Source organism: Mobula birostris, chromosome 4 (assembly GCF_030028105.1).
Source record: "Mobula birostris isolate sMobBir1 chromosome 4, sMobBir1.hap1, whole genome shotgun sequence".
NCBI lineage: Eukaryota > Metazoa > Chordata > Chondrichthyes > Myliobatiformes > Myliobatidae > Mobula > Mobula birostris.
Window position 1 is genome coordinate 121,672,419 of NC_092373.1, and position 122,410 is coordinate 121,794,828.

A 122,410-nucleotide genomic window follows, 5' to 3' on the forward strand; every position below is an offset into this window, starting at 1 on the left:
TTGCAAAGTTAAGTGCCAAGAGGGAGATAAATGGGGAGGGACAAATGGACAAGTGGTGAAAAGGATGATCCCTGCGGAAAGCATAATATAGGGGGTGGGAGAGATTTGCTAGATGGGGGGATCCCGTTGGAGATAGTGGAAGTTACACAGAATTATGTGCTGGACATGGAGGCTGATGGGGTAGTAGGTGAGGACAAGAGGAACCCCATCCCTGCTGGGGTGACGGGAGGATAGAGTGAGGGCAGGTGTTCGCAAAATGGAAGAAGTGGCAGGGTTCATGGTGGAGGAAGGAAAGCTCTTTTCTTTGAAGAAGGAGAATATCTCCTTCGTCCTGGAATGAAAACCCTCATCCTGAGAGCAGATGCAGTGGAGACGGAGGAATTCAGAGAAGGGGGTGGCATTTTTACAAGTGATAGGGTGGGAAGAGATGTAGTCCGTGAGAGCTGCGAGAGTCCGTGGTAGACATAAGTAAATAAGCTGTTCCAGAGATAATGGAGACGTGTTGAAAATGGACCAGGTAAATCTGAGGGCAGGGTGGATGTTGGAGGTAAGGCTGATGAAGTGTACGAGCTCCATGTAGGTGCAGGAAGCAGCGCCAACGCGGTCGTCGATGTAGCGTACAAAAAGATGGGGAGTGATACCGGCATAGGCTTGGAACAGACTGTTCCACGTAGCTGACAAAAGGCAGGCATAGCTGGGACCTGTGTGAGTGCCCATGGCTACGCCTTTTTGTTTGAAGGAAGTAGGAGAACACAAAGGAGAAATTATTTAGAGTGAGGACCAGTTCCGCCAGACAGGGGGTAGTGGCGGTGGAGGGGAACTGGTGGGGTCTGGTGTCCAGAAAGAAATGGACAGCTTTGAGGCCTTCCTGGTGGGAGATGGAGAAGTATAGGGACTGGACATCCATCGTGAAAGTAAGATGATCGGCGCCAGGGAACTTGAAATCATTGAAAAGATCAAGAGCGTACGAAGTGCAACGGATGTAGAGAGGAAGGGACGGAACCGGAGACAAACCTGAGTCAAAGCATGCAGATAATAAGTTCAGTGGGCAAGAACAAGCAGAAACAAAAGGTCTAACTGGACAAGGTGGATCTTCACAGCACGTCACACTGAAGAGCCCATCACACTCAATTTGTAATAAGACGTTAACTGTGTGGTCTACATTCTAACACAGCATCTCACAGTTTCACTTTTCACGCATTAGGATTTTTGAACCTTCATTATTTTAATAAAATGCACTTCGCACCTTTATTCTGCCATCTCGGTGCCATTGCTCATTCCATATTTCAGTGATATAGAGATGCTTCAACAGGGCTGATGAGAAATCGGATTGGTTTACTGTGTACTGATATAGAATGAAAAACTCAGTCTTCATACAGATCAGTTGATTACTCAGTCTTCCTACAGATCAATTGCTAACAACAGTATGTTCAGGTAAACAATGTAATAGTCACAGAAAGCAGAATAAAGTGTCACCTTTACAGAGAAATGCAGTGCAGTTAAACAATAAGATGCAAGGACAGAACAAATTGCTGTAGATTCTGAGTTCAAGGGTCAACATAGGGGACTGTTGCTGGGGAGTCTTACTGGGGGATTATACTAGGGCTCTTCATTGACTACAGAATTCAACACTGGTATCATCCCTTCGATTCATCTCCGAGATCTAGCCCTTCATACCTTCCTGTGCAGTTGGATCTTCCATCTACTGACGTGCAGACCCCAGTCAGTACGGACTGGTAACATCTCCTTCACAACTTCCAACAGCACATGTGCGTAGCCCCTGTTCTACCTATGATTGTATGGCTAAGAGAAACTGCAGTGGAATAGTTAAGTTTGCTGATGACATCACTGTTGTTGGCCGAATCAAATGTGGTGATAGGCGGGGATTGGGTAGCTGGTTGAATGGTGTCATAACAACCTCTCACTCAGTGTCAACAAAACCGAAGAGCTGATTATTGACTACTGGAGGAGGACACCACAGTCCATGTACCAGTCCTCATTCGGGGATCGGAGGTGGAGTCAGTAATATTAACTTCTCTGTCGTTCCATCCCACGGGAGCCGTCCTAGACCCAGCTTGTAAATGCCAAACAAAACAGGTACAACAGCACCTCTACTTTCTTAGAAGTTCGTGTAGACTCGGCATGTCATGTGAAATATTGACAAACATCTATAGGTGCACAGTGGAGAGAATCCTGGTGGGTTGCTTCATGGCCGGGTACGGAAACACCAATGCTCAGGAAGGGCAAAGGCTGCAGGAAGTGGAGGATAACAGACCAGTCCCTCACAGGCAAAGCACTGCACATTAACGAGGAGCACTGCCACAGAACGGTTATTACCCTACAACCATTCGGCTCCTGAACCTGTGTAGATAACGTCACTCACCTCAAGGCGGAACTGACACCACTCTGGTCAGGGGCTGTTTGTCCCACTCCCATCAGGAAAGGGGATATGCAGCATCCATGACGGGACATCCACACTCAAAAACTCTAACTTCCCCCAAGCAGTCAGGGTGATCCACGCTCCACCATTCACCCAACCCACCGCCACTGCTTTAGCATTTCCTGTCCGTCACCTTATGCAGAGAAACTCCAGTACCTAGCACCACTTTATGCAGACACAGTCCCCTTGTTTATTTGGAGCTCTATTGTGTACCTCATGCTTACTGTGTTTTTTCCGCTGCATCGGATCTGAAGTAACAATTTCTTTCTCATTTACACGCGTGTACTGATAAATGACAATCAACGATCTTGAATAGTTTGATTACTTCTCACAGATAACAAAAATATTTTTCCTCTCACGCACAATCTAATGTATTACATATAGAACATGCCGAGGTGTTTAAAATATGTGAGGAAATTGGTTTGTCTCCAAAAATAGTGCTTTACCGTTACACAATAAACCGTTTCTCCCGAAACCCACAACACTTCCGCCGCCCACAAATATGTCTAGCATCTGATTTTTCTCCAAAAAAAAGTTACTCTGAAACTCCGTGAGGATCTACCACAGCTATTTAACTTTGAGATGGACATCGATTTTTTAAAATTAATATTAAATATGGAGTAAAGGAAAACGAAAACAAGGTCCCCGTTGGAGAACTAAACTCCAGTCGCCCGTCTCGAAGGGCAGGGACACTACCCCCGTAACATCGGGAAGACAAATTTCTGCACTCTCCCAAATAGTTAACTTAAGGTATGATTCACTACTTGAGTATTGTTGGCTTATTTTTCATTGATAATTTCTGGGGGTGCAGAAATATTCCCAACATTTACCATTTTTACTTCACATTCTTTTTCCTCTTATGGCGTGTCGGACAACAAATTCTCCAAACACACACTCGATTCTTCAAACCACCACATTCAGAGATGACCAGGGAGATAGAAAAATCGATTCAAATACATCCGCTCTTCCGAGATCGGCCTCCTCGATATCTGTGAAACCCCACACAGAATGACGGGCCGCTTTGTCAGCCACCTCCGCTGCGTCCGCAACAGGGAGGATTTCCCGCTGGCCAAACATTTCAATTCCATTTCCATTCCCATTCCCATTCCCAATTCCAATCCTATTCCCAATCCCATTCCCAATCCGACATGTCGGCCCATGGTTCGCTCTACCACGATGAGGTCTCTCAGGTTTGAGGAGCAACACCTCATTTACGTTTGGGGAGCCTCAAACTGACGACATCAATTGTCGGTACCTACAACTTCCTGTCATTTTTCACTCTTCCCCTTCTGACCTTTCACACTCCCTATTCTAGTTCCTCTCCTACCTTTTCTATTCTCCTGTCTGCTGCCTGAGGACTTTATTGCGAGATCTGCACACCTTGTTGTGTTTGGAAGAGGAGATACTGAATAGGGAGGAGGGCGTCCAAAGCAACACACACAAAAAGCTGATCAGGCCCCGTCTACGGAAAATAGTAAACAGTGGACGTTTCGGGCCAAGACCCTTCTTCAGGATTGAGAGGGAAGGGGGTAGATGCCCGAATTAAAAGGTGGGGCTGGGGAAAGAGGCTAGTGTAAGGTGACAGGTGACGCCACGTGGGTGGGAAAGGTCAAGGGCTGGAGGAGAAAGACTCTGATAGGAGAGGAGAGTGGACAGTAGGGGAAAGGGAAGGAGGAGGGGACAAGGGGAAGTAAAAAGTCAAAGTGGGGAATACCTGAAGGGTGAGGGATTTTGTTCACCAGAAGGAGAAATCAATATTCATACAATCAGGTTGGAGGGTACCGAGACAGAATATAAAGTGTTGCTCCTCCACATCTTGGCACAAGAGGAAGCCATGGATCAACACATTGGAATGGGGTTGAGAAGTGAAAATGTTTGGCCACTGGGACGTCCCACTTGTGCCGGATGGGTGCAATGACAGATGGTACTCTCTTTCCGTCATTCCACTAAACCTGCCCATGCTAACATTGGAGACTTGGTGTTCTCACTGCCTTCCGCAATTTGTATCAGATGTACTCCAGGGAACCCATAAATCCGAGACTGGAGACATAGAAACGGCCATGGCTGAAAATGGAACAATTTCACTGTTTCAACAAGTTACGCACAATGAAGAATTTGTAGGTATTGATAAACATCCTGAATGTACAAATAAATTAAGATTTGGAGGCATTGAAAACACTGTTTAAGGACAGTCTATATCTGCATTAGGTGCCTGCGCTGATTTTGTCCATTTACAGTAAATCAAAAGAACACGTCAGCTATGCTGAATGAATTCTGTCTATAAACGCAAACAACAGGAATTCTGCAGATGCTGGAAATTCAAGCAACACACATCAAAGTTGCTGGTGAGTGAGTTCACCAGCAACTTTGATGTGTGTTGCTTGAATTCTGTCTATAACTATTAGGAATCAATACATAGTTTTATAGTGCTGTCATAGTTTTGATGGTGTTCTAATTTGTTTAGTATTTCATTTAAGTACGTCATTTATGACAGTTAAATAGTAGTTTGTCTCGTATACCTTTTTAACTATTCGTTAAAAACTAACAATACTGCAATTTCGGCTAACTTGAGCAGCCGCTCACGTGGGCCAAGATGTACGGGCCCCAATGTGTCCCAATTAGCCACAATCCACTGGCTGTACATCAGTTTTACTGCACGTACTGAGCTATAGAACAAGTCGCTGTAACTTGTGAGTGAACAGTAAGTGTTTGTATGTTCCTGACTTACAATTGACATCACCAAGGCACTTGTCTGTGCCCTAGGTATCCACCACCTGATGTTCTAGAAAACTGTGGAGTCAGAGAGTCTTTGAGCACTACAGCACAAAATCTGGCCCTTCAGCCCATCTATTCCGTGTTGAACTGTTATTCTGCCAAGTCCCATCAACCTGCACCCAAACCATAGCCCTCATACCCCTCCCATAAAACGGACTGATCCAAAATCTTTTTGAAATATTAAAAATGAATTTGAATCCTCCACTTCCACTGGCAGCTCATTCCACACACGCCCCCCCCCCTCTGAGCGAAGAAGTCCTCCCCCTCAGGTTCATCTTCAGTATTTCACCTTTCACCCTTTACCTATGACCTCTTGTTCCAGTTGCACCCAGACTGAGTGGAGAAAGCCAGCTTGCATGTACCCTGTCTTCACTCAGTGGCCACTTTATTAGGCACAGCTGTACACCTGCTCGTTGCTGCAAAAAGCTAATCAGGCATGTCAATCATGTGGCAGCAACTTGACAGATAAAAGCATGCAGACATGGTCAAGAGGTTCAGGTTGTTCAGACCAAGCATCAGAATGGGGAAAAACTGATCTAAGTGATTTTGACCGTGGAATGATTGCCAGTGTCAGACAGAGGGGCTGAGTAACTCAAAAACAGCTGATCTGGGATTTTCACAGACAACACTCTCTAGAGTTTAGAGAACGGTGTGAAAAAACAAAAAAAAATCCAGTGAACGGCAGTTCTGTGGGAGAACACTAACGAGAAAGGTCAGAGGAGGATGGCCAGACTGGTTCAAGGTGACGGTAACTCAAATATCTACACGTCACAACAACATGTTGAACCTTGAAGTAGGTAAGCTACAGCAGCAGAAGACCATGAATGTACACTCAGTGACCACCTTATTCAGTACAGGAGATGCCCACTGTGGGTATACCCCTCCTAATTTTGTATACCTGTGTTAAATCTCCCCTCATTCTCCTATGCTCCAGGAAATAAACTCAGGTCCCCAATTATCTTGAATACATTCAATTAACTATTCCTCTGGGCTAGTTTTCCAGGTCAATTTGTTCCTGCTATATAAGAATTAGTTCCCAATCATGATCATATTTGCTATGTTACAAGCTATTGTTATTTCTCAAGTAAAGCACTTTCCATTGGTGTAGCAATGGTTAAGAAGTTGGAAAGCCGTCCATTCGTATTTACATCAGAACAAGAGACACCGCTGTAGGAGAGCGCCACGTGGACCCCCGAACCCACCCTGTTCTTCAGTAACGTCATGGCTCAGCTGATGCCTCAAGTTCATCTTCCCGCATAATCATTACATCCTCTGGTTCCCTCCGTGTTACACACAGCCATGAAGATAATCAGTGCTTAAACATCAATAACCCCATTCTTATCTCCATGCAGAATGGTTCTATGGCCTGTTCCTCTGAGCCTCAACCATTTCTAGTCAACTGTGGAAATTTGGGCTTAGGACAAATGTGGAACGAGTGTGTGTCTGTGTGTGTACATGCGGGAGGAGGTGGTATTTTTATGTATTTTCACAGATGTGAGCATCACCAGCAAAGCCAATCTTCATTCCCACCACGATTGACCTTGAACAGCACTGCTGCTTAGTAACGTCAGAGTCAACGACTTTGGCATGGGTCTGGAGTTCCAAAAAAGGCCACTCCTGGTAAGGACAGCATATCTCCTCCCCTGTAACACAATTGTGAATTATCAGAAAAGACAAGCATTGATCCAAGTACACATCATATTCTGTAATTATTTCACATGCTTTAGGTTTTCTGTAATCCTGCCTCATTACATAGATCATTCCTGCTCCATGTTTCACAAAGCCACAAAGTATCTGTAGATGTGGAAAACTACTCAAAACACTCTGACTCTTCCAATAAAAATTATGTTACACTAACTATTCCATCTTCCCATCTATTTTTAAATAGTTGCAGAATTTTCATTTCTGACCCTCTGCTCAGATGTTTGTTCTGAATTTGCATGTGGAACAACTTCCTGATCACATTTGGAAGTTATTCATTGAAACCTCTGTCCTTCTGTTCTGCTTTGACATACCATTTATCATGAACTATTTTCCATTTTATTTTAATCATTTGTAAAAAAGGAGGAATTTCAAAAGACAACAAATTCTGCAAATATAAAAACAAACAATTAAATAAATAACTCATAGAACACAAGTTGTAGAGAACTTGAAAGTAAATCCACAGGCTGTGGAATTAGTTCAGTGTTAGGGTACATGATGTTATCCACTCTACTGAGTATTTCCATCTTTTCACGTTCTTACTGCTTTATGATGGAATGTACACCAAAAACATGCTGTACAAATTCAAATCGCTTTATTTCTTTCTGTTAACTTAAAGACATTTATTTCTGCTTTGTGTTTCAGCAGCCTGAACTGTACCCCATTCCCAGTCAGGGCACTGTTCAGTGTCGACATGATCTCTGGTTTATTCCCATCTCACACTAGTTAGACATTGTGGGAAATGAATCAACTTCCACTTTGTCGGGTTGTAATATGTTTTGTACCATTAACACTTCAAAGTTTATTTTAGATTTAAATGAAATCCATTGACCCTGATTTTGCGATCAACAATAATGATAGGAATACACCCCTGATCTCAAAGAAAGCCACCATAATGACAGGGTTGGTCTTCCTGCACCGTTCTGCCTCCATGCATTTCCCTTCATTCTCATGGTCACCTGCCAACCCCCAAGGCAAAATAACCACCAGTGAAGTAAATATTTCCAGGGTGTGTCAGCAGGGAGATATTCCTCGTGCACTCACCCTCAGCTGTGCAATGTGGACAATAGCTGAAACAAGGCCCAGAACTTGACTGGCAGCCAAGTGGAACAAGCCACCAACTAACATGCATTAGTAGTATTTATATCTGGACCTTCTTTGCTGCAAATGTTAAAGATGAAATCTAGATTCAGAATTTTGATCCTGGCCCACTTTTGTCTAAAAATTAGCTCGTAAAAGTCATGTTTGGTTCCACTTTAACCATATGTAGGTTACCGATTGTCAACTTCAAGAACTTTGAATTTGAATGTACGAGCACAGGCTGAGTAAACAGTTCACATCACAGTGACTGTTGCATAAAATTGGAACAAATACAACATTGAGTATTAAGGTTTCAATACAGTTAATTAAATGATATTTTTAATCACAATAGAGAGATAAATTTTAAATTGTTACAGTGATTTATCAAGATTCAGATAAAGTAAAGTTTCATATGGAATACCATTCATGTGCAAGTTTCTCTGCAGCCAAGAAAATGACAAATCCATAGTAAGTGTTAAGCTAGCTAATTCCACATAACTTTAAAGCCATTACTGTTGTCAACAATAAATCCAGTATCTCACTTGGAACTATCACAGATATTTTGATGGTGAAGTGTGTTAACCACTCCTTATATGTTATACTTATCCCTAATAATCCCATTTTTTAATCTCAAAGCTCCTTTTACAGCTGTTGGTTGCATTTTTAGCTGACATTGTTCATCATCTTTTCAGAACTTTTATTATTTCAATTTCAGAACCTCCCCCTGCAATTAGATCCTTAACTTCCTCACTGACTATCAAGAGGGCTACATGCTTAGCCTCCTGCTCTATTCTATCCCTATGATTGTGTGGCTCAGCATAGTTGCCGAGCCATCTACATACAGGAGTAAGATTGGGCAGTTGATAGACAGCTGTCAACATTTCAGGGGACCTATTATGGACCGAGCACATGAACGTAACTATAAAGAAGATGCTCCAGCGTCTCTACTTTCTTAGAAGTTTAAGAAGATTTGGCATGTCATCGAACACTGACAAACTTCTACAAGTGTACAGAGAAAATCATTCTTACTGGTTGCAAACTGCAGTGTACAAGAATGCAAGAGGCCAGAGAGAGTGGAAAACTCAGTCTGTTCCATCATGGGAACACCTCTGCCAATCATCATGAACATCTACGATGGGTGCAGTGTCTGATAGGTGACATGCATCAGTAAGGATCCTCACAATCTGGGCCATGCCCTCTTCCCATTGATGCCATCATGGATTCTAAAAGCCGTGAATCCCAGAGCAGACAATGCTGATTAAAGCAACACACATCAAAGTTCCTGGTGAACGCAGCAGGCCAGGCAGCATCTCTAGGAAGAGGTACAGTCGACGTTTCCGGCCGAGACCCTTCGTCAGAACTAACTGAAGGAAGAGCTAATAAGAGATTTGAAAGTGGGAGGGGGAGGGGGAGATCCAAAATGATAGGAGAAGGCAGGAGGGGGAGGGATGGAGCCAAGAGCTGGACAGGTGATTGGCAAAAGGGATATGAGAGGATCATGGGACAGGAGGCCCAGGGAGAAGGAAAAGGGGGAGGGGGGAAACCCAGAGGATGGGCAAGGGGTATAGTGAGAGTACAGAGGGAGAAAAAGGAGAGAGAGAAAAAGAATGTGTGCTCTGGGTTTTTCCCCCCACCCCCTTTTCTTTCTCCCTGGGCCTCCTGTCCCATGATCCTCTCATATCCCTTTTGCCAATCAACTGTCCAGCTCTTGGCTCCATCCCTCCCCCTCCTGTCTTCTCCTATCATTTTGGATCTCCCCCCTCCCCCTCCCACTTTCAAATCTCTTACTAGCTCTTCTTTCAGTTAGTTCTGACGAAGGGTCTCGGCCGGAAACGTCGACTGTACCTCTTCCTAGAGATGCTGCCTGGCCTGCTGCCTTTACCAGCAACTTTGATGTGTGTTGCTTGAATTTCCAGCATCTACAGATTTCCTCTTGTTTGTGTTTTTAAATGCTGATTAAAATTCGTTTGGACGTCTTTGGTGTGGATGCGAATCGAGTATTTGTGTGTAGTTTCAAAGAAAGCACTGTGGATACTTTGCAAATATGGAATAGTCCTTTGATGTTTAGCACATAAAATGTCAAGACCCACGTTGGGCCACCCAGACCCTTTGACTGAAAGCAGTTCTATATGATGCCTGTTATACCTGTTTTTGTTGAATAAAGAAGCTGCTTCGTACTACCAGTACTTTTCTCCACTGACTTCATTCACACAACATTTGGTGTCAGGAGTGGGATACCTTCGTGACCCATCATATGGCCAGTGATGTTAGCAATCTAAGTGGGTGAGTATTTTTAAAACTTACTACTCACACTTGGATCTGTTTGGGTCACTGGTACATGGGCACATGGGGTATCACAAACACAGAGTGCTGAACTGGTAGATATAAAAGTTGTGTGTGCATGTGTATTTATGTAAGAGATGAAACTGTGTGTGTCAGTTTGACGAGACGGAGCCACCAGTTTTGAAGGGTGGTTACCGACAGTTCGGGACGCCAGAGTAGGGGCATGTATACTTCTTCAGTAGTTGCATTTTAGCAATCCCGTTTTGCGAGTGTGATGCAAAGGAATACAGCAGGCATCATGATTTCAGGTGCTCAAAAGAGACAGATTGCGGAGTACATACTCTGCGATTTTAAGTATGTGCTGTTTAACTGGTACCGTCTTTTATATTTTGTGTACTGTGGGAATTAGTGTGGAGGTAATTCAGGGAGAGATACCTAGATATATTTGGCAGGATGGCACCCATTAAAGTCAGGCAATGTCAGATTGAGAACCCTGATGATTTGAGCCAGCCCTTGGTCCTGATTATGACCATTCATAAACTCTTCACCCCCGGGGAGAAACAGCATCTTGTCAGAGTTGCCCTCACTTAAAGTCGCTTGTGGGAATTCAGAATTCTGGTGCAAGCTCGAGGAAATGGTGGAAATTCACTAGATGCTCTAAAGATATACACGTGTTGGGGAAAGCGAAGTGCCCGGGAAATAAGTGGGACAGTATGGCCCAGGGGGTGCGGGATGGTACATGGACAACTTCTGCTAATGCCAGCAATGAAGATATTGTTCTTTTAAAGGGGAAGTGAGGCAGCGACTGGGGGGAGGCAAGAGTAACTGTGGAACGAAAATGACAGTGATTTAAAGAGCTGATGAGACAGCCACAGGTTATGCAGAACGTAACTATCGATCGTATGAGGAGTATTCTGGGTTGGATAATCCAGGGCAGGACCAACCAGTCTTCCTGAAAATTATTATGGAAGTGCAAAGAGAAATCATTAAGTGGCTCCAGTGGATGCAGCTGCTGTGATGTCCCAGAGGCGTTGTTTTCTTTGTCGTCGGACAGTGCACGAAGCAAGGAACTGCTGGAATAGACGTGGGAGGGTAAGGAGTTGATATGCTACAGGTGCGGCCTATTGGGACATGGTTGGAGGCAGTGTCGAAAACAGAGGAAAGAAAAACAGGTGAACGTCACAGCAGACACACAATCTCTCACCCCATCGGTGCCCAGTCTGACCAATCTGACTGTCAATCAGATCACAGAGCTGATGAAGACGAACTAGAAGACATCTTTTTCTGTGGCAGCGGTGTTGTTAAGGGACCGCCAATGCGATATGTTAGTGACACAGGGGCATTGGTATCAATAATTGACACATCCTTGCCAAAAACCGGACAAGTTAATTTATATTATGGTTGTAGGAGGGAAAACAGTAAAAGCAGAAAGCACAAATACTCAAAATTGGTGGAGTGCTGCTTCCAGTGTATTTCTGAGTCTGTCCAAATAATGAGGGTACTATCCTGGGGATAGACATCCTAAGGAAAGCAGGGACTGTTATTGATTCGGGAAAGGGAGAAATAATATGGACAAGTCAGAGGCAGCGAGATGTACAACCAATTGAATACAACCTGGCTAGCATAGGTGCAGCTGCCCCGATCACCAGAGACTGGAGCCAGGATGGTGTCTATGGGTTACCTTGTCAGCAGTTCCCAGCAGTGTGGGCTACACATAAGCAAGATTGTGGGCGAGTAAAGATAAACCCAGTTAAAATAGAGGAGGCCTACATAAACCCCATAAACAATACCCTATAAAAACTGACGCACTGACAGCTGTTCAGGGCAAAGTGAAGGAACTAAAACACCAGAGGATACTCAGAAAGACTGCGGCCACTACTAACTCGCCTATATGCCTAGTAGAGAAGCCCGATACATCATATCGATTAACAATAAACTATATCGCCCTTAATAAGAGCACATTCCATTGCATCCATGTGGCAAGCACTGCAACAATCCCGAATGGCCTGCTCTCCAGAATATAAGGGTTTTTTTCTGTCCCCTTAGCACATTAGTCTTTCACGCTGTTTAGACTGATTTGCTTTCACCCTGGGTGGGCTGCATGATACATGGGCCAGACTCCTCAGGGATTCCACAATAGCCCAGCCATTTTTATAAGATCATGGCACAGATTTTGGAAAGCTCAATCTAACGCTCTACCAGTTTACAATATGCTGATGGTCCACTCATTCCAGACATTTCATAAGTTTCCCCATGCAAGGCTCATTCAGAAAGTAATGAAGCATGGGATCCAAGGACACCTTATTATGTGGATCCAAAATTGGCTTGCCCACAGAAGGCAAAGGGTGGTTGTAGACGGGTCATATTCTGTATGGAGGTCAGTGACCAGTGGTGTTCCACACGCATTTGTTCTGGGACCCCTCCACTTTGTGATGTTTATAAATGACCTGGATGAGAAAGTAGAAGGGTAGGTTAGTAAGCTTACGGATGACACAAAGGTTGGGGGTGTTGTGGATAGTGTGGAGGGCTGTCAGAGGTTACAGCGGGACATCAAAAGAATGCAGAACTGGGCTGAGAAGTGGCAGATGGAGCTCAAACCAGATAAGTGTGAAGTGGTTCATTTTGGTAGGTCAAATTTGAAGAGAGAATATAATATTAACGGTAAGACTTGGTAGTATGATGGAGTATCAGCAAGATCTTTGGGTTCATGTCCATAGGACACTGAAAGCTGCTGCGAAGGTTGACAATGTTGTTAAGAAGGCATATAGTGTGTTGGCCTTCATCAAATGTGGGATTGAGTTCAAAAGTAATGTTACAGCTATATAAGACCTTAGTTAGACCCTGCTTGGAGTACTGTGTTTAGTTCTGGTCACCTCATTATAGGAAGGATGTGGATACTATAGAGAATATGTAGAGGAGATTTACTAGGATGTTGCCTGGATTGGGGAGCATGCCTTATGAGAATAGGTTGACTGAACTTGGCCTCTTCTCCTTGGAGCGACGGAGGATGAGAGGTGACCTGATAGAGGTGAACAAGATAATGAGAGATATTGATCGTGTGGATAGCCAGAGGCTTTTTCCCAGGGCTGAAATGGTTGCCACAAGAGGACACAGGTTTAAGGTGCTGGGGAGTAGGTACAGAGGGATGTCAGAGTTAAGTTTTTCACACAGATTGGTGGGTGCATGGATGCACTGCCAGTGATGGTGGTAGCGGCAGATACAATAGGATCTTTTAAGAGACTCTTGGATAGGTACATGGAGCCTAGAAAAATAGAGGGCTATACAGTAAGGAAATTTAAGGCACTTTCTAGAATAGGTTACATGGTCGGCACAACGTTGTGGGCCGAAGGGCCTGTAATGTGCTGTAGATTTCTATGTTTCTGCGTTTAATTGCTTCGGAAGATGAAGCAGGTCGTTTAGGGGCAATAGCCAGTGTTTTAGAGATACTGTGAGATGAAGGGTTTAAAATCAGTCCACACAAGGCTCAGATAGGAAAGCAAACCGGACAGTACCTAGGCTACACCATTTCCCAGGGGCGGAAGGACATGTCAGATGTCAGACGTTTGGCAATCAGCTTCATGCCCCACCCAGTACACATAAGAGTCGTGAGGAAGGTAGCGGGTCTATTTAATTACTGCCGTAATTTCATACCAGGGTTCTCTGCACTGGTGGCCCCGATACAGGCCTTGATTAAAGGAGGGAAGCCCTCTCTGGAGGAAGTAGGATGGGGACCAGATGCGGAAAAGGCCTTTACAGATAAAGACAGCCCTGGCCTTTGCGCCCACGGTAGGATTACTCGTCTCTTTCACCTATACTGCAGCAATGAGGGAGGGGACCACAACTCGGTAGCGGTGGTGCAGGACCGCGGGGACGCAAGGCCAGAGGCCTATTATTCAAGGAAACAGACACCCCTTACAGTAAGACTTCCCCGCTGCAGAGCAGCTTTAGACTGCACTGCGTGGGTAGTGCGAGTCAATGAACCAGTGGCAATGATGAGACAACTCACACTATACACACCCCATCCCATTGTCGAGCTCCTGAATATGGGGAGGCGGAGAGCTGTCACCAACAGCAGAAGGCAAAGTATCCAGCGGGGGCACCTCATACAACAACTGCTGGAAGCAGTGAGTCTGCCAGTAGGGGTGGCAGTAATTAAAGTTAAAGCTCACCAGAAAGGAGAGAGCAAGGAAATGAGTGGGCAGACACCAGTGCAAAGAAGGCAGCAGAGGAACAAGTGGCTATTGAAATTGAAAGTGCGCAGGAAGGGAAGAAACGACAGAAGCCAATTTAGTAAAATTGTATGAAGAGTTGGAGGCAGACGAGGAGAAATGAAGGAGAAAGGGAGCAGAGGACGGACTAGATGGGAGCTGGATCCACAGGGAGGAACCACCACGTATTAGGCAAATACTACTGAATTTATAGCACGGGGCCAGGGATGGACGGGGATGTTGAAAAATTCTGCTGCCATTGTATGATTTGTGCCCAGTTTAATGCCAGGAAGGGCAAAAAGCTACAGCTGGCAAATCAGCCACGTCCGAGGGTACCCTGGGAAAACATTCAGAAGAACTTTATGGGGTTTCTGCCAAAAAGCAGGGGGAGAAACAACTGTCTAGTATTTATGGATCCCTTCACAGGGTGGGTAGAGGCTTTCCCAACAGGTACTTCACCGCCAGCACCTCTGACCAGATCCTAGTTCAGGAAATCCTCCCAAGCTGGGGATCCCCAGTTCAGGAGGACTCGGATCAGGGAGCACATTTCACAGGGAAAGTGATGAAGGAAACGTGCCGACTGTTAGGGATTCGACAACGGTTCCACGTACCCTACCACCCCCAGGGTTCAGGGATGGTAGAAAGGATGAACCAGACAATCAAGAATGCATTAGTCAAAGCTATAGCTGAGATGGGAAAGACATGGATGATGTATCACCAGGAATCTTGATGAGATTGCGCGCAACCCCGAACTGCACTTTGGGTCTCAGCCCCTACGAATTATTGATGGAGCGAGCAATGTGACTCCAACATGGGGTAATTACAGGTTGTGGTGAGCCTGGAGCTTACAGGGATAGATTGACACAGTATGTGAAAGATCTTTGTAGTCCTCCCACACCCAGGTGACCAAATCATGATGAGGGTGCTGCCTGAAAGGACAGGGTTTGCTCCCAGATGGACAGGACCACAGATGGTACTTTTAACAAGTGATGTTTGTGTCCATGTGCAGACTCGCGAAGCAGCCAGTGGAAACACTGTACTCCGGTTAAACTGTACGACTCATCTTCTCGTTGCTCCCATAGGCAGAGTGGGGGATCAAGTGTACCCAGTAACCGTGTAATTACAGAGCACCTAAGAGATGAACACCAGCCAACCACACCAGACCCAACCACAGCTGATGAAACGCGCAGGAAACACAAAAGCAGAAGACACCGAGAGCCTGACAGAAACCCGTGAATAGTGTGATGGTGACGGTACTCTGTAATGACGACTGAGTGCTGAAGGTAGATGATTAGTTAAATAGCACTGAATAGAAAAGATACTGGGGAAAATAGATGGGGAGGGATTTAAGTTAAAGAAGAGTCAGCAGGTTCCACAACTTCGATGGCACTTCAGACTGAGAAAGATTGCACACGGCATCTGAAGGCAGTCACCCCCAGCCTGAATGGGGAGTGAACACAAATGAGCCGGGCTCTTTTGGCAGTCAGACGGAGAGTTCGGAAGGGGTGCCACTGGGGAGATGTCCTTGCAGTCATTCAAATAGAGACCAGCCCAACCCCTTCCTATACATCGATGAGAGGACCTGAGAGCCTGATACATTTACCTTGCTGGTGCCCGTGGAAGGTGAGAGTTTTAGCTACCAAAGAATGAAGGAGTGAAGAGAGAGAATGTGATTAAGTTGTATTTGGCCAGCAGAGAAAGAGCCAACAGGAAAACGGGTAAAGCCACATTTTTAAAAACCGTTGTTCAAATTTCTGCTTAACATTTTGTAGACAGCGATTAGGGATGATAGGGTAGATGTAGATGCACATAATGTAATTGGGGGAATTCCGAGGCAGGGCTTTTTGCTGCCCTATTTGAATAGATCCTTCTCTCCGTTGGCCTTTCTGGTACAAATTTATTTTTGTCCAGGAGGGACAAGACACGGGACTGTTGGAGCAATTTTCGGGTTTAGCACATTTACATTTAGCAAATCACTTTAGCCACCGGTCTTCACATCTGAATATGTACTGTGGATTTAATTTGGAGTGCAGCTCTGAACAACGGGTCCCGAAAAACCATGAATCCCAGAGCAGACAATCCTGATTAAAATTTATTTGGATGTCTGTGGTGTGTGTGTATGAATCGGGAGGTGAAAAGTTTTTGTGTAGTTTCAAAGAAAGCATTGTGGATATATTGTAAATATGGAATTAGCACATAAAATATCGAGCCCCACATTGGATCTGCCAGACCTTTTGACCGAAAGCGGCTTCATATGATGCCTGCTGTATCTTGTTTTGTCAAATAAAGAAGCTGCTTCGTACTACCAAGTATTATCTCCGTTGACTTCATTCACACAACAACAGGCTGCCATTAACTAGTGATGTTCCAAGCAGTTAGTATGGAACTGTTTCTTTTCACGGAATATGTCTATGATTTGAATAATGGAACTTATGGCTTTGCTGCCAAGTTTGTTGATGATATGTAGATAGGTGGAGGGGAATGTAGTGTTGAGGAAGCAGGGGGTCTGCAGAAGGACTTAGACAGATTGGGAGAATGCACAACGTTATGGCAGATGGAATATAGTACAGGGAAGTGTACAGTCATACACTTTGGTAGAAGGACAAAAGGCTCCTCAAGTAGTTACAACTGGGGGTAGTCATGGGGACAAGCTCCCACCACCTATTAAATGCTCCCAATGGCATGCACCTCAAAAGCCTCTGACAACCAAGTCTAGCTCCCGACCTTCAGGTGTGACTCAGCTACTGAGCCCAGTAGAAATGTTTCTACTCACAGGAGAAGGGACAAAGGTGGGTTACGGGCGCCTTAAATTTAGTCACTTTGGGGTGATGGGGCTTGTCTGCCCTGGTTGGCAGCTCAACTCGGAGAAGGAAAACACTGACCTCAAACCTCTGCTGCCCTGTGGCTATACCCACTCATGGGGAAGACTTTGGGAGTAAACCCCGAGGGGAAAATCAGGAGTTGGAGTCCCTAAGGCAGTCCTACATGGAGTTCAATTATGGCTGGCAAGTCCTGCAATGCTGCTGATACCAAATTGTATCAGTCTCTACGGTTCCATTGGGTTCATCAGATGCATGGGGAGGAGGAGCTTGCTACATGAGTCTGATTGAATTTTTTGAGGACGTGACTAAACACATTGATGAAGGTAGAGCCGTAGGTGTAGTGTATATGGATTTTAGCAAGGCATTTGGTAAGGTACCCCATGCAAGGTTTATTGGGAAAGTAAGGAGGCATGGGATCCAAGGGGACATTGCTTTGTGGATCCAGAATTGGCTTTCCCACAGAGGGCAAAGAGTGGTTGTAGACGGGTCATATTCTTCATGGAGGTCAGTGGCCAGTGGTGTGCCTCAGAGATCTGTTCTGCGACTCCCTCTCTTTGTGATTTTTATAAATGACCTGGATGAGGAAGTGGAGGGATGGGTTAGTAAATTTACTGATGACACAAAGGTTGGAGGTGTTGTGGATAGTGTGGAGGGCTGTCAGAGATTACAGCGGGACATCGATAGGATGCAAAACTGGGCTAAGAGGTGACAGATGGAGTTCAACCCAGATAAGTGTGAGGTGTTTCATTTTGGTAGGTCAAATATGATGACAGAACATAGCATTAATGGTAAGACTCTTGGCAGTGTGGAGGATCAGAGAGATCTTGGGGTCCAAGTCCATAGGACACTCAAAGCTGCTGCGCAGGTTGACTGTGTGGTTAAGAAGGCATACAGTGTATTGTCCTTCATCAATCATGGGTTTTCTCTGTTTCTATGTAACAGCATACTCTCCATATTGTACTGCCCAGGCTTGCCTATCTAGACAGCTAGGATACAATATCCATGGCCAACTCTGACCGACAGAGGTCCTCACCTCACCTCATTACCTAAATAGGGAGAACAGAGGTGCAACGGGACTTGGAAATCCCGGTGTTGAATTCCATCAAGGTTAACTTGAAGGTTGAGTCAGTGATAATGAAAGCAAATGCAATATTAACATTCATTTTAAGAGGAACAGAATATTAAAACAAGGATATAATAGTAAGGGTTTATAATACATTAGTCAGACCACATGATTATTGAGAGCAGTTTTGGGCCACTTATCTAAGAAAGAGATTATCTATGATGGCATTGGAGGGGTCCAGATGAGGTTATTGAGAATGATTCAGGGAATGAAAGGGTTAACTGAAGAGGAGCATTTGATGGCTCTCAGCCTGTATTCACTGGAATTTAGAAAAGGATGGGGGGAGTGATTTCATTGAAATATCTAGATAGAGTGGTTGTAGATGTTTCCTATAGTGGGTGAATCTCAGGACAGAAAGCACAATCTCAGAATAGAGGGACAGCCAGTTAGAACAAAAATGAGGAGGAATTTCTTTAGCCAGAGGGTAGTGATTCTGTGGAATTTATTATCACAGACAACTGTTGAAGCCAAGTTATTGGGTATACTTAAAAAGAAGGTTGATTGGTTCTAGATTAGTCAGGGCATCAAAGCTTACCGGAAGAAGGCAGGAGAATTGGGTTGTGAGGGATAATAAACCAACGATGTTGGTATGGCAGACCAGACTCGATGGGCTGAATCACCAAATTTTTGTCCCTATGTCATAAGGCCTTGTGTACATCACCACCTCTTCTACATTATTCTGCTGCTTGATAACTGTAAACTAACTCCAAATTATAGAGTAACCAAAGTTCTACTTGGAGAAGCTGCTTCACATTATCTTGCAGGAAGTTTAATAGTTTCTAAATTAAACTGTTATTCTGAATACTGAGAGTTCAGATGTTTGCACCCATATGTTTAATAAAATGAAAATAAAACATCTAGAAGCACATAAATCTGCATTTTCCTCAACAAATCCCAATGCCGTCTGAAGAAAAAGGAAAAATACTAGAAACACTCAACAGGTCAGAAACCATCTGTGGAAAGAGAAACAAATTTTGTAACGAGGGTCCTTGATGAGGATGGTTTGGACCCAAAAGCAGACATATCTGACACTAAGGTTGAAATTGGATTGAGAACTGAGCATAAAACAAAACACTAGATGATATCTCTGGCTGTGCTTATGATTGACACCGAGGATCCTTTAAGGTGTTTGTTAAATACTCAATTCTTGGCGTGCAAAACATGACTGCCAAATAGCGGACGGTCCAGAACCCTTACAGGGACTGTGCCAGCTATCCATACCATTTTTATTTCACACTCTTTTTCCTCTTATTGCGTATCAGACAACAAATACTCCAAACACACACTCGATTCTTCAAACCATCACATTCAGAGATGACCAGAAGATAGAAAAATCGATTCAAATACATCCGCTCTTCCAGGGGTGGCCTCCTCGATACCTGTGAAACCCCACACAGACTGACGGGCTGCTTTGTCGGCCACCTCCGCCCCGTCCACAACAGGGAGCCTCAAACTGACGGCGTCAATTATCGGTACCTACACCTTCCAGTCATTTTTCACCCTTCCCCTTATGACCTTTTCTCTTCCACTTCTGACCTTTCACACTCCCTATGCTGGTTTCTCTCCTACTTTTTCTATTCTCCTGTCTGCTGCCTGTAGACTTTATTGCGAGGTCTGCAGATCTTGTTGTGTTTGGAACAGGAGATACTATAGGGTAATGGAATTGATGGAAACATACATAATTCACAACCGCCAATATTGATTTGGGGTTACTTGTAGATGTAGGTCTGACATGATGATGTAATAACGTAATGGAGTTTTACCGCGCTTTGTGTCCAGTTTTTTTTTGGTGTTGTTACAGTTTTTTTAAACATAAAATACCTCACGTCATTTTATTTGTGAAAACCTACGTTGGTGACCCCAACGTTCTAGGGTAATTCCAGAGTTATTGAACATGTTGACCGATGCAGTTGCTCTGAAACTGCCAGAGTTTTGGGAGCAAAATGCCGTCACTTGGTTTGTACAAGTCGAGGCCCATTTTGCTCTGCGAGAGATCACCACAAATGCAGCACAGACTTTCCAAAGGATTGTGGAAACTCCTCATCTGTGAGAGTGGTGAGGCTTATGGACTTAGTATAAAAGACTTAGATTTTATTTTTGTTTATCTGGATGACATACTTGTCACCAGCACATCCAAATCCAAACACATATCTCATCTCCGCACACTTTTCGAAAGCTTAAGCCAATGTGGGTTGATTATTAACCCTGCTAAATGTCAGCTTGGGTTGTCAACCATTGACCTTATCAGCCATCACATCTCTGCAGAAGATGCAAAACATCTTCCATCAAAAGTAACTGATTATGGATTTTCCACTGCCCTGCTCTGCTAAAAAAAATTGCAGGAGTTTTTAAGCGTGGTGAATTTCTGTCACTGCTTCATTCAGCAAGCTGCTGAAGATATGCTCCTCCTGTATAGTGCAGTTAAAGGTAATACCCCTGATCAAGTGCATGATTGGTCAGCGGACATGACCAGGGCATTTGATGATACCAAACAAGCTCTTTCCAATGTGCCCCTACTGGGATACCTACTCCCCAGCTACTACTGATGCCTCAGACTGTGCTATGGGTGCTATGCATAAATAGTTGCTCAGAGGCGTGTAGAAGCCACTTGCCATCTTCAGCTGGCAGCTCTGTCCCCCAAAAGGAAGTACAGCACATTTGACCTTGAGCTTCTCGGTGTCTATCTGGCTGTCCACCATTTTCATTTTCTTCTAACTGGTCGCCATTTCACAGCATACGTTGACCACAAACCCTTTGTGCACGCGATGGCCAAAATATTAAACCTTTGGTCTGCGCAGCAGCATTGCCCAGGGACATGAGGCCTACATATCAGAGTCTCTCAGCCAACCATTGAAGCCGTACACACAGGGGTTGACTATACTGGCATGGCACCCGACCAAGCTACTTACCCAGAGGTCCCGGCTTACCAAACAGCAGATACAGGCCAGCGGTTGGCTGACATTAAGTTCAGGAAAACTGGTGTCAACACACCTCTGGCCGGGCCAGAGGCCTCTTCTGTTCCTCCACCCATGGATCATAGGACCCGAGCTGGGAGGTTCGTCCGAGCTCCGGCCAGGCACACCACGCCAGTTTTAGTGAATTCTGGGGGGTGGGGGGGGGTTCAGTGTGGGGTAACAGAACTGGTGGAAACATACATAATTCACAACCACTGACATTGAGTTGGGGTTCACTTTAAGAGGGTGGTCTGACGTGATGACATAGTTACATAAAGTCCTTTTACCACGCTTCGTGCTCAGTTTTTTTTGGAGTTCAATAAATGAGTTGTTACGGTTTTTATTAACCATAAAACACCTCACGTCTTTTTATTTATGAAAACCTACAATACTAAATGGGGAGGAGGGGTGGTCCATAGGTGCTGCAAGAGGTAGTGCACTCTTTCTGTTATTCCCACTAGTCTTCTCCATGCTTATAATGAAGAGACTTAAGATTTCACTTAAGTCAGAGAGAATGTTGTGTTTTTTTCAAGGTAACCCTGAAATTATCCCAAAAGAAATTTCCCAATCCTCTTGAGAATCTCTTGTCATGTAGAGTTTAAATGGACATGGGCATGTGGTGATTTCAACATGGCTAAAGGCCTATACGGTTTCTATGTTTACCTGAAGTCATCGATTGTAAAAATGGATGCTGACCAATCCATTTATGTTTTCAGACTAGAATCTTGTCACTGACCGTCTGTACACAATGTCCTTTCTTTGAGCATCTGAAAGATTTCCTGAACTTCTGAAATACCAGACCATCTCTCTTCGTTCAAACATTTTCCATCAGCATCGGAAAACCACAGAGTCCCTCCCTCTCTTGGTCAATCACTGTTCTTTGTTGCACAGCACATCTGTAAATTCAGCAGCCACAATACATTTTCCTTTTCAACGCTGCAGGCTAGCTGTAATTTTTTTTTAAACTTTGACATTGGATCTGGTCCTCTATGGCAATACAGCAGCATCACTTGTACGCAGAAAGCAGGCAGAATGAAAATACTGCTTTGCTTAAGTTACATCAAACAAATGGGATGTAATTGTAATCCATGTTCATTTTTGCAGATTAACTAACTTAACCTCTGTGATCTCCATCCTCATTGCCAAACTTTTGTGTTATAATTTTGTTATTGGTAAAAATTCTGATAGATAGCACATTGCTTTTTTTGTAGTTTACTAAAACAATGTTCTTTTCTGTTAAACGCAGAAAAGGGGCTTGCATCGGAAGCTTTAGGAAGCTGTTAATAAATGTTTGATGTAACTTTTTACAATTAAAAACGTTTCCTTCATGAAGTCAGCTTTTGAGGCAGACAAAATATTCTGAGAGCTCCAAGATAGCAACACGTAGATAGTTGAATCAGAGGATTAAAGAGAAATCTGACATTCTTCCGTAGGTAACTCGGATATTTTAATCAAAAGCACTGTTAGTCATCGTCCCAGTACAATTACACAGGACTGAGGGTCAATAAGTAGCCTGTCAGGATCCGACTGTAACAGTATTGCCGTCGTTTCTTTGTGCTTATTGCAGGCAGAATCATGGAGAGAGCGCTGAGGCTCTGTAATCTTCTGCTCAGCCCAAGAGGCAAGACCCCCCCTGTGTGATACATGGTCATTAGACCTGTGGCTGAATACACCTGTGGAAAAACATGGGAAGAATACGAAACAGATAATGAGAGGGTAACGCTGATCGGCAGCAATTTGGTCCCGTGCTGTCCAGACAATGAAGCAAGAAGTGTTTTTGATCTGCTCCAGAACCTCTTCAACTCAAAGTCATGTTACACTCACAATTAAAAAGTGACTAGCAATCAAAAATCAACTTACCAAATGTTCCAAAAGAAAATATTCCCATTCTGTGGCTCTGCCCCAATCTCTAGCTGCGAACTCCAGCTTTTCCTGCGATGGCATTGGGTTTGATGACCACGAAGTTCTAAACTCAAAAAAAAGACTTTAAGCCCGGTCAGCTGTAAGTAGCCACAGGTTCTTCCACTAAAGGGAGGTTATTCAGCAAGTACCCATCTTCAAGAACTAGTTCACTTCCCTGTTTATACTCCACAGTGTGTTTGAGTAGTAGGTCCTCTCTTCCTACCAAGGAGAAAATACTTCCAGCTAACAAAGTAGTTTAAAATACGTTTAAATGTGTTTTAAGAGTGTTATTTTCAGTGATACACATTTAAATTCAAATAACATTCTTAAAACACATTCAAATGGAAGAGTTATCACAAACGTCCACAACCCCCGATCATCCTATGATTTCAGTCTTTGAGGCCAACATGTGTGTGAGCAGCCTTCAGGAGGGTGAGGCCACGAAAAGCATCCGACCCAGATGGGATACCTGGCCAAGTACTAAAAACCTGTGCTGATTGACTGGCTGGAGCTGGAGCATTGACTGAGATTTTTAATGTCTTGCTTCTTCAGTTTGAGGTACCCACCTGCTTCAGCCAGGCTTCAATTATACCAGTGCCTAAGAAGAATGTGGTAACCGTCCTCAGTGACCTTCGTCCAGCAGCACTTACATCCACTGTGATGAAACTGTACATGAACAGTTTTATTTTGCAATAATTTAAAGGGGGAGGAAGTGTAATGTATGGATCTATTTCTTTTAGACCAGTGACTCCCTTTAGCACTAGGTATTGATCTGTTGTCTGTGCATGTGCTGTAGTCCACGCATGCACATTGCTCTCTCTCACTGCAATGTGAATACACTAATGCGTATTTTATTTAATTGCTATATAGTTGTGCACAGATACAACAATAACAACAACCTCTTACACAATGTCAGCAAGACCAAGGAGCTGATTATTGACCTCAGTTGGAGGTCCTCATCGCAGGATCAAAGGTGGAGAGGGTCAGCGACTTTAAATTAGTCAATTTTTATTATTTCAGAGGACCTGTCCTGGGCCCAGCACAATTTTGAAGAAAGCACAGCAGCGCCTCTACTTCCTAAGATGAGTGCTATGATTCAGCATAACATCTTAAACCTTGACAAACTTCGAGAGATGCGTGGTGGAGATTATATTGACTGGCTGCATCAGACCCTGGTATAGAAACACCAATGCTCTTTAATAGAAAATCCTACAAGAAGTTGTGGACACGGTCCAGTCCATCACAGGTAAAGCCCCCCCACCACCACCACTGGGTACATCAGCATTAAAAGTTTGCACAGGAAAGCAACATCCGTTATCCGTGATTTACATTTTGGAGATCGTTTGAGTGATCCAGCACTTTGCTGGCTCCGAGGAGATTCCGGGAAGCAAGGGCATACTCAAACGGCCTCGATGTGAAGAAACTTAGAGACAGGGCAAGAGCCAACGTTCAACTCTATTTTGCCGTTTAAAGCATCTATTAATCACCAATTAAAGCCTCAAGGAAGACTGAGACATCGAGATGAACGCAGGAGGCGAGCGAGAGTCTCAGTGCCAACTGCCTGCCTTTTGATTGGTGCCAGAGAAGGAGTCAGTGAGCAGCCTATCGCTGTGTGGCTCGCTGTGGCAGGCGGGAAGGCCTCTCTGCCTCATGTGGTGTCCCTCTCTGCTGATGAATGTCGGTGATATTGAAGTATGGTATCGTGGATCTGCATTTATGGACTGTGGGCTTTTTTCAGTCTTATGGTTTTCATATTACCTTTTTTTAAATAACCCATTCCTTCTCCATTTTTGTTGTGTTTTGGGGGTTGTTGTTCTGTTAGTTTTTTATGTGGGGGGTGGTTGTTTATTTGGAGGCCGATGTTCCTGTTCAATTTTGAGTGTGGGAGGGGGGTTTTGGGTGGGTTGATGATGGGGATGCCATTCTTTTTTGTACGGGGGGGGATGTTTGACATTTCTCTCTGAACAACTTTCATGTTCTGTCTTTGTTTCATGGCTATCTGGAGAAGACAAATTTCAGAGTTGTATAGGGATACATGCTTTGATAGTAATTAACATTTGAACCATTGAACCTTTTGACCCTTTTAGTATCACACCTTTTAATCTAACCTCACAATATACCCAATTTGCACTTCATCTATATAATTGAGATTATTTAGACTTCAGGGAAAATTATAAACTATGTAAAACTAGAACATCAAAACACTGAAATGTTAGCAGTTCAAAAGTACTCATCCCCCTTCACTCAGTACACAGTTGACGCACCTCTCTCAGCTATAACAGCTAGTGGTCTTTTTGGAGAAGTCTCTATTAGCTTTGCATCTAAATGATAGGGAAAGATTTGCTCATTCCTCTTTGCAAAATTGCCCAAGTTGTGCCAGGTTAGTTAGAGAGTGGTGGTGGGTATCAATCTTGAAGTGTTACCAGAGACATTCGATGTGGTTAAGGTCAGGATCCTGACTGGGCCACTCAAACACATCAGTTTTCATCATTTGAAGCCACTCTGTGGTTGCTCTCACAATGAGATTTGGGTTGTTGTCCTGATGAAAGACAAACCTGCCAGAAGCTAGCAGATTTTTTATCCAGGAACTCCTATGTTTAGCAGCATTCATCTTCCCATCGATTCTGACCACATTTCCAGTCCTTGCTGTTGAAAAGCATCCCCATAGCATAATGCTACCTCCACCATACTTTACAGTGGGGATGATGTTACCTGGCTGATGTGTGGTATTAGATTTACGCCACACATACCATTTAGTGTTGAGACAAAAATGTTCCACCTTAGATCATCCAACCGGAAGACTTTCTTCCTCATCTTCACAGTATCTTCTAAGTGATACTTTGCCAAGTCTTTACAAGCAAGGATTTTTTTTATTAGCCAAATCTTCTTCCCTGCTACTCTTCCCTAAATACCCTTTTTGTGCTATGTCTTAAGAGATTGTGAAGCCACGACCTTCATCTCCAGTTGCAGTCTCTGACTTCAGCAGCTCACTCAGAGTGACTGTGGACATCACAGTAGCCTCTCTTACAAATGCCATTCTTCTCCGGCGACTAAGTTTGGAGGGGCAGTGTGACCTAGGCAGTGCAGCTGGGTTTTCATAGTTTTTCCATTTTTACTCGATGGGCTGCACTAAGCTTCAAGGTATGTTCAGTGCCTTTCAGATAGGTGAGTACACTTCTTCAGATTCGTGCTTCTCTATTATCTTACCCTGACTTACTTTGAATGCTCTTTTGTCTTCATTTTGGTTTGGACTGTTGAAAATTTACCATTCTCTTGGACTTACAGAGAGATCCTCCAATTTTCTATGTCAACAAATGGGGTGAGTTGGCAAGGTAACGTACAGTAATGCACCTGAAGAAAGTTAACATAGTAATTACAAAAAGGATAAATACCTTTTCAGCATCACAATTTCGGTTTTTAATTTTTAGTTAATTATTCACAAGTTTTGTAATTTTTAATTTGATTTGACATGATTCACCATGTTTTATAGATAAGCTCAAAAAATCCTACTTAAATATATTTTAAATTTAGTAAATAAGACCGTAAAATGTGAAAGTAGTGTTGGAGCTGAATATTTTTTCAAGGCACTGTATACATGCTGAATACATTCCATTAACTGTTCCTCTGGGCCAGTTTTCGAATGGCTGCTTAGTAACGTCAGAGTCAACAACATTGTCAGGGGTCTGGAGTTCCAAAAAGGCCATTCTAGGTAAGGACAGCATATCTCCTCCCCTGTAACATAGTTGTGAACCAAATGAATGTTTAAAACGATCTAGAGGTTTAATGGTCATTATTACTAAAAGCAGCTGGTCTTTTAAAAAAAAAGAGTAATTATAACATTCATGGTGGGCTGTGAACTCAAGTCTACAAAAGATGAATGCAGAGTATCGGTATTAACATAGGCAAGTGGCAGGCTTCAGTTCACTTTTGACTGCAATTTCTGAGCCAATATCATTCTGACATGTGAGGCACAAGGTATGCCACACTACCAAGCATGATCTCCGGAACAGATATTCTCAAGGAGTCCACAGCACACCAAGATGAAGTTTAAAAAGAGTTAAATATATCCCAGTTTAATTTTGCTAATAGTTCTGTGCATGGAATATTTGAGATTTCATGCATTTGCCATCCACAATAGTGAGGCTGTCAAGTTAAGGCAAGTTCATGGGTGATTGCAGCAGGAAGGTGAGGACAGGTCCTCAGAGTGTTTGGGCACCATGGTGATCCAGGAATGCTTATGGGGGGAGGGAAGCTCACCCAGACATAAGATGGTATTGTAATAGGCCGCCAGGAACAAGGGGTCCATCCAACGAAGTTGGTCAACACTGACTCTGTCAGGGCCCGCCACCGCCCCGGATACACCCGCTATAGCAGAAGATACATCCGAGGGCTTGACGGGCCGCAGCAGATTCCAATTCACCGAGCAGACCTCCCGCACCGGGCGGAGGTCAGAAGCTCCTTCAGCCGACAGGATCTTCGACCAATAAGCGTACGTCCCCGGCGGTAGGGCGCTTTCCTGTAGGTGCGCAGTCCTCCAGGCCCCAGTGATGACGATTTGGGCGGCGTCCTTACAGCGGGAATGGTACAGCGTCTGAATGTGCGCATATTGGGCACGCTTCTCCGCCTTGCATCCCAGCTCACCCACCTTTCCTAGATTACAATGATGGGGGGCTGTTGACCTCCAACGAATGCGAAAGTGGATACAGGCATGTTCCTCCAGGCGACGGGTAGCTTCGGAATCAGAGATCCCTCCTGTCCTAAGAAGCTCCACTAACACCCAGATCTCACCAGCACCATGGACATCTTCCTGACAGGACTGGAGCTGGCGAGCCGCCGCACAAAGGAGAACGTCCCTCCAACCTGGTTCCTCTTCTGGGCCTGCAGTCACAGTGGTAGACTCCTCTTCGGTCAACGCGGGACTAGGGCTGGTTACCGGAGGAGTCCAGCCCAGGATCTTCAGCTGCTTTTTGATGGCTTCGGCCAACCTCCCTGGAACGTGCAGCACCAGTTTCCTATGAAGCTCGGCAAGCCCCAGCTCCGGCAACCACAGCTCACCAGCAGCACGAGTAAGTCCCAGGTCTTCTTGGTCCATCCAGCGGCCCTGACGAACCGGCAGCTCCTCCAACCAACGGATGTTATGTTCGATGGGGTGGCAATGACGTGTGTGCTGGCCCAGGATGGCTTTCGAGAGGAATGACGCAGAACAGAGCCCGCAAGAGAACAAGCCCTCCCCCCCCCCCCCCCCACAGCAACTTGGGTACGCCAGTGATTGGACATACCGGAGCGCGAGCGAAAGGCACGACCACAATCGGGACACATGAATCCTACCTGGTTCTCAGGTCTCGGGTCCACCCCCAGGGCAGTGGCCTCAGGGTTATTTCCATTATTACTATACATAACCCGAGAAGCGACGATACGGGAGGTTAACCCGCACTGAAGTGGTCTGGATTTTAGCTCAAGGGGTCTTACGACCCCTATCTCCAAGGTTCGCCACGTGGAGGCGCCCAGACCGTGCGAGTGTAAACTACAGTCCACACTTGCTCACCCCAAATGACAGAGTCAGAAGCATACAGCAGAACATAGAGTTATCAGCTTCTCCTATGATAAACCAGTTATGTATACTCCCTTTGGGCATACAATCATCATACAACCACTGTCCTGTTCTGCACTGCTTTGAAGTTGCATTTGCCTTGAACTACTTTCCAAACCATTTTAAACATTTGTTAGAATGAGGGACTTTGATCTTTTGTCTGTGATAGAGCAAGCAATTCTAGATGATCTGACCTTTTGCTTCGAGACTTACTGGAAAAGATACGCACTGGAGGAAATACCTCACATTGTACTTATTTGACATAATGGCAGGGTCATTAATGCTCAATCTTTCCCTCTTCACACAATAACAGTACCATTATTTTACAGTAAGCTAGTGGTCATATGTGATACTTCCTCCATGATCTTTACCCTTGATCTACATTAAACACCATCTGCTCTGTTACCGAGAGGCTTGCTTTATGGCTGTTAAACAATTAGTAAGATCTCCATGATAAACATGGAATAGCCAACAGGAAATGATACATTCACAAATCCATTCACTCTGAATTTTTTTCTAGAAAATGTCCATAATTCTATTCACATATTCAAGGACTACAGGCACTTATCATCAAAGTTCAAAGTAAATTTGCTACCATAGTACATGTATGTCACCATATACAAACCTGAGATACATATATATATAAAACTGTTCCTGAACCTGGTTTTGTGGGACCTAAGGCTGGTGTACCTCCTTCTTGATAACAACAGTGAGAAAACAGCATGGCCTGGGTGGTGGGGGTCATTGATGATGGATGCTGCTTTCCTATGACAGCACTCCTTGTAGATGTGCATAGTGGTGGGGAGGACTTTACCTGTGATGGACAGGGTTGTATCCATTACGTTTTGTAGACTAGACCACCTACTGGTAAAGCAGTCCTCTAGTCAACTTTGTACATATTTTAGTCATCTGGTTTTGAAGGCAAAAGCTTCCCTGGAAACACAGAGGTAACATAGAGACGACATACTTTAGGAGCACTGAAGTGATGTACTAAGCTACACATGACTGTAACAGGAACTCTGAAGTCATTCAATGAAAGCTGCAATGGAAACTCAGTCTACGGTCATTGTTCCGGGTACCAGTTTTCAGAGGAACTACAGTCTTTCCTCTAACAAACTGCCAGACTGCTGAAGCAACATTCCAGGGAATTATAGTGGATTCATGCACATGAACCTCTCTCAGTTTGCCAGCAATGTATGATCTCCCATTCGGGGTAATTGCTGTAGTCTGTCAGACAGTCAGTCACACATTACAAGAGGAAGCCAATTGAGGCCCATTTGAGGACTGCTGATGACCAGCTTGAAATTCCATTTACAATCTTTTATATTGAATGCCAGGATCTTTCACCAGTATACTGATTTCAGAATGCATTGAAACATGCAAATCTGCGTCCAAAGATGTAGGGGTTTATTTGGGAATAGCACACAAATTACTTGCATACTTAAGCATTTGCTGCAAACTGAATAACAGAAATCATGACGTTATTTGTGAATTAGGCACATCATTAGACTCTGCTGTCCAAGAGCATCACAATATACAGTACACGGACATATGGAATCTGCAGAATCCACCCCTATTCACCCTCACCTAGTCTCACCTATCAACTGCCCGCTCTACTCTTTCCCCTCCCCACCTCCTTATTCTGGCATCTGCCCCCTTCCTTTCCCGCCCTGATGAAGGGTCTTGGCCCAAAGCATTGACCGTTTATTCCCCTCCATAGATGCTGCCTGACTTGCTGAGTTTTTCCAACATATTGTGTTTGTTGCTCAGAATTTCCAGCATCTACAGAATCTCTTGCGTTTATGATCTGCTAAATATCTTCTGCTTTAAACCACTGTGTGCCATGCTTAAAGATACATTACACATTCTATCCCTCTATCTTAAAGAAACACTACAATAAAGCTAACACCCCAATTGAAAAATTTAATGAACAAGAATTAGCGAACAGTTTTTGGAGTCTTCCTGCTCGTTTCACAAAATTTGACATAGAATCAAATTTTGGACTGTTTCTTTCTAGATTGGAACTCAGGGACAATGGTGTTTCTTTGACAAACCTGTTTGGATTTGGTACATCATTTAGACTAGATTCAATTTGGAATCAACTTGGAATTGTAATTGGAATAGGTTTATTAGTACATATGCTGAGACACAGGCCAAGGTTTGACTTGTATACAGATCAAATCATGACACAGACGGTTTTTTTGATGTAAAAGAAGATAAAACAGTAACAGGACGCAGAAAGAAATATAACAGCGGCAGCAAAAATACAGTGCAGGCAAACCATAAGCTGCAAAATAGCAGTGAGACAGATTGAGCGGTGAAGAGTCTATCTTACTGTACTAGCGAACTTTACAATCATAGGGTTTATCATCCTGAATGGATACATCATTTGATCTGTATGAACAGTTCAGATCCTGCCACCAATTTCAACCAAATACTTCTTGGTTCCACAAACTTGTGCTGAGATCCTATCACCCACTTGTGTAAGGTTGACTTGCTAGATGGGCAAACAACACAAACATGGTTCTTAATTGAAACGATATTTTTCTCTCATGCCAATTTCCATAAATTTGGTTGAAAGCAGCTCAAGCATATTTTCAGTCCTTTCTTCCTCAAGAGTCCTGTAACTGTGTACCTCATGGTAGTGTGCAGGTGTAGTCTTTTGAAACAGGCTGTGATGTTCTGTGCTGAAACACTTCCAGCTTGAGAATTATTCTGACACACCAATCGTGTGCTCCATTTGAAACTCGATACTCTGAAGGAATGAGTGTGGGTTTAATACTCTTTAATTTAATACAGTATGTCTGTAGGGATAGTTAAAACTGAGGCACACTGTTGGAAGTTAACTCTTTGGGTAGACCGTGAATGCACATAACCACATGAGCTCACTTAGCTGTGTGCTTTGCTTTTGTGTCACTTCAATGTTTCTCAATCCTTTCTCTTTCTCTTCTCTCTCCTCCTCCTGCTTCAGAGTTGATGGAAATGTTGTCCAGCATACAAGAGCCTATGAAGAACCTTGAGATCTAGAGTTGCTTACTGCAGGAGTTCTCCAGAATGGTCCAATCAACAGCAGCATTGTCTGAGTGTATGAGTGCCTCACAATTGGCATCATTGTTTCTATTGTCCGCACATTTTCTTTGAATTAGTTGCGTACATGTGCTCTGGAGATAATAAGTGGAATGACCCATGTTTCACAATTATCAACTTTTGGTTTGCTATGGGGACTCAAGTATAGTCCCAGCAGACAAATGCAGAATGGGAATATCAGAAGGGCACTTTAGAGGCTAGCCATTGTGCAACAGATGCCTAAACATAGCAACGTTCAGAGAATAAAACCTGTTGTGTCTGCAGCTCAAATTAAAATTCACAAATGGTGACTTTTACAGTAAAATGAATTTGACTAATATCACCTACCATCATCCAGACCTCCTCAGAAATCCATCTGCGCCTGTCTGCCTATTGCCAAAAAAAGGAAATGAGTTGCACTTACATTCAGCAAGTAACACATACAACCTCCCAAACGAAAGTGGAATGAAGTGTACTGTGCCCTGGGAAATACTGCAGATCTGCCCTGTTCCAGATTTGCAAGACCTGTCACTTGTTGTGCTTAATTATGCTAGCAATACAAGTCTGGCCCCTTCTCCATGCATCCAGTCACAGATAGAGCTGTTAGGTCTTCTGAGCTGAAGTAGACTTGTCCCAAGCATTGCTCTTCATTGAGATGACCCAGGAGAACTACCAGATAGAGCCTCCAGTTAAGGCCACTTCTTTCCCTACCTCTGCACCATCTTCCAGCAAGTGACCTTGTTCATCATCTCTTCTTCTTCCTCTCCATTCCCTCTCCTTATTATATGAGACTCCAGAGAGAATGGTGACCAAAACAGCAAGATTTTGCTGTGGACATGAAGTGAAGACTCACATTCTTTCTTTCTGCCGTATCAGGTGACTTCAAAAACAGCAACATGGCTAGAAATGACAAATGATTAAATCAAATATTTTTCTCTACAAAAAAGCAAAAGCTGACACTATCTATAAGTGAAATCGGAAGGTTTCTACAAATAGGTTTCTGGTCCAGTTAAATTTAAAGGTTAGGTGAATTAATGAATTTGGCAGCACCTGCTTCAAAACAGTATGGCAATGTAATTAGTAGTACAAGCAACCACCTCCCCATTCCGCTGGAATATGTGGGCATCACATACACATGATCGTCAGTGATCATCGTAAAAACCAAATTTTATGACCAACATATATTTAACTCTTTATAGATCCAGTAAAAGTTCGCTTATCTAATCACAGATCTGCTGAGTATTTCCATCTTTTCACATTCTTACTGCTTTATGATGGAATGTACACCAAAAACATGCAGTATAAATTCAAATTGCTTTTATTTCTTTCTGTTAACTTAAAGACATTTATTTCTGCTTTGTGTTTCAGCAGCCTGAACTGTACCCCATTCCCAGTCAGGGCACTGTTCAGTGTCGACATGATTTATGGTTTATTGCCTTCTCACATTAGACATTGTGGGAAATTAATCAACTTCCACTTTGTCAGGTTGTAATATGTTTTGTACCACTAACACTTCAAAGTTTATTTTAGATTTAAATGAAATCCATTGACCCTGATTTTGCAATCGACAATAATGATAGGAACACACCCCTGATCTCAAAGAAAGCCACCGTAATGACTGGATTGGTCTTCCTGCACTGTTCTGCCTCCATGCATCTCATGGTCACCTGCCAACCCCCAGGGAAAAATAACCACCAGTGAAGTAAATATTTCCACGGTGTGTCAGCAGAGAGATATTCCTCGTGCACTCACACTCAGCTGTGCAATGTGGACAATAGAGAAGAGTACAGGCTGGAATCAGTGCTGCCCTCCAGTGTTCATTCAGCAGAAGACAGAAGTATTGTGTTCAAATGTAAATTGCTGCAACGTTCCTAGACTCGGACTTGATCCTACTGTGTTTTGTACCTTGGCCCCAGAGTAACGCTGTTTCATTTGTCTGTATTCATGTGTGTTTGAATGACAATTAAACTTGAACATGAATGGCCAAAAGAAGGCCCAGAAATGACAGACATCCAAGTGGAACAACCCACCAATTAAAATGCATTAGAGATGAGCCCTTCAAATGGCATTCCTAAAGGGCCCTGCTAAGCATAGTTTCATTAATATACTCCACGGGCTTATCATATAATGAATAAGTTGCACAGGTAGTTCTATTTCATGGAAAAACTAACAACACAGCTTTCATAGAAGAGTGAGCTTTATCTATAGCTAATCATAAACACAAGAGATTCAGCAGAAGCTGGAAATCCACAGTAACAAACACAAACACTGGAGGAACTCAGCAGGTCAAGAAGTATCTATGGAGGGGAATAAAGTGCTGATGTTTCTGGCCAAAGCTCTTCGTGAGTCCTGTTGAAGGGTCTTGGTATGAAACATCCGATCCTTTATTCCTCTACATAGATACTGCCTGACCTTTTGAGTTCCTCCAGCATTGTGTGTGTCATATTTTGCCAGAAAAAAGCTGCCAACATTAGATTTACATATTACCTGCCAAATGTGGTCCTTAGTTTCCCATTTTGCTGCTGAAAAGATACTCATCCATTTCATTTCCCAATCTATTAAATCATGTTCATGGTTCTATAAAGTCCAATATCATATTAACCAAGGTAATCCTGATTGTGTCCAATATATTTGTTCATATTTGCATAATTGAACATTTTGACTATATTTTTAATCAGTATTATTTATATCCGGAACTATTTTTGCTGAAAATGTTAAAAATGAAATCTCGGTTCAGAATCCTTATTTTGATGCTGTCCTACTTTTGTCTAAAAATTAGCTCCATAAAAGTCACGTTTGGCTCCACTTTAACCATATGTAAGATAGAGATTGTCAGCTTCAGGTGCATGCAATTTGAATTTATGAATACGGGCTGGATAAGCAGTTCACATCACAGTGACTGTTGCATAAGTAGAAGTAAAATTGGAACAAATACAATATTGACCATTAAGGTTTCCAAACAATTAATTAAATGATATTTTTAATCTTAATAAAGAGATAAGTTTTAAATTGTTAGTGATTTAATTGTTAGTGAGATTGAGATGATAAGTAGAGTTTCATACCCAAAACCATTCATGTGGAAGTTTCCCTGCAGCCAGGAAAATGATGAAGCCGACAGTGAATGTCAAACTAGCTGATTCCACATAACTTTAAACCCATTACTGATGTCAATGAGGTATTCAGTAGCTCAATCAGAACTATCACACATATTTGTAGAGTAAATTGTGATATATTTTATCCCTAATAATCTGAATTTTTAAACCCAAAGCTCCTTTCCAGTTTCATTTTTAGCTGATATTGTTCATCATCTGTTCAGATCTTTTATCATTTCAGATTTGGGTATATTTTGCAAGACCTGGGCTTCAGAACCTCCCTCTGCAACTGGATCCTCAGCTTGCCCACTGGGAGACCATACTGAGTGTGGATGAGAAACCTCATTGGCTCCTCATTGACAATCAAACCAGGCACATGATGAGTCTCCTCCTCTATTCTATACATAAGGTTGTGTGGCTCGGCATAGCTGCAGGGCCATCTACATACTGGAGTGAGATAAATTAGCTGATTGACAGCTGTCAACATCTCAGGGGACCTACCTTGGGCCAAGCACATAAATGCAACCATGAAGAAAATGCTCCATCATCTCTTCTTTCTTAGAAGTTTAAGAAGAATTAGCATGTCATCAAAACGTCTGACAAATGTTTACAGGTGTACAGGGGAAATCATTCTCACTGGTTGCTTCAAAGCCTGGTTTGCAAATTGCAGTGTACAAGAATGCAGGAAGCTAGGGAGAGTGGTGAACTCAGTCAGTTCCATCATGGTAACACCTCTCATCACCATCAAGAACATCTACAATAAGCAATTTCTTGTGAAGATGACTTCCGTCACTAAGGACCCCTACAGTCCGAGCCATGCCTTCTTCTGATTGCTGCCAACAGGCAGAGCTAGGGAAGACTCAAGGCAGCAGCTTCTCCTCTCGATCACCAGGTTCTTGAATTGACCTGAGAAGCCCAAATTCTAACTCGGACTGTAGTTCTCCCCCTCAACTTACACTATTATTATTATGTTTATTTTTCTTTTATTTTGTCATGCAAGTTTTGAAAGATTTACATTTAAGTTTATGGAGTGTATGTTTGTAATGTACTGTACTGTGGCAAAAAGATCGTTTTCGTGGTGTGTGGACATTGGGTATATATGCCCAAGGCACAGCCTTGAACTTGAACCTATTTCCCAATTCTTTAAAATGTTTATTAGTCTTTCCATAATACTCCACTTTTCTTAGATAGTAGGCATCTACTTTTTAAATGCCCTATATTGGTTATCTCTTTTCTCTTCGTAAAGTCACCCAGATTGATTTATTCCTTGCTTCCTCCTTCAGCATGATTGTGTCTCAGAGTGTCTGGCGGCATCTACATCATAACTTAGAACAAATAGTGAGCAAGGAACAAATGGGCTGGACATGCAAGCTAGTAACTCCTAGTACCATTTGCTAGTCAGGGCAGGAATAGGATGATAGAACAGATGAATGAGTGGCTGAGGAACTGGTGCAGGGGGCAGGGTTTCAGAATTCTGAATCGATGGGATCTCTTCTGGGGAAGGTATGACCTGTACAAAAAGAATGGGTTATATCTGAACTGGGGCAGGTTTGTGAGAGCTGTTAGGGTGGGTTTAAACTTATTTGGAAAGGGTGAAAGGAACCAGAGTGATCGAGCTGAGGATGAGGCAGTTGTATACAAGTAGATGCAGTGTGTAGTGAGACAGTGAGGAAGGACAGGCAGATGATAGGGTGGATAGTGGGATGAGTTGTAGCGTAACATGGGGGCAAAATCAAAAAGGGTGATGAATACAGGGCTGAAGGTGTGATACTTGAATGCATGCAGTATGCAGAATAAGGTAGATGATTTTATAGCGTAGTTAGAGATTGGCAGGTATGTCGCCTTTGGCATCATTGTGTCATTGCTGAAAGGAGATTATGGTTGGGAGCTTAACATCCAAGGATACACATTGTATTGAGAGGACATGCAGGCAGGCAGAGGAGCTGGAGTGGCTCTTTTGTTAAAGAAATGAAGGCAAATCCTCAGAAAGATTTACCCTTGCAGATTCTTAATTCTACCTTGTAGGTAGAATTAAGAATCTGCAAGGGTAAAAAGTGAGAGTTATGTACCGTCTTCCAAACATAGCCAGGATGTGGGATATCAGATACAACAGGAGGTAGAAAAGGCACGTTAAAAAGCAGATGTTTGAGATGGCACTTGAGAAGCCAGCAACGACTTTCTAGCAGAAAACACAAACTACTAATCTCTTTCTTTCTCAAAAATTATCATTGCAATCTGTAACCTGCCTTCCAGAGCCGAGCTTTTGAAACACCTGTTTGACCGGGCATTTTTGCGTTGTGAACTGAAGTCTCAAAGGTGCCAGATGGTTGTGGCGTGGTGTGGACGTGCCGAATCGAAGTGGTGGGTCTCAGGCCTGAGAGTGAGGGATGAGCCAGTGTGGGGCCATTGCTGGAGCAGACTTGGAAGCGATTCGATGCAGTGGAACCAAGGCGAGGCAGTAGGTCCTGGGCTTGAGAGTGAGGAACAAGCCGATGTTCGTCCGATTTAAGCATCAGGCCAGATTGGAAAGGTTGAGTATGAGCCAGGTTCCAGGTCCAAGAGCATATCGAAATGGCAGGGCCCAGCGCCAAGAGCGAGGAACAGCCCTCTGTTCAGCCAATTTAAGCACCGGACCGGATTGAAACAGTCAGGGTGACAGGTCCAGAGGAATGACCGGCTGATGTTCAGCTCGCTGCTCGCGAGGATTACTCATCTCTACACTGAGCTGAGACTGTGGCCTGCAACTAACAGGCTCCTGGATCGGCTCTGACTGGCTTCATGGCTGTGGGCTCACTTTGGTGGACTTCAGTTCTGCATGTTATCTGCTTACTTTTATTGTGTGCATGATTTGATTTTTTTTTTCCCTGCTCAGTGGATGTTTGACAGTCTTTTTTTAATGCTTTCTATTAGGTTTCTTTGTTTTGTGGCTGCCTGAAAGGAGAGGAATATCATGGTTGTATATAGTATATGTACTTTGAACTTCTGAAGTTTGAATAATATTACATTAGTCATGGGGGATTTCAATATGCAGGTAGATTGGGAAAATCATCATTGGTGCTAGATCCTAAGAGAGGCAATTTGTAGAATATTTCAAAGTTGCAATTAAAATTTATTTCCAAGTAACATATATGTAACCATATACAACCCTGAAATTCATTTTCGTGTGGGCATTCACAGTCAATACAAGAAACACATTACAGTCAATGAAAGACTGCACCCAGCAGACAAATGACTGATGTGCAAAAGGCAGCAAGCTGTGCAAATACAAAAAGGAAAAAAAGAAATAGTAAATAAATAATTAAGCAAGCAGTAAATATCAAGAACATGAGATGAAGAGTCCTTGAAAGTTAGACTATAGGCTGTAGGAATATCCCAGTGATAGGGCTAGTGAGGTTGAGTGAAGTTATCACCTTTAGCTCAAGAGCCTGATGTTTGAGGTATAATAACTGTTCTTGAACTTGGTGGTGTGAGTCTTGATGCTCCTGTACCTTCTTCCTGATAGCAGCAGTGCGAAGAGAGCTTGACCTGGGAGTCTTTGATGAAGGTTGCTGCTTTCCTGTGACAGCGCTCTGTGTAGGTGTGCTCAATGGTATTAAGAGCTTTACCTGTGATGGACTGGGCCGTATGCACTCATTTTTGTAGGCTTTTCCATTCAAGGGTATTGGTGTGTTCATACCAGTCAATACACACTCCTGCACACATCAATGGAAGCTTATTGCCTTCTTCGTAATTGCACTTACACGCTGGACCCAGGACAGATCCTCTGAAATGATAACACCGAGGAATTTAAAGTTGCTGAAGCTCTTTACCTTCTTCCTGATAGCAGCAGTGCGAAGAGAGCTTGACCTGGGAGTCTTTGATGAAGGTTGCTGCTTTCCTGTGACAGCGCTCTGTGTAGGTGTGCTCAATGGTATTAAGAGCTTTACCTGTGATGGACTGGGCCGTATGCACTCATTTTTGTAGGCTTTTCCATTCAAGGGTATTGGTGTGTTCATACCAGTCAATACACACTCCTGCACACTGTGCCTTCTTCGTAATTGCACTTACACGCTGGACCCAGGACAGATCCTCTGAAATGATAACACCGAGGAATTTAAAGTTGCTGAAGCTCTCTACCTCTGATCCCCTGATAAAATCTAGCTCATAGACTTCTAGATTCCTCCTCCTGAAGTTAATAATCAGCTCCTTGGTCTTGCTGACATTGAGTGAGAGGTTGTTGTTGTGGCACCACTCAGCCAGATTTTCAATCTCCCTCCTATTTGCTAATTCATCACCACCTTTGATATGGCCAATGACAGTGGTGTTGTCAGCAAATTTAATTATAACATTGGAGTTGTGCTTAGCCTCACAGTCAGAAGTATAAAGCAAGTAGAGCTGGTGGCTAAACACACAGCCATATGATGCTTGTGTGCTGATGGAGATCGTGGAGGAGATGTTGTGACCAACCTGAGTTGAATGGGGTCTGCAAGTAGGAAAATTGAGGATCCAGTTGCACAAGGAGATATTGAGGTCTAGGTCTTGAAGTTTACTGATTAGTTTTGAGGAGGTGATAGTATTGACTGCTGAGTTGTAATCGATACAGAGCATCCTGATGTATCCACCTTCACTGTCCATATGTTCCAGGGTTGAATGAAGAGCCAGTGAGATGGCATCTGTTGTTCCGGTAGGCAAATTGAAGTGGATCCAAGTCGCTTCTCAAGAAGGAGTTGGTTTGCCTCATCAGCAGCTTCTCAAAGCACCTCATCACAGTGGATGTAAGTTCTACTGGATGATAGCCATTTAGGCAGGTTACCATGTTCTTTTTAAACAGATGAAGCCAGCTTGAAGCAGCAGTCTACCAAAGTGAGAATTTAAAGATATTGGTGAATACTCCAGCCAGTTGAACAACACAGGTCGTTTGTTACAACCACCGACCTGGCTGCAGTGTCTACGCGCCCCTGCTGGCGGGCTGTGCAGCAGATTCAGCAATTGCGCTCGTGAATATGCACATGTCAGCTAATTACCATTTCATGGGGTGTACGGGGTGTCTAGAGAGGGGTAGCACCTCTGGTGGGGTTGGGGGCCTGCCGTGCCCTTTTCAGGGCAGCTCGTCCACCTTTAGTACCCACCTGGCGCTCAGCTCTCACCTGCAGTTCCAAGTAGCTGTAACACGCACAGTGGCCATACCCCGGTAAACCATCTCGGCAGACGGGCCAAACCAGGTGAGGGTAGCCGATGGGTCTTCAACCCTCGGTGAGGTAGGGAATCTGCCTGTCCCAGTGTGAAGTCTGGCCCTGGCAGATGGAGCAGAGGAGACTGATTAATGGTCCAATGGTCAAGAAGGCAGGCCCAGCAGGCATTGTGGAGCGCTAAGAGCACAACAAGACACTTAGACGTCCTGGTCATCCACTGCAGCAGGGGAGGTCTCCAGTTGTAACGGTTGTCCGTGCCACTGGATCAAGGTCTCTTCTGCACAAGAGAGTGAGATTGCCCCTGTGCAATGGCTGTTCCATTTAAACTTCAAAACGCACAGGTTTCTGTTGTGCGATTCATCAGTCCAAACTCAACTCATCAAGACCTGCGGCGATGGGGGAGTGGCGAAGCAACAGGTGGAGATGACCACTGGCAGTTGTAGTCACAGACCTGCATGTAGGCGGCCTTTGGACCTTGCTTATTATTTGGGCAGATATGTTGTGTATGTGGTACTCCTACAATGCAACATGGAGGACCTCTAGACCCACCAATTCTACTATTTGTGTGATACTTAATATTACAAGAACTGTTTGTATATTTGGTTGATAAAATCTCATGGGGTGACAGAATAGACTGGGTAGCTTTTGCTCAGTTAAAGTTTTCTGACAAAACACAAACATTGGGAAGATGTGTCAATTCTTCTCAGTTGGGTTCAATCCTTAAAGTTAAAGAGGAAGACCTGGAGTCAAGAGTCATGAAGATGGGAAGAAACTTATTCAGATGCTGTGGTTGTTATCAGAATGCCAAGCTGTAGCACACCACTGGGTATTCACACCCATTGGAGGGACATAACCAATTCCTATGTCCTGACATCTTATTTGGGGCATGCAGAATCTTCAACTGGAGAACTGTGCTCTTCCTTGCCTGACTACACATACAGAGGCAGGTTGCTTTGATAAATGTTTCACTTGCTATGTATATTATTATATAGTGAAATCATGTAACTGATTGATATAATTTTCTATCACTAAAATGTGAGATTACTAATACTTGTATAAAAGAAGGCGCAGTCAGTAACTTGTATATAAGTCTCATTTTTAGAGAACCGGAATAATATTGTGCATTACATTGAAAGCAATGTGATCACCCTGTGATAGAAGTGAACTATCTTCAGGTCAGTGTAAGACGTTACTAGCTGACCCAATGAACAAAGACAATGATCCAAATTTTAATCAAGGTAATGGCAAGAACCGTTTGTGAGGAAGAAAATCTTAAAAATGGACTACTATTGATGCATCATTGTTGTATCTTTATGGAAGAATTATAATGGTAACAATCCTTTCAGATTTCACGTGTCTGAGATTAAGGAAGTGAATACTCTAACGAGAAAATCAGACAGAAACCCCACATTGGAAAGCACTCAATAAGTTCTTTGAGCATCAGTTCCTGGCGAGTTCCTCTAGCACTGGTGACTTACTGGTGCAGTTGGTGGAGTTGTAGAGTGCTCCCAAGAGGAGTCTTGGCAGGAGTTTGATCTTGAAAATGATCTGAAAGGAGAAGCGGGATTAGAAATCTTCACTTAGCACGAGAGGGATGTCTTTGGGCCTGAGGGTCTTTTCTTTTTTACTAAGCTCAACCTTCTAAACAATGCAGCTAGAAGCTTCTAAATATCAAAGTTTTTTTTGAGTAAGTTAATCTTCCAATCAATATTCTTTGTTTAGATTCTTGTCATAAACAGGAAACAGTCTTCAGTTCTTCATGTAAAAGGCACGCAATATTCAGTTTGAAGTTAAAAAGGCACATTGCAAATAAACACGGTCAATATCACAGACTTGTTGCCTGCAACACCTGGCCTTATTGCTCAAAAGGTGCATCGCATGGCAAGAGGTTGTGTTAATTGGGCTTGTTTCAAAACAGACGACACTGGCTAAGTTGTTTAGTTTAAGAAAGCTTACAGACTACATTGATATTATCACTTAACATATCAATAGTTGATCTATTAATAGTTGAAGGATTTGTGTGCTTAAGGAGTCCACTTCACAACATTAATTGTGAGCACCTAGGATCTGTCTCCAGAAGTTTTGGGTTAAGAGGTATATGGAAAAAAATATCATATGTATGAAGTCACCCAAGTGGCAAAGAAGCAGTATAAATGTCAAGAGCAGTCCATCTTATTGGGAATGGTCCAGGAGCATCAAGAAGTATGACAGGAAAATGGGGTGAATCTATTCCTCAACCTTTAATTCCTGCGATGGATGACTGGTGTGCCTGTTCCTCGTGGGTATGTCTTTTTAGCTTAACGTTTTGGAAATTCTTTATGTTTTAGAAATGGTTTGTAATTTGAAATTATTTCATAAGATAGAAATCCTCTGAGTTATAAATGTGTTTTAAGAATGTTGTTTGGATTTAGATGTGTAACAGTGAAAATAAATGACTGTGTTTAAACTATTTTGTTAGCTGGAAGTACCTTCTCCTTGTTGGGGAGAGAGGTTCCACCACGCAGATAATGGGTATTGTCAGCTAAACTCGCCGTGAGAGATAAACAGGGAAGTGGACTAGTCTCTGAAGATTGAGAAGCTACAGTATAACCTCTTTTAGTGAGGGTACCCAGAGCTATTTATATTGAATAAAGCTTAAGATCTTTGTTTGAGCTTAGAACTTCACAGTCAGCAAAGCCAATGCCATCACAGGGTCGATAACTTTAAATTCCTTGGCGTTGCCATACCAGAGGATCTGTCCTTGGACCAGCTTGTAAATGCTATAACAGAGTAGGCATAACAGCACCTCCACTTTCTTAGAAGTTTGTGTAGATTGGCATGTTATGTGAAACATTGACAAACCTCTATAGATGCACAGTGGAGAGTATAGTTATATTTATTGTGTTCTTTAAGCTTATGTTATATAAACAAAGAAACCCTACAGCACAATACAGGCCCTTCGGCCCACAAAGCTGTGCCGAACATGTACTTACCTGAACATCAGCTGCCCCAGGCCCAAGCAGCATACCTTATAAGGTGTATAAGAAATGCCCAAAACTTCTTCGGAGGCTGTGGAAGGTCATGAGAAATATCTGGGCCAAAGGTACTATTCCATCAAGTTGGAAATTGGCAGATGGATGCTTTATTCCAAAGGAAGAGGTTTCTTCTACAATTGCCCAGTTTAGGACAATTTCTCTCCTGGATGTGGAATGTAAGATTCTCTTTTCTGTGCTTTCAAGAAGGCTGACTTCTTACATGACGCAGAACCGCTATATCAACACATCCATCCAGAAAGGCGGTATTCCAGACTTTTCGGGGTGTCTGGAACACACCTCAATGATTAGCCATTTGATCCGTGAGGCCAAGCAGAAAAAAGGCGACCTAACAGTTGTCTGGTTAGACCTCGCGAACGCCTACGGGTCTATTCCACATGACCTCATCCTAGAAGGACTCGACCTCACCTACATCCCAGTGGCTATTCGAGACATGATCACCAGCTACCTAGGAGGACTCAAACTCAGATTCACATCAGCCCATTTCACAACTAGTTGGCAGGACCTTCAGAAGGGGATTCCAACAGGGTGCGCCATCTCCCCCATTATTATGGGAATGAACCTCCCATTATCAGCAGCAGAAGATGCAACCCGTGGCCCAATGCTGGAGTCAGGCATTGTTCAGCCGGCTCTACGAGGGTTCAAAGACAACATCACTATAACACATGTCCAAGCAAGATGGGTATTGGAAACCCTGGGTAATGTAGCCACTTGGGCGAGGATGTCCTTCAAGGCCAAGAAGTCCAGGTGCACGGTGATCAGAAAGGGCAAAGTTACTAGCAAGTTTAGCCTCCAAGTTCAGGGTGAGGTCATCCCTTCCATCGCAGATAACCCGATAAAGTGCTTGGGGAAGTGGTTTAATGTGCCACTGACAGATGGGGCCAACGTCACCAATGCTGTGAAGCAGACAGACGAATGGCTGAAGAAGTTCGAAAAATCCGGACTTCCGGGCAAATTCAAGACCTGGCTGTACCAATACAGCATTCCTGCCCAGGCTTCTCTGGCTCTTCACACTTTATGAGTTCCCCATGACTGCCGTAGAGGGCATCGAGAGGAAAACCAACAAGCACCTGCGGAGATGGTTGGGAGTTCCCCCAAGCTTCTCTTCAGTGGACCTCTACATTCGTTCTGGGCAACTGCAGCTTCCCCTGTCATCTGTTGTGGAGGAATTCAAGGTGGCAAAATGCAGAGCCTTATTAAGCTTGAGAAATTCCAATGATGTCTTGGTAAAGCAAGCAGGCATTACAACCAGATCTGGGCGCAGGTGGGCAGCTAACGCAGCTGTGGAGGAGGCAGTGTGTTCTCTGAAGCTGTGAGATATCATCGGCAACCCCTGCGTCAGGCGGCAAGGCCTCGGCTCAGTTCACTTCCAGCAGTGGGGAAACGCAAGCAGAAGGAACAGGCGAGACATGATACCGGCAGAAGTATGGATCCGTGAGGAAGAGAAGCAGATGTCAAAGGCAGTGGAACAAGGGTCCCAGGGAGCCTGGACAAAATGGGATCTGCCTAAGTGCAAGATCTCACGGGCAGAGTTATGGAGACTGGAGCCCTTCCGTATTTCCTTCCTCCTGCAATCTGTGTATGACACCCTTCCTTCACTGTTACACCTGTACACATGGGGGATGAGAGAGGACCCAAACTGTAAGCTCTGTGGTCAAAAGGGGACACTGGCTCATATACTGTCCGGATGTAAAACAGCTCTAACTCAAGGACGGTATAGGTGGCACCATGATAAGGTGCTTCTAGCTGTTGCTGACACACTAGAGCGGGAGAGATGCAAGAAGAGGATGGCTGACACAGATTTGAGGAAGGCCATCACCTTCATCAAAGAGAGAGCCAGGCCTTTCATATCCAAACAACCAAAGCCCAATCTGCTGCTAACGGCCAGGTCCTGGGAGATGAAGGTCAATGTGGGAAGGAGGTTGCAGTTCCCGGATGTGGTGCACACAACCCTACGCCCGGACATTGTACTGTGGTCAATGGAAGACAAGGATATAATTCTGGTTGAGCTGACTGTGCCGTGTGAGGAGGGATGGGAAGAGGCCCACGAGAGAAAGGCCTTGAAGTATCAGCCCTTAGTGCAGGAGTGTAAAGACAAGGGATGGCAGGCATGGTTGTTCCCTGTGGAGATCGGCTGCAGAGGTTTCCCAGCCAAATCAGCACGGCTGTTGTTGTCAGATCTGGGCCTGGACGAAAGGAGCAAAAAACAAGCAGCTCGTAGGATGGGGGAAGAGGCAGAATGAGCCTCTTGTTGGATTTGGAGTAGGCGAGAGGAGGGGAGCTGGAAGCCAGGAGCAGATGGGCAGTGATTTGGCCACCACTGCCGGCCCACCAGCTGGAGAGTGTCGTGGTTAAGGGTCAAAACACTCGGTGAAGGTTGGGAACCACCTGATGACATCTGCTCCTGGCTGAAGGCTACGGTTACCTTATAAGGTAACTGGAGAATGCACCCTAACAGGTGTATGTAACAGGTACTTCAGAAATTACCTAGGGTTACCCATGGCCCTCTATTTTTCTAAGCTCCATGTATCCATCCAAGAGTCTCTTAAAAGACCCTATCGTATCCGCCTCCACCACCGTCGCCGGCAGCTCATTCCACATACTCACCACTCTCCGTGTAAAAAACTTACCCCTGACATCTCCTCAGTACCTACTTCCAAGCACCTTAAAACTGTGGCCTCCCGTGTTAGCCATTTCAGCCCTGGGAAAAAGCCTCTGCCTATCCACATGATCAATGCCTCTCATCATCTTGTACACCTCTATCAGGTCACCTCTCAGCCCCCGTCGCTCCAAGGAGAAAAGGCCAAGGTGCGCTGCATCGGATCTGCAGTAACAATCGTTTCTTTCTTGTTTACACTTGGGCACGGATGAATGACAGTCAGCAATCTTGAATGTTGAATAGTTTATTACTATTCACAGAGAATTCGTAGAAATAACTTTTCCCCTCACGCACAGTCTAGTGTATTACATATACAACATGCAAATGTAATTAAAAATATTTGGGAAAATTCTTTAGTCTCCAAAAATATTGCGTAGCCGCTCCGTATAAACCGTTTCTCTGGAACACCACACCTCCACCACCCACAAATATAGCGCACAGTGTCTGGTTGTTTTTTCCATTGCTGCATCTGGATCAGTAAGAATCTACTACAGCTATTTAACTTTGTCATCTACATTAATATAACATTTATTAAATGTGGAGTTATGAACAAAATCACGATTACCCGCCGGGAACTGAATCCCGTCACCGCCTAGTAAACCAAGGACACTATCCACTAGCATCGAGGCCGACAAAAGTATGATCCACTGGTTTATATTGATGGTGTATATTTTATTGATAATTTCTGATGGGAGGGGAGGGGGAAGAGAGGAAAGAGATGAGTATTCCGAGTACTTACCATTTTTATTTCAGATTCCATTCTTTTTAACTCCATTCACGTGTCGGAAACCAAAATCTCAAACAGACACTCGATTCTTCGAACCATCACATTAAGAGGTTACAAGTGGGATAGGAAAAAAAACGATTTAAAGATATCCACTCTTCTGGTGTGGTGTAACCCGACCTAGAGTGGGGGGACCGCTTGGTCGATCACCTTCGCTCGTCTGTAATAGGGAACAAACTTTGTATGTTAAACTGTGACAAACAAGAGGACCTCTGCAATTCTGGAAATCCAAGCAACACACGCATGTCTGACCCACAGATGTACCATCGGTGGTCCAGAGGTAGTATTTTAATTCTACCAGTGAACCACTATTCACGCTGTTCTGAATAGACTGATTAGTGGTGGGTGGTGGGAGGTAGTATTTTAATTCTACTAGTGAATCACTGTTCACACAGTTTTGAATCCTCAGTTACCATCTGCATTGGTGGTTCAGTGGTAGAATTCTCGCCTGCCACGCGGGAGGCCCGGGTTCGATTCCCGGCCAATGCAAGAGTTACTTTTCTAAAAGTGTTAAAAAAAGAAAAATTTTTTTTATGCAATTGTTTAACGAGTGTTCCTGTTTCTCTACATTCTGTATAGGCCCAGCAAAGAGGGCTATTATACTTTTCAAGGCAACTTTGAGAACATCTTTGACACGAGAGATTCTGTAGATGCTGGAAATCCAAATTTACACACATAAACTGCTGAAGGAACTCAACAGTTCAGATAGCGTCTACGGAGAGGACTAGAGCCCACGATTCGGGCTGAGAATCGAGACCAGGACTTCTTACAAGCCTAATGCACCATAATAAAGTGCATTACCGCCACCTACTGATTTGGAGTGTGAAGCAAAGCAAAGAGACAGAAAGTGCTGTATCCACTAAACAGGAGGAAGTCTGCAAATGCTGGAAATCCAGAGCAACACACACAAAATGCAGGAAGTATACCTACTAGTTCCACCCCCAAAATAACTCAAATAATATCACAAAGTTTAATGCTTTTTAGAAAGTCAAATACGCACTTATCAGAATCAGTTAAAATAAATATTAAATTTGATAGTGATGTCCTAACAAACTTTGCATGATAAACGTTCATCAAGACTGGAAAAGAAGGTAAAAAAAAGCCAGAAAAAGGAGGGAGGGGAAGAAGTAGAAGTACAAACTGGAAGGTGATAGGTGAAGCCAACTGAGGGAGTGAGGGGGGAGGTAGGTGGAGAAGGGGTGAAATGAAAAGCATGATGGTGATAGGTGGAAAAGGTAAAGGCTGAAGAAGGATGAATCTGATAGGAGAGTTGTCCATGGGGAAACGGAAGGAAAAGGAGCAGCAAACGAAGGTGATAGGCAGCTGAAGAGAAGAGGTAAGAGGGGTGAAACATTGCCGGAAGTTGGAGGCTACCCAAATGAGCTGTTGTTTCTCCAAACCTCACCGGGGAATGGGAATATGGGGTGGATTTTAAATGGTTGGTCACTGTGAAATCCTTGTTGCGGACGGAGCAAAAGTGTTGGATAAAGCGGTCCGTCAGTTAAGGTCGGATCGCACGGTTTAGCGGAGGCTGCTCCGGGAACTCTTAATGTGACGGTTCGAAGAACTGAGTGTCTGTTTCGAGAATTGGTTAAATAGCGTTAAAGAGAAAATAAGAGGAAATAAAAATGGTAAAAGCTGGGAATATTCATCTTTCCTCCCCGCAGCAAGTTGTCGATTAAAAATACCTTATCAACATACTACCAGTTAATCAAACTTTAAGTTAACTATTTTTGTGGGCCTTGATGCCACGGGTTAATGTCCCTGCCTTACTAGGCGGGCGAACGGGGTTCAATTCCCTGACTGGAAGGCGTAATTGTTTTCATTATTCCTATTTAATAATTATTTACAAAGATCAATTCAAATAGTTAATTAGCTGTGGTGCTTCCTCACTGAGATGGAGAAATTTTTAAACAAAAACAATCAGACGCTAGACGTACAGAGGCGAGAGGAGGGGGCAAACCACGGCCTCGGATGTCGCAGTCGTCACAGGAACAGCTGAGCTTTGAGTCATCAGCGCGGGTCACATGAACGAGTCGAGTTTGACTGAGAGAGACGGTGAGTGTCCCGGGAGAAATGGGCATATTGTTCGGGGAGCCTAGTCGTGTTCACTACCCATGAACTGGATAAATCAGCCTTCATGTAGGCAGTTCCACCGTCGAACTGAGGTTGCAAACTCACCGAGTAACACCTACCCTTTGCTAATCTCTCTATTCTCTGAGATGTGTCTCTCTTGCTATCCGGCGGGAAGTAAAGAAAATAGAATCACGGCTTATATGAATGTCTGTTCCATCCGTCAAAAGCGGAACAGCTCGATGGCCAAATATCTTAATTCCTATATTCAACATATTATTCTCCGTAACTTCCGCCACCTCCAACGGGATCCCACCACTAAGCACATCTTTCCCTCCCCCCCTCTCTCTGCATTCCGCAGGGATCGCTCCCTACACAACTCCCTTGTCCATTCGTCCCCCCCATCCCTCCCCACTGATCTCCCTCCTGGCACTTATCCGTGTAAGCGGAACAAGTGCTACACATGCCCTTACACTTCCTCCCTTACCACCATTCAGGGCCCCAAACAGTCCTTCCAGGTGAGGCAACACTTCACCTGTGAGTCGACTGGGGTGATATACTGCGTCCGGTGCTCCCGATGTGGCCTTTTATATATTGGCGAGACCCGACGCAGACTGGGAGACCGCTTTGCTGAACATCTACGCTCTGTCCGCCAGAGAAAGCAGGATCTCCCAGTGGCCACACATTTTAATTCCACATCCCATTCCCATTCTGACATGTCCATCCACGGCCTCCTCTACTGTAAAGATGAAGCCACACTCAGGTTGGAGGAACAACACCTTATATTCCGTCTGGGTAGCCTCCAACCTGATGGCATGAACATCGACTTCTCTAACTTCCGCTAAGGCCCCACCTCCCCCTCGTATCCCATCTGTTACTCATTTTTATGCACACATTCTTTCTCTCACTCTCCTTTTTCTCCCTCTGTCCCTCTGAATATACCTCTTGCCCATCCTCTGGGTCCCCCCCCTTGTCTTTCTTCCTGGACCTCCTGTCCCATGATCCTCTCGTATCCCCTTTTGCCTATCACCTGTCCAGCTCTTGGCTCCATCCCTCCCCCTCCTGTCTTCTCCTATCATTTTGGATCTCCCCCTCCCCCTCCAACTTTCAAATCCCTTACTCACTCTTCCTTCAGTTAGTCCTGACGAAGGGTCTCGGCCTGAAACGTCGACTGCACCTCTTCCTACAGATGCTGCCTGGCCTGCTGCATTCACCAGCAACTTTGATGTGTGTTGCTTGAATTTCCAGCATCTGCAGAATTCCTGTTGTTTGCATCTTAATTCCTATTCTCATTCCCGTTCCGACATGATAGTCCTTGGCCTCTTGTACCAGGGTGAAGCCACCCTCAGGGTGGAGGAGCTACACCTTCTATTCCGTCCGGGTAGCTCCAACCTGATGGCATGATTTCTGGAATTTTTTTTCTCCCCTCCTTTTTTCACTCCTCTTCTCACCTGCTGATAACTTCCCCTGGGTCCCTTTCTCCTATGGCCCACTCTGCTCTCCTATCAGATTCCTTCTTCTCCAGCCCTTCACCTTTCCACCCACTTGGCAAGCCTCCTTCCTTACCCCACCCCCACCTTTTATTCTGGCCTCTTTCCTCTTCCTTCCCAGTCCAGAAGCATCAACTGTTTATTCAGCGCCATAGATGCTGCCTGACCTGCTGAGTTCCTCCAGCTGTTTGTGTGTGTGTGTTTTGGTTGCTTTGTATTCCCAGTGGCTGAAAATTTTAAAAACACAAACATGAGGAAATCTGCAGATGCTGGAATTTCAAGCAACATACACAAAAAATGCTGGTGAACGCAGCAGGCCGGGCAGCATCTATAGGAAGAGGCACAGTTGACGTTTCAGGCCAAGACCCTTCATAAAGTTCTCAGCCCGAAACGTCGACTGTACCTCTTCCTATAGATGCTGCCTGGCCTGCTGCGTTCACCAGCATTTTTTGTGCGCTGCCTGAAGATTTTGTCATGTTTATGATATGAACCTTGCTGGTCCCTTAATATGATATACTTCTTTCAGTTGAGGAAGCCGAGTGTCTGAATTTATGAAGTTTTGGATGTGGGGGCACAATCCATTTCAGAGGCTTAATTTTGTTTTCAGTTGACACGGAATTTTCGCGCTCTTTGGGATGGCAATGCGACTATAATAATGTCATAGAGAGTACTGCATAGAAACAGTACACTCCCCCATAACTATCAACTACCCAATTTTACTAACTCAATTTTTTAAAATTCTCTCTCATGTTCACAAGAACTTCCCCACCGTCCATTCCCAGATTCTGCCCCTAGGGACAGTTTATAACCTAATAACCAGCATGAATTTGGAACGTGCAATGTAACTTGGTGTCACCCAGAAGAAACCGACATGTTCACAGTGAGAAGTGCAAACTCCACACAGATAGGGCCCGACATCAGGATAGATTCTTGCTCTCTGCTGCTGTAAGATGGACTCAATAATATTGGCATCAAAGACTGGCCTTTTGAGGAGTTCGTCACTGACCTCGGATCATAGCTATGAGTTGGGTCCTCGTGTAGTTGAATCATAAATCGTCCTGACACCACTGAAGAACCTATGTAGTGTTTATTGGGTAGATGCTGGATCTCCTGTAATAAGCCTCTCTCTGCCTTGAGGCCTTGAAATCTCTGCATAACAAAAGCTTTCTACTAGCTGGCCCCTGCTGCACAGCACTCCAGTCTCCTCAAAACCCTCCAAACAAGAGCAATAAAGAAAACAAAAGGTCCTCCGTAAACCCATTGTATACACTTTTGGAGTAACATTTCAAAAAAAGAGTGGTGACATTCAGCAGTGCCTGACTTAGCCTTCGGCTACTTGAGGGAAAGGATATAACAACAGAACATTGCCCACGGTACAGGCCCTTCGGTCAATTATGATGTGCCAACCTAATAACCTACTCAGAGATCAATCTAACCCTTCCCTCCTACATAATCCTTCATTTTGCTATCCATGTGCCTATCTAAGAGTTTCTTAAATGACCCTAATGTATCTGCCACCGGTCCAGCTAGGCATTCTGCGCACCCGCCACTCCCTGTGTAAAGAACTTAAATCTGACATTACCCCTATTCTTTCCACCAATCACCTTAAAGTCAAGCCCCCTTATATTTGCTATTTATGCCCTGGGAAAAAGTCGATTCATGCCTCTTATCATCTTGTACACTCCTATCAAGTCACCTCTCATTTTCCTTCACTCCAGGGACAAAGGCCCTAGCTCGGTCAACCTTTCTTTATTAGACCTGCCCTCCAGTCTAGGCAGCATCCTTGTAAATCTCTGCACCCTCTCTGAAGCTTCCACATTTTGATGAGGCCACCAGAACTGAACACAATATTCTCAGTGTCATCTAACCAGGATTTTGTAGAGCTACACGTTATGTCATGGCTCTTGAACTCAATCCCTGGACCAATGAAGGCCAGCACACCATACGCATGACAGCTTTGTGGGATCTGTGGACCTGGACCCAAGATCCCTCTGTTCCTTCATACCGCTAGGAATCTGGCTATTAGCATTAAAATTCGACCTTCCAAAGTAAATCACCACACTTTTCCAGGTTGAACTCCATCTGCCACTTCTCAGCCTGAGATGTCACGTAGTAGCCTACGACAGCCTTCTAAATTATCCACAGCTCATCAACCCTCACCCCACCCGTACACTTGCAAACCCACCATTCCACTTCCTCATCCAAGTTACTTAAAGCAAGATCATGTAGTGCAGGGGTCCCAGAACCGATCCCTGTGAAACGTCACTGGTCAACAACTTCCAGGTTGAATAGGCTCCATCTAAACCACTATCTGTCTTCCATGGACAAGCCAATTTTGTGTATTTACACAGCCAAGTTTTCCTAAATCTCATGCCTTGTGACTTTCTGAATGAACATACCATGGGGAACCTTATCAAATCCATATCCACCACATCCACCACATCCACTGCTCTACCTTCATCAATGTGCATTGTCACATCCTCAACGAATTCAATCAGGCTCGTAAAGCATGACCTGTCCCTCACAAAGCCATGCTGACTAACCGTAATCAGACTGTACTTCTCCAAATGTTCATAAATCCTATCTCTAGGAATCGCCTTCAATAATTTGCCCACCACTGATGTAAGGTCCAGTGGCCTATAATTCAGAGGTTTAGCCCTACTCCCTTTCCTGAACAAAGAATAACATTTGCCACCCTCCAGTCTGGTCCTACTCCTGTGACCAGTGAGGATACAAAGATCATTGCCAAAGATTCAGCCAGCTCTTCCCTTGCTTCTTGTAGTATCCCGTCTGGCCTCAGTGACTTAATCTATTTTAACGTTTTTCAAAAGTTCCCGCACATCCTCTTTCTTAACATTGACATGTTCCAGCATTTCAGCCTGTTTTACACTGTCCTCACAAACGTCAAGGTCCCTCTCACAGGAAAATATTGAAGCAAAGTATTCGTTAAGGACCTCCCCTACTTTTGGCCATCCACATGTGTAGAAAGCCTTGGTTTTTCTTCAATCCTACTCGCGGAGGCCTTCCTATGGCCCCTCCTAACTCTCCTAAGTCCATTCTTCAGCTTCTTCCTGGCTACCTTGTTGCTCTCTCTAGGCCTGTATAATCCTTGCTTATTGAACCTTAAGTAAACTTTTTTCTTCCATGTGACTAGATGTTCCACATCTCTTGTCAGCTATGGTTCCTTCTTTCCCTGCCTCAATGGGAATAACCTATCCAAAAACCCCCTACAAGTGCTACCTAAACAACCTCCGCATTTCTGTTGTGCATTTTCCCAAGTACATCTGTTCCCAGTTTATGCTCCCCAATTCCTGTCTAATAGCATCATTATTACTCCATCCCAAGTAAATAATTTCCCATAATATCTGCTCCTATCCCTCCCAGGGCTATAGTAAAGATTGGGAGGTGGTGGTTGCTGTCTCTGAAATGCTCTCTTACTGAGAGGACTGGCACCAGATCTAATATGGCCTCTTCCCTAGTTGGTCTGTCTACATATTGAGTCAGGAATCCTTAAGAAGCTAACAAATCCTGCCCCATCTGAACCCTTTGCACTAAGGAGGTGCCAATCAATGTGAGGGAAGTTGAAGTCCCATGGAAAAACTGTTACTTTTGCACCTTTCCAAAATCTGCCTCCTGAAATCTCCCAATATATTAGAAGACGACTATCTCAAACCTTGTGCAGAGCTTCTTGTCTACAAGCAGCAATGATCCATATCCTGCGAGATGAATTAAGGAAATGGACTACCTAGAGCAAGTGCTTCAAAGCATTGGTAAGGTACTTCCAAATATTCTACAAAATCCTTTAAATCCAATGAGAAGGTCAGCTAAAGACGTAAACCAGCTCTACAGCTACCAAACCTCTTTGCTTGCATGTTCAAAGCCAGCCTCTTGAAACAGACCACTTTAAGCTTCTACATGACAAAAGATTAGCAGGAGGATTGGAGAATTTCTTTAGAGATATTTTCAAAGCTACCTTGAAAAAAGCCCAACATCCTCTTTGCCTTGTGGGTTCCCTGGAGTGTATCAGATCAAAAGTGACAAGAATTATCGATGATGGTAATGATTATCTTAGATCTCTTCATTGTAAGCTTGCAGAAGTCTAGTTGGAATGCACCACCTCTCATTGCACCTATAGACCATCCCAACTCCTGCTCCAAATACAGCAAGGTGCAGGTTTCACAATGCGCTCATCGGGCACCCAGAATTCAAGAGATTCACAATTCACAATCGGTGCCGCAGCAACAACCTGGCACAACGTCAGTAAGACAAAAGAGCTGATTGTGGACTTCTGGAAGGGTAAGATAAAGGAACACATACCAATCCTCATAGAGGGATCAGAAGTGGAGAGAGTGAGCTGATTCAAGTTCCTGGGTGTCAAGATCTCTGAGGATCTAACCTGGTCCCAACATATCGATGTAGTTATCAAGAAGGCAAAACAGCGGCTATACTTTATTAGGAGTTTGAAGAGATTTGGCATGTCAACAAATACACTCAAAAACTTCTATAGATGTACCGTGGAGAGCATTCTGACAGGCTGCATCATTGTCTGGTATGCAGGGGCTACTGAACAGGATCAAAAGAAGCTGCAGAAGGTTGTAAATCTAGTCAGCTCCATCTTGGGCATTAGCCTACAAAGTACCCAGGGCATCTTCAGGGAGCAGTGTCTCAGAAAGGCAGCGTCCATTATTAAGCACCCAGGATATGCCCTTTTCTCACTGTTACCTTCAGATAGGAGGTACAGAAGCCTGAAGGCACACACTGAGCGATTCAGGAGCAGCTTCTTCCCCACTCCCATCCGATTCCTAAATGGACATTAAATCTTTGGACACTACCTCACGTTTTTTAAATACACAGTATTTCTGTTTTTGCACATTTTTTAAATCTTGGATATATATAATTAATTTACTTGTTTATTTATTATTATTTTTATTTTTTTCTCTGCTAGATTATGTGTTGCATTGAATTGCTACTATTAAGTTAACAACTTTCATGTCACATGCCAGTGATAATAAACCTGATTCTGATTGTGAATTGAGTGGAAGCTGATTCTCTTTGACTCTTGAGGGACTGCCCAAGAAGATTGCAATGACTCAGTTTTTCTCTGCTAATCAAACATATCAATGTTTTGCCATCTAAACACCCTCAAACCTGTGTAAGTTCAGCTTCATTACAAGGTTTGGAATTGCATCACGAAGTTATTGTCTCCCAAGTAATGTAGGTGGTGTTTTGTTAACTTTAAAGTATTTACAAACACTAGTTTTAATAAAATGTTTCCCTTGGTTTCAGGTATTTTTCTGTATCGTGTTACACCAATCTAATTAAATGGGCATCCAGGCACTTTGGGCAGTTGTATACAGCATTAGCATAATCTTCATAACCCCAGCCATCAGCTATCAAGAAAATGGTGATATCAATTCTGGTAAGTAGAAGATTGTACATAACTGATAATTGGCTTCACAGCTTTTAAATAATTATACCACAGAATTTGTGGTAACAGGACATTCAGAGCTGACTTATTCCAGCATGGTTGTTGGATTTGTACTCATACTAAATCAGCGTACGATAGATGTTGTCGATGACTCACAAGAAGCTGCCCAAGGCTAACTGAAGGAATAGTCTGGGTTGGCTGATTGAAGTGAACACCTGCCTGAGAGATCGTGGTGGGAGGTGAATTAGTGATCCTGTGAAGTGGGGAGCATTAGTACCCTGGACTGCAAGCTAGTTGATCTCTTGGGGTACTGAACAGACAATGGGACAAGGATCTGATACTTGAAAAGCACCACTGCTGTATCAACCTTCAGAACTAAGGCTGACCCCAAGTCAGAGTGTCTGCCTTCTTCCTATACTGTACTTCTTCCTGTAGATGCTGCCTGGCCTGCTGCGTTCCACCAGCATTTTGTGTGTGTTGTCTGCCTTTACTGCTGCTTTTAATCTTACATATGAAGTAAGAGCAGGAGTAGGCCATCTGGCCCGTCGAGTCTGCTCTACCATTCAATAAAATCATGGCTGATCTGGCCATGGACTCATCTCCACCTACCTGCCTTTTCCCCATAACCCTTAATTCCCCTACTATGCAAAAATCTATCCCACCTTGTCTTAAATATATTTACTGAGGTAGTCTGCGCTGCTTCATTGGGCAGAGAATTCCACAGATTCACCACTCTCTTTTTTGTGTCAGATCTGTGAGCAGAATTCTGCTTACATTGAAGAAGTGTGGAGGACATTGCTCCTGCAGAAGAGATATTAATCCCTGAATGCATTATCTCTGCTTTTATAACAGAATTATCTAAAAATGCAGAATGAGCTGAGTGTTTTGTTTTATTGGGAGTACAGAGTTTATTATAAAATTATTTATTAGAGATATGATTTTTCAGATTCGGATTTACTTACCACAGGTAGATTGAAACATGCTGTAAAATGCGTCGATTGTTATCGCAAACAACGCACCCAAGGGTGTGCTGGGGGCAGCCTGCAAGTATCACCACACATTCCAGCGCCACCATTTCATGCCCACAGTGTTCAACACAACAATAGCACTGCACAACACACAAAGGGCAACAACAGCACGACAAAACGAGCCGTTTTCCCACACCTCCACCCCCCTCACACACACAGGCCTCCAACCCTAGAACTGGCTGCCTTTAGTCCTTGGCCCCAGACTCTCAAACCTGCGGATATTGGGTTTCCAGACTCCAGTCTCTGGCCCAGGTTTGCAGAGATCAGGCTTCCTGCTTCCATTCTCTGGCCTAGGCACGCTCTCTACCTCTGGACGCACTAAGTTCTGGGCTTCGACATTTGACTTTGTCCTCCAGACTTCACCGACCCGAGGACTTGCTGATCATGGGTTTGACCTTTGGGCTCGACCCCGGGACTCCCCAATCACGGTATTGAACTTTGGCCTCGACCCCAGGACTCGCCAGTCATGGGATTGAACTTTCATGCCTCCTGGATTGCTGACCTTTGACCACAAGCGCCTCAGGTTTTGACTCCCGGACTCACACTGACCTCCATCCAATCCCGCTGGTCAGCCCTTGTGACTCCCACCCGTACGGACCCCCCGACTTAGAATTCGGCAACCTGGGAATCGGTGTCCTCTGTAGAACGTTGGCCTTTGACCAGGGAGCGTTCCAATCTGCACTCCAAACACAAGCTCCTGCTCCTGGCTCTTCATTCACTTTCACCCTTGATCCTGAACCCCAACCCAACCCCTAACTCCCCACACTGTCCCCCAAACCATCCCTAGGAGCCTAAAAGATAAACAACAAGCCTGAACCACAACATCGACAGACATCTGTCAAACAGGGTCCTGTGATCGCAATAAAAATGCCCAAGAAAATCACCTGCACAATTTGTTGGGTCAGGCACCACAATAACGGTATGCAACAAGTCCAGGCGACAACACGTACACCGTTCCATCGCTGTCGGGCAACTTACCAATGGTGTAGACCTGCAGTACCTGATGTTCTTAATATCCAGCAGTGTCCGTGCGGTCGTAAAAATGACACAAACAACGAACAATTACTGCTTTGGTTGGACCTGGAGAACCCGCATTGAAATGTGCTGTGCCATCTTTCATTCATAGGACTTGTGAATCTTTACAAGGGCTCTGAATACTGACTGTGGTTAAGACTGCTGTCAATATGAATTATAGCTGGTATAGTAAAGGAAACAGTGGTAGAAGATAGAGCCATGTTCCTAGTATAGGTCAGGGCTAACTTACCTCCTGCAGGTCTTAGCTTTTGTTATCACATATCACTGGCTGTCAAATTTCCTACAGTGAAACCTCATTTGGAATAGTATTGCTGGAGATTAGAAGAGGGCATGGATTTTCATTGAAACCTATCGAGTATTGAAAAGCCTAGGTAAAGTAGATGTTGAGAGGATGTTGTCAATAGTACAGGAGTCTCAGAATACAAGGATGTCCCTTTAGAACAGAGATGAGGAGAAATTTCTTTAGCCAGAGGATGGTAAATCTATGGAATTCATTGCCACAGATGGCTGTGGAGGCTAAGTCATTGGGTATATTTAAAGCAGAGATTGATAGGTTCTTGGTTAGTCAGGGCGTCAAAGGTTACGGGAAGAAGGCAGGAGAATGGATTTGGAGGGATAATAAATCAGCCATGATGGAATGGTGGAGCCATTTTTAGTTTAACTTCATCAGTCCACAGGACTTGTTTCCAAAATGCATCAGGCTTGTTTTGGTGTTCCTTTGAACTTTTTGAATAGAACTTTTTGGCCGCAATGAAAAAAAAGGGTGCAGAATTTCATGAAAAGAACACCTCTCCAACTGTTAAGCACAGGGGTGGATCATACTCTGGTAGAGGGAAGAATAAATTCAATTAAATATCAGCAAATTCTGGAAGCAAACATCACATCATCTGTAAAAAAAGCTGAAGATGAAAAGTGGATGGCTTCTACAGCAGGATAATGATCCTAAGCACACCTCAAAATCCATGATGGACTACCTCAAGAGGTGCAAGCTGAAGGTTTTGCCATGGCCCTCACAGTCCCCTGACCTAAACATCATCGAGAATCTGTGGACAGACCTCAAAAGAGCAGTGCATGCAAGATGGCCCAAGAATTTCACAGAACTAGAAGCCTTTTGCAAGGAAGAATGGGCGAAAATCCCCCAAACAAGAATTGAAAGACTCTTAGCTGGCTACAAAAAGCATTTACGAACTGTGATACTTGGCAAAGTGGGTGTTACTAAGTGCTGCCATGCAGGGTGCCCAAACTTTTGCTTCGGGCTCTTTTCCTTTTTTGCTATTTTGAAACTGTAAAAGATGGAAATAAAAAAGTTTTCTTGCTTAAGATATTAAAGAAATGTGTCATCTTTAACTTTATGCCTTTTGGAAATCAGTTTATCTTTTACTCACTTAGCTATTCACAGTACCAGAAATTTTGACCAGGGGTGCCCAAACTTTTGCATGCCACTGTATGTTTAAGGTGAGAGAGCAAAGTTTAAAGCAGATATATGAGGCAACTTTCTACTTACACAGAAGGTATTGCCAGGGGACATGGTGGAAACAGATAGGCAGCAACATTTAAGAGGCTTTTAGGCAGTCATGTGAACAGGCAGGGAACAGGATGCTATAGACTACATCCAGGCAGATGTGTTGGGAAGATAATATTTTTGTCCATTTCTCTTTACAGAGTGTGGAGGCAATGATGCACATTTCCTCATCTTTTGGGATTTTTGTTTTTGCAGATGACTGGAAAAGCCCCAATGTCACAGCTGTTCACACTTGGGATCAGCCCTCCATCGTGGGAATGCATAACTCAAACAAAACATCTGGACAAAATGGAAGTCATTTGGCATTCGGATTCGCAGCCTGTGCTGTTTCAGTTGTGTTTTTTGGGAGCAATTTTGTTCCGGTGAAGAAATATGATACCGGCGATGGTAATTATACATCTCTGCTTCAATTATCATGTATAGTACCTTGAATGCCATGCTATCTATTGCTAATGCTTGTTCAGATAGTGAGCTTCAAAATAATTTGCAATCTGTCCTCAAGGTATAAATGTGGCATTGAAGAATCCATTAACTATTATAAATTTTGTTTTTCATGAAATCATCACATTTATTGCTCAGCTGAAACATTTCTGTAAAGCTTTCAACATCTGTCCTGTCAATTCTTCTCAGTCTTATACATCTCATTCTCATTCTTTTAAATTCCAGAATCTATTGATCATTGTCAATTAATCTCTCCATCTAGGGCAAACTCTTCATCCCAGGAATCCATTCAATGAATCGTTCGTGCACTACTCCTAGACAAGTATATCGTTTCAGGATACAGAGACTGAAGCTACCTGTAGTACTTCAAAATAGCTTCAAGATAACTTACTTTTGTACTGCCAACTCTTTTGAGATCAAGCGCATAGAAACTTTCTGACAACGGAGACCATGAAGCTCACTAAATTCATGCCAGTTCTTTGTATAGCAATCAGCTTAGTGTGATTCTCTTGTTCTTTCATTGGAGTTCTTCAAATTATTTACTTTTTTTCCCTTTTAACTCTACCCCGTACTGTGATTACAGAACCAGACTTTGAGATCATAACCAACTCTTTGTAGATCCTCTTGTTTTTGTTACTGTCCTCTTTGTTTACCACATTGCCAATTTTAACATCATCTGTAAATTTGGAGATTTTACCCTGCACACCTTTGTCCAAATCATAAACCAGAAAAACCTGTAGTCCAAACACCAGCCATCTGGTGCCAGTGTAGAGAACTAACCTCCACTCTGAAAGGCAGTAACTTAACACCACTCCCTGCTTTCTACATGGTGTTTATTTTTATCCATGCTGCCACAATTTGGTCTTTTTGTGAAATATCAAATGCCCTCTGAAAAGCCACATTGAGAATATAAGGATTAGAAGCAGAAGTAGGCTCTCTGGCCCCTCTTGTAATTCAAAAGATCGTGATTTATCTCCTGCCTTGGTGCCAGTTTCTTGTACTATTTCCATTTGCCTTAATTGCCATAATCTTTTGATATCTGTTTTGAATAAATTCAATAACTAAGGATCGTAGAGAATTGCTTCTCCTTTTTGTGCATTTTGGCTGTTGTTCCCCAAACCTATCAAAAATTTCAGTTAAGTTGATGAATGCAATTTGCTTTTAAGAAGCAAAAATCCATGCAACTCTCTTTCATTAGCTGCTTATAAAAGCTTCCCCACCAGTGAAGTTAAATTGACCGATTTGTAGTTGCTTGCCATGTACTCCTCAAACAAAGGTGCTCAAACTCCTCATTTTTCAATCCTCAACAACTCCCATGCATCCAAGGAGGACTGTAACATTTTGGCAAACTTTCTGCAATCTCCTTCAGCACTCAACCTAAGCAGTTCGAGAATGCATTACATTCAGACCAGCTAAAGTATTCCTTCTTTTCAGTTTGTATCTCCACTATTTCTATTTATTCTGATATACAATGTTAACAGTATCCTCTATGTTGTTAATAAAGATCGATATAAGGTACTTTCCACTCCCTCTATGCACAGGTTCCATTCTTGGTTCTTGTTACGACCAAGTTGCTTATCTTCAGATTGCAGTTCACACGCTTGTAAAAAATTTTTTTCATTTCTCTTGTATGTTGATACTTAAAACATTTCCTTTTCTCATATAGTTTTACTTGCTAAATCTCTGGCTCAACTTTATCCTGTCCCAATATTAACAAATTGCATTGAAATTGGCCCTCCTCCAAACAGAAAGTTTACTGCTTGGCCTTCTCCTTTATCAATCTAAGTCTTTTGGTATGATAACCCCAAGTATTTGGTCCACTTGGCACACCTCATTCCCACAGTAATGCATCCTAATTCAATGGGCAGAAAACATTCTCACCAAGAAAATTCTGAAATTATTTCAAGAATAGCCCCCCCCCGTCTTTTAACTTCATCCCAATCAATATTGGGGTGATAGAAGTCCCACAATTTCATCATCCAACAGTTCTTGCACATCTATAAATATCCCCGCAGACGTCATCCTCTATCTCCCTCTCACTGTTTAGTAAGCCAGTTTCCTGGTGGTGCCCTTCTTGATTTTTCAATCAGTTGGATTCTGTGCTGCTCTTAGTCCAGCACTGTAATAGCTCCTTAAGTAGTTCTGCCTCCTTGACTCTTTTTACTCTTTCCTGTTTTTTTTAACGAAATGTTCAATTATTGCTGTGTCATCAAATTCCCACATACAGCAGCTACTTGTGCATGCAGCCTGGCATCCTTGCATGTTTTCTACATATATGTTGTTACACACGTTCTAAATTTGCCGCTGTTTCACTAAGTAATTTTTTTTATATGGGAACACGTTTTTTTCCATCAGTGAACTGTGTGTCAATGTAAACCTAAGGATGGTGAGCTTGTAGAGCTGTGGGGACTGGGGAAGGGAAAACATCAATATAATTCCAATTACATTTCTTTCAGGGTTATTCTTCCAGTGGATTCTTTGTGCAGGAATATGGGTTGTGTCTCTGATCGTCAACTTAATATTGAAGTGCCCTAAATTCTGGCCTCTTGCTATGCTCGGAGGTTTTGTATGGGCAACTGGTAAGTGTTATTTGTTTCTTAAGCCCAGTACTTCAAATGTGTACATGTGTGTATGCGTTGTAAAAATAGAATGAAATAAGAAAATGTTGACCTTTTTTAACCAAGCTGTTTGATATCTGTTGAACATATTGGGCCAAAAGTTGTTAGAATTAATGTGGAGTTTGTCTATCTAAGGAATTGGTGCAGGGGCGGGGTTTTCAAATTTGTGATCATTGGGATCTCTTCTGGGGAAGGCATGACCTGTACAAAGAGGAGGGTTACACCTGAATTTGAGGGAGGCCAATATCCTTGTGAGCAGATTTTCGAGGGCTGTTGGGGAGTGTTTAAACTAATATTGCAAGGGGGATGGGAACCAGAGTGATAGGTCAGAGGAAGGGGCAGTTGGTATACGGGCAGCACATAGAGAAACAGGAAGTATAAGCAGTCAATAGGACAAAATTGCAGCCATTGAAATGCAAGATGACTCAGGAATAAGATGATGAACATACTGTCCAACTGTTGTACTGTTCAGCGGTGTGCCTTGTTAAAGTCAACGGGTCCTTGGCAGTGCCCTTGTGCTTTGGGAGGGGGATGCCCCAGTTTTGGGGAAGTTGTGCTGTGTTTGCGTGGAGCCATTCCTGTGCCTTCTCCATGAGAAGTTGATGGGTTTGATTCGACGCAAACCAGACAATGGAGGTCATGCTTTCGGCTTACGGTGACGACGTTCTCTGCAGGAGTCAACTGGGAAAAGTGTGCTGGTCTTTTGGTAGGTCAGTGGCGATGGACTCCCTGCCTGAAAGGGTTAAAACTCTTGGAGTGGAGCGCCATGCGCCTCCTCTATCTGGGGGTCCATCTGCACTCCAGTGAGGAGGTCTGGCAGGACATAGAGATGAAAGTCTTTGCCCAGCTGGGATACCAGTGGAGCATGCTTTGTGCAGTTTTGTACCGGAGAAATGCACTGGTCGTAAATCAGCCGGTGGCCCCCATGCACTAGTAGTGGCTGGTAACTTTGGTCCCAGCCACTGCTTTTGTCTTCAGCACCCAGAAGAAGCCAGAATGCAGAGATGCCAACTGTGCTGCTTCGCAACGTGCCCAGACAACTCCTGTGCGGGCTGCTTTCGCTTCCTTGCCCTTGCCTGCCGACCGGATAAGCCCTGCCAGTCTGTTTTACCATCTGCTGGCGGGGGAGGTCTGCAGTGTGTTTCTCTTCGTGCAGGGCTCCTTGCCCTGTACATTGGGGACCTTGGCTGGAAGGTGTTGCATTGGGCAGTGCCGGGTCACTGATGCCCTGTCCACCTTTCCTTTCCGTGTCTGGGATCAGCCAGCGTACCATGGTTATATGGAGTGTGGGAGCTTGCAGCCCCTGTTTGAGTATCTGAAGGGGCAGCTCGTGAAGTTTTGATTGACTTCAGCCTTCGCCTTCTGACATATGGGTACCCAGTATGGAGGGTGTAGGGTCACTTAGGGGGTCTACTGGAGGGGTTGCTCCTGAGCCTGGCAAAATGGTCTTCCGGGGGTCCAGGCAGCTGCTAGTCAAAGGCTCTGCCCAAGCCAACTGTCTGCCCCCTTCCGAGGTATGTTTGTACTCAAGTATCCTTTGGGAGGGAGCATAGCATGTGCTCACGATAGGCAAAGTGAGCGATGTCCAGGAGCAGTGGGCCTCCCAGGGAATTGAGTATCTCTAGATAGTAGTACCCATATTTTAATTTGAAATTGTTAACAGTCTTGTAAATCACTGATGTTTGTATTTTGTGAGTAAATAATTTTTGTGGCTTTTGTTAAAAAAAAAATTCTCCAACATTATGGCCATTAGGGAAACTTGGCTGGCATGAGGCAGGTTTGGCTGCTGGATGTTGCGGGGTTTGGATGTTTCAGAAGGGACGGAAGGGAGGTAAAAGAGGTGGAGGAGTGGCATTCCTAATCGGAAAGGGAGGATGTCATGGAGGGATTGTCCACTGAGTCCGTGTGGGTGGAAGTCAGAAACAGGAAGAGAGTAAGCACTCTATTGGGAGTGATTTCTGTTTGTTCCTCAACATCTGTCGTTACTTGAGGGCAGAATAAGTACTTTGGAAAGATGCAAAAATCACAGAGTTGTTTTCATGGATAACTTCGACTTCCCTAATATTAATTGGCACCTCCTTAGTGCAAAAGGTTTCGATGGGGCAGAATTTGTTAGGTGTGTCCAGGAACGATTCCTGGTGGAAGATGTAGACGGGCTGACTAGAGGTGAGACCGCAATGGATCTGATGTCAGGTAATAAACCAAGTTCAGTGTCAGATCTCTCAGAGGGTGAGCATTTCAGAGACAGTGACCACAATTCCCTGACTTTTACTATAGCCTTGGAGAAGCATAGGAGCAGACTCTGTGAGAAGGGGAATTATGGTGCTATTAGGCGGGAATTTTCAAGTGTAAATTGAGAATGGATATACTCAGGGAAGCATGCAATGGAAATGTGGATGTTGTTTAGGGAGTACTTGCAAGGAATTCTGGATTGGTTTGTCCCCTTGAGCCAAGGAAAGGATAGAAGGGTGAAGAAACCATGGGGACTTTGTAAAACTAGCTAATATGGTGATATGCTAACCACTATGCCACATAGTGTAGCAGTTAGTGCGATGGTATAGCAGCTCAGGGCATCAAAGTTCAGAGTTCAATCCCAACATACTCTGTAAGGAGCCTCTGTACGTCCTCCCTGTGGAATGTGTGAGTTTTCTCCAGCTCTTCCGGTTTCCTCCCACAGGCCAAAGACCTGTGTTTACTGGTCACTGTAAAAAGTCCCGCGGTTAGGTTAGGGTTAAATCATGGATGTGGGGTTGCTGAAGCAGCGTGGCTGAAAGGGCCAGATGGACCTACTCTGCACTGTATCGCGAAATAAACAAACGGCAACGTGAAGAAAGAGGGTGTGCTGGGACTTTTGAAAAACGTTATGATAGGTAAGCACCTGGGACTGGAAGGGAAATGTCCCGTTTGTCTGTGGGAAACGGGGGAAGGAATTGCTGGGGAAATGCCCCAGGTGTCTATGGGAAGCAGGGGAAGGGATTGCTGGGGAAATGCCCCAGGTCTCTGTGGGAAGCAGGGGAAGGGATTGCTGGGGAAATGCCCCAGATCTCTGTGGGAAACAGGGGAAGGGATTGCTGGGGAAATGCCCCAGGTCTCTGTGGGAAACAGGGGAAGGGATTGCTGGGGAAATGCCCCAGGTCTCTCTGGGAAGCAGGGGAAGGGATTGCTGGGGAAATGCCCCAGGTCTCTGTGGGAAACAGGGGAAGAGATTGCTGAGGAAATGCCCCAGGTCTCTGTGGGAAACAGGGGAAGGGATTGCTGGGGAAATGCCCCAGGTCTCTGTGGGAAACGGGGGAAGGGATTGCTGGGGAAATGCCCCAGGTCTATGTGGGAAACAAGGGAAGGGATTGCTGAGGAAATGCCCCAGGTCTCTGTGGGAAACAGGGGAAGGGATTGCTGAAGAAATGCCCCAGGTCTCTGTGGGAAACAGGAAGGGATTGCTGAGGAAATGCCCCAGGTCTCTGTGGGAAACAGGGGAAGGGATTGCTGAGGAAATGCCCCAAGTCTCTGTGGGAAGCAGGGGAAGGGATTGCTGGGGAAATGCCCCAGGTCTCTGTGGGAAACAGGGGAAGGGATTGCTGGGGAAATGCCCCAGGTCTCTCTGGGAAGCAGGGGAAGGGATTGCTGGGGAAATGCCCCAGGTCTCTGTGGGAAACAGGGAAAGAGATTGCTGGGGAAATGCCCCAGGTCTCTGTGGGAAACAAGGGAAGGGATTGCTGAGGAAATGCCCCAGGTCTCTGTGGGAAACAGGGGAAGAGATTGCTGGGGAAATGCCCCAGGTCTCTGTGGGAAACAGGGGAAGGGATTGCTGAGGAAATGCCCCAGGTCTCTGTGGGAAACAGGGGAAGGGATTGCTGAAGAAATGCCCCAGGTCTCTGTGGGAAACAGGAAGGGATTGCTGAGGAAATGCCCCAGGTCTCTGTGGGAAACAGGGGAAGGGATTGCTGAGGAAATGCCCCAAGTCTCTGTGGGAAGCAGGGGAAGGGATTGCTGGGGAAATGCCCCAGGTCTCTGTGGGAAACAGGGGAAGGGATTGCTGGGGAAATGCCCCAGGTCTCTCTGGGAAGCAGGGGAAGGGATTGCTGGGGAAATGCCCCAGATCTCTGTGGGAAACAGGGGAAGGGATTGCTGGGGAAATGCCCCAGGTCTCTCTGGGAAGCAGGGGAAGGGATTGCTGGGGAAATGCCCCAGGTCTCTGTGGGAAACAGGGGAAGAGATTGCTGAGGAAATGCCCCAGGTCTCTGTGGGAAACAGGGGAAGGGATTGCTGGGGAAATGCCCCAGGTCTCTGTGGGAAACGGGGGAAGGGATTGCTGGGGAAATGCCCCAGGTCTCTGTGGGAAACAGGGGAAGGGATTGCTGAGGAAATGCCCCAGGTCTCTGTGGGAAACAGGGGAAGGGATTGCTGGGGAAATGCCCCAGGTCTCTGTGGGAAACAGGGGAAGGGATTGCTGGGGAAATGCCCCAGGTCTCTGTGGGAAGCAGGGGAAGGGATTGCTGGGGAAATGCCCCAGGTCTATGTGGGAAACAAGGGAAGGGATTGCTGAGGAAATGCCCGAGGTCTCTGTGGGAAACAGGGGAAGGGATTGCTGAGGAAATGCCCCAGGTCTCTGTGGGAAACAGGGGAAGGGATTGCTGGGGAAATGCCCCAGGTCTCTGTGGGAAACAGGGGAAGGGATTGCTGAGGAAATGCCCCAGGTCTCTGTGGGAAACAGGGGAAGGGATTGCTGAAGAAATGCCCCAGGTCTCTGTGGGAAACAGGAAGGGATTGCTGAGGAAATGCCCCAGGTCTCTGTGGGAAACAGGGGAAGGGATTGCTGAGGAAATGCCCCAAGTCTCTGTGGGAAGCAGGGGAAGGGATTGCTGGGGAAATGCCCCAGGTCTCTGTGGGAAACAGGGGAAGGGATTGCTGGGGAAATGCCCCAGGTCTCTCTGGGAAGCAGGGGAAGGGATTGCTGGGGAAATGCCCCAGGTCTCTGTGGGAAACAGGGAAAGAGATTGCTGGGGAAATGCCCCAGGTCTCTGTGGGAAACAAGGGAAGGGTTTGCTGAGGAAATGCCCCAGGTCTCTGTGGGAAACAGGGGAAGGGATTGCTGAGGAAATGCCCCAGGTCTCTGTGGGAAACAGGGGAAGAGATTGCTGGGGAAATGCCCCAGGTCTCTGTGGGAAACAGGGGAAGGGATTGCTGAGGAAATGCCCCAGGTCTCTGTGGGAAACAGGGGAAGGGATTGCTGAAGAAATGCCCCAGGTCTCTGTGGGAAACAGGAAGGGATTGCTGAGGAAATGCCCCAGGTCTCTGTGGGAAACAGGGGAAGGGATTGCTGAGGAAATGCCCCAAGTCTCTGTGGGAAGCAGGGGAAGGGATTGCTGGGGAAATGCCCCAGGTCTCTGTGGGAAACAGGGGAAGGGATTGCTGGGGAAATGCCCCAGGTCTCTCTGGGAAGCAGGGGAAGGGATTGCTGGGGAAATGCCCCAGGTCTCTGTGGGAAACAGGGGAAGAGATTGCTGAGGAAATGCCCCAGGTCTCTCTGGGAAGCAGGGGAAGGGATTGCTGGGGAAATGCCCCAGGTCTCTGTGGGAAACAGGGGAAGGGATTGCTGGGGAAATGCCCCAGGTCTCTGTGGGAAACAGGGGAAGGGATTGCTGAGGAAATGCCCCAGGTCTCTGTGGGAAACAGGGGAAGGGATTGCTGAGGAAATGCCCCAGGTCTCTGTGGGAAACAGGAGAAGGGATTGCTGAGGAAATGCCCCAAGTCTCTGTGGGAAACAGGGGAAGGGATTGCTGAGGAAATGCCCCAGATCTCTGTGGGAAACAGGGGAAGGGATTGCTGGGGAAATGCCTGGGTCTCTGTGGGAAACAGGGGAAGGGATTGCTGAGGAAATGCACCAGGTCTCTGTGGGAAGCAGGGGAAGGGATTGCTGGGGAAATGCCCCAGGTCCCTGTGGGAAACAGGGGAAGAGATTGCTGAGGAAATGCCCCAGGTCTCTGTGGGAAGCAGGGGAAGGGATTGCTGGGGAAATGCCCCAGGTCTCTGTGGGAAACAGGGGAAGGGATTGCTGGGGAAATGCCCCAGGTCTCTGTGGGAAACAGGGGAAGGGATTGCTGAGGAAATGCCCCAGGTCTCTGTGGGAAACAGGGGAAGGGATTGCTGGGGAAATGCCCCAGGTCTCTGTGGGAAACAGGGGAAGGGATTGCTGAGGAAATGCCCCAGGTCTCTGTGGGAAACAGGGGAAGGGATTGCTGAAGAAATGCCCCAGGTCTCTGTGGGAAACAGGAAGGGATTGCTGAGGAAATGCCCCAGGTCTCTGTGGGAAACAGGGGAAGGGATTGCTGAGGAAATGCCCCAGGTCTCTGTGGGAAACAGGGGAAGGGATTGCTGAGGAAATGCCCCAAGTCTCTGTGGGAAGCAGGGGAAGGGATTGCTGGGGAAATGCCCCAGGTCTCTGTGGGAAACAGGGGAAGGGATTGCTGGGGAAATGCCCCAGGTCTCTCTGGGAAGCAGGGGAAGGGATTGCTGGGGAAATGCCCCAGGTCTCTGTGGGAAACAGGGAAAGGGATTGCTGGGGAAATGCCCCAGGTCTCTGTGGGAAACAGGGGAAGGGATTGCTGGGGAAATGCCCCAGTTCTCTGTGGGAAACAGGGGAAGGGATTGCTGGGGAAATGCCCCAGGTCTCTCTGGGAAGCAGGGGAAGGGATTGCTGGGGAAATGCCCCAGGTCTCTGTGGGAAACAGGGAAAGGGATTGCTGGGGAAATACCTGGGTCTCTGTGGGAAACAGGAAGTGATTACTGCATCCTTGGCAATGATGTTTGTGCCCTCACTGGCCACAAGAGTAGTGCCAGAGGATTGGAGGTTCAAGAAGAAGAGTAGCAATAACCCTGGGAACTACAGACCTGTCATTCTCACTTCAATGGTGGGCAAATTATTGGAGAAGGTAGAGCAGCAGATGTGCCATATATCGACTTTAGTAAGGTTTTTGATAAAGCTCCCCGTGGTAGGCTCATTCAGAAAGTCAGGAGGCATGGGATCCAGGGAAACTTGGTTGTGTGGATTCAAAGCAGGCAGAGGGTGGTTATAGATGGAACTTATGTTGCCTGGAGGTTAGTGACCAATGTGTTCTGCAGGTATTTCTTGTTCTTGGCATTTCTGCTCTCTGTAATTTTTTTTTTTAATTTCTTGGATGAAGAAGTGGAAGGTTGTGGTTAGTAAGTTTAAAGATGACACCAAAGTTAGTGGAGTTGTGGATAGTGTTAAAAGCATTCATGAGTTACGGTGATGCATCGGTAGGATGCATAGCTGGGCTGAGAAGTGGCACATGGAGTTCAACCCAGAAAAATGTGAAGTGATTCATTTTGAAAGGTCAAATTTGAAGGTTAATGGCAATGTGGAGGAATAGAGAGATCGTGGATCTAGGTCCATAGATCCCTCAAAATTGCCGTGCATCTGAGAGGGTTGTTAATAAGGTGTATAGTGTGATAACCTTTATTGGTCAGGGGACTGAGTTCAAGAGCCTCAAAGTAATGCTGCAGTTGTATAAAACCCCGGTTAGACCACATTTGGAATATTGTGTTCAGTTTGGGTCGTCTCATTATAGGAAGTACATGGAAGGTTTGGAGAGGGTGCAGAGGAGATTTACCAGCATGCTGCCTGGATTAGAGAGCATGTCTTCTGAGCATAGGTTGAGTGAGCTGGAGTTTAACTCTTTGAAGGAAAGAGGGTGAAAGGTGACTTGATAGAATTATACAAGTTAGTAAGAGGCATAGATTGAATGGATAGCCAGAAACATTTTTCGCAGGGCAGAAATAGCTAATACAAGGTGCATAATTTTAGGGTGATTGTGGGGGGATATCAGAGCTAAGTTTTTTTTCACACATGGAGTGCTGAGTGTGTGGGACATCCCCGGTGGTGGTGGTAGAGCCAATTTAGAAACTTTAAGATGGGCACATGGATGAAAGAGAAATGGAAGGCTATCTGGGAGGGAATGATTAGATTGATAACAGAGTAGGTTGAAAGGTCAGCACAACATTGTGGGCTGAAGGGCCTGTACTGAGCTGTAATGTGTTCTGTTCTAATATGACTCACTTTTATTTGTGTCTGTCTACCCTGATAATGAGTGCCATCCCAACCTATGCTCGGGAAACTGTGCATTTAAACTGTGAATTTTTAAATTTTAAACTGCATTTTTTTCACATTTAAACTTTCCATTCCTCCCTAAATTGTGGCCTTGTGCTGTCGATTTTCTTACCTAACAGGCCTCCAGTTTATTTTTCAGACTGCTTGTGGGTGGCACATCAAAAGAAATTGAATGAAATTCTTACAGAAACTGCTTCCAGTTTGCATTTTCAGCGCCTTATCTTGAATAGAATGTAAATGAAGGTTAAGATTTAGGCCTTGACCTTTCAAATTTAAATACTATAACATCAATGTAAAGTGTTGATTCCTTCTATCAAAGCACTAAGAATTAATGAGTAATATTTCATGTTTGGGGTTAGGCAGGGAAAGCAATACAACATGCAACTAAGAATAATTTCATTTTTCATGTCATAGTGGTACAATGAATAGATTACAAAAAATAGAACTAGATCTGCCCCTCAACAGTAGCTCATTTAGAGTCTGCAATAGTTATGCATTGACTCACATTTGCCATACATTACAAGCTAACTCACTCAATGAGCATTTCAGTCTCAATAGTGCTATCAAATTTTTAATTTAAATGAGTGGTAATTCCCATTTCTACACCTCTAATCCAGCCCAATATTGTCAACTTGCTATGCCAGTCATTTCATTGAAATTGGTTTTGTATTTGCTAAAAGTACATTATTTAAAACATTTTTTAAAAATGACATGATGTATACCTCAAAAAGGGTCTCAGCCCAAAATGTCGACAGTTTATCCCTCTCCATAGATGCTGCCTGGCCTGCTGAGTTCCTCCAGCATTTGGTGTGTGTTACTCTGGATTTCCAGCATTTGCAGGGTCTCTTGTGTTTATGACATATATCCAAACTGTTTCCAAACAGTTGTAAGTTAATCACAATATTGTCATTTAAAATGAATACATGAATACTTTAGTGGAAGGTTTGCATAAATGCTGTTAACATGAATCGAGGTGCAACTACTAGGTAAGCCTATTAAACCAGAAGGTTACAGAGCATAATTTCCTAGTTGTCGATCATAACAGAGTGGTCCATAAATCTCAGTTTCAGTTCTATTATGTTTATTTAACAAATGAATCTGAATTCGAGAATTAATGTTTTGGTTTCCTATCTTTGTTTTTAGGGAATATAACTGTTGTTCCAATTTTGAAAACTATTGGTTTAGGCCTTGGAGTTTTAATCTGGGCGGCATTTAATCTCTTGATGGGATGGGCTAGTTCTAGGTAAGTCCAGATAACAAACTGCATTGTCCCAATAATGACATCACTTTTACTTTAGACTGAAAAATATAATTGCCAGTTGAGAATTTTTATTAGGAATGAGTTGATATTTTCCAACTATTGTTCATTCATTCTGGCACTTTGATATTACAGTAACTTTCAGAGGAATTTGAATGTCACTTCACTACAGCTTTGTCCATTGAGTAGCCTTGAAAAATTGCTACAGACTGTATCTGGGATTAATTAGTGTATGAAAGTGAATGTTTAGTTATTGTTTGTACTGAGATGCAGTTGACATGATTAGGTAGAGGCCAGATGTTTCTTCATTCTAAGTGAAAGAGGCAATTGTTGGGTCTAACAGTCCTGAGCCAGGGTTACTGTCAGGACTGGAAACTTTCCCTCCTCACCCAGCGGATAAGGCAGAACAAGCTCCGTACTGTGAATAAGCCTCGGAAAATATATCTTTAGGCACTGGCTCTAGTAACTTCTGGCACCTTGTGCCTGCCATCTATCAAAGACTGAAAAACAGGTATTTTAAAAAATACTGTAAATATTAAGGATGTTAATAATTATATATTTAATTAAAACTAGTAATTAAAAGCAATAAAATAAAATTAGTACAACACTTATCTGCATTTAATGTTTTCCAAAAAGTTAGTGAGTTTATTTAAATGAATGGGGTATGGAATCGAAGAGCAGGAGAATATTGCTTCACCCACATACCTCACTACTTAAATCACATACTGAGTGCTGCACACAGATTTGGTCATCAAATTATAAGAGTGATGCAATTGCACTGGAGAAGTACCCAGGGATTTTGCAAGGAATTTTCCAGAGCTGGAATATTTCAGGTATGAGGAAAGTTTAGATAAGCTCTGGTTCTTTTCCTTGGATCAGACAAGGCTGATGAGTTAATTGATGAGATGTCAAGCTAGGGTAACTGGGACAAATCTGTTTCCTTAACAAAGCGCTCAAAAGACAAGAGCCATGGAATGTAAAATAATTGGAAGAGCGATTAGAGGGAGAAGAGGAAATATTGTTGTACCCATGGTAATAGATTTATGGGACATATGGCATGGTCGTGGCAGAAATCCACATTATATTTAAATGATACTGTGATGTGCAGGAATAGCTGAGACTGGTGAGCCTGACATCAGTAGTAGGAAAGTTATTGGAAGGTGTTCTAAGGGACCAGATATATAAGTATTTGGATAGACAGGGACAGATGATGGATAGTCAACGTGGCTTTGTGCATGGTTAGTCATGTCTAACCAATCTTAGAGTTTTTCAAGGAAGTTACCAGGAAAGTGATGAAGGCAAGGCAGATGTTGAGTACATGGACTTTAGCAAGGCTTTTGACAAGGTTCCGCATGGGAGGTTGGTCAAGAAGGTTCAGTCGCTTGGTATTCAAGTTGAAGTAGTAAATTGGATTATTGGCTTTGCAGAATAAGACAGAGTGGTTGTAGACGGTTGCCTTCCTGACTAAAGGCTTGTGACTAGTGAAGCGTTGCAGGGATCAGTGCTGGGTCTGTTGTTGTTTGTCATCTATATCAACGATTTGGATGATAATGTGGTAAACTGGATCAGCAAATTTACAGATGACACCAAGATTGGGAGTGTGGTGGACAACAAGGAAGACTCAAATCTTTCAGTGGGATCTGGACCAGCTGGAAAAAATGGGCTGAGAAATGGCAGGTGGAATTTAGTGCAGACAAGTGTGAGTTATTGCATTTTGGGAGGACCAACCAGGGTAGGTCTTACAGTGAGCAGTAGGATACTGAGGAGTGTGGTAGAACAGAGGGATCTGGGAATACAGACACATAATTCCTTGAAAATGGCTTGGCAAGTAGATAGGGTCATAAAGTTATTGACAAATTGCCCTTCATAAATCAATGTATTGAGCACAGGAGTTGGGATGTTATGTTGAAATTGTATAAGACATTGGTGAGGCCTAATTTGGAGTATTGTACGCAATTTTGGTCACCTACCGACAAGGAAGATGTAAATAAGATTGAAAGAGTGCAGAGAAAATTTATAAGGATGTTGCTGGGACTGGAGGACCTGAGTTATAGGGAAAGGCTGAATAAATGAGGACTTTATTCCCTAGAACGTAGAAGAATGAGGAGAGATTTGACAGAGGTGCAGTATGCAAAATTATGAGGAGTATGGATCGGGTAAATGCAAGCAGGCATTTTCCACTGAACAGCTACGAAAGGTCATGAGTTAAGAGTGAAAGGTGAAAAGTTTAAGGGGAATATGGGGGGTAACTTTTTCACTCAGAGGGTGGTGAGAGTGTGGAACAAGCTGCCAGTGCAAGTGGTTGGTGTAGGGTGGACTTCAGCATTTAATCGAAATTTGGATATGTACATGGATGAGAGGGATATGGAGACCTGCGGTCTGGGTGCAGGTCGATGGGACTAGGCAGGTGAATGGTTCAACACAGACTAGATGAGCCAAATGGCCTGTTTCTGTGCTGTAGTGTTCTATGACTCTATAATAATGGATGTAGTGCTGGAAGGTGGAATTGGGCTCAGAAACTATCTTGACCAGCATAGAACCATGGTGAACTGGTCTCAGGTGTCATAATTGTTGCATGACTCCAAGATATTGACATCACAGGTTTATGGTAAAGAAACTTAAAAATGAATTAGAACTGTTAATTTATCCCTGAAATATAATTTGAACCATTTCTAAATTGGTGATATGAACATGTGGAGACTAGTTCTGTGGGCTATGACCACTGTGTGTGAAGTGAATTGGGCAGGTGAAGTGAATTTCTGTCTCTCTGGGTATTAGCTTATATACAAAATGATTGACTTGTTTCCCCTTTAAATACATAGTAATTACTTCAGTTAATAAACATGTTTTGTATAGTAAATGAATATACCAAGCTGGCAGTGAAAGTGTGTGCGGTTCTGAAAGATTGAGGCCAACATCCAGAACTCTCTGTTCTTGGGTGTACTTTCCCTGCATTGCAATCCTTCATCGCCTAGGGAGAATAACATTCTCGACAGTGTGAAGGAGAACTTTGGATTTGTGTGTACAACTAATGTTATGTAAATACAGAACGTACAAAATAAATTGACGTTTACATCTGGCAGTTTCTGTTTTTGGGTTAAGTCCCATGAGGCTTCATATTAGTCTGCATTAGGTATATAAAAATATTTCCACGAATAACAGCTTGAATTAGTTTCAGCCATACACAATATTCAGAGTCTTTCTCTAACAACACAGAATAACAATCTGTGCGGAACGGCCAGTCAGAATAAAGTTAACCTAATTTGTTTCTCATTGAGCCATCTAGGTTGGAGTAGATTTTATTTAACAAATGGAGTTCCAACGTATATGAATCTCTAATCAGAGTTCTTGCTTACATTGGAAAGTGGGATAAATTGTAGATTTTTGCTAAAGATATCCGAGGAGCAGTTATTTTGAATTGGGGAAACATAGAAATTAAAATTACTATTTTAGATTATATTTCAATGTGTAGAGCCACGAGCAACAACGCCTCCTTCTACTACCCATTGTGTTTGCCCCTATTCCTTCTTCACCTTTCCAGCCTATCACCTCCCTGCTTCCCCTCCCCCGCCCCTTTTTCTTTCCCCTTACTGGTTTTTCAGTTGGAACCTACCAGCCTTCTCCTTCCCACCCTCCCCCCACCTTCTTTATAGGGCCTCTGCCCCTTCCCTCTACAGTCCTGGTGAAGGGTTCTGGCCCGAAACATTGACTGATCGCTTCCACAGATGCTGCCCGACCTGCTGAGTTCCTCCAGCATGTTGTGAGTGTTGCTTTGACCCCAGCATCTGCAGAGTATTTTGTGTTTACGAAAATTATATCTTTTGTTAGAAGTACAGGACAGTAGTCAACATCTTCATTAATTTAGCAGTTGAACTATTGCCCCCATGCAAGATTGAATCACAGCCTTGTAACGTGGAGACAGTGAATTCACTATCAGCATTTGAAGATAACGTAATGCAGTTTACTATTTCCACAGGCCAGCAATGTTATTGCTTACAAGCAACACACATCAAAGTTGCTGGTGAACGCAGCAGGCCAGGCAGCATCTGTAGGAAGAGGTGCAGTCGACGTTTCAGGCCGAGACCCTTCGTCAGGACTAACTGAAGGAAGAGTGAGTAAGGGATTTGAAAGTTGGAGGGGGAGATCCAAAATGATAGGAGAAGACAGGAGGGGGAGGGATAGAGCCAAGAGCTGGACAGGTGATAGGCAAAAGGGATACGAGAGGATCATGGGACAGTCTTCTCCTATCATTTTGGATCTCTCCCTCCCCCTCCAACTTTCAAATCTCTTACTCACTCTTCCTTCAGTTAGTCCTGACGAAGGGTCTCAGCCTGAAACGTCGACTGCACCTCTTCCTACAGATGCTGCCTGGCCTGCTGCGTTCACCAGCAACTTTGATGTGTGTTGCTTGAATTTCCAGCATCTGCAGAATTCCTGTTGTTAACGTTATTGCTTATTTTGGTTTATCAAAGCAAAACCGATGTGAGAGGGCCTAGGGGAGGAGTGGTGAGTGCATGAGAAAGTGGAAGTGAGGATTTTAAAAAGCACTATTGCAAACACTAGTAAGTATCCATAATTGCTGGTGAACGCAGCAGGCCAGGCAGCATCTCTAGGAAGAGGTACAGTCGACGTTTCAGGCCGAGTCCCCCAGGATGCTGCCTGGCCCGCTGTGTTCACCAGCAACTTTGATGTGTGTTGCTTGAATTCCAGCATCTGCAGAATTCCTCGTGTTTGCAAAGTATCCATAATTGCTTTGAAGCCATTGTATCCTGAGATGATTATAATCAATTTTTGGCTTCTGCTGCCACCAAGTGGTCCATAGAAGTATTTTCTCTCTGAAAGGCAGTTTACTTGAAGGGCAGCAGAGGTGGAATTAAACAATCAAGGAAAGCTTGCAAATTTATTTTCTAAAACATTATGGATATTAGAGTCATATATGATCTTCAATTGTATTTATTTATATCAAAATTGGCCCATCAGACTTTAGCGTGTGGGCACTGAGCAACTTTGACTTTGCCTTCTTGACAGTTTCGGGAGGAGGATCCAAAATCCCTGACCATCTGGCCACTGCCCCAGTACAAATCTGCATGAGTTTGGTTGATTCATGATTGCCCTCAATTCAGGAGAGATAAGGGTAATTAATAAAGACCACCCATGCATGAATAAAAACAAACTGTTGGTTCATCCTCTACTTCTATTTTGCATTTATTTTTTGTTTCTGTACTTGGAGTTCTGCATAACACTAAGGGGCAGAAGACGCTGGTGGGAGTTGTGTACAGGCCACCTAACAGTAGTAGTGAGGTCGGAGATGGTACTAAACAGGAAATTAGAAACGTGTGCAATAAAGGAACAGCAGTTATAATGGGTGACTTCAATCTACATATAGATTGGGTGAACCAAATTGGTAAGGGTGCTGAGGAAGAGGATTTCTTGGAATGTATGCGGGATGGTTTTTCGAACCAACTAGAGAGCAGGCTATTCTAGACTGGGTATTGAGCAATGAGGAAGGGTTAATTAGCAATCTTGTCGTGAGAGGCCCCTTGGGTAAGAGTGACTATAATATGGTGGAATTCTTCATTAAGATGGAGAGTGACATAGTTAATTCAGAAACAAAGGTTCTGAACTTAAAGGAGGGTAACTTTGAAGGTATGAGACGTGAATTAGCGAAGATAAACTGGCAAATGACACTTAAAGTGTTGACGGTGGATATGCAATGGCAAGCATTTAAAGATCGCACGGATGAACTACAACAATTGTTCATCCCAGTTTGGCAAAAAAATAAATCAAGGAAGGTAGTGCACCCGTGGCTGACAAGAGAAATTAGGGATAGTATCAATTCCAAAGAAGCAGCATACAAATTAGCCAGAGAAAGTGGCTCACCTGAGGACTGGGAGAAATTCGGAGTCCAGCAGAGGAGGACAAAAGGCTTAATTAGGAAAGGGGAAAAAGATTATGAGAGAAAACTGGCAGGGAACATAAAAAGTGACTGTAAAAGCTTTTATGGATATGTGAAAAGAAAAAGATTGGTTAAGACAAATGTAGGTCCCCTACAGACAGAAACAGGTGAATTGATTATGGGGAGCAAGGACATGGCAGATCAATGGAATAACTACTTTGGTTCTGTCTTCACTAAGGAGGACATAAATACTCTTCCAGAAATAGTAGGGGTCAGAGGGTCCAGTGAGATGGAGGAACTGACGAAAATACATGTTAGTAGGGAAGTGGTGTTAGGTAAATTGAAGGGATTAAAGGCAGATAATTCCCCAGGGCCAGATCGTCGGCATCCCAGAGTGCTTAAGGAAGTAGCCCAAGAAATAGTGGATGCATTAGTGATAATTTTTCAAAACTCTTTAGATTCTGGATTAGTTCCTGAGGATTGGAGGGTGGCTAATGCAACCTGCCTTTTAAAAAAGGAGGGAGAGAGAAACTGGAGAACGATAGACCGGTTAGCTTAACATCGGTGGTGGGGAAAATGCTAGAGTCAGTCATCAAAGATGTCATAACAGCACATTTGGAAAGTGGTGAAATCATCGGACAAAGTCAGCATGGATATGTGAAAGGAAAATCATGTCTGACGAATCTCATAGAATTTTTTGAGGATGTAACTAGTAGAGTGGATAGGGGAGAACCAGTGGATGTGGTATATTTGGATTTTCAAAAGGCTTTTGACAAGGTCCCACACAGGAGATTACTGTGCAAACTTAAAGTATATGGTATTGGGGGTAAGGTATTGATGTGGATAGAGAATTGGTTGGCAGCTCAGGAAGCAAAGAGTGGGAATAAACGGGACCTTTTCAGAATGGCAGGCAGTGTCTAGTGGGGTACCGCAAGGCTCAGTGCTGGGACCCCAGTTGTTTACAATATATATTAATGACTTAGGTGAGGGAATTAAATGCAGCATCTCCAAGTTTGCAGATGACACGAAGCTGGGCAGCAGTGTTAGCTGTGAGGAGGATGCTAAGAGGATGCAGGGTGACTTGGATAGGTTAGGTGAGTGGGCAAATTCATGGCAGATGCAATTTAATGTGGATAAATGTGAGGTTATCCACTTTGGTGGCAAAAATAGGAAAACAGATTATTATCTGAACGGTAGCCGATTAGGAAAAGGGGAGGTACAACGAGACCTGAGTGTCATTATACACCAGTCATTGGTACATGCAGGTACAGCAGGCGGTGAAAAAGGCCAATGGTATGCTGGCATTCATAGCAAGAGGATTTGAGTACAGGAGCAAGGAGGTACTACTGCAGTTGTACAAGGCCTTGGTGAGACCACACCCGGAGTATTTTGTGCAGTTTTGGTCCCCTAATCTGAGGAAAGACATCCTTGCCATTGAGGGAGTACAAAGAAGGTTCACCAGATTGATTCCTGGGATGGCAGGACTTTCATATGATGAAAGACTGGATCGGCTAGGCTTATACTCATTGGAATTTAGAAGATTGAGGGGGGATCTTATTGAAATGTATAAAATCCTAAAGGGATTGGACAGGCTAGATGCAGGAAGATTGTTCCAGATGTTGGGAAAGTCCAGAACGAGGGGTCACAGTTTGAGGATAAAGGGGAAGCCTTTTAGGACCGAGATGAGGAAAAACTTCTTCACACAGAGAGTGGTGAATCTGTGGAATTCTCTGCCACAGGAAACAGTTGAGGCCAGTTCATTGGCTATATTTAAGAGGGAGTTAGATATGGCCCTTGTGGCTAAAGGGATCAGGGGGTATGGAGGGAAGGCTGGTACAGGGTTCTGAGTTGGATGATCAGCCATGATCATACTGAATGGCGGTGCAGGCTCGAAGGGCCGAATGGCCTACTCCTGCACCTATTTTCTATGCTTCTATGTTTCTTTCTTACTCTCACATCTACTTCTTTGCTCATATTAAATGCTTTCTCTTGGTAATGATTTTACTCTTCCAGCCATCAATTTCCTTTGAAGCACAACCCATTCTGAATTGCCGTGGTTGAATTTTTGTATATTGCTCTCTGTATATTGACACTGTTACGGTCCAGAGAAGTTGCTGTTACCTCCAAAACAAAAGTTAATTTCTGAAAACAAAAACTTCCATTCTACTGACTTATTTCGGGTGTTGATAATATGAAAGCCATGGAAGACTGCAGTTGAAAACCAATGATATGAGCTCCTCCATAATCTTCAACTTGCTGTTGAACCTGGTGGTTCCCATAATAAGAGCTCCCATTGAAACTGCGTAAAATCCAAGCACATATTCGCCCAACAGATGGATTTGTCTGATAGATAAATGGAGATTAGTACAACTATCTTTTATTTCAACAGTTGCAACCCTGGAAATTTGAAATTCTACTCTTCAAATTGTTGAGATTCTACTGTTTAAATTATTCCTGTAAAACGGTCCATTGCTGGACGTAATAGACTTCTTAGTGAAAACTTTGATCTTCAACTGAAAAATGACAACTGTGTTTCTTTCAGTTATGTGAGATAGTTTATTAATGTCTTTCAATAGTCTAAACAAATGTATTACCTAGGCTGGTTTAGCCCTTAAATTTTTTTCATAGGACCTTCATCTCTAGGGCTACTAAAATCCAAATAGCTTAGTATCCAGCTATATCCCAAAGTTTTGTTTAAGCATAGTATTAATGGTAAGACTCTTGGCAGTGTGGAGGATCAGAGGGATCTTGGGGTCCGAGTCCATAGGATGCTCAAAGCAGCTGCGCAGGTTGACTCTGTGGTTAAGAAGGCATACAGTGTATTGGCCTTCATCAATCACGGAATTGAATTTAGGAGCCGAGAGGTAATGTTGCAGCTATATAGGACCCTGGTCAGACCCCACTTGGAGTACTATGCTCAGTTCTGGTCACCTCACCACAGGAAGGATGTGGAAACCATTGAAAGGGTGCAGAGGAGACTTACAAGGATGTTGCCTGGATTGGGGAGCATGCCTTATGAAAACAGGTTGAGTGAATTCGGCCTTTTCTCCTTGGAGCAACAGAGGATGAGAGGTGACCTGATAGAGGTGTATAAGATGATGAGAGGTATTGATCGTGTGGATAGTCAGAGGCTTTTTCCCAGGGCTGAAATGGCTGCCACAAGAGGACACAGGTTTAAGGTGCTTGGGAGTAGGTACAGAGGAGATGTCATGGGTAAGTTTTTTACGCAGAGAGTGGTGAGTGCGTGGAATGAGCTGCCAGCAACGGTGGTGGAGGCAGATATGATAGGGTCTGTTAAGAGACTTTTGGATAGGTACATGGAGCTTAGGAAAATAGAGGGCTATGAGTAACCCTAGTAATTTCTAAGGTGGGGACATGTTCGGTACAACTTTGTGGGCCGAAGGGCCTGTACTGTGCTGTATGATTTCTATGTCTATAAATGTTACTTGACACCTGATTAGTTCCAAGGGTTTAGATGGGGCAGAATTTGTTAAGTGTGTCCAGGATGGATTCCTGTCACAGTATGTGGACAGGCCGACCAGGGGGAATGCCATACTAGATCTAGTACTAGGTAATGAACCGGGTCAGGTCACAGATCTCTCAGTGGGTGAGCATCTGGGGGACAGTGACCACCGCTCCCTGGCCTTTATAATTATCATGGAAAAGGGTAGAATCAAAGAGGACAGGAAAATTTTTAATTGGAGAAAGGCAAATTATGAGGCTATAAGGCTAGAACTTGCAGGTGTGAATTGGGATGATGTTTTTGCAGGGAAATGTACTATGGACATGTGGTCGATGTTTAGAGATCTCTTGCAGGATGTAAGGGATAAATTTGTCCCGGTGAGGAAGATAAAGAATGGTAGGGTGAAGGAACTATGGGTGACAAGTGAGGTGGAAAATCTAGTCAGGTGGAAGAAGGCAGCATACATGAGGGTTAGGAAGCAAGGATCAGATGGGTCTATTGAGGAATATAGGGAAGCAAGAAAGGAGCTTAAGAAGGGGCTGAGAAGAGCAAGAAGGGGGCATGATAAGGCCTTGGTGAGTAGGGTAAAGGAAAACCCCAAGGCATTCTTCAATTATGTGAAGAAAAAAAAGATGACAGGAGTGAAGGTAGGACCGATTAGAGATAAAGGTGAGAAGATGTGTCTGGAGGCTGTGGAAGTGAGCGAGGTCCTCAATGAATACTTCTCTTCGGTATTCACCAATGAGAAGGAACTTGATAATGGTGAGGACAATATGAGTGAGGTTGATGTTCTGGAGCATGCTGATATTAAGGGAGAGGAGGTGTTGGAGTTGTTAAAATACATTAGGACAGATAAGTCCCCGGAGCCTGACGGAATATTCCCCAGGCTGCTCCACGAGGCGAGAGAAGAGATTGCTGAGCCTCTGGCTAGGATCTTTATGTCCTCATTGTCCACGGGAATGGTACCGGAGGATTGGAGGGAGACGAATGTTGTTCCCTTGTTCAAAAAAAGTAGTAGGGATAGTCCAGGTAATTATAGACCAGTGAGCCTTACGTCTGTGGTGGGAAAGCTGTTGGAAAAGATTCTTAGAGATAGGATCTATAGGCATTTAGAGAATCATGGTCTGATCAGGGACAGTCAGCATGGCTTTGTGAAGGGCAGATCGTGTCTAACAAGCCTGATAGAGTTCTTTGAGGAGGTCACCAGGCATATAGATGAGGGTAGTGCAGTGGATGTGATCCATATGGATTTTAGTAAGGCATTTGACAAGGTTCCACATGGTAGGCTTATTCAGAAAGTTAGAAGGCATGGGATCCAGGGAAGTTTGGCCAGGTGGATTCAGAATTGGCTTGCCTGCAGAAGGCAGAGGGTGGTGGTGGAGGGAGTACATACAGATTGGAGGATTGTGACTAGTAGTGTCCCACAAGGATCTGTTCTGGGACCTCTACTTTTCGTGATTTTTATTAACGACCTGGATGTGGGGGTAGAAGGGTGGGTTGGCAAGTTTGCAGATGACACAAAGGTTGGTGGTGTTGTAGATAGTGTAGAGGATTGTCAAAGATTGCAGAGAGACATTGATAGGATGCAGAAGTGGGCTGAGAAGTGGCAGATGGAGTTCAACACGGAGAAATGTGAGGTGGTACACTTTAGAAGGACAAACTCCAAGGCAGAGTACAAAGTAAATGGGAGGATAATTGGTAGTGTGGAGGAGCAGAGGGATCTCAGGGTACATGTCCAAGGTCCCTGAAAGTTGCCTCACAGGTAGATAGGGTAGTTAAGAAAGCTTATGGGGTGTTAGCTTTCATAAGTCAAGGGATAGAGTTTAAGAGTCGCAATGTAATGATGCAGCTCTATAAAACTCTGGTTAGGCCACACTTGGAGTACTGTGTCCAGTTCTGGTCGCCTCACTATAGGAAAGATGTGGAAGTATTGGAAAGGGTACAGAGGAGATTTACCAGGATACTGCCTGGTTTAGAAAGTATGCATTATGATCAGAGATTAAGGGAGCTAGGGCTTTACTCTTTGGAGAGAAGGAGGATGAGAGGAGACATGATAGAGGTGTACAAGATAATAAGAGGAATAGATAGAGTGGATAGCCAGCGCCTCTCCCCCAGGGCACCACTGCTCGATACAAGAGGACATGGCTTTAAGGTAAGGGGTGGGAAGTTCAAGGGGGATATTAGAGGAAGGTTTTTTACTGAGAGAGTGGTTGGTGCGTGAAATGCACTGCCTGAGTCAGTGGTGGAGGCAGATACACCAGTGAAGTTTAAGGGACCACTAGACAGGTATATGGAGGAATCTAAGGTGGGGGCTTATATGGGAGGCAGGGTTTGAGGGTCAGCACAACACTGTGGGCCGAAGGGCCTGTACTGTGCTGTACTATTCTATGTTCTATGTTCACCAGCACAACTATATACTTAAGATCTGTTTTTGAATGTAGAAAACATTTGTACCATTTTTGTATTCCTGCTTTGATTGCTATCATATATTTCCTCTGTTGTGGATCACTGTTCAACATGTCCAGAAGGTAATTAAGCCATTTCTTGGCTACAAGAGAGATTTCTCAATTACGTAATAACTTTAATTTTCAGTAATTAGTTTTTTAGTAAAATGAACTCCTAAATGTCCTTGAAACCCCAGATAAATACCTGCTTAATGTTCGTTGGCTGATCCACTTCTGAAAAACTAGTACTGGAAATCTAATAATCTTTGGAATATTATTACTACTATGAATATTTAAAAACAACCAAATTCTTTGTTATTCAGGTGATAATTATAATACCATTTTCTAACTGATATGTCATTTTCAGAACCTAGTAGATGCAACGTGGTTTCTTCATTTTGTTAACTTTTCAAAACCTACTGAGTAAAAGCAAATTTAGATCGGATAATGCTTCAAAGTTCAACTTCAGTTTTAATGTGATTCTATTGATTCAGCTTCAAATGGTTGTAGTTCAAATGTTCAATCGTTCACAAGTGTTCTAACTGCACTGTATAATTTGTTTCAGATTTGGTTGGTTTGGAATTGACCCTGAGGAAGTTGCAAAACCTTACTTAAACTACACTGGGGCTGCTCTGGCTTTCTTAAGGTAAACCTGTTCAGACAACTCCCATGAAATAAGAGGAATTGTTACAGTTTGTATTCTTTTCCTGGATTTGTATGATCTGCTTTGTTCTTGAAACAAGATTTGCTATTTTAAAAATAATTGTGATTCCTATTTCATTCTTTTATATCAGAAGTGATCTTGTTTATACAAAACCAAAACCATTGACTCATTTGCTGTAGTCCAACTTAGTTGCAAACTTGAAGATTAATTTGAAGATATTTAGAACTTGGAAATATATTTTTCTGTAAAATATTAATCTACTTATTTTTTTATTTTAGTGCTATTATATATTTCTTTGTCAAAAGTGATGTAAGTTCTCCAAACACATCTGAATCAACAGGTCCACTTCTGCTTGACAGTGTAAGTAACTACTCTGAGGGAAAGAGTAACTCACCAAAAACTTATGCATCATTTAGATTAACATTGAAATTCAAGTTATAGCCAAATCATTTATGCTGATAAGGCATAAAGTGCACTAACAATTTTCCCTGGATGTTATTTAGGTATTTATAACAATGTTGTGAATAAAGTTATTTGTGAAAAAACCATTAATATAATGATCTTGAGTTGTGACATTCACAGAACAGCATTGGTGCTTCCTCGTGCGACACTGTGCTATGTCACTTTCAGTGTAGCAAACTTAATCATTTTTCATCAGTTGCAGACATGTCGTCTCACAGCTTCACAGCTGAGTAATCTTTTCAGGCAAGTATCAGCATCCCTCCACCCAGAAGACAATGCTGCTACTTAGCAACACGTTAGTAGAATGCTCCCGAGGTTACTCGATGGGCTAAATTGTACTTGATCTGCCCCACTCCCTAAACTCACCAGCACCTTCCCTTGTGGTTTTACTGCCCCAGCACATGCTTTTTGCCAGCTGATGCTATGGATATGTAGTCCAAAGCTTACTGTTCTGGCCTCTCAAGTTCTTTTTGTATGCAATTTGTTTTGTCTGTACAAACATTACTTCCTGTACATAAGCTTTTTTTTATAACATTTCCTGCTCAGGTTAATTCAGATTTCAATTTGAGCCCACATGGTGGAAAGACATTTATCTCCATCCCTTCTTTATTTACCCTTCAACTGCAACATTTTTCACAAGAATTTCTCATTTAAAAACTGGAAGAAAGCTTCTTGTTCAGATGATTTTTTTAAATTCCCTGCCCAGCATTGTACACAATGCACTACAGGGGCAGTAGAGTGAAAGTACAGTCGGCCCTGCTTATCCGCGAGGGATTGGTTCCGGGACCCCTCGTGGATACCAAAAAACGTGAATGCTCAAGTCCCTTATTCCACCTGTCTCAATGCCGTGGACCTTAGGACCCAGCAGAACCCCGGACCTTATTTAACCTGTCTCAGTGCAGTGGACATTAGGACCCGGCAGTGGAGCTCTGAATCCGCAGTGTTTCTGTTTGCGAAAATAATCACAATCGCGATTGAAAATAAAGTGGAAATAATAAAGCAATTGGAAAGAGGTGAAACGCCATCAATCATTGGAAAAGTGTTAAGCTACAGCGGTCAACGATCGGAACAATTTTAAAGGATAACGTGAGAAAAGCCCTGCCCCGATTAAAGCTACAATTATTACTAAGCAACGCAGTGGTTTAATTATTGGGTTTTGGGATTTTGAGTTTTTGATGCTCCACATCAACCTGGTAGGGATGGAGAGCGTGCTCAGGAGCGGTCTGTCAGTGGATCGGACTCGGGAATTTCTGTTCCCGAGGCCGGCGCTGAAACATACGAATTCAGAAATTCCCGAGTTCAATTATTGTGAATTTCATCATTAGCATCTGCCTTCATTGAGTGGTCAGTCCCGGGCACTGGGAAGTGGTCCACTTTTTCTGTGACCTTACTGTGGACCTTTATGGTTGGACGGTGACAGTAGGTTGGTTGGGAACTTCTGATTTGTAGACGGAAGACCTGTTTTCTACTATGCTTCAGTGAACAAGTTGGCATTTGTTTGAGCTCAGTTTCTGCATGTATGTACAAGTGATATCTGTCTACTACAAAGCGATTACTGAAGTTGGAAGTGGATTTCTGTGGGCAAACAAATTTGAGAAGGATGCTTCAAACTCCATCTCGCTTGACAGAGTTGTTTCAAAAACAAAATTGTACCATTATTAATTCTAGATTACTAATGAATGCAAGGACTCCTTATACACACATTCTCAGTCAAAGATATCCCTTTGCTTCCACAGATGCTGGTTGGCCCATTGAGTTCTTTCAGTAGTTTCCAGCTAATCAGCTGCATTTTGAAATCTCAGTTTTAAAAATTTTTTTAAAAGATATTTTTAAGATTCATTTACCTCTGAGGTATACAGAGTTCGTAACAGGCACGTGGGTTGTTGTTAAGTATTTAAACACACAGCAAAAAGTTGAGTAAGAAGGATCCTTTATGTGTTGCAAAGTTGATATGGCAAATATTGTTTTCTTGCTCTGCATTTAATTGTGTTATTACTTTCTTCTGTTATGAAAATCATGTTACAAGAACTTTTCTGAATTTACATTGTGGCTTAATAATTTTAAGTTGTGTGAATGTTGTATGATGGACTTGCCTCCATATCTATTCAAATGTCCCATGCTTTTCCACCCATGCCTCACTTTATCCACCACCAGCTTGAACACATAAGAAACATTTTTAAGGATAACTGCATAAAATGTTTTTATAATTTGACTTTTTGATTTTGAATTTTTGAAAGCTCTATTTCTATTTATCCCTTTTTTAATGAGTTAAACTGTTGGTTGAGGTTTAATGTTAATTTTGACAAGCCTAACAATTTTTCTTTACTAAATGTAGAATATAAATGCAGATGGAGAAAGGACGTTGACAGATGCATCCTGGGTAGACAAACTAAGCCCACTGAAGAAAAGGCTTGTGTAAGTATTATTGACGTACATTTCCAAATAATCTCAGCTGTCATGTTTCAACATTTACTGCTTCAAGTCCTTTAGACAAATCCAGCTTTCAGATAATGATCTAAAATTATTCTTCAAAATTTTGTAGCTTGGAGGTACGCCGCACAGAAAATGGAATTAACTGTATGTCAGAACTCTGGTTTATTTTCTTTTAAAACGTGTTTTACATTTATTAAGCAGACAATCATGTCTTGCATTATAATCTCCCAAAGGAGATTTGCAGAGATCAGAAATGCTTTTTTTTTTTTGCAAATATGTGAATGCACAGTGCATGTAGGTCCTACTGAAAAGACATGTCCAAATTTTGGATATAAAGTCATAGGACAAAGAGATAGAAGAAGGCCATATCTTTCCTCTAAACTACTGCACCATTCAATAATAGAATCTGATCTTAGTCATAATTTGTCTTTTGTGTAGTCCCTTGACTGCTCTTTACTCCAAAAATTTAAGCTGGAATATATTCAGTGACTCAACTTCACAGAATTCTCTAAGTTAGCAAGAAGAAATTCCTCCTCCACCCTGACTTAAACAGTTAATCCTTATTCTGAACCTAAGCTTTCCCCTTGAAGTGAAAGATCCTACCTTGCCAAATCCTTTTGGAAGCTTATGGTTGCTCGAGACCCTTCTGAACTCCCAAGAAAATAGGTCCAATATGCCCAGGCTTTCCTCATATGCAACCCATTCAGCCCAGAAGTCAACTTGTGAATTTCTTCTAAACTGCCTCTGAAGTACATGTATTGCTACCAAGGTAAGGAGACCAAAACTGTAAGTCTGTTTTGAGTGTGATTATGCCAGTGCTGGGTACAGTTGTAGCAAGATTTTAAATTCTCAGAATTCATTCCCCTTGTTGTAGATGCAAAGATTCATTTCCTTTCTGATTACTATGCTGTACCTGCTTTCATTTATGAACTTGCACAGATTTCTCTATACCGCAGTATTCTGTAGTCTCTCTATTTACACTTTCATCTTCTTTTCTATTTGTCCTATCAAAATAAATAATTTCAAATTCCCCATATTTTGTTCCACTTAATCTAGTGATATCCTATTATCAGACTGTGTTTTCTTCACAACTTCCTTTCCTGTATCATCAGCATTTTTTTGTATTTCTTTTGGTCCCTTCAACTATGTCGTCAATATAGATTGTAAAAAGCTGAGGTCCAAGTACTGATCTGTGGAGCATCCCAATAACTGCATTTAACTATTAGAAAGAAAAACAAAATGCTGCCAGAACTTGGCACCTCTTTGCATGCATCTCCAAAAGGAATCATTAAGTATTCCTGTTTAGGACTACTATAGCTGATATCCACAGTCACGACTATGGGTACTTCAGTCAACAATGTTGTTGAAGACATTTTAAAAATCTGTCGAATCTCAAAATTGGCAGACTAAGGATGCAGGTGTTGTTTCCAAAGGGAACAATCCAAAGTCTGCAATCCAGAATCAGTCAGTTTCTGGGCTACAAGTAAGGTCAAAACACAGGGCCCGAAGGCCACCACTCCCTACCATCCTGCTGGCTAATGTACAGTCTGTGGAAAATAAAATTAAAGAGCGCAATATTGCAATACCAGAGGAACATCAGAGAATGCTGTGTACTTGGTTTCACAGACACATGGCTGACCCCAGCATTCCAGACGCAGTGCTGCATTCCAAGGGTTTTACTGTCCACCACATGGATCAAACAGCAGAGTCACGTAAAGGTGGGCTGTTGGAGCAGAGTTTGCTTCATGATTAACTCATCATGGTGCACAGATGTGGCGATTTTTTGTCTCAGTCTTGCTCCCCAACCTGGAACATCTAGTAGTCAGGGGTCCATTTTATCTGCTGAAGGAGCTTTCTGCTGTCATCCTGATGGTGGTGTACATTCCACCCCTGGCCAACATCAGGCAGGCACTGGAGAAACTGAGCATCATGGTCATGGAACTGTGTACCCTAATACCTTCTCAATCATCTGGGCGATTTCAACCAGGTCACCTTGAAGAAGTCTCTGATCAACTAACACCACCATATCACTGTGGAACCATAGGAGCCAACACACTTGACCACTGTTATACCACCATTAAGAATGCTTACCATGCCATCCTATGCCCGCACTTCGGAAAGTCAGATCACCTGGCTGTACTTCTCCACCCAGTGTACAGGCAGAGACTAAGGACCACAACACTGGTGGTGATGACCACAAAGGTGTGGTCAAGGGAGACGGAGGAGTGCTTAAAGGGCTCCTTTGAATTGGTGGACTGGACCATATTCAGGGATTCATTTTTGGATCTGAATAAATATGCCACAGTTATCATCAGCTTCATAAAGATGTGTGTGGATGAGTGTATGTCTTCGAGAACATACCAGTCATACACAAACCATAAGCCGTAAGCACAAACCATAACTCCTCATCTTTTTTTATCTCCAGTCCTGCTGGAGGTTCTCGGCCCAAAACGTCAACTGTACTTTTTCCCATCGATGCTGCCTGGCCTGCTGAGTTCCTCCAGCACTTTGTGTGTGTGTTGCTTGGATTTCCAGCATCTGCAGATTTTCTCTTAGCCATGGATAAACCAGGAGATTTGCCATCTGCTGAGATCTAGATCCATGACTTTCTAAGCCAGTGATCCAGAATTCTACAAGAAGTCTGGGTATGACCTATGGAAGTCTGTTTTAAGAACGAGAAAACAATTCCAATTGAAGTTAGAGACGGAATCGGATTCATATCAGCTTTGGCAGAGTTTGCAGACCATTCTTCCGCAGGGCAAAACCTAATATCATAAATGGCTCCACTTCTTTCTGTTCACAGCCACACCACCACCACTTTCCTTCATCTGGCAGAACTGGCCCTCACCCTCAACAATTTTTCCTTCAGCTCCTCCCACTTTCTCCAGTCTCGAGGGGTAGCCATGGACACCTGCATGGGCCCCAGCTCTGCCTGCGTTTTTGTTGGCTACACAAAACAGTTCATGTTCGAAACCTTCCCCAGTCATGTTCCCCAACTCTTCCTCCACTACATTGATGACTGTATTGGTGCTGCTTCGTGCACCCATGCTGAGCTCAACAATTTCATCAACTTTGACTCTAACCTCCACCCTGCCTTTAAATTCACTTGGTCCATTTCTGACACCTCTCCCCTTTCTCAATCTCTCTGTCTTCATCTCTGGAGACAAATTGTCAACCAACATCTTTTAAAAACCTAACAATTCCAGTGGCTGTCCTGACTATACCTCTACCTACCATCTCCTGTAAAAATGCTATTCCCTAGTCTCAGTTCCTTCATCTCCTCTGCAACAGTTCCCAGGAGATCAGAAATGTCCTCCTTCAAAGAACAGGGTTTCCCTTCCACCACTATTGATGCTACCCTCACCCGCATCCCCTCCATTCTCCAAACACTCTCACTCACCCCATCTTCCTGCCGCCCTCACACTGATAGAGTTCCTCTTGTCATTTGTACCTCCACATCTAACACATCATTCTCCACAACTTCTATCTCCAAAGGGTTTCTACCACCAAGCACCCCCCCCCCCACCCTCTGGCTTTCCATAGGGATCGCTCCCTCTATAATTCCCTTATCCATTCATCCCTCCCCACTAATCTCCCTGTCCTGGCACATAGCTCTGCAAGCAGCCCAAGTGCTGCACCTGCCCATTCACCTCCTCCCTCACCTCCATTCAGAGCCCCAGACAGTCTTTCCAGGTGAGGCAAAACTTCACCTGCAAATCTCCGGGCTCACCTATTGTGTCTGGTGCTCCCAACCTGGCCTCGTCTACATTGGTGAGACCCGTCATAAATTGGGGGACCAATTCGTAGAGCACCTCCACTCCATCCACCGAAAGCAGAACTTCCCGGAGGCCAAATATTTTAATTCTGATTGCCATTCCCGTTCTGACATGTCGGTCCATGGCCTTCTTTTGTGCAATGATGAGGCCGCCCTCTGGGTGAAGGAGCAACACCTTATATTCCATCTGGGTAGCCTCCAACCCGATGGCATGAACATTGATTTCACCTTCCAGTAAGAAAAAATGTTTTCTTTCCCTTCCACTCTTCTTCTATTCCCCACTCAGCTGCCTATCACCTCCCCTTGGGTTCCTCCTCCATCCCTCTGTCCCATGGTCCACTCTCATCCATTATCAGATTCCTTCCTCTCCAGCCCTTTACCTTTCCCACCCACCTGGCTTCACCTATCACCTTCTAACTATCCTCCTTCCCCCACCCCACCCCCACCTTTTTATTCTGGCAACTTCTCACTTTGTTTCCAGTCCTGAAGAACGGTCTCGGCCCAAAACGTCGGCTGGTTATTCATTTCCATAGCTGCTGCCAGATTAGTTGAGTTCCTCCAGCACTGTGCGCGCTTATGTGTGTGTTGCTTTGGATTTCCAGCATTTGCAGAATTTCACATGATCATAAATGGCTGTGTTGCTTCACTTCCAGCTGAGCTCAATGCCTTTTATGCGCGCTTTAAAAGGGAGAGTGAAACTACTCTGTTCAAATACCTGAAGCTTCTGGCGACCTGTGAGTTCATCCTTGGAGGTCAATATCAGAACATCTATCATGAGGGTGAACCCTCGCAAGGCATCAGGCTCCAATGGCATATCTGGTAGGCAACTGAAAACCTGTGCCAACCAATTGGCAGGACTGTTCAGAGACATTTTCAATCTCTCACTGTTGCAGTCAAGGGTTCCCAGCTGTCAATCATACCAGTGCCCAAGAAGAGCAGGGTGAGCTGTCTCAATGACTATTACCCAGTTGTACTTGCATCTGTTGTGGTGAAGTGCTTTGAGAGGTTGGTCATGACTGGAATTAACTGCCGCCTAAGCACTAGGCCCGCTGCAGTTTTCCTATCGTTAAAATAGGTCTACAGTAGATACAATCTCACTGGCTCCACTCAGCTTTGGACAACCTGGGCAATAGGAATACCTTTGTCAGGCTGCTGCTTATTGATTACAGCTCAGCGTTCAACACCATCGTAGCCTCAGTATTAATCAACAAACTTTTAAAAAAATCTGAACCCCTGTACCTCCCTCTGCAACTGGATCCTTGACTTCCTCATCAGGATTTATAGTATTTTGTATATATTCCACTGTGCTGCTGCTGCAAAACAACACATTTTACGATATTAAACCTGATTCTGAGTGATTTATACCTATGTAGTTGACTTTACAAGTTGAAGATGTGTTTATGGCATAGGTTTTGCACTAAGTGTGATATTCTGTCTTGTTATAATCAATTTATCCCCACTGGATAATTTACAGTGAAAACTGAATTTAATTCTCTCTCATTACACAGGAACAGCCACAAGTTCCCCCAGTTATAATAGTGCTCTATTCCTGAGGACTGTTGTTAGCCTGTATAGATCACAAGTTTGAAATGAGCCAGCTGGCAATGTATTTAAATTAAAGCACAGGCAACTATGGGCAATGTGTAATTAAAGTTTAACTCAACCATTCAGATATTACTGTGGACCAAGTTCCCACAAGGCAGAAGATGACTGCAGCCCTGTGGTAGCCAGCAAATGAATCCTGCCAGCCTCAGGGTCTCATATATATGGGCTGTACATGAGTCAGGTATTCTTAACTTGGTGGGGTGGGAGGAGGAATTATATACAACAGACTTTTCCCCTATTGGTTCCACAACACATTCAAATAAACTCTCACATTCCTAAAGACTATCTTTGCCAATTTGATTAGTGCAACCATTTCTAGAAATTGAATGTAGCATTGCAGTAACTTTCTTACCCTATTATTTCCTAAAAGATCTTTAGCCTGTGGTATATTTCCTTTTTCACCAGTGACTTCTTTTCTAGTATTCAAGTGGATGACATTCCTATTTAAAATCCTTTTCATCAAAATTTAGTTTTATTAAAGAAACTCTACCCAAAATGTAAAGATATGTACCTTGTAACGTGAAATATACTGTAACTTGTAACTCTTTGTTTCATCTGCTCAATTCTCCAGGGGTTCATGCCTTGCAGTCGTTGCGGGATTACTGTATGGTTCGAGCTTTGTACCAGTGATTTATATCAAGAATCATGCACTGAAGAATGAAACCAAATATAAAAATGCAAGTCAGTTTGGTAAGAACATTAATATGCATTTTATTTGCTGAGTACGCTAAATGTATGCGTAGTTGTAATGTGTCAGTGGATAAACTTCGGCATTTGCTCACAACAGTACTACAAGTAGTAGTTTCTTTAATGGTTCTTCTGATATAATGGTTGAAGATCAGGGCAATCCCAGAAAAATTCTGGAAGATAATATGGCAATTCTGAACTAAGTTTGAATCTCAGAAGGATGATGAACAAAACTGTGACAGGGCTTGAATGCCATCACCTCCTACAAAGCAAAACCAAGCAAAGCAGCTTTTAAGACAACAAGGTTTCTCTCCCAGATAGAATGCCTTCTATGCTCACCTTGACCGACAGAACATAGGGCTCCGTCACCAACCCCCACAGCCCCTGATGACCCTGTGATCTCAGTCTCTGAGGCTGACGTGAAAGTGTCCTTCTGGAGGGTGAATCCACAGAAAGCATCTGGCCCAGTGGTGTACCTAGCTGAGTACTGAAGACCTGAGATAATCAATTGGCTGAAGTATTTATGAACATCTTCAATCTCTCACTTTGGCTGTCTGAGGCTCCCACCTGTTTCAAGCAGGCTCCAATCATTCTGGTGCCTGAGAAGAGAGTAGTAACATGCCTTAATGACTTACATACACTATCAAGAAGTGCTTCAAGAGATTGGTTATGAAGTGTATCAGTTCCTGTCAAAGGAGTAACCTGATCTGCTTCAATTTGCCTTCCATCACAACAGGTTACAGCAGATGCAATTTCTTTGGCCCTTCACTCAGCTGTGATACACCTGGGCAATGCAGGTGCATACATTAGGATGCACTTCATTGACTACAGTTCCGCATTCTACACTGTCATACTCACAGAACCCATAACTAAGCTCCAAGACCTACAGTAGGTCTCAACGTCTCTTTGTGCAACTGGATCCTCAATTTTCATACTGGCAGTTAGTTTGGGTTGGCAAGAACATTTCCAGACTCACCATCAGCAGAGATGCACCACAAGGCTGTGTATTTTGCCCCGTGCTTTACTCACTTTACCTATGACTGTGTGGCAAATTTAGCACTAATGCCATATTTAAGTTTGCTGACAACACCACTGTTGCTGGCCAAATCAAAAATGGTGACGAAGCAGCATATCGGAGGGAGATTGAAAATCTGGTTGAATGGTGCCATAACGACCCCTTACTCAACGTCAGCAAAACTGAAGAGCTGATTATTGACTGCAAGTTGAAGAAGCCTAGGGTCTATGAGCCAGTCCTTACCAGGGGATCTAGGTGGACAGGGTCAGTAGTGCCCAGGAATGGAAGAGACTACAGAAAGTGGTGGATACACCCCATTCCACCACAGGCAAAGCCCTCCCCACCATTGAGTACATTTACATGGAATGCTGCCACAAAAAAGTATCATCCCATCCTCGAGAACCCCTAACATGCTCTCTTCTCGCTATTACCGTTGGACAGGAGGTATGGAAACCTTAGCCCCACACCACCAGGTTCAGCTACAGTTATTAAACTACAACCATCAGACTCTTGAACCGGTGTAGATAACTTCATGCACCACAACTCTGAACTGATTCTTTCAATGACTCTATAACTCATTTTCTCAGTTTAACTATTTTATTATTTCCACAATTTGCCTTTTGCACATTGGTTCTTTGTCAGTCTTTACGTATAATTTTCCATACATTATTTTGTATCTCTCTATATTCCTGTAAGTGCCCACCAGAAAATGAATCTCAAGGTAGTATATGGTAATGCGGTTTACGCACTTTAATAATAAATATACTTTGAGCTTTGAAACAGTTCAATTGATGGAATACTTGCGCAGTTTTCAAAACTGAACTGACATATGCAGTGTATATCAACAGAGAGCAACTGAACCTTGTGTTTGCCAAAACATTGTAGAGTAATGACAGCAGCTGCAAAGAGAAATGCTACTCTTTCTCTACATAAATGCAACGCAGTTCACGATTCCTGGGGAAAACATGGAAAATCCAAACTTACCGTCTGTGCTTCACCTACCTGTTTTGCTGTCTGGTTCTCTGATGGTGAAGTCTTTAAGTGGCACTGACCCAACATTCCTGGATAAGCTTAATGCTTTTTATATTCGCTTTTGATAGGGAGTACTATAAGACACCTACACAAGCCTCCATATCTCCAGATAACTCTGTAATTTCAGTCTCTGAGGTTGATGTCCAGGCATCCTTCAAGAGGGTGAATCCATGAAAGGTGTCTGATCCAGAGGGCATAGCTGGCTGAATACTAAAGATTAGATTAGATTAGATTATGAGGACACTCAGTCCTCGTTTATTGTCATTTAGAAATGCATGCATGCATTAAGAAATGATACAATGTTCCTCCAGAAAAAAATCACAAAAAAAAAGGACAAACCAAAGACTAACACTGATAAGACCACATAATTATAGCATATAGTTACAGCAGTGCAAAGCAATACCATAATTTGATAAAGAGCAGACCATGGGAACGGTAAAAAAAAGTCTCAAAGTTCTGATCGACTCCCAATAGTCCCCGATAGCGGGCGGCAACAGGGAGAAACTCTCTCTGCCATAAACCTCCAGGCACCGCGAACTGTCGATGCATTGGAAGCACCCAACCACAGCCGACTCTGAGTCCATCCGAAAACTTCGAGCCTCCAACCAGCCCTTCGACACCGAGCACCATCTCTGCCGAGCGCTTCGACCCCATCCCAGCCGCTAAGCAACAAGCAAAGCTGAAGGCTCGTGGCCTTCCCTTCTGGAGATTCTGGATCACACAGTAACAGCGGCAGTGAAAAAGGTATTTCAGAAGTTTCTCCAGATGTTCCTCTGTTCTCTCACGTCTGTCTCCATCAAATCAGGATTGTGCACGGCACCCTACTTGACAGATTACAGATGCTGTGGACCAGCTGGCTGGGTAATTTATGGACATATTCAGCTTCTCATTTCTACGGTCTGAGGTTTCACCTGATTCGCATGTTCTGCCGCCCAAGAAGAGCATGTTGACCTGCCTCAGTAACTAGCATCTGGTAGTGCTTAAATCAACTGTGGTGAAGCATTTCGAGAAATTAGTTATGGTTACTCCTGCCTCATATTACCTGGATCCACACCAATTTGCCTACCAGCTCAACAGCAGCTGCTGTTGTGTATTTAATATTTCAGTAATATTTGAATAATATTGTAAATATATTGTTCAATTAAGCATTCTTTATTTAATTCATTACAGGTTATATGTAAAGGTGTGTGAATGTCATATGTAATTATTCCACCGCGTGTTATGTGCGCGCCTCACAAAAGTAAAAAAAATAAAACTAAGTGTACACAGGTTATCCACAGCTCTGTGTCTTTCTTTAGATTCATTTTATGTTTTGGGGTTACAAAATAACAGTTGTGATGAGGTATTTTTAATACGAACCCAAGATGAGGCAGTGAGACATTCAAGTTTTTTTTAAAAAACGCAACACTTTTTTTTCTTTGCAAGTGGAGAAGACAGTAGAGTTTTAAAAAGGCAGAAAATAGACAGAATTCATGGGTTCATGAACAGTGAGCACTGGGTGATAATCATAAATGTTTTTTTTAAAAAAATAGGAATGGCTGGCTACATCAGAAACAGATGTGTTTGATGAACAGATAAGTGGATGATGTGTACTGAACAAATTGAACAGTATTTTAAAACAAATTGAATAGCCGATAAGAAATGGATACCAGTGTTACTAAGTACTTTAGGTGGAAGAACATACAGTTTGTTTAGAGGTTTAACTGCTCCAACCAAACCAGCCAAAGGGAGTTTTACTGATAACATCAAAGTAATGCAGGAACATTTAGAGCTGATATCATTGTTGATTGCAGAACACTTTAGGTTTCATAAGTGGAATCAAAAAGAAAGAGATTCCATTTCAATGTGTGTGGCTGAATTGAAGAAGTTGTCTGAGCATCGTCAATTCAGTGATGGGCTTAATGATACACTGAGCTCATTTAATTTGTGGAATCTTATAAGTAAGAATTCAAAAATAGCTCCTATTTGAAGCACAACTCACATTTAAAAGAGCAGTTGACATTGCTATAGCTGCCGAAGACTCAGTTGAGTTACAGTCAGGAATGAAAGTGAACTTGAGGAAAATTACAGCGTCTAAACAAAAACCTCTCTGGCCAGACTAATTATGTTGCCATGGTGGCACGGGCTCACATATACTCAACCAATGCAGGTTCAAAGGTGAAACTTGCAGAAAATGCAACAAAGTAGGACACATACTTAGAGCATATTAGGCAGAGAAAGATAAATGGACTGCACAGGGAAGAGAAAAAGAAAAAAGTCAAGTTGCAGTTTCATAAAGAACATTAATCTGCATGTTGCTGATGATAATAATGATGGTGACACAGGACTGGGTAGTTTTGAGATTTATAATGTGAAAGCTAGCAATGGACAAGCAATATGGCTTACACCAGAAATTAATTAAAATGGAACTAGACACTGGCTCAGCTATTTCAGTCATTCCACAAAATGAGTTTGAATGACATTTCAAAGGTACTGAACTGAAGTTTGCAGATATACAACTAAGTACTTATATGGGAGAAAAGATAATTTCTGTGAGAATGACATTCGTAACAGTGAAATACAACAGCAAACAAGCCACATTGACTTTGTATGTGGTTTAAAAAAAAACAGGAGGACAGTTACTGCACTCCACCCCTTGAAATTCGTACTACAGATCGGGAAGAAATGGTAATTGACAAAGCAGTGTGAGGTGGCTTTCCAAAAGACAAAGGAAATGGTGATGTCAGACACTGTATTCACACATTATAATCCACATCATCCTTTGAAGCTTGCCTGTGACGCCTTGCCTTACCATACAGGTGCAGTCACATCACATGTTATGAGTGATGGAAATGCCCCATTGCCTTTGCGTCACGTTCCCTTACAGCTGTAGAGAAAAATTGCACACAGATTGACACAAAGGCCTTGAGTCTGGTTTGTGGTGTGAAATACTTCAGCCTGTACTTGTATGGGAGACAGTTTACACTCATACCTGATTATCAACCACTAGTGCTATTTTCAGTCCACAGAAGGGTGTTCCACTAACAACAATAGCATGAATGCAGAGGTGGGCTCTGTTTCTTGGGGGACACCATTACTAGATCAAATTCAAGTGGGCAACAAGTCATGGATTGTCCCGTTTACCCCTGGAAAAGAAAATATCCGAAAAGCTTACAAAAGAGGGTACCCCTCTTGAAGTATTCTCCCTTAATGCAAATCAAGTGTCTCCCAATTAATGCAAAGATGATCCAAAGAGAAAGCAGAGAAGGCCCCACACTGTCTCAAGTGTGCATAGCCACCAAAATGGCCAGAATGTGCTGCAGAAACACCAGTTCCCCTGTTTTTATCAGCGCCGGGATGAACTTGCCCTTGATGGGGTTGAGAGTTGATAGATCATCCAAGCTGAGAGCTGAAGTGTTGGAGGAGTTGCATGTCTGTCATCTAGGTGTAGTCAAAATGAAAGTGTTGGCAAAAAGCGTTGTCTGGTGGCCTGGAATAGATCAGCAGATTGAGCAGCTTGCTATGAACTGCTCGGCATTCCCAGAAGATGCTAAGAACATGTCCAGAAGGTGCTAAGAGCAGCACCTCTCCATTCATGTGGATATTGCTGGACCGTTCATGGACACAGGTTTCTTGGTAGCTACAAAGTGGTCAGAAGTGTTTCCAATAGGCTCCACTGCAGCCTTGCACACTGTGGATGTATTGAGGAGCTCTTCTCAAGGACTGGCATTCCAGAACATTTAGTCGGTGATGATGGACCACAGTTTATTGTGAAACAGTTCCAGTCATTCCTGAAAATGAATGGATAAGACATCTGCACCATACCACCCAGCTACAAATGGCTTGGCAGAAAGGTTTATCCAGAGTCTGAAGTACGCATTGTAAGCAATGCCAGCAGAACACTTCACACTGACTCTGAATCAGAAGTTCACCACTTTCTCCTTGCATATCGCAATGCAGCACACTGCACAACCAGCAACTCAGCAGCTATGCTGGATTGTCTCCTGTGCTCTCTCTTGGATCTCCTCAAACCCAGTCTCGGAAGGAGGATGCTGAGACAAATTGAGGGCTCCTCAAACAGGGATGTTCGATGTTTCACACCCAGACAAGCTGTCCCAGCAAGGGACTACAGAGGTGATCAAAAATGGCTACTTGGCAAGATGAAGGACAGAACTGGACCACTCTCCTGCACAGTAGAGATTGCGCCTGATATCACCTGGAGACAACACATAGACCACTTGAGGAGAGAAGAGTCAATTGCTGAAGAAGAAAGGTGTTCAGAGCTGTCAGAACGCTTATCGTAGTCCCAGAATCAACTCCTACAACCACCACGGAGGAGGCACCAGAACCTGAGATTGTTTCACAGACATAAGATCAGCAGAGGAGAGAGTTATCACCATTAAATTCCTTAGTTTTAACACATTGCATGCCCTGTCTTGGACCCAGCAATTATAAGGAACGCGCACCAGCGTTTTTACTTTCTAAAAAGGTTCATTTTGGCATAGACCACTCTAACAGACTTCTACAGATGCACTTTTGAAAGTATTCTGACTAGGTGTAGCATGGTCTGATATGCCCATTTGAATGCACAGGAACACGAGAAGCTGCAGAGAATAGTACCATCGGTGGTATCAACAGGAGGCATTGCCTCAAAAAGGCAACATTTATCATCAAAGTTCCCCACCACCTGGACCATGCCATATTTCTGCAGCTACCATTGGGCAGGAGGTACAGAAGCCTGAAGGTGCACACCACCGGGTTCCGAAAAAGCAACTTCCCTTCAACCATCAGATCTTGAACCAAACAGCAAAACCCTGATCACTGCATTTTAGCAACACCACAACCACTATGATCAGTTTGCACTAAAACAGACTGTTTTGTCTAATTGTTATATCTTGTAAAAAGTTGTTTATAATTAATATTTAGTTTTTCTTGTCATGCTAAGTAAATGTTTCGTTGTACCTGTGTATACGTGTGCATATGACAACAAACTCTACTTTGACTAATGGGGTACAACAGAGTACAAAGTAGTAGCATTTCTCCAGCACCTAATGCTGGGGAATCCCCTGAAGAACAGTTGTATCATTAATTTGAATGGGGAAGAATGGCTGTGAGAAAGCAAACTAAGTATTAAGTAATTTTTTAAAAATTATTTTACTTAAATCTTTTTAATTGCTTATCACTGTTCTTGAGGGTGTTGTGTTTTCTTTCCTAGGCAATGAGAAACATTCCCAGCTTTGTCAGACAGCTAAACCATTTCTTGGATAGTTTTTGTTTGCTTCTCCTATCCCCTTTTTTTTTAAAAGAACAGAGTGGTATGTGACTGGAACACACTGCCGGAGGTGGTGGTAGAGGATGACAGAATAGGGACACTTAAGAGATACTTAAGCACATAGATGTAAGAAAAATGGGAGGATTATGGGCTGTGTAGGAGGGAAGGGTTAGATTGATTGTGGAGTGCAAATATAAGTCAGCACAGCAACGTGACCCATACTATGCTATACTGTTCTATGATAATATGTTGGCGCAGAATGATCTTCCATTATGCAGAATTTTGCTATTCAGCATCAAGCTGCATTGAAGTGCAAGTTGGCGATGGTAAATTTGCAATAAGTAACTTCGCAGTTACCAGATAATAAATTGTGATCACGATTGCCTCGTTGTTAACAGAAAATAAAGGTTTTTCTATTGGATTATTGCTTCAATGAAAATACTTACTTTTTTAACCACTCGATAATCACATGAGATCCTTTTGGCCACAATACTAGGCTCAAGAAGGATCCCAGCCCAAGGCGAGAGGCTGTCCTTGGACTTTTCTTCTAAAAGCCGGGATTTTAATAAATTCAAATAAATAAATAAATAAACAACCAGAAATCTGAATTGACAACAGTTTAACAAATATAATTGTAAAATGTGCTTCACTTGCAGATTTGGACTATGTATTTGCACATTTTAGTGGCATATTTCTTACAAGTACTGTCTATTTTCTATTATATTGTGCATTAATGAAGAATAAACCAAAAGTTTACCCTAAGGTAATACTACCAGGTAAGAAGTCATTATTTCACTATTTTTTAACTAAAATACCACATTTACTGTTTTTAGTGAAATCTGTAACTTACGTAAGTAGTTATTTAGCTCTCTGTGGCATTTTTATACTCCTTTGGAACAATTTTTGTACACCTGCTCCTATACCTTAGACAAAACTTTGCATCTGAATCATTTTAACACAAGAATGTTTGCTGTAAATAGAGAAAGGTTCCTTGCAATTGTTTTGTTTATAAAATGATTTTGAGTTTAATAAAATATGAAAGCATTGCAAGGGAATCCCATTTAGCTTACTTTATCCACATGCCAATTTGTTAAAGAAACTCACTAATTATATTCTTTACATAAAAATATTGTTGGCAAGCATGTTGGTAGCAAAGCATTGCAATGCAGTGTCATTTTGATCTGAGAGAGGCAAAGTTCCCACCCATAGATGAGTTTAGAAGATAATACTTAATGTTTCTTTTAATGAGATCATGTACTGAAATATTGAAGCTGTGTGCTTTGTTGACAACTTGATAAAGATTTGTGCTTAATTTATGCCACTTTCACCAGCAAAGTGCAATGCTGTATTTTAGACTTCATTTTCTACCCAACAATGTTCCTCAATTTCAAAAACCAAACACAGCATTTAAGCATCTGTGCTATTTAGAAATCACAAAATGCTTCTGGCTTGATATAGGTTGCTTGTTTTCAGTCCAGTTGTATACAATTTTACAACATTCCACAGTCTTGGTATTCCTCAAAGAAGTGCTCAGTCTGGAGAACTTTGCTTCATTTAAATACTTGTGATAATACAGATATCTAAAGATAGTATGCTGTATATCTCTGTTGGAATTGACCAAGACTAAAAGATAGAGATGTTTTGCAGAATAAGGCAAACTGGTAGAGAGAAAGGTAGAGTAGGGAAAAGTGAAGAAAGAGAGATAATTAATATTTCAGATCCCTGGCCTTTAATCAGAACCCAATGTTAACTGCTTGCCTTATCACATCTTAATACTGTATTTCCAATATTTCCCATTTTTGTCGTCTGTTTTATTTATTATTTTTAATTGAAGTTCATGAATATCTGTGAATGCCTTGAGAAACAAAAGTTGAAGAAAACTTACTTTTGCACAAATTATTCTGCAACCCAAATGGCTACAATATGTAGGTCACCAGATAGGTAATGTAATGTTATATAGATGACAACCAAAGCAAGAGGCAGTTTATTACATACTGTACATCTGAACATCATACCCCTGAAGAGAAACAGATTTAAGTGCAAACAACAGGAATTCTGCAGATGCTGGAAATTCAAGCAACACACATCAAAGTTGCTGGTGAACACAGCAGGCCAGGCAGCATCTGTAGGAAGAGGTGCAGTCAACGTTTCAGGCCGAGACCCTTTGTCAGGACTAACTGAAGGAAGAGTGAGTAAGGGTTTTGAAAGTTGGAGGGGGAGAGCGAGATCCAAAATGATAGGAGAAGACAGGAGGGGGAGGGATAGAGCCAAGAGCTGGACAGGTGATAGGCAAAAGGGGATACGAGAGGATCATGGGACAGGAGGTCCGGGAAGGAAGATGGGGGGGGGGGGACCCAGAGGATGGGCAAGAGGTATATTCAGAGGGACAGAGGGAGAAAAAGGAGAGTGAGAGAAAGAATGTGTGCATAAAAATGAGTAACAGATGGGGTACGGAGGGGAGGTGGGGCCTTAGCGGAAGTTAGAGGAGTCGATGTTCATGCCATCAGGTTGGAGGCTACCCAGACGGAATATAAGGTGTCGTTCCTCCAACCTGAGTGTGGCTTCATCTTTACAGTAGAGGAGGCCGTGGATGGACATGTCAGAATGGGAATGGGATGTGGAATTAAAATGTGTGGCCACTGGGAGATCCTGCTTTCTCTGGCGGACAGAGCGTAGATGTTCAGCAAAGCGGTCTCCCAGTCTGCGTCGGGTCTCGCCAATATATAAAAGGCCAAATCGGGAGCACCGGACGCAGTATATCACCCCAGTCGACTCACAGGTGAAGTGTTGCCTCACCTGGAAGGACTGTTTGGGGCCCTGAATGGTGGTAAGGGAGGAAGTGTAAGGGCATGTGTAGCACTTGTTCCGCTTACACGGATAAGTGCCAGGAGGGAGATCAGTGGGGAGGGATGGGGGGGACGAATGGACAAGGGAGTTGTGTAGGGACCGATCCCTGCGGAATGCAGAGAGATGGGGGGCAGGGAAAGATGTGCTTAGTGGTGGGATCCCGTTGGAGGTGGCGGAAGTTACGGAGAATAATATGTTGGACCTGGAGGCTGGTGGGGTGGTAGGTGAGGACCAGGGGAACCCTATTCCTAGTGGGGTGGCGAGAGGATGGAGTGAGAGCAGATGTACGTGAAACGTGAAACACTCTGCTCTCCACTCCCTCCGCACTAATCCTAACCTTATTATTAAACCCGCCGATAAGGGGGGTGCTGTTGTAGTCTGGCGTACTGACCTCTACCTTGCCGAGGCACAGCGACAACTCGCGGATACCTCCTCTTATTTACCCCTCGATCGTGACCCCACTAAGGAGCACCAGGCCATTGTCTCCCACACCATCACCGACCTTATCCGCTCAGGGGATCTCCCATCCACTGCTACCAACCTTATAGTTCCCACACCTCGCACTTCCCGTTTCTACCTCCTACCCAAGATCTACAAACCTGCCTGTCCTGGCCGACCTATTGTCTCAGCTTGCTCCTGCCCCACCGAACTCATTTCTGCATACCTCGACACTGTTTTATCACCCCTTATTCAATCCCTTCCGACCTATGTTCGTGACACTTCTCACGCTCTTAAACTTTTCGATGATTTTAAGTTCCCTGGCCCCCACCGCTTTATTTTCACCATGGATGTCCAGTCCTTATATACTTCCATCCCCCATCAGGAAGGTCTTAAAGCTCTACGCTTCCTTTTGGATTCCAGACCTAATCAGTTCCCCTCTACCACCACTCTGCTCCGTCTAGCGGAATTAGTCCTTACTCTTAATAATTTCTCCTTTGGCTCCTCCTGCTTCCTCCAAACTAAAGATGTAGCTATGGGCACCCGTATGGGTCCTAGCTATGCCTGCCTTTTTGTTGGGTTTGTGGAACAATCTATGTTCCGTGCCTATTCTGGTATCTGTCCCCCACTTTTCCTTCGCTACATCGATGACTGCATTGGCGCTGTTTTCCTGCACGCATGCAGAACTCGTTGACTTTATTAACTTTGCCTCCAACTTTCACCCTGCCCTCAAGTTTACCTGGTCCATTTCCGACACCTCCCTCCCCTTTCTAGATCTTTCTGTCTCTGTCTCTGGAGACAGCTTATCCACTGATGTCTACTATAAGCCTACTGACTCTCACAGCTATCTGGACTATTCCTCTTCTCACCCTGTCCCTTGCAAAAACGCCATCCCCTTCTCGCAATTCCTCCGTCTCCGCCGCATCTGCTCTCAGGATGAGGCTTTTCATTCTAGGACGAGGGAGATGTCTTCCTTTTTTAAAGAAAGAGGCTTCCCTTCCTCCACTATCAACTCTGCTCTTAAACGCATCTCCCCCATTTCACGTACATCTGCTCTCACTCCATCCTCTCGCCACCCCACTAGGAATAGGGTTCCCCTGGTCCTCACCTACCACCCCACCAGCCTCCGGGTCCAACATATTATTCTCCGTAACTTCCGCCACCTCCAACGGGATCCCACCACTAAGCACATCTTTCCTTCCCCCCCTCTCTCTGCATTCCGCAGGGATCGGTCCCTACACAACTCCCTTGTCCATTCGTCCCCCCCATCCCTCCCCACTGATCTCCCTCCTGGCACTTATCCGTGTAAGCGGAACAAGTGCTACACATGCCCTTACACTTCCTCCCTTACCACCATTCAGGGCCCCAAACAGTCCTTCCAGGTGAGGCAACACTTCACCTGTGAGTCGACTGGGGTGATATACTGCGTCCGGTGCTCCCGATGTGGCCTTTTATATATTGGCGAGACCCGACGCAGACTGGGAGACCGCTTTGCTGAACATCTACGCTCTGTCCGCCAGAGAAAGCAGGATCTCCCAGTGGCCACACATTTTAATTCCACATCCCATTCCCATTCTGACATGTCCATCCACGGCCTCCTCTACTGTAAAGATGAAGCCACACTCAGGTTGGAGGAACAACACCTTATATTCCGTCTGGGTAGCCTCCAACCTGATGGCATGAACATCGACTTCTCTAACTTCCGCTAAGGCCCCACCTCCCCCTCGTACCCCATCTGTTACTCATTTTTATGCACACATTCTTTCTCTCACTCTCCTTTTTCTCCCTCTGTTCCTCTGAATATACCTCTTGCCCATCCTCTGGGTCCCACCCCCCCTGTCTTTCTTCCCGGACCTCCTGTCCCATGATCCTCTCGTATCCCCTTTTGCCTATCACCTGTCCAGCTCTTGGCTCTATCCCTCCCCCTCCTGTCTTCTCCTATCATTTTGGATCTCCCCCTCCCCCTCCAACTTTCAAATCCCTTACTCACTCTTCCTTCAGTTAGTCCTGACGAAAGGTCTCGGCCTGAAACGCCGACTGTACCTCTTCCTAGAGATGCTGCCTGGCCTGCTGCGTTCACCAGCAACTTTGATGTGTGTAACAGATTTAAGTTAAGTGTTTGTTCCATTAGGGATCTCCGTCAGCTTTTAGTTCTTCTGCATCCTTCTTAGGCACTACCAAAGGGTTGAGGATGACTCACTTCTGCTCTGATTGTGGTGAGACTAGTGTGGGTCCTACAATTACTTCTGCAGATGGGGAAAGTGATGCCTGCAGGGATGGGGAGATGGGTAGTTTGAGAGGGTGTGCTGTTTCTACCAATTATGCAGGGCTTTTCTGTGCACCCGGAACATGGCCTTAAGCTTCAATACTGTTCCAAGTGGTTTTCTATGGGACAAAGATACCAGGATTTGGTGGTGATCTTGCATTGTAAGAAGGATTTGGGCACAGCGTTTGAATCTTTTCCTCTGCCCTTTTGGTAATCCCTTCCCATAACTGAACGGAGAACTGTCTTTTGGGAGCCCAGGACCTCTCTGACTATTTCTAAAGATTTACATATAATGTGCAGGTTAATAATATTTCAATAATCATGCAAAATAAAGACAAGATGCTAACAAAATGTGCTTTAAGGTTTTGTTTCAGGTGTGATGTGGGCTATTGCAAACTGCTGTTGGTTCCTGGCAAATAATTTCCTCAGTGCAGTTGTTAGTTTCCCGATCATCACTGCTGTAAGTTGATTGAGCTGCCTAATGTGCATAGGTTGTGGAAATGTATTTTTAAAGACTTTGGCCCGGAAATTTGCAAGCCATCAGTACTGGCTACCGACTGACAAAGGTACTCGCATTACTCTATAGTGGTCAAGTGATAGTTCAAGCTGCCAAAGTTCTGGACTGTTGATTCAAGGACTTGATTTGGAATCTCACCATTGTCTTGTAAATTCAAACTAATGATAAGATTTAAGTAGCCTATCATAGTCGTCATAAGGCTACCAGATTATTGTTAAAAACCTGTTTGTTAATAGAGCAAATTGCTCAGTTGAGGATGCAGTTGTGCCTTTATTACATTCTTCCAACATTTGGACCTCCCCCAACACTGATGTAAGGATCTCGTTTGTGGATTTTAGCTCCGCCTTCAGTACTGTTGTTCCGGAGTTGCAAACCAGTTAGCTGTACCCTACAGTATCCGTCAGTGGTTTATGAACTTCTTGACAGGAAGGAAAGTAAGGCTGGGCGCCTACTTGTCCAATCCAATGTCTATAAGCACAGCCCCTCACTAGAGCTGTGTTCTTTCACCCCTCCTGTTCTCACTTTATACAAGTGTCTGTACTTCCATAAACAAAACCATTAAAATCCTAAAGTTTGGAGATGACACAACAGTAGTTGGTCTCATCATTAATAAGGATGTGACCTGCTGTCAAAGAGAGATAGACTGTCTTGCAGCATGATGTGATCAAAACAATTTGGAGTGTAATGCTGTGGAGTCAGTGGAAGTGAGGGTTGACTTCCACTGACAACCCCAAATCTACCCCGTCCCCTTGGGCAATTGCCCTGCACAACATCTGTTAAGTGGTCTTTCCAGCTCTCCTTGTTCTGTTGATAATTATCGAGTCAGTTCATATGTTCACATTAATTTGATTATTGACATCTGTGCACGTGACCATTCTGCTGATCGTTGATTGCTCATGGCTCTTTGCACTATTGTAAATTGTTGGTCTGTTATGGTATTGTGTTTTATGCTTTGTTCTGAACCACAATCAATTCTGATGTGTTTCACGAACTGGCAATAAATTGAATCTGATTCTGTTTAACCAATGTCCTGTAAGGAAAGGAATTTGCCTCCACTACCTAGTCTGGCCCATATAGAGTCGAGGCGATACATCACAGATACAGGCCCTTGGATGCAAAAGGTCTGTGCTGCTCAGTGCCCACCCAGCTAATCTCAATTTTTTGGGGGTTTGGCCCATATTCCTCCAAGCAGGTACCTATCTAGGTGCTGCTTAAATGATACTTGCCTCAACCATTCCTGGCAGCTTGTTCCATATACTTAACCACCTCCTAGATGGAAAAAGTTGCCCCTCACATCCCTTTTAAGTCTTTTCCTCACCCACTTGTTTTGGAAAAAACTTACCACCCATGTTATCTATGCAATTCAATTTTAAACATTTCTAAGGTCACCCTCATTCTTGTATGTTTCAAGGAAGTCCTCCCTATGATTCACGCCCTCTAGTCCTGGCAACATCCTCAAATCTTTTCTGCATTCTTTCGTTTAACAAAAGGGTGACCAAGGCTGGACACTATTTTCCAACTGCTGCATTACCAATTTCTACAGCTGTAACAATGTTTTAACTCTTATATTTAGTCCCTCGGCTGATGAAAAGTGATATACTAAAAATATTTTTCACCACCCTAGCTCCCTGTCACACTGATTTCAGTGAACTGTAGAGTCCCTCTGTTCCGTGATATTCCCTAGTACCCTAGCATTCATAGCAGGAGTCTGAATCCTCCTGTAACCTACATTACCATTCACTGTCAACAGTACTTAATATGTTTCATCGGCAAACTCGATGAAGCCTTGTGCGTTCACATCCAAGTCATTTATAAATAACAAATAACACCAACCCCTACAATACACCATCACCTGACTCCATCCCAAGAAACAACCTTCAACCATTGCTCTCTTTCCTACCAAGCCAATTTTGAAAGCACATAAGTAGATTCTACGTTCTTAAGAGTATTCATAACCTTTCTATAGTCAAAGGATTCACTCATCCCCGACCTCCTAAATCCAATGTGTGCTTCCCTTTTTCGTGAAGACCCTCAATATCTCTCAATACCAAGGTTCCCTAAACTTGCCAGGTTTACCTTTGACCCTAACAAGAACACCTTCTCCTGGACTCTTGATGTCACGCTCTTAAAAGCCTCCCACTTGCTATTCATTTCTCTTCCTTCAAACAGGCTCACCTGATTGACCTTCACTAGTTCCTGCTCTATTCCCCAAAATTAGCCCTTCTCCGGTTTAGGACCCCCTCTTATCCTTGTTCATCACTTTCTTAAAACTAATGGAAACATGGTCATTAGTGTCAAAGTGCTCCCTGACTGCCACTTCAGTTACCTGTCCTGCCTTGTTCCACCAGAGAAGGTCTGGTATTCCAGCCTCCCAAGTAGAACTGTGCAGGGGTCTATAGTAGAGCCCCACTAGAGTGACCCTCCACTTACTTCCGAGTTCTACCCACTTGGCTTCACAGGACAATTCCCCAAGAATGTCACTTCTAAGTACTGATGTTATGTATACCCTTATCAAAAAGGCAACACTTCCTCCTTGCTTACCTGTACTTCTTTCACACCTGAAGCATCTGTGTCCTGGTTTGTCCACCTTACCCATTAAATCTTGTGCATTAAAATCAATGAAGTTTAACTGCAAATTAACGTTCCTGCTTTTAATTTGCCTCTGGCTATCCTGATTACTGACTTGCTCCTGCTCAGAGCCCACCACATTCCCACCGGTCCAGTTTAAACCCTCCCATGTAGCTCTAGCAAATCGCCCTGCAAGGTTGTTGATCCCCCTTCTGGTTCACATACAACCCATCCCTCATGTACAGGCCACCCCTACCCCAGAAGAGACCCCAATGATCCAAGAACCTGAATATCTGCACCAGCTCCTCAGCCACAAATTTATCTGATCTTTCTCTCTGTTTCTGACCCCACTAGCACGTGGCAGAAGGAGTAGCCCTGAGATCACCACCAACAATATCCTGATTCTTAACTTCCTACCCAATTCACTATACTCACTCTGCAGGGCCTCATTCTACTTAAGTGTTTACTAACATGCACAACAACAGTTTGCTGTTCACATTCCCTGATAATTTTCATTCATCACCAGAGACATCCTTGACCCCAACATCCAGGAGGCAACACATCATCCCAGCATTTCTTCTATGGGCGGTCACCCATCTGTTCCCCTCTCTGTCATCCTCTGACTGCACACTTTCCTTCTGAGCCTAAGAGCCACTTACAATGCTAGAGACCTGCCCCTGAAAAACAGCCTCCTTGACTGGCCCTGGATTATATTTTTGCAAACCATACATATCTAGATTTTTTTTGTTTATCATTTTTCAGAAAATGTTTTGTTGTGCGCATAAAATTTGATGTGACAAGTGCTCTCCAAGCTTTAACAATAATCACATACAATTCATTTTAAGGGATTTCTACAATATTGATAATATTTAAAGTTACAAACAATCTGGGTAACATACAGTATTTTAAAGATTTTGTTTATTATTTTAAATGTAGTTTCATGTTCCAGACAAAAAAAAACTTTTCTGTTGAAGTAAATATTTTTCAGTCCATCAAAGTATAAATGAAGCAACATACACAAAATGCTGGAGGAACTCAGCAAGTCAGGCAGCATCTATGGAAATTAACAGTCAACGTTTCAGACTGAGACTCTTCTTCAGGACCCAAAAGGTTGATTATTCATTTTCTTAGATGCTGTCTGGCCTGCTGAGTTCCTCTGGCATTTTGTGTATGTTGCTTTGGATTTCCAGCATCTGCAGACCATCTCAAGTTTATGATGTATCAATCAACTTTCATTTTTTTTCAGGTACCAGGTTTCATTGCTGCCCTATGGGGAGTTATTGTTTTCAATGAAATAAAAGTAAGATTTTGTTGAGCATTATTTCTAGAATTAATGAAGATAACTCAACGGTTTTATTGATATATGACTCCACTACAGATAATCCTTTCCACTTGGTCAGCTCAATTCAGTGGATAAGGATTTCTGTGTTCACTAATCCAGATATTTAAATGTGTAATATAGGCCTATATTTCAGTGCATTGCTGAGTAAGAACTGTATTGACAAAGGGTTCAGGTGAGATTTTAATCCAAGTCTACCTACCTTTTCCATATACTGCTCACCAATTGAAGAAATACCATTTCCTATTGGTACTGCTCCCTTATTCCACTTCACTAAAACTGAAGGATATGCCACAATAATGAAAGATGCTACATTAATATAGATTTTTTCTTTGATAACTGAATGGATTTTAACCAAGTCTGTCATTTATGTGATGATCCGTGAATATGTGTATGAAATAACCATTAAATCTAATTGGATTATTGACTGAACAAAGTCCTCATGATAGCATTGGGGTATTTCTTAAATATGTTCAGTTTTGAACCTGACTTAAATCTGTAGCAATACAAACATGACCCTCTTAACAAAAGAAGTAGTTGTTTATGAAATTACAAGTATTTACAATGTTCATACTCCCACTCTCAAATTTAAAATCTAAGAGAATTAGGAAATATGAGTTTATTACAGAAAAGTAGCAGTGAAGTAAAAGATCAGCCAGGATCTTATTAAATGATGGAATGGAGCAAACAGCCAAGTGCCTACTCCTCTACATTTTAATGATCTTGTATAAAGGTTTACCTTCAGAAATGACGAGTTATCTTAATAACAAAACATTTTTTCAAGAAAATTTTGTTGCAGTCTTAGTATTCTTAGAATAGATTGGCCTTTGATATGCTTCAAGTAATTTATTCTTGTGTTGACAAAAATTACTTCAGGCTGCTAACAAATATTAATTGTTATATTAACATTAATCAAATCTGAGGGAAAAGGTATTTCTTCTCACCTGTTACATCTTGCTACAAACAAACAGGATTTTTTAAAATTGTAATTTTCAAATGTGTAAATACAGATCCATTTCAGTTCTAAAATGCAATAACTTCTCCTGTTTGTGGCGACACTTTCCAGTGCATTCTCAGGTTGCATTGGTGGTTAATGCAAACGATGCATTTTACATTATGTTTCAATGTATATGTGATAAGTCTGAATCTGTACCTGCCATATTCAAAAGAGCTGATTTCTTTTTGGTAATTGTCAATATCAGTTTTGATACTACTTGTACTGCAAAGACTTTTATCCCATTAGATTTTATGATGAATTCTACAGTATGAAATTTATACTTATTTATACCATCATTTAGAATCACAATAAGCATTTCTGTTGGTACCAGTATATCTGTAAGAAATAAGTTGTAAGCAATATTTTTCTCCACAGGGAATGAGGAACTATCTTGTTCTCGGAATTGCATTCTGCACTATTTCAGCAGGGGTATTAACAACTGCCTTTTCCAAGATGTGATAAAACCAATAATGTAAGGTGACTGCAATTGAAACAGTTTGGATGAAGGAACTGCTTTTGACACCAATAATGCAATGCAATGGAACCGTTTTAATAGTCACCTTAAGAAGAAAACCAGAAGTTACAACATTTTTGATTTTCTTTAATTGTTCAGTTATTTGTTAATTGAAAATGTTTATTGACTTCAGTACAGTTGTTCTGATTTAGAAATGTGTAGATACTGCCAAGAGGTGCCAAGGGCAGAACTACTGTAAATTACAAACTAAGGTGCTCAGTTAAGAGAACTTTGCAAACATACCTCATTAACTCTTTAATTCAGTGACAGACTAAACGAGGTGTTAGTTTTATTAAAATTAGATCATTTTTTAAAATCAGCCTCAATACTTCCACAGTACACTCTGAGTTAGATGGTGGAGGAGCCAGCTCTACTAATAATATATGATGGCATTTTATTGAATTATTCTGGTTTTGGAAGCATGAATAGATTTCAGGTATACAGTGACCATTTGTGCTTGTCAATGTTAACCTAAACTCCCTCCCTACACATCTATACCTCTTAGTTCATAACCCGTTATTGATTCATAACTCATTAACTAAGCTTTTACTAATTCTAATAAGCTTGTGAAGGATATTAGGTGTTTATATTTTTAATGCTATATTAAAGGATTGTCATTAATGCATTAATCATTATAACTGAGTAACTGGGAGATAGTTTGGGTTTTGCTGTCATGGTGCTTAAAGTATCAAGACTGTAACAATTAATTGTACTTATTCATTTTAAACAAGTGAAACTGCTCGTGCAAATAAAAATGTCCCCAACTTCCAACTGTATTTCACTAATGCTATAAAGAATTTAATCTCAATCTGCTGAAAATACTTATTTTATCAGAAAAAAAACACTGTAGAATGGCAACATCTGGAACTTCACTAGAAATGCAGATTGGAAATGTAGATGTGTAATACCCACACTTTCATGGTCGTCTGTTTCATTGGTCTGAATTTTATCAGCACAACTCCATTTCTAATATGACCTATTAACACTCAAAGCTTCAATAAGAACTGTGACCCTGCTGTGTTGAATCTTTTCAAAGTGCATGGAAAAAACCTTCTTTTTAACTCAAATTGAGAATCTGTCCAGATATATTCAAAAAAATTTGAATAGAGGAAGGAATTGAATACTTTTAAGCCAGTGTGCTACAAAACCTGAGGTTTGTAGCAACCTGAGCTTAACAAAGGACTTGGAGACAGGAAAGTATGATTGCTAAAACTTTAAACTAGAGTAAGAAATTAGATTCCAGAATGGACAATAGCAATTGAAGATTACAAGTCCTGCATGTTTTTGTACTTCACAGACCATAAATATGTGAAGAGAAGTTTTACTATTCTAGAAGTAAACATTGTCCACAAAAAACACAATTAGATGATATTTTGGATGAGAAATATTCCTGAGTTCTGATGAAAACTTTCCAATTTGTCAATCTTTTCAATTGTCTTTTTATTGGGAACAAAATGTTTAATCATTGTGACCATGACTAAATATGTTCACGCTGAGATTGCAACATTACAAGATATTTCAAGTGTGTTTACATTGTTTACATAATGGTTGTCATGGTAGCACAGCGGTTAGTGCGTGCTATTACAGCTCGGGTCGCGGGTCATTCCAGAGTTTGGTATTCAATTCCGCTGCTGTCTATATGGAGTTTGTATGTTCTCCCCGTGAACCCCGTGGATTTCCTCCAAGTGCTCCAGTTTCCTCCCACAGCCCAAAGATGTACCAGTTAATAGGTTAATTGGTCATTGTAAATTGCCCTGTGATTAGGACAAGGTTAAATAAGTGGGTTGCTTGGTGGTCTGTTCCATGCTGTATCTTTAAATAAATAAATAATTGTTCTACAGCCGGTGAGTGTTTTTATTTGTTTTCAGAATTACATTAATTACTTAATTTGCTTAGATCCTCTGTAGGAAATATCTCTATTATAGATCATAGAATCTCATTTTGAGTGTCCTGATGGAATTTTCCACCAAGATCTTGATAGTCTTCAGCTGACATGGCACTGGTGAGCTAGAATATAGACAGGTGACGGGAATAGGGCACAGGGTACATGCACAGTCAGGGAAAGGAAATGAAGGACTGAGGCCAGGCAAGGAGCTGCAATGTCTGTGGGTGAGCATATTAGGGATAGTAATTCACTGCTTGGAATCCTGGAATGCGAAGTGGAAAGAGATTAAAGAACAGATGTCCCTTTTCTTGCAGTTGTGAGGGAAAGTATTACGAGAATTGGAGTGGTTAGTGCAATGGAAGAGCACACCAGGAGGTTGTTAATGGAATAGTTCCTTAGGAATTCTGAAAAAGGAGAGAAGAAGAGAATGTCTGGTCGTGGGATCTCATTGTAGGTAGTGTAAATGCAAGGAATACTCCATTAAGTATGGAAACTATGGTTGGGAAGTGAAGACCAAGGGAACTCTGTCATTGCCATCTCTCTAGCAGGCCTCGTAAAAAGGTTGCTAATGTCATTTATTTCGAATGCAATGTGTTGGAACTAAATTTTGCTTCCACTGAACATTATGTGACATTTTCTCAGTGAAACAAAATTACAGCCTCACCACAGCAGGCCAACAGATTGAAAAACAATTTTATTCATTCTCAGTTGCCATGCTATTCTGGTGATGATTGCCCATGCAATGCTAATTACTAAACCACACTTTTTTATCCCATGGTTACTCTGCTGTCCCCAACTGCATACGTCCTTATGGATAAGTCTTTTACGCAGCACCTTGTCAAATGCTTTCTAGAAATCCACTTGTTCCCCTCTATGCACTGTGCTCATTATATTTTTGAAGAACTTCACTAAGTTTGTCAAGCAAGACTTTCATGAATTCTATTGTTTCTATCACAGTAAATTGGGTGGAAAAGCAAGTTGTGCAGCGAGTCTGCAGAAATAGAGATAGATTAGGTGAGTGGAAAACAATCTGACAATGACCAGGTTCAAATTAAAATAAACTTATTCTCACTTGAGAAATAATATGAAAAGAGAATCAAAACAATAATTTTATGTACTGTGCATGAATTATTTTTCAAATTTTATAAAGTAATAATGCAGATGTCTGACATCTCAGCATCATAATTTTTGATTGGATTCTGCACACATTTAGCAAGCTACTAAAGCATTGGATAACAAGAAGCGTGAAATAAATTATTGAACATTCACAGACCTTTACCTCATGAAAAAAAATGAAAAATCTACAAAATGATGAACATATTGTGCTGAGCTACTTATGGATTAAATAATGTTACAATACAAAATACCTAAAGCATCTGTGAAATGTTCCCACAACCAATGAACTCATTTTCAAGGACTTTTCATCTTATGTGCTCGATATTAATTATTTATTTATTTGTATAAATTTTCTTCCTTTTGCATTTGCACCAACACAATGTATCTGCATTCTAGTTGAACGCCCTCATGGGATGGTCTTTCATGAATTCTGTTACAGATATTATTCTATAAATTTATTGAGTATGCCCACAAGAAAATTAATCTTAGGGTTGTATATGGTGGCATATATGTACTTTAATAAGAAAATTTACTTTTAATTTTGAACTTTTCAATAAGTTATTCTAACATTTACAAAACACAGACCAGGTTTTAGGAAAAAAATATCTGACTGCTTCTGAAGAAGCTTTAACTTATACTCAGTGGCTAATTTTTCTGGGTACCTCCTGTACCTAATAAAATGGCACTTCGCAGTCCTCTGCTGCTGCAAGGTTCGATGTTTTGGACATTCAGAGATACTCTTCTGCACACCACTGGTGTAACACATGGTTATTTGAGTTACTGTCACCTTCCTTACAGCATGGAGCAGTCTAGCCATTCTCCTCTGACCTCTCTCATTTGCAAGGCGCTTTTTTTTCTCCAACGGCGTTCTGAGAGGCGGGACTGCGCAGGCGTGTGACGTCGGGCTGTGCAGCGCGGCAGATTTAAAAGGAACAGAGCCTCATAGAGCGGGCAGCGGAGTTTGCGGGCTGCAGAGTGAAGACTTAAGGGCTTCGGCTCAACGGGCTTAGGTGGAAACAGGCGAGGCGAGGGAGGTTTGGCATTCATTTTCATTTTCTGTTGTTATTTGAGGAGAGGGGCAGTATGAGTGTGAGGGTAGTTTGCTGTTCTCGGTGCCGGATGTGGGAGGCCCTGGAGTCTACAAGCCTCCAGGACGTCTACATCTGCGCCAAGTGCATCGAGATGCAGCTCCTTAGGGACCGCGTTACGGAACTGAGCTGCAGCTCGATGACCTTCATCTGGTCAGGGAGAGTGAGGAGGTGATAGAGAGGAGCTGCAGGCAGGTGGTCACGCCGGGGCCACGGGAGGCAGACAAGTGGGTCACGGTTAGGAGGGGGAAGGGGAAAGGTCAGGTAATAGGGAGTACCCCGGTGGCTGTGCCCCTTAACAACAGGTACTCCTGTTTGAGTACCGTTGGGGGGGACAGCTTACCCGGGAGAAGCGACAGTGGCTGTGCCTCCGGCACAGAGACCGGCCCTGTAGCTCAGAAGGGTAGGGCAAGGAAGAGGAGGGCAGTTGTGATAGGGGACTCGATAGTAAGGCGGTCAGATAGGCGATTCTGTGGACGCAGTCCAGAGACCCGGATGGTAGTTTGCCTCCCTGGTGCCAGGGTCCGGGATATTTCTGATCGTGTCCAAGATATCCTGAAGTGGGAGGGTGAGGAGCCAGAGGTCGTGGTACATATAGGTACCAATGACATAGGTAGGAAAAGGGATGAGGTCCTGAAAGGAGAATATAGGGAGTTGAGAAAAAGGACCGCAAAGGTAGTAATCTCGGGATTACTGCCTGTGCCACGCGACAGTGAGAGTAGGAATGCAATGAGGTGGAGGATAAATGCGTGGCTGAGGGATTGGAGCAGGGGGCAGGGATTCAAGTTTTTGGATCATTGGGACCTCTTTTGGCGCAGGCGTGACCTGTACAAAAAGGACGGGTTGCACTTGAATCCTAGGGGGACCAATATCCTGGCAGGGAGATTAGCGGGGGCTACTGAGGTGACTTTAAACTAGAATGGTTGGGGGGTGGGAATCAAATTAAAGAGGCTAGGCGTGAGGAGGTTAGTCACTACAGGGGGATGGGAACCAGTGCAGAGAGGCAGAGGGGTGTAAAGTGAGGGTAGAAACAAAAAGTACTATGGAGAAAAGTAGAAGTGGCAGGCCGACAAATCCAGGGCAAGCATTAAAAAGGGCCACTTTTCAGCATAATTGTATAAGGGCTAAGAGAGTTGTAAAAGAGCGCCTGAAGGCTTTGTGTGTCAATGCAAGGAGTATTCGTAATAAGGTGGATGAATTGAAAGTGCAGATAGTTATTAATGATTATGATATAGTTGGGATCACAGAGACATGGCTCCAGGGTGACCAGGGATGGGAGCTCAACGTTCAGGGAGGAAGGAAGGGGAGGTGGGGTGGCGTTGCTGGTTAAAGAAGAGATTAACGCAATGGAAAGGAAGGACATAAGCCGGGAAGATGTGGAATCGATATGGGTAGAGCTGCGTAACACTAAGGAGCAGAAGACGCTGGTGGGAGTTGTGTACAGGCCACCTAACAGTAGTAGTGAGGTCGGAGATGGTATTAAACAGGAAATTAGAAATGTGTGCAATAAAGGAACAGCAGTTATAATGGGTGACTTCAATCTACATGTAGATTGGGTGAACCAAATTGGTAAAGGTGCTGAGGAAGAGGATTTCTTGGAATGTGTGCGGGATGGTTTTTTGAACCAACATGTCGAGGAACCGACTAGAGAGCAGGCTATTCTGGACTGGGTTTTGAGCAATGAGGAAGGGTTAATTAGCAATCTTGTCGTGAGAGGCCCCTTGGGTAAGAGTGACCATAATATGGTGGAATTCTTCATTAAGATGGAGAGTGACATAGTTAATTCAGAAACAAAGGTTCTGAACTTAAAGAGGGGTAACTTTGAAGGTATGAGACGTGAATTAGCTAAGATAGACTGGCAAATGACACTTAAAGGATTGACGGTGGATATGCAATGGCAAGCATTTAAAGGTTGCATGGATGAACTGCAACAGATGTTCATCCCTGTTTGGCAAAAGAATAAATCAAGGAAGGTAGTGCACCCGTGGCTGACAAGAGAAATTAGGGATAGTATCAATTCCAAAGAAGCAGCATACAAATTAGCCAGAGAAAGTGGCTCACCTGAGGACTGGGAGAAATTCAGAGTTCAGCAGAGGAGGACAAAGGGCTTAATTAGGAAGGGAAAAAAAGATTATGAGAGGAAACTGGCAGGCAATATAAAAATGGACTGTAAAAGCTTTTATAGATATGTAAAAAGGAAAAGACTGGTAAAGACAAATGTAGGTCCCCTGCAGGCAGAAACAGGTGAGTTGATTATGGGGAGCAAGGACATGGCAGACCAATTGAATAATTACTTTGGTTCTGTCTTCACTAAGGAGGACATAAATAATCTTCCAGAAATAGTAGGGGACAGAGGGTCCAGTGAGATGGAGGAACTGAGCGAAATACATGTTAGTAGGGCAGTGGTGTTAGGTAAATTGAAGGGATTGAAGGCAGATAAATCCCCAGGGCCAGATGGTCTGCATCCCAGGGTGCTTAAGGAAGTAGCCCAAGAAATAGTGGATGCATTAGTGATAATTTTTCAAAACTCGTTAGATTCTGGACTAGTTCCTGAGGATTGGAGGGTGGCTAATGTAACTCCACTTTTTAAAAAAGGAGGGAGAGAGAAACCGGGGAATTATAGACCGGTTAGCCTAACGTCGGTGGTGGGGAAACTGCTGGAGTCAGTTATCAAGGATGTGATAACAGCACATTTGGAAAGTGGTGAAATGATCGGACAAAGTCAGCATGGATTTGTGAAAGGAAAGTCATGTCTGACGAATCTCATAGAATTTTTTGAGGATGTAACTAGTAGAGTGGATAGGGGAGAACCAGTGGATGTGGTATATTTGGATTTTCAGAAGGCTTTTGACAAGGTCCCACACAGGAGATTAGTGTGCAAACTTAAAGCACACGGTATTGGGGGTAAGGTATTGGTGTGGGTGGAGAGTTGGTTAGCAGACAGGAAGCAAAGAGTGGGAATAAACGGGACCTTTTCAGAATGGCAGGCAGTGACTAGTGGGGTACCGCAAGGCTCAGTGCTGGGACCCCAGTTGTTTACAATATACATTAATGACTTGGATGAGGGAATTAAATGCAGCATCTCCAAGTTTGCGGATGACACGAAGCTGGGTGGCAGTGTTAGCTGTGAGGAGGATGCTAAGAGGATGCAGGGTGACTTGGATAGGTTGGGTGAGTGGGCAAATTCATGGCAGATGCAATTTAATGTGGATAAATGTGAAGTTATCCACTTTGGTGGCAAAAATAGGAAAACAGATTATTATCTGAATGGTGGCCGATTAGGAAAAGGGGAGGTGCAACGTGACCTGGGTGTCATTATACACCAGTCATTGAAAGTGGGCATGCAGGTACAGCAGGCGGTGAAAAAGGCGAATGGTATGCTGGCATTTATAGCGAGAGGATTTGAGTACAGGAGCAGGGAGGTACTACTGCAGTTGTACAAGGCCTTGGTGAGACCGCACCTGGAGTATTGTGTGCAGTTTTGGTCCCCTAATCTGAGAAAAGACATCCTTGCCATAGAGGGAGTACAGAGAAGGTTCACCAGATTGATTCCTGGGATGGCAGGACTTTCATATGAAGAAAGAATGGATGAACTGGGCTTGTACTCGTTGGAATTTAGAAGATTGAGGGGGGATCTGATTGAAACGTATAAGATCCTAAAGGGATTGGACAGGCTAGATGCAGGAAGATTGTTCCCGATGTTGGGGAAGTCCAGAACGAGGGGTCACAGTTTGAGGATAGAGGGGAAGCCTTTTAGGACTGAGATTAGGAAAAACTTCTTCACACAGAGAGTGGTGAATCTGTGGAATTCTCTGCCACAGGAAACAGTTGAGGCCAGTTCATTGGCTATATTTAAGAGGGAGTTAGATATGGCCCTTGTGCCTACGGGGGTCAGGGGGTATGGAGGGAAGGCTGGGGCAGTGTTCTGAGTTGGATGATCAGCCATGATCATAATAAATGACGGTGCAGGCTCGAAGGGCCGAATGGCCTACTCCTGCACCTATTTTCTATGTTTCTATGTTTCTATGTTTTGCCCACAAAACTGCCATTCACCAGATTTTCTGAGGGGGGGGTCCCACCATTCTCTGTAAATTCTGGAGACTGTTGTGTGTGAAAATCCAAGGAGATCAGCAGTTTATGAGATGCTCAAGCCACCCATCTGGCATCATCCCATGGTCAAAGTCACTTAGTTCACATTTCATACCCACTCTCATGTTTGGTCTGAACAGTAACTAATTCTCTTGACCATGTCTGCATTCTTTTATGCATAGAGTTGCTGTCACATGATTGGCTGATTTAATATTTGCAAAATCGAGCAGGTGTACTTAATAAAGGAGCTACTGAGCCTACTTGCCAGCTTCATTGCCCTACTGCTCCCCTATAAACCAACCTGAACATTCACTGCAGTCCACCATTGATACAATAACCACACTGAGTGCCATCTGCAAAATGAGGAACATTAACCCTTCTTCACCAGTACACAAAGGGACCTAAACTCCATACCCAGAAGAGAAGGCCAGCATTCACTTGGCATTCTAACACCTACAAGGTGGCCTCCATTGTATGCGCCATTTCTTCACCATTGGCAGGGACTTAGTTTGCTGTCACTTATCAAAACATTGGGAATTTCTTCACCATAATCAGTGCAGTGACTCAGTAGGATGTGTATTGACAAGGAGGATTGCTCAATACATGCTGACCTTTCATGAGTTAGGAAGAAAAAACAAACATGTCCCATGGTGACCTACTTTTCCTGCTTGAACTCTGGATATGGTTACAGGCAGCAATCAAACATTCTGAACCAGTTTTATACACCTCACCAATAGTAAACTGATTCAATCATTGGTTAGTTGCTCTTAGAACCTGCCTCCAACATACCTTTTCTGGAGTACTGCTTCTTCATGACCATAGATAGTCATGCGGGATAACTATGAACACCTAAACTTCAGGATGCACTATTTTAATTGGGCTTTTCTGGCTGCCGGATTCGTAAACGTAGGAATATAAAAGAGTGAGGATAGTAGATCTTCATATGTTGGAGCCACTTCCTCTCACTGTGTCAAGACATGCTCATGTTCCCATGGAGAAATTATTATTAGGCAGTCCCTTGTGATTGAGTATGACCTGCTTCCGCTTTGCTTTAGTGCATTTGGAAGTGGTTAATGAGGTCAGTGTGGAAACACTTACACAGATGGGCCAGGACACCAGGCTACTTGGTGAGATAGTGTGCTCCTTCTTCCCTTTTTACAGAACTACCATTTGCTCCCGATGCACTGACTGTAGGTTGTCAATACCATCCTGTATGAGGGGATTGGGGAGCTATGTCCAGAAGTGAGGTTAGGAGCAGAACTCTGAGAAATAGATGAGACACAATCAGGACTCTGGCTACTCCGGTAGATGGGAAGCCACATGTAAGGTAGAAGGAAGGAATTTCATCATCAGCGCAAATGTTATGGTATCAGAGGAACCAGGAAGATGGAGTGCTGCCTCAGAAGGAGACACATTGTCAAGATAGCTGTGCATTTGTATTATGTGTTGATGACTAGTCTATCCCTTTGAAATGGAGATGGGGAGATTCAGGAAGGGAAGGAGGGTCAGAAGCACTATGTGAAGATAAGAACAGAGTGAAAATTGGTAATAACAGCAATGAAACAGCCATTCTGCAGGGTGCATGAGCATCACCATTGCAGTTTTTGACGTAGTGGAAAATGAGGGAGGGTGTCAAGGTTGAAATGAAACAAAGACTCTTCCATTTATTACTCTGCCACTCTTCCAACCGTACTGGATGAGAAAGTTATCAGCTTTGTTTCCACTCCCCTGATTTGTCCTTGTTTCTTCTATTATTCCATATCTTTTTCTTTAAATCTTTGTCAGGCTTCTAACAACTCATTGATTCTGTCAGCCTTTACAATACTGTCTCCTATTTTGATGATCATGTTTAATTTTGCCATCCTTTTAAATTACATACAATAAGAATTTTCCTCTTTGAAGATCAATGTGAATTGTGTATTCATGAGGAATTACACCTGCTACAGGGAAATTCTACTTGAACCTAAGTAAAGACACAAAATTCTGCAGATGCTGGAAATCTTCAGCAACAAACACAAAATGCTGGAGGATTCAGCAGATCAATTCTAATGGTGTCTTCTCCCAAAATGATAACTGTTCATTTCCTTCCATAGAGGTTGTCTGATGTACTGAGTTCCTCCAACATTTTGTGTCTGTCATCTGAGCCTAACTACAATATGTAAATCCTCTGTGTTAAATTCAAAAGGGTAAATATCTAACTTGGTCTCAACATTATAAACAAAACTACACTGCATCTGTGCAAAGTCTTCACTATAACTACTATGTGATGTTGGTAAAAATCTAACATGAATCAAAGATTCAACTAAACTGTGAAAC

General features: G+C 43.3%; 1 protein-coding gene and 1 non-coding gene across 6 annotated transcripts; both read left to right on the forward strand.

Annotated features, from left to right (window-relative positions):
- The first annotated feature begins 47,100 nt into the window (after nt 1–47,100).
- trnag-gcc (transfer RNA glycine (anticodon GCC)) lies at nt 47,101–47,171 on the forward strand. The gene has a single exon. It is a non-coding gene; the product is annotated as a tRNA-Gly (tRNA).
- Nucleotides 47,172–47,916: 745 nt separating this feature from the next.
- Nucleotides 47,917–112,687, forward strand: tmem144b (transmembrane protein 144b). 5 transcript variants are annotated; one of them, XM_072255993.1, is made up of 14 exons: nt 48,000–48,018; nt 48,580–48,740; nt 55,532–55,664; nt 59,454–59,645; nt 62,156–62,278; nt 71,589–71,688; nt 84,072–84,152; nt 84,449–84,530; nt 86,968–87,047; nt 93,017–93,135; nt 101,087–101,206; nt 106,344–106,441; nt 110,313–110,366; nt 111,778–112,687. In XM_072255993.1, exons 3-14 carry the CDS (start codon nt 55,568–55,570, stop codon nt 111,859–111,861), a joined length of 1,230 nt encoding a protein of 409 aa, XP_072112094.1. In that variant the 5' UTR covers nt 48,000–48,018; nt 48,580–48,740; nt 55,532–55,567; the 3' UTR covers nt 111,862–112,687. The 5 variants fall into 5 exon arrangements, with proteins under 5 accessions (XP_072112095.1, XP_072112094.1, XP_072112093.1 ...); XM_072255992.1 differs by lacking the exon at nt 48,000–48,018 and adding an exon at nt 48,031–48,313; XM_072255994.1 differs by lacking the exon at nt 48,580–48,740 and having other exon boundaries at nt 47,917–48,018.
- The last annotated feature ends 9,723 nt before the right edge of the window (nt 112,688–122,410 follow it).

Coding starts and splice junctions, on each gene's coding strand:
- tmem144b (XM_072255994.1), top strand. CDS start 55,568: ATGGGCATCCAGGCACTTTGGGCAGTTGTATACAGCATTAGCATAATC. Junction 59,646..62,155: donor GAAATATGATACCGGCGATG/GTAATTATACAT, acceptor CATTTCTTTCAG/GGTTATTCTTCCAGTGGATT. Junction 71,689..84,071: donor ATGGGATGGGCTAGTTCTAG/GTAAGTCCAGAT, acceptor AATTTGTTTCAG/ATTTGGTTGGTTTGGAATTG.